This window comes from Eucalyptus grandis, chromosome 6 (genome assembly GCF_016545825.1).
Source record: "Eucalyptus grandis isolate ANBG69807.140 chromosome 6, ASM1654582v1, whole genome shotgun sequence".
NCBI classification, from domain to species: Eukaryota; Viridiplantae; Streptophyta; class Magnoliopsida; order Myrtales; family Myrtaceae; genus Eucalyptus; species Eucalyptus grandis.
Genome location: NC_052617.1, coordinates 29,130,637 through 29,274,815, shown reverse-complemented (window position 1 = coordinate 29,274,815; position 144,179 = coordinate 29,130,637). Strand labels below are relative to the sequence as shown.

The following is a 144,179-nucleotide window of genomic DNA, read 5'->3' as shown; positions in this document are numbered from 1 at the left end:
TGAAGAAGAAGAAGAGAAAGAAAGGAAAAAAAGGAAAAAATAATAAAATTATTTAAAAATTAAAAGAAAATGATTTGAAATAGAAATTTTGAGGATGATGGTGCCAAACGCAATTCTATTCCGGGAATTGAAATTTTGAACCGTTACTAAACGGCTTAAAATGCTTAGAAATTGTTCCTAAGAATAGAATAAAAAAGAATAATTTTTTATCATAAATTGTTCCCGAGAATAGAAGTATTACCAAACGCGCTCTTATTTGTTTTTTCCTTTCTTCGCTTCCTTTCTGGAGTCGGTAGTGGGAATGTTGCAGAACATAGAAGACTTGTCAAATTTTATTGTTTTTAGAAGGAAAAATCGAATTACTATTCCTCCATGTGCAAATAATTCCTAAGCATTTGAGAAAATACAATTAAATCCTCAACATTTTGAATCCAGTGCAGAAAAATAATTTCGAAGATCATGACTGAATTTGTTAACATGACATGGTAGATTATGACATGTTTTAATGATTTTCAAGAATGTGTTGTGTTAACTGTGGTGTCAATAGGCCAATTTTTTCTTGTTAAGATTTATGATATAAAAGAAAAAAGACAAAAAATAAAATCAAGAAATCAAAGCGAGCTGGCCCTCGCCGGCGATGTGGGGACGTTGCTAAACCCCACCCTACTTGCGGTGTTGTCTCTATCTCCTTGTTTTTTTTTTTTTTTTTTTCGATTTTGGCATTTTTCCAACTAATCTCTAAAAGATTTTTGATTCTTTTGGGCATTTTGATTTATTTATATATATTTTTTATCGTGAAGTAGCATCATATCAAATTCTAGATTTGGAACTTACCAACTTTGCAATTGGAATCTAGAACTTGAAATTTGAAAGTCATCATATTGAGATCGACACCTAATTTTTGGAACCCAAAATCTATCTTATCGAACTAGAATCAACCAGATAAGATCAGTATGATTCGATTTTAGATTCTACCCTAGACAAGTGTTCACCATGATTATTATGTTACAGAAAATAGAAGATTATTTTATTATTTTTAAAAGGAATTGAAAAGTGCAATGCTTCAAATCCAGCAGTGACTTATCGGACGATCGTAACTGAACTTGTTGACATGACATGCTATAATCCTACGTGTTGCTTTGATTATTTTCAAGTTGTGTTGACGTGGTGCCAATAGGCCATTTTTTTTTTATAAAGCATATAGAAAAAAAGGCACAAACAAAAGCAAAATCAAGAAAATCAAAGTAAAGACAGCCAGCGTGAGGGAGGTTTTGAGCCGGCCCTCGCCGGCGACGTGGGGACGTGGCTAAACGTCACCCCATTCGTGGTGTTCTCTCCGTCTCCCTTTTTTTGGCATTTTTTTTAGGTTAATCTCCAATTTTGTTTTTATTCTTTTTAACATTTTGATTTCTTTAGATTTTTTTTAACTGTGATGCAACGCTACATCATTTTCATGTCACATCGCTACTGATATAACAAAACTATTGAGAAAAGCTGCAACAAATTGCCAACGTGCCACATTAACAAATTATAACTAATTACTATTGAAGTTGATTGCACCACTTTTTAAAATGCAGAGTTCTAGAGACAATTAGGCCAAACATTTTACTTAGCGCTACTAAAATTTTCCCTTTTGTTAGTACAAACCGGGTGAGTTCCTTGCCAATTTTACTCACGCACTATTGGCGATTTTTGCTTTACAGTACCCTTTTTTGCCTTTTCCTTTGCTATGTCTTTTCTATGACTTCATCCTGGTGCCATTCTTATATTATTGAGTGCTTTATAAAGCTACGTGTCAAAGAGCGATGAAATGTTCTCTTTTGCTGTCTGATCGATATATCTGTGACACTCTTGAAATATTATCAAATATTTTGACTTTGCTTGTTTCATGAAAAAATATAATTTATAATTATTTTTTTGAAAATATTATATCGTTTGAAATAATTACTTAATATAAAATATTTTCATTATCGAAAATAATCTATATTTAAATATTTTCGCAGATAATAAAAAAGAAATTTTATTTAGAAAAATATTTTTCAAATCATTCATTTTTTAGGAAATAAAAGGAGCCTTAATACTTATGGATCCAAATGTGGCACTATTTATACATCCTTATAAATATTAGCTTAGATAATGCATATTGAAGAACAAATTTATGCTCTAAATTGACAAATCAATTTGTTTGAACCCCTTACAACCCATGATGCTATTAACCGTCACCTCATAAAATCAGCGACGTAACAATTCGTGAACGAAGTACGTTGCAGTAGCATGAGATGAAATGCTGTTAACCCTTTGAGGTTGATGTCTCGCATAGTATCCATCACTTGCGGAATCGCCTTCTTTGGTGGATCTTGTGTCTTTCTCCATGTGTGCAGGCACAACCACAAAACTCTTTTCTTTACAATCAAGGAGAACGAGCACGGAAATCCGAAGAAATAATCCCGCAAGCTCTATAAACCGGTCATGTTCGAATCTTCATTTGGTACATATGGCTTTATCCTTACCATTTCGTGTGCAATTGATGGGATCAAAACGCCAAATTCAACCACACCTAATCAACTACGTCAATCCAAAAAGATAAGTTCTGTGATCACGTAAATCATGATATCTCGTGCTTACCACTTACCTAATTTGCCGGCCGACTCATCGATATTCAGGAATTACAATTCTCGTGCTTCCATCGTGCGCGCTCCCGAGCTCGGAACGTCGAATCGGGGCATTTTCGTGTCGTAGCAGCACGCACTACCTCGTGGAACCGTCTCCTTTCTTATTCTCGTAGCGCCACTGCCACGGTCAAAGACAAGTTTCGCCCGTCGCTGACGACGATTTTGGACCTTTTTTCCCGCTTTCGGGGGGATAAAAAACGGAAGCCCCATGATCGAGACGTGACTCCGATGCCTGCTGAAGTAGCAGAGAGAGGACGGTCCGGAGACGGTGAGTAGACGACGACGAAATGGCTGACACGTGATTACGTACGGGAGGGCTCGTCCGCATCCGCCTGGCTCTTTTATCATCGAGAGCAGACGATTCAAACGTCTCGGTTTGAATTATCCGGTCAAACTGCGCATGTGCAAGAGAGCAGGACGGGCCAACTCCGTGAAAACAGTCGGGACGCGTTGAATCTCCTCGAAGCATCTCTAAATTCTTTGGAATGAAATAGCAATGTTTCTTCGTTGATTTTCTTTCGTAATGAGAGGTGTTCAAACCTTTTGGCTTAGCGAGGTTCACCAATTATGATTATGGCTACGTCTATACGATAGGGAGCATTTTCCGGAGTGGGAGAAAATGCGATTCGAACACGAGATTCAATGCACCTATTAGAGCTTAATTGTAAATTATAGAAGCTGCGCATGACGTCGATGCATGCGTGCTTGACTCACCATGAAGCTTCATGGGTGTAAATGGCCGGGCATCTCGAGCCTCGAGGGATGTTTTGGCTCGGTTAGGGCGCGTTTGGTAACAATTCTATTCTCGGGAGTAGATTCTGATCAGAAATGATTTTTTTTATTTTGTTCCCGGAAGCTGATTCTAAGCATTTTAAACCGTTTGGTAACTATCCAAAATTTCTGATTCTGGAATAGAATTACGTTTGATACTGTACTTTCATTGATTATGTTCCAAATTATTTTATTTTAATTTTTAAATAATTTTTATATTTTTTTTCTTTTCTTTCCTATTCTTCTTCTTCTTCTTCTTCTTCTTCTTCTTCAAGCCGGTCGCCGATCCGGCGATTGGCCAGATAAGGGCCGGCGACCTCACCGAAGCATCGCCAGCAACTGGGCGAGGCTCGCCCAACCTTGCCAATCTGGCAAGGTTGAGCCTCGCTGGTGGCCAGGCCGACCTTGCCGGGGCTAGGCAAGATCCGCTTGGCCACCGGTGGGGCTGGGCAAGGCCCGCCTGGCCACCAGCGGGGTTGGGTGAGCCTTGTCGGGGCTGGGCGAGGCCCGCTTGGCCACCGATGGGGCTAGGCATCAGGAGGCTTGCCTAGCCCCGGCGAGGCTCAACCTCGCTAGATCTGGCTAGGCCGAGCCTTGCCGGTGGCTAGGCTTGCCTCCGGCGAGCTCGCCAGACCTCGCCCGGCTTGGCGAGCCTCCCAAGCAAGCTCGCCGAATCGATTCTTGGCAACCGGCGGTGACGGCGGACGATGGCGGATGGGGGTGGATGGTGGCGTGCGATTGAAGAATAAGAAGAAAAGAGAATAATAGTTAAGTTTGATTCTTTTTCTTATTTTGGAACAAGAATCATTTTTTTTTTATATTATTGATTCTACTACCAATTTGTTCCCTGAACAAAAATTTTACTAAACGCAATTCTGTTCCCAATTTGATTCCGGGAACAAAGAATCAGAATTTGGCCTTGTTTGGATGGCTACCAAACAAGGCCTTAGAGTAGATTGAAATCTCGATTTTCTAGATCTCGGTTGAAGGCCTTGCCCTAATTGAAAGACGGTTTCTGGCCAAATGACCTCGGTTTGGTTTAAGCCAACTCAAACACTCAATTATTAACTTTATTAAGTTATAAATTACATTATAAGAAATGAAAGTGCGGACTTTTTCTATGATATTTTAGTAAAAATATTATAACTTAAATGGTCATATCCTTGCCAATTTATTAAAAGGACGTCCCATGTCCGTAATTAATGTTATAACTAATTTTGTGAACGCATTTCTATAATTTACAGGATGTGTTATTTCTTTTTAAACCGTGACACCATATTTAATTGCCCTCTTTAGATAACTGTATAGATTCAGCATTTTGACATGGGACTAGGGTTGTCAAAATTTCTTTCTTTCCAGCTGCAATATTGCAAAGATATTAAGCAAAAAGAGCAATATATCAAAATTTCATCTTAGCCTTTAAGAACAAAGTATTCTTCGGAAAAAAATTACCCAATCAATTTTAAATTTATTGCATGGATGCTAATTTAGTTATAAACTTTCTAATTTGACCAATTTAGTAATACATTTTTGTACAAAATTTTAATATAGTCATTCCAATCAATTTTTTCAAGAAACTATTGATGCGGTGGTTCAATCATGTTGATTGTCCCACATAGCATAATGTTATGTTGGCAATTTTTGGCAAAAATCAGTCGAAAGGACCACATTAAAATTTCATGTAAAGGTTCAAGACTAAATTGACATAATCAAAAAATATAAAACTGACTTAGTATCCATATAATAAATTTAAGGCTAATTGGACAATTGTTCATATTTTCTTGAGCTACCATGGAGAGTAGCCTTTAAAAGATTCTTAGTTTCTTTATTTATTTTTATTTAATTTATGCTATTTATTTGTTTTGTATTCATTTTTTCTTGTAAAATTTAATGTTTTGTTTGTTTCTTGAAAATTTTTCTCAAATAAGTATTTGTCTGGCTTGAAATAATTAGTTAAATAAAAATATTTTTATTATTAACAACAATTTATTTCTAAACATTTTCATAAATATTGAAAATATATTCCATCAATTTATCTTTTTATGAGATACAATCAAATATTTTTAAGAAAATATGTTTTAAAATCATCATTCTCCGCAAAACAAACAAAGTTTGATTATTATTTTTTTTACTTTATTCATTTTTGTGCTATATTCTAATTACATCTCATCCATGCATTTAGAGTCTATCTATAAAGTCATGCATGTATGCACATATAATATGTTAATTAAATGGCCATTTGGAATCTTCATAGACATGTCAAACAAGTGGGTTGGGTCGAGTTTGGGTGGGGTCATAATTGGTCTGATCCTAATTGATCCATTAACCAGTTTAAAACCCATTTATTCGTAATAAAAATCTATTAACCCATCCTCACTTTATACTCAACTCAACTCATATTACTATTACGATTAAAAAAACATTTTATTAAAACACTACCATATTTAACCTAATGTGGGAAAACTCATATTTAAACTGAAATGAGAGTGTGAAGTAAGTGTAAGATTGAGAGAGTGATAATGGTGGATTGGGTCTAAATAAGTTGTAAACTTATTTACAACCCACTTAACACTTAAAACTATGTTTGGTTAGCTAGTTCCAAATTGGGATTGGATAAAAGGGGACTTGAAATTCTCAAAATATCCCTAGGTTGTAAAGATATCCCATTATGTGTTTGGTGCAATCTAAGATAGAATGTGAAATCTTTGAAAAAATCTTCAAATTTTTTTGAAAATCTATAACCTAAAATAGAATTGAAAATCTTTGAAAATTCTTCTTGTTTGAAACACTTAAAAAGTCTTTTGAATTCCCATCTCCTACTGGCTTCTCCTGTATGTGAGATTCAAACCATTCTGATCATGTATCTAGAAAGTTGACCTCGGAGCATGACAATTCTCAACTGACACGAGTTAACATAAGTTTGGGACACATGAATAGTGTGAAAAGTACAAAAAAAGTTCATAAATCTATCACATTGGTACTAATTCAATCTGAAACTTTTCAATTAAACTAATTTAATCCCAAACATTTTTGTATTGGTATCAATTTAGTTCATTTAGTCAATTTTAGTTGACTTGCATTGACATGAATGCCAGCTGGTGGCGGTCATTCGACCAACGCTGATGTGAGAATTTTTAAAATATTTTTTTAGATTTTTTTTTTCTTTTTCCTTCTCATTTTCCTTTTCTTTTTTCTGTTCATCTTCCTTGCACTTCTTCTCTCATAGTGGCTGACAAGACTTCGACAAGGACTGCGGGCAAGCGGCTTAGTTCAAATCTAGGTGAGGCCAAACTCGCCATGGCCTTACTGCAAGCGAAGGTGGCCTCACTCATGGCAAGCGAGGCCATGGCGATGTTCGCTAAGGCCTCTTAGCCTGTGGGAAAGGCCAGGTAAGGGCTTTGCGGCCCTCACCCAATGGTTGGCAAGCCTCACTGGAGCCTCGCCAGCCATTGCGGGAGAAGAAGCCCAAGGAAGAAGAAGAGGCCCAAGGAAGAAAAAGAGGATAAAGAAAGAAAAGGAAAAAGAAAAAGAACAGAATTGGAAAAAAAAATTTTAAAAAATTACTTGAAAATTGCTACGTCAATGTCTGGCCACAAGCCGGTATCTATGTCAACACCGACCGGCTAAAATTAGTCGAATTGACTGAATTAGTATGATGTGAAAATGTTTATGATCATATTAGTTTAATTAAAAAGTTTATGACTAAATTGAAACTTATGCAATAGGTTTATGATTTTTTTGGTACTTTTCCCGGTGAACATGAGAAGGCACTTCCTATGGGACATACAACCAGACTTCATTGCTGAAGAAAGTGGCTCCTCCATTGCAAAGGAGCTAAGAGAGGTGATAACGAAAAAGGTGTGCATTGTGGGGTGGGTCTACAAGAGGAGGTTTTGCACCACAATGCCATTGTGGCATTCTTAATGCACATCAAGTGGAACTCAATGCTTGAGAGCGAGGTCCCAAGGAAGCAAATGGTGTGTTGGCCATTCTTCGTCAACTAATGGGTGGGCAACTAGCTTGCGAGTCACATGTGAAAGGTCGGGCTCGATGCAAAGGATGTATGGAATTTGGTGGAAAGGATGATTTGTGCAAACCTAGTATGACATTGTCTTTAAAAAACCAAATTTTACTGACACTAAAATAGACACTAAATTCTAATGAATCTCCGGAGCATATAATACATTATGTAAAAACAAGGTGCGTCCATCACGCATGTTTCCTACATAAATCAATTTAGTTCAAGTCGGTACTCGTCGGAATTTCACGAAGGATTCTTTATCCTTCGCTACATAGTCTGTTGCTCCCAAATTTACAGTCCACAAAGGATTATATTCAGTTAAGAATACGGAACTTGATACATAAGAAAAATTCTCAATAATACAAGGAGTGTTTACCTTATTTGGCTCATGACAGTAGCAAGCCTAATGACCCATCTTGCCACAGTTATAACATTTCATTCTTAAAATTCTCTTCACTTGAGGATATCTTCCTCTCTTATGTTGGTTAACTCTTAGTTTCTTACTTGAAGGACTTGATTCCTTGCACTTTAACCTTTTGAACGAATCAATGCGCTTGTGCTCAGAGCTCGAAGCCCCTTCTGAGCTTGAACCAGCACAATGAATATCTGTTTCCCGCTCAAATGCCATAAGACGGTCCTCTGCTAGCTTAAGGTGGTGCACAACATCCTCAAGTTCTTCCATAATTTGGTTAAGAGCTTTTAGTGTTTCTTGCTTTTCAAGCACATATTAAATTTTCATATTCAATATTTCACAATTCTCATCGTTCAATTTCTCTTCTTTGTTCAACTTAGCAATTATACTCTTAGTTGCTGAAGTGATCGGATCTGAACATATCAGACACATATGCACGAATTATTAATGCCTATCATTTATACATTTATTTTGTATAAACTCATGATATTAATGAATAATTTCAAATAAGGTTTCAGAATCAAAAAATCAATATGTTTCTAATCATCATAAAAAAATCCTAACTTGAAATTATCATTAATATTATCATTTATGCAAAAATAAGTTCACTAAAGTCACTAGAACTTTCTTGAACTTCCCACAAAGAATTGTAAATTAATATACTAATTTACAACGATAGATAACATTGAACTTTCAATAAGTAAACATGTCATTTACACCAAGTAATATATACAGAGGAAATATATCAACATAGAAAGAAATATTTACACCTAAAACATCTCAAATTAATCTAAGAAAAATAAATAATTAAGCCCAAATATCCTCATTTATCTCATAAACTGGGAAAGTCTCTTCTAATCTTCTAGTAAAATCCTCTGAGAATTTTGAAAGCACATTGGTCAATCACGAAAAGACCTTCATTCTGCGCCATGTGACATTCATTATGTGCCATGTGACATTCAACTTGAGGGTTGAAGTCTTGGTTGCCTCAATTCTATAATACTCTCTTACAGAAGCTATTGCAAGCCTTCTATAATCCTAGACCACGTTTACCTCCCATAGATGAACTGCACCGCTTGCTATTCCTGTGGAAGAATGTTCATTAGAGCCGGCACTTTCTGAAAATCCGGCATAAGATAACCATTCCAAATGATTTATTGTATTGCCTGGTTGACTTTGACCATGTATGATACTACATCATCGTCATTCTATCAATAATTAGTTAATTCTGTTTTTAGCTATTCAAGTCTCGCATTTTATTTGTTCATTCTTGGAAATATAGGCATGCGTACAAAACGCATTATTGTTCCTGCAACAAATGCAGAACAAAAGGGATTACATATAATCCACAACGAACAAAATCGGAAAAAAAAAACATATTTTTCCTCTTTCTTTTTTTTTTTTTGCCGGTCAACTCTAATCAACGGTCAACGACGGTTAACGGATGATCAAGTCTGGTCAACGGGTTAGCTAGGGGCAAAATAGTAATAATGGCAAACAATAAGGGCATAATCATAAAAACAACTATTAATGCCAAAAACGTAATATTTTAAAGAAAATAGGGGCAAATTTGTAAAATGGCGCAAGCGCGTGCGGTGCACGCGCCAACAGCATTGGACCTTCTAGCTGCGCGTGGCAACACATTTGGCTGTCCCTAGCAGTGATCCACCCATTGTTTTTCTCATCTTGACGAGAACGACGACCCTACACCATCAAAAACAAGTTTTGATTTACGGAAAATCAAAAGGGGGGGGGGCGAATAGTACGGGCATGTTAGGATTTCCATCCCTGAACGTTTGACAGTAACTATTCTCAAAATTTCGGCCAAAAAACGAATTTTAAACATTAACAATGATCGGAAAACGTAAATAGCATCGCTTTGATACTAATGTTGGAAACAAATTCCTAAAAAAATGATATGATACTTAAACGATCAAATATTGAAAATGAACTCAGAAACGTGCCTGGAAACATGTAACATCGATTGAAGGCATATCACAGAGATAGATATACCTTAATTGCCACAGATTAAGTACCGTTGCAGTCTCAGAGGAATCCTTTGAAGCCATGAAGTTCCGTTCATCAAGAGGGAGTGCACTGCTTCAAGGGAGAGAAAAATAGAGAAGCGTATTTTCTCAGATATGTTACAAGTTACGTTATCTTCTTTATTATATATGTTGTAGTTATTTTCTAAGTGAAAATAACTGCCATCTCCTCTTGTGGACGCTTTACATACGGGTCGGGTTTTGGCCCAACATGGGCGAGCGGGCTGAACTTGGCCCATCAAATAAAAAACCCCATCACATTTATTTTTTATTTTTCTTTTCTTTGTTTTTTTTTCCTTCCCTTCTTTATCTAGCCAGTTGCCGAGTCTTGGTGATGGCTGATGACTAGCCAAAGGTTATGTAGCAAGGACACTCTCCGGAAGCCTTCGAGTCGTGTCCAACACTCCGACACGTGTCCGACACGCTCCGACACGTCCTGACACGCTCCGACATGCGGTCAATGAGTGTCGAAAAATCCGACACGTGGTCAACTCTCTCCGACACGCTCCGACACGCGAGTCCAGAATTCCGACACGCATGGGGTCAATTTTAAAAATTTCTAATACTTGAGGGGTCAAAATATAAATATACAAAAAGAAGTAATAAAAGAAGTAATAAAATTACTATAAATATACACGCACAAGGTTAATTTTTTTTTTTTTCAGTTTTGTTTTTATAATTGTTTTAGTTTTTTTAAAAGTCTTTTACTATGAAAGAAGTAATAAAAAAATGCTATATATGATAAATAAATAAATATAAAAATATCATTTCAGTATTTTTCTTTAAACAATGTTTTTTTCCTCTAAGTTTTATGTATTATTGTAACAAATTAAAATAATGAATGATATTATTTAATGTTTTTCGTGTAAATTAATTATAGGCTATTTTTATTATTATTTATTTATGTATTTATATATTTAATATATCACGTGTCGGAACGTGTCGAAATTCTCTATTTTTAAGAAATGACGTGTCGGCGTGTCATGTCGTGTCGTGTCGTGTCGCGTGTCGCGTGTCGCGTGTGTGTCGGTTCTACATAGGCCAAAGGTGAGGCCTCATTGGCCTTTAGCAAGCCCTTAGCAAGGCTCAACCTTGCCTAACGACGCCAGGTCAGCCTTGCCAGTGGCTATGTGAGAGTTGAGCCTCACCATTCGTGGGCAATGCTCGCCTTTGCCAGTGGTAGTGGGGGCGAGCTTTGCCAAATGTTGGTAAGGTTGACCTTGCCAGCTCTTACCTTTAGCCGACTGTTGAGGGTCGACGACTGGTTAGAGAAAGAAGGGAAAAAAAAAGAATTTGAAAAAACCAAAGTAAAAAATAAATTATAAATTATAAAAATATTATTAAAAATTGTTCATGTGTGGTGGCCGCGCCACATTGGATAGCCAGCGTCCATATTATTAATTATTATCCAAAATTAGTTGGATAAGCTCAATTGACAAAAAAATGAAAATGTTTAGTACTTAATTAACAAGATTAATATGTTTAAAAGTGAATTGACAAAAATACAATAAATTCAAAACTTTTTGAACAATTTTGTTTAAGATGATGTTCAAAATATATTTGAGTACGCATCTGATGTCTAAATCAAAATTTTTGGAAAGCCATAATCCTCCTTTCTAGGCAATACTGTGCATCTTGTACTTTGCTGTTCAAAAGAGTTGGTAATTTCTGTGGAGACATTTGATGCAGCTTGAATCATTACTACAACCAAACGAGTAAGGGAGAGGTGGTTTCAACCTCCATTCCCCACTTTTGATATAAGATTGAGTTACCGTTGATGAACACTTACTATAAGATTGATATCTTTCAAAGGAGAGAGAAGAATGAAACCCATGCGAGCAATTTTAAAGAACCTTTTGTTTCAAAAGTGCCATGATTCTCTTCGGGAGAGGTGGTTTCAACCTCCATTCCCCACTTTTGGCCCATGATAATTAAGTCTTTGCCGACGTCGATCATTGGAGAATCATATAAAATCTGCTTTGTCCATTTTGAATCCGGTATGGACAGGGAATGTCGCCATGTTTTTTCATCATTGCACATTGTTTTCCTGCAAAAGAATATTTCTTTAAGGGTCACAATTTTCCCCATTCTTATTAGAGTTAGAGAAAACTTCTTCCAATCAGTCTTTCCGTGGTAGGTTTTCCATACAAACATAATCAATTATTAGTTTAGACGGGGATAAAATTCATAACGGTTACACAACAATTTCGTTTTTCCTCCACCATTACTCATTTCTCTCACCTAAGGTCGTGATGGTGTATTGTCTACAGGGTTCGAGCCAAGATAAATAACTTGCTAGGCTCGGTCAGAAAAAGACAGGTGCTTTACTCCTTAAAAATCGTAGCGTCTTGAATTCATTCTTACCAGGCGCAATCATTTGAGCTTGACATGAAGAAATAATTTCATGTGAATCTCTTGATTTCAATGCAAAGTTGTGATGTCGTTCAGATGCAAAGTAAGCTCGAATCAACACACGTTTAAGTAGAAACGGCCACTGTCCACCCAAATGTTCCCGAGTGAATCACACGTGAAGAAACGCCATCAATTTTCTTCCTTTCCAACATTTCTTCGAAGCGAAGCTCAAATAAGACCAGCCAAATTACGTGAAAACAGGAATGTGCAACTCGAAGAAGCAAGAAACCTTCTCGACAAATCCCTGTCCTAAATGGGGAAAGAGAGACAAACATCTATCTCTCTCTCTCTCTCTCTCTCTCTCTCTCGACTCTAATGGCGCTTTCAGACACATCATGGCCAAACCTCTGTAGAGATGCCATGCTGACCCTTCGCGTTACAGCTGTGAGGAAGTGAAAGGTGCAGAGCGAATCCGAGTGCCGCGAGCACAAGGGGGCCGCATTGATTAGTTGGCTTAGGAAAACCTAATCATGACTGCTGTTGATTGCCTTTTTAGTTGCTTTTCTTTTGCTTTTACTTGTCGTCATGGTGATCCAAATGCTAATGCAGAGTTGAATCTCTTGCGGTTCTAATTGTCATGCACCAAAGAAGCATTTGGTTCCCCTCACACGGCTTTACCATCGGTCCACCACGGTGCTGGCAAATCGGCCAGGTCAGCCTGAGCACGGCATGGTCACCTTGATGTGACGGTCTAGGCCTGGACCCGTGGCGGGCGGACCCAGGCGGTCCAGGCCGGGTCATTTGGTAAAAGCCGGTGTGTTTGCTTTTATTTTCTTCTTCGCCCCTTTGAGGGTTTTTTCGACTGTCTCTCTCTTTGGGCCTGGGGCCCTTTGCATCTGCTCTCAATTGCCCAATCGCTACTCTGTGAGTTGCCGCCGTCAGGCTTCATTTCAGGATCCAACCGCCACACTGACTTGGCAGGAATTCGAGAGCTCGGCCAGGCACGACATGGTCAGGTTGTGCAGCACAGGCACCCTTCGCTCGGCAAATTTCCTGTGCCTGGCGAGGCGTGCCACACCCGGGTCGAGCCCAGGATGGGTTGGGTCGGCCCTTTTGCCACCAAACAATTTCCAATGCAAAGGTAGTTGTGTTCTCAAATTTGAATTGTAATACATTGAATAATTTCTTCGGAAGCATTAATTATTTGAGTAATTTCAGTTCTAATTGATATCATCTATCATCAGTGAAAGAGGTGGAGAGAAAAAAAGATGCGGGCATTTTAAAAATAGTTACTGCAATTTGATTGTAACAGCTATCACACGAGGGGACCGTGTAATATCTATCATGCCTTCGCTGTAGTAGGAAGTACAGTCTGGTAATACTGTAACGGACCGTCCCTTTTTCTTTGAGTATATAACATCTGCTGATATAATCGATCTCATTCTCCCGACACGATATACTTCCAGCATGATAAACGTGGACATCACATCCACGGAAATTTTCAGGTGAATCGAATTTAAGGACAGAAGCGGGCTCCGTTCTTCGGCATCATATTCGCTCGGTGTTATCACGGTGGGGGGAACGGGATGAAGTCAAAGGATGAACATGGTCGAGTCTAAGGCCACCTCTGGCCATCCGTCTTATAGTAGTGGGATGTCGTCGGCATGGCCGCCTTCTTTTTGATAGAGAAATACATCATGGAGCCGAAGGAGTCCTTGTGGCTTTAAAATACCATGGAGGCATTCCCGTGGAACCTTTAATGATGAGACCTATTACGCCAAGGACTGCAGAGACGGCATGATCTTTGGCGGACAGGCGCAAAGGAGGATACGTTCCTCCTCGAGCATGTGTGCGCGTACACGGAGGGAGGGGTGAAACAACGAAAGAAAAACGGCTTGGAGGGGCAATGCTAGAGGAGTCCGAGGAGTCTTGAGCGAAGGAAGGCCAAGGAGAGAAATTTAAAAGAACAAAAGTATTTGATTCTTGATCTCTACTTACAATTATTGAGATGATTTCCATTATATAAAAATATTACAAATGTTACTCATCACAAGGAAATAATACAATAATAAAAAATAATAAATGAAAAGATTATTATATTACAAGAGTTGTTAATTCCCTTATTCTAGAATCTCTAAGAGTCAATTGTGATTTTGATTGATATCTAGATTCTTCTTTTTTGATTGATAAGTCAGTGCCTTTACTCGCTCTCAAATTGGGAATAGAAGAATCCCAATTTCTCAATTTGTGACATAAGTTTCTAAATGCATTTCTAGACAATAGTTTTGTGAAGAGACTACCAATTTGATGTACAGACAGAACATACTTCATCACAAGTGTTCCAAGAACCACTTTTTCTCACATGTAAGGATAATCTAATTTGATATGTTTATTTCTTGCATGAAACACTGGATTAGTCAACATATAAAATGTGTCGATATTATCATAAAATATTATTGGTGGACTAGAGAGATGAATACCCAAATCTCTCAAAAGGAATGATATCCACATAATCTCTATAGTTGTTAACACCATTGCACAATGCTCTACCTCGACATTTGATCAAGCAACCATTTGTTGCTTCTTAACACTCCATGATATAAAGTTGCTATCTAACAAAGTACAAAATCTATTGGTTGACCATGGAGTCAAGTGGCAAGCTGCCCAATCTGTATCACAAATGGCATACAAGTCCAAAGTTGACTTGGACAATATTTGTGCCTTGACGTTGTCATAACGTATAATGTGCTTCACAATTTAACATTGACTCACAATAGGTTATTGCATGAATTGATAGACAAAATTGATTGCATATGAAATATTTGGCTATGTAATTTTGAGATATTTAAGAGCTTAGGCGATACTTTGATATAGTGTAGGATCCGAAAATAGTCTTACATCTATATTAAGATGAGAGCTAGCAGTTTTGTGAAAACTGACTTGCAACCCCTCCATTTGTGCACGTTTAAGAATTGACAAAGCACATTGTTGTTGGCACAAATAAAGGCAGTCGAAGGATATCCTAATCTCCACAATAAGAAAATAGCGGAACGGCCCCATATCCTTCATTGCAAATTCTCTACACAATGAAGAGATGAACCCATCAAGTAATTTTTGATCATCACTTGTAACAATCATGTCATCTACATATGAAAATAGAGCTACAATGCCATGATATGGTTTATGAACAAACAGTAAAGGATCCTCAACATTGCAAAAATGAGCTAAAGCGATCAAATCATGCTCTTGATGCTTGCTTAAGGTCATAAAAAGCATTATCCAATTTGCAAACATAAGACGGGATGATTTTTGTCCTCAAAACCTAGCGGTTGCTTTATATAAACAAGATGTGATAGAAAATCACGTAACAAGGCATTTTTAACATCTAATTATTTGATGAGCCAACCTTTAACAATAGCAATGGTGAGGACCGTTCTTATACTTCCTGGTTGAACGACTGGCAAGAAAGTTTCAAGGTAATCTACTCATGCTACTTCAGTATACCCCTTAGCGACCAATCTTTCTAATGTACCATCGACCCTTAACTCAGACTTAAAAACCCATCTTCATCCCACAATATTAGTATTTAAAGGACATAGAACAAGTGTCACGCCTTGACCCTCAAGTATGCAACAACCCTTGTTCATGTAGGCTATTTGATTATGACGTCTCAAGAGACGTCACCGACCTATTTGTGTGATCGTTTACTTATCCACAAGCGGAAGCAAAAATATAATCACCCAACCATTCAAACAGGGATAGCATAAAACACACTTATATAAATATATACATTCATAATAACATCAATTTGTATAAACTATTTACAAACAAACTAAGCAACACAACATCAGCATCACTCGCTATGCCACTTCAAAAACAACCCAAAAGCACGGTCACATCCATCTCCAAAAGATTTCGGGGGTAAGCCTAGCACCTCTAATATTATGAGGGCGACTTTAAAAAGTGATGCCCCCAACTACCATCTAATACCCTATGGGCTCCATGTACTAGGGCTCTGGCTCGACAATTATGTCAACGTCCACCTCTAGATTGGACATTGCCCCTTCGGGTGCATCCAAATCCATCGTGTCTTAGCTAATGTTCCCAGGCCTTGCACCAAGTCCATTAAAACCTCAAATGGGGCCTTACAAGTCATCCCGTACCCAAAAGTATCAAGTTGAGAGGCGATGAAGCACTAAGTTCTGAAGCCCCTCACTTACTCAAATTATGGTCACATAGTGTTCGTAATAGACATTGGTTCCCTCAATAGGATACCTAGTCACCTCCCGACATTGCTCGATGGGGACCTCGAACTGGACGTGACAATAGAGCTCGGACATACTTAGGGCCTGAAAACATTTAAACAAATAATAATAAGATAAAACTTAGCGAATAAGCTTCCTAATCCTCGAGTAGGGAGGTAATTCACCTTAGAATTGGCTTAAACATGTAAGTTATTTATCGATGGAAGATCAATAGCAAAACCCTTACTTTGCCTTAATTATTAACGGGACGGTTATCTCACATTCTCAAAGCCATCATCCCATAAGCACAAAGGCAGTTCTCACAATAAATCACATATTTCTAAGGCAGAAATAAGAACGTGTAATGTCTCATAATCATACACAAATGCCATTAATAATCCATTCATAATCAAATATCATTCTCATGCATGTTTCACACACATATGTCCAGATTATTATGGCTGCTTAGGGCCACAGCCAACTTGAAGGTGGGTGGTCTTTCGGCATAACTAGGCATCATCCAACCCTATCGGGCATGGTATCATCCCGCATATGCATACGCCTCAGGACCACATTCCAATTGAGGAGCTTCATTCCGAAATCTATCTACAAACGGCATCCCGTTGATGTGGGGCATCCGAACTTAATTGAGTATCGTCCAGTATAATCATACGCATCAGGACAGTTCTATAACCCCGCATAATCATACGCACTTGGGTATTTAAGTGATCACACGAACATGCCTCACTCAAGCTCATTTAATATCTTTTTCATTAGTCGATGCAGGAGTGTAATGCTCCTATAATATGCAATAACGTTTGCCACATGCAACCATGTCATGCTTGTATCTCATATCATATCACATCATTACATCACTTAAACACTTTAACATATTTTCTTTCCACATATCCTTACATACATATTGATTGACTACAATCATTGAATGTCATAAGCATTTACCATTTTCCATTCTAAGAGTTATATGAGAATACACCATGTCTAAATTTAGGGAAGAAGTACACCCTAAGTGCCAAAACTTGGCACGGAGGGACACTTAAGTGCCAAAATCGGAGTAAAATGGATTACTTAAGTGCCACTCTAGCCAAATCCGGCCAAAATGTTAATGTGGCAATTTTTCGGAGAAGAAAGGGCAAAACAATGCCATTTTGCACCTTGACGTGTCTAGACAATACAAAAACGACGTTGTTTTGGTGCTGACGTGGTAAAAAATTAATATAAAAATTAATTAAATTAAATTTAAAACTAAATTTATTTAAAACATTTAAAAATAAAATAAAAATTAAAAAAATTATATATATATATTTTTTTTTTTTTTTTTTTAAAAAGGGCAGGCAGTTGAGCCCTCGTCATCGCCACCTCCTTGCCATCGCCGGAAGGGCCCATCCCCCGACTTAATTTTGCTTTTTTTTTTAAATTTTGTTTTTTAATATTTTTATTTTATTTTTAAATGTTTTAAATAAGTTTAGTTTTTTTAAATGTTTTAAATTTTTAGTTTTTAATATATATATTTTAAAAATTTTAGTTTTAAAAATTGTTTATTTTATTTTTAAATGTTTTAAATAAGTTTATTTAAAAAAAAATTTTTAAAAAATTTTTTAAAAAATATTTTTATTTTTATTTTAAAATGTTTTAAATAAATTTATTTTAAGTTTAATTTAATTAATTTTTATATTAATTTTTTAATGACGTTGGCACCAAAACAATGTCATTTTTGTATAGTTTAGCCACATTAGCTTGCAAAACGGCGTCGTTTTGTACTTCCTTCGTCGGAAAATTGTCACATCGACATTTTGGCCGGATCTTGGCTGGAGTGGCACTTAAGTGATCCATTTTACTCCGATTTTGGCACTTAATTGTCACTTTCCAAACTTTTGGTACTTAAGCGTCCCTCCATGCTAAGTTTTGGCACTCCAAGTGTTTGAACCTCCTAAATTTAGCATTCAATAATGCACCAATCCACTAGATCTCATAGCAAAGAGAACACTTATTAAAGACAAGATAAGTTATTACATTTAAGTATAAATATTATGATAACCTATCACATGTCAATATAACCTATCTGATAACTTTATCCCATATCAACATATCATATCACAATAACTTATCAAATAATAAAATTGCTTATCGCAATAACCTATCGGAAACCTAGATAACTTATCATGATAACCTATCGGAAACCTAGATAACCTATCACATTGACCTATCAAAAACCTATGATAACCTATCACGATGAGCTATCGGAAAGTCATGATGACCTATCACGATGAGCTGTCAGAAACTTACAATAACCTATCACGATGACCTATTGGAAACTTACGATAACCTATCACGATGACCTATCGGAAACTTACGATAATCTATCGGTTAGACTTACTTATTGCATAACCAAATTATAACTTAACCTTAATCTAATACTAATCCTAGTTCTAAGTATAGTCACAACCTTAAACAAGGGTTAAAAAGCCACTCATTCTCAATTCTAAGCTAGGTAAACAACTGCGAAGGAGTGAAAAGGGCTAGACGGTGATGACGGTGCTCAGCGGAGGTTGGTCACACCTCAAATAACTCACGGTGGAGGCTGTGGTGGTGTTACAGCCGATAAACGATGGTAGCAAGGGCTGGAGGGCCTTTTTTGGGCTTGTGGTGGTCCAAACTGAAAGTAAAGAAAGGAGGGAGAGATGGTAGTGAGGGGCTGGACGATCTCCACTTCACCTCTGCGATCCTGCACGGCGGCGAGGATGGCAATGCAAGAATGGCGGCCTTGACATTGGACGATGGGCGGTAGACGATGGAGTGAGGTCTAAGGAGGAAAATGAGAGAAAATGGCTTGCAAAGAGAGAGGAAATGGAGATGAGGGGGTTCGGCTAGCTCAAGGAAAGGAGAGGGAATGAGAGCAAAGTGAGAGAAGAGAGTGGCATGTGATTCAAAAGGGAAAGAGGAAGAGGAGAGAGAGAACGAGAGATCTTGCCATTAATGGAAATGTACTAAATCCTCCAAAATCCTCTCATGAAGAGAGGAGATCTAAAGTAATTAATACATTTGATATGCACACATGGGAAAATTAGGGGGATAGGCTAGGTCTAGGGTGACCTCATCTCCTCCCTCCTCATCCCATGTGGCCGCCCCCTCTCTTGGCTTTTCCATCCTTGCCCTTTTGTCCATAGCTTAAAGAGAGGGAAATTACATAAATATTTGGTACTATTCAAGTACATTGATACAATTAATATAGGATTTTGCAAGAGGGTCAAGATGGGCTTGGAGAGACCATGGCTCCTTAGGTCGCCCCTCCTTGGGCATGAGGCCCGTTGGGCCGCCCATCCATGGGCGTGGGGCCCATTAAGCCCACTCGTGGGCTTGGACCCATGTGAGTTTTTGTCTGCAACTCGATTTACTTTTTCGAATTTTCGCGCTTCACTAATGGAAAAAATTGAGTTTTCACCCCAAATTGGCCTTCTTGGCATTTTTTTGTAGTCTATTGATCCTCATTGTAATCCCACTCAGAAAATTGGCCACTGTTTGAATCTTATTCCGAAAATTGGGGTCGGATCGAGGATGTCACAATAAGAGTCAAAGTTTTATTCCAATGCAGTGCATTGAGTTCCTCTTTTATTACCATCGACCACCTTGGATTAGGAGTATACAAAAGAATTGGGAACTGCCTAGATTGACCTGGAATAGGTGGTTTCTTGGGGACCAGTCCAGTTCTTGATTCCAATAATTGAAATCTAGTGTGTGCGCCCGCGCGTGCAGTGTGTTCAAGTACACTCTTTCTCTATAAAGGCAATGGATTCTTGGTCACCTTCCTAGTAATTAAAAGCAGACATAATTGCTCTCACATAATGCCTCTTGCACGATGCCTCGTTGTCGAACCTACTTTATCTCTTATGATGTCAACCTCTGCAGGAATCAAGACATCTCCTAGTTGTCGGGTGAGTCTTTGGCGAAGAACAAGCTGAGTAGTAGAATAAATGGTTACTTACCATCGGTATTGCAATCCAAATGAAACTAACAAATCTTGCACCAATTCCAAATTAAACTTACAATTTATGGTGTTTCTAGGGAGAGGCTTACTTAATCTCTCATGGAAGACATTGATCTCATTTGTGGCCATCGAAACTACATGGACCATGCCCTTCTTGTGTTGGTGGACAAAGTCCAAGGTAATGGGGACCGACTCTATGGACCCACCTAGGAATCGGATCGGACTGACAGTTTTGTTCACTAGGTGGATTCATAGAACTAATGGGTGGTTCCCAATTCCAAGGTGGGAACCGTTCATCCAGACCATGCTCACCCTTACCCTTGATGCTTCAAAGCATAGCGTACATTATTCGACTCCTTCGGTAAAGAATCAATCATATGTAAATTGGCATATTTTGGATTAGGTTTCACAATATTAGCACCTGTTCCAGTAGTCATTGAATGTTTTAAGTGGGTGGATGTGCTATTGAAAAATTGTGAAAAACATCCATAGAGGAATATTAATTTGCCAAATTGCATGGAGAATTAAGCGAAACACTTGATGAGTCACTAATTCTAACATGATTTTGGTGAACATGTGATTCGCCTCCATCAATGTTATCTTTATAAGAAGTACCGCGTGTAGCAAAATTTAATAAGCCATCATGTGGTTGGTTAGAGTTAAAGAAGAACGCACCTTATTGCAAATACAAAGGCAAAAATTTCAAGTCCGTCACTATTGTGTCTTAATTTGGCAAGCTTATAAATTTAAATATCCTTTGCTTTGTCACTTTGATCCTGAAATAATGAGTTGGACATGAGATAAGGAAATATGGTTTCATAAAAAAAAACATGTCGTGAAACATGCATGGCAATGACTGAGCATCAAACTTATTTCTGTTGTAGTCCCTAAGATAAGGAAAACACCTACAACCAAAAACTCGCAAAGAATTATAGTATGGTTTTTTGCCAAATAAGAATTTATAATGTGATTTCATGCCCAACACCCCTATAGGAAGTCGATTCAAGCGAAATATTGTTGTTTGAATGCCTTCAACCCAGTATTTTTTAGGAATTCCACTTCGATGAACCATAGTCAAGCTAATTTTGCATATGTGCCTATGTTTCTGCTTAGCAACTCCATTATGCTCTGAAGTATTTGAGCAAGATACTTGATTAATAATTCGATTCTTTTTTAAATGAATTAAGAACTTTGCTTGATTGTACTCTTCTCCATCAGATTGAAAGATTTTAACGTACCCTTCAAATTGCTTTTTCAAATATTTCTCAAGATTAAGAAAACGTACATAAAATTCAAATTTTCACTGTAATGGAAACAACCAAGAATATCGCGTATAATCATCCACAAAGCAAACATAATACTAAAACCTTGGAAAAAGACTATCAACTCCTTCCCCACAAAATACAATGGATCTTTCAAAAGACTTAGTAGTACTAAATTTGGAAGGCAAAAAAGGAAGTTTAAATGCTTGACCCCTTTGACAACTACTATATATAGTAGTATTGTTATTCTAAGTAGTAACAATAATATCACCTTTATTTTACAGATGATGGTTTGTCATCGGTTGTGGTTGTCCCAACCTTTGATGCCAAGGACTTTAATTAGCTTTCTTGAACCGATTCGAAAATAGCACTTCTTTTGGTGGCGCCTTTAAGATATATAGATCACCTTCATAGTTTTCAACTATTAGAGCATTTCCCATTTTCGTGTTTTTTTTTTTTAATCACAAAACCAGTGGTAGAGAACTCTAAATTTAGAGGATAGTCAATTGTAAATTGGCTTGCTAATAATAAAATCTTTTTCATCTAAGGAACAAGTAGAATGTATTTTAAGTCAATGCTCTTTTGGCTCAAGTTGATCGGAGCATCACCAGTATGGGAAATTTTAAGCGAATCATCATTTCCAACTATAACGCTATCTGTGTCAATATATGGTTGTAAATTGAAAAGGTTACTTTCATCTCCAGCATGTGATTTGGAGCTCTAGTGTTAATGGAGCACATGGAATCCTTATTAACTCATACAATATGTGCAGCAAATGCCCTCGGCACATATGATGGGAGAAATGATTGACTAAACTGATTAAAGCAATCTAAATAAATATGTGACTACTTGTTACATTTTTTAAAGGAAATAACTTTGTTTGTTCCTTTTACAATCTTTTCGATCTTGCTTTGATTGAATTGTAGCTTATGACTACATAAAATCAGCTCGAGAATTTTTTATTCTTGGACCATTGTGAGAAAACCATCTTCCATTTGAAGAAAAGTAATCGTTGTTGGAATGTTGGAATTGCTTTCCCTTCTTGCTGCTCTTAAAATTACTATTTTGACCAAAGAAAGCCGTCCTGTGTTGAATTACAAAGGAACTTTTATTTGTGAGCCAACTCTTAAAGCTTTGCAATTGTGAAATTAGGTCATAGAATATTGGCATGGGAGGCTTCAACATGGAGGTTGTGAATGAATCCTATTGATCATCTAAGCCATTCAAAACAAAGATGCCCTTCTTTTTGTCCTTAAGAGGACATCCGATAGAGATAACTCATTAAAATATTTTTGAAAAGCACCAAGATACTCATGAAGGAATGATAAATTATCTCTATGACATTTTTGGATTTGTAGAAAAATTGAAACTTCATGTTCCTTAGATACCTTGGCCAAAATATTTGGTAAAGCTAAACATACCTCAACTAATGTCTTCAAGTCTACTCCTCGAGTAAGAACTTCTTCGGAGAGCGTCAAAATAATCCATCCCGTAGAAGGCAATCTGACTTTCTCTAGTGTAAAAACTCTAGATTTGTCACTTCCTTTGAGGCACTAGCCTTTTTTTCCAAAATCAAATGGGATACTATTCAATGAATTCTACCATATCTTGACTTTCAATTAGTGCAAGCATATGGGCTCTCCAACAAGAATAGTTTGTTTGTGTCAGTTCTAGTGACACAAAATTGCTAATGTTCAAGGACGTGCTCTAAAATTGCTAATCTTAGGATTGGTGGCAGTCATGGTTAAGGATCGATTTCTTTCGAAGATGTACTTTGATACCATAAAAGAACAAAAGTGTTCGATTATTGATCTCAACATTCAATTGTTGAGATGATTTCCATTATATAAAGATATTACAATTGTTACACTTCGTAAGAAAATCATACAATAAAGGAAAATAATAAATGAAGAGATCATTATATCACAAGAGTTGTTAATCCCTTGATTCTAGCATCGCCAAGAATCAATTGTGATTTTGATTGATATCTTTAGATATTTCTCCTTGATCGATAAATAAGGTTTGTTAAGGTGGAGCAATGGTATGATGGTAGAAGACGATGGTGATGCATACGATTGTACAACAAAAGACGAGGGAAGGGTCGTCAATGGCGATTTGTGATGGGAAGGGGAAGGATGCAAGTGTGGAGTATAAATTTTATGTGTTAGTGTTAGCATGAATCATTTCCCTTTAGCCTAATTTTATGTTCTAATACCTTAAAAAAAAAAAACTCAATTTTAGGTTCAGTCTCAATTATATTCTGAACTTTTTTTTTGTCTCATAAAAAAACCCAATTTAGATACGATTCCAATTTTATTATTTTATTCTTTTTTATTCTTTCACAAGAACAAAGGGTGGACTCGTATTATCATGACCAAGTTCTGATTTCTCTACTATCATTTTCCTTACCTATATCTGTAGAACATGCCCGAAAAGACTCAATAAAGAAGCATACCTTTTTGGTAAATTAGCTCAAGGAGCAGCTTGGGGTTATTCTTCACGAAACCAATCTATTCATGTTTTATTAGCTCTCTTAGAGAGCTATTTTCCAAGGAAAATAGAGGAGCGCAACTCTTTCTAGAAAATTTAAATAAGTTTATGTAGACATCAAACCCATATGCATTTCCTTAGGTCTTACCACAATTCAAATAATCTATGCACCTTTCCTGGTCAATGAATTGAGATATATGGATCCATGGATCTATGTGTCTATATAGTACCTGTATTCATGAATAACAAAATTGCACCATAGTCACTAGGATAAGAAGCAAGCTTTGCTAATTGCTCTAGTTTTCCCCAAATTTCAAATCTAAGATGTTTTGGCTAATATGGGAATTTATCTCTAAAAGACATCTTGTTGGACTTCAAATTTGGAGAAAAACTAGAGTAATGACACATGGAAATGCTATGAAAGGTCACTAAGTACAATTTTGGACGAGAGTTAATCAGAGCAAATTTAGGACTTAAGTAAAAGTTGGTGATTTTTTATGAGACAAATAAAAAATTTAGAATAAAGTTGGAATTGGACTAAAGTTAGAGTTCTTTTATGAGATAAAAACAAGTTGAGGCTAGAACTAAACCTAAACCTAAAGTTAAAGGTTTTTTATGAGACAACAAAAGTTTAGTGTAAAATTGAGATCAGACCTAAAATTAGGGGTATTTTTATGAGGAAAAAATTTTAGTGTACGATTGGGATTTTATTAAAAGTTGGGGTTTTTAAGACATTAGGCCCTATTTTTATTTAATACATCAATTATTCTATTTAATGTATAAAAAGGATGTATATTCTATATTTTTCTTTATTATTCCATCTTGATTGATATTCTTTCTTTCTTATGAGATTCTTTCTCTTCCAAATATTATAACGACAGCTAAGTCATGAATGGATAATGTCAATTATTGTTATATCTTATTTGAAAATTACACATTTCATTGGCAATTAATTGATAGTCTATTAATCTTAGTTTTTATTTATTTAAAGAAACCATTAATATGATGTATATTTAAATTATTAAAATACTAATCTAATCAAATTACAGGGGGACAACTTCATGATGTTCACTATAAAACCTTATCTCAAAAAATAAATATTTCATCAATTTCTAATCATTTTGTTCAACGAGCTCCACTAAATTGTAGATGAGAAAGCTATACTGCATTTCGATCATGTTTTAATTGACAAATGAGATAAATAGTTTTATTATTTTGTAATTTTTTATTTTCTAACACAATTTTCATGATAAAAAATTATACAGTGGCAAAGTCACATAAGCACTAGTTTTATAAGATAATAGGGAGTTTAACTTTCCAAAATAATAATAAAGATTAAATTCAAATTTCGAAAAGTGTTAGGGATTTAAGTAATCATGATTTAAGTATTAGAAATTTAATTTATAGGTAAATTAAAATGTTATTTCTATCCAATATTGTATATTATTAATTCAATTAATATTGTACCGTGATTAGTCACTCAATATAGTGCCTAGGCTCACCTACTAGTAAGTTAAATTGCATGTTATGCAAAAGATAATATCATCAACAAATCAAGGGCAGTGGGATAGCAAATTATATAGATGAATTGCAAGCACAAATGCATGATTATCGAATGCAATGCAAATAATTTCTTTTTCAATTAACCAAGCTAACATAATTTCGAGACAAAACATAATAAACATCAAAGGCACATATGTTAGGATACGTATGTTTATGCTAAAGTGAAAACAAGATATACCTTTTAGGCATTTTTGTCATTTAAAAAAAAATAAAAAAAAATTATGGATTTAAGAAACAAATCAAATATCGCGGTGTGAAATTGTAATTAAGTGAAATTAAAGGTAAAAAGGCTGGTTTGATTTTGATCTCATGGTAAAAATCAATAAAACATACATAACATGCATATTCCCTCCCTGCAGTTTCAGTTTACGATTGGAAGCGAAAAAACCCAAAAGCGGAGCAGAGTATAAGAACTTGAGAGCAAACGGCTACAGCGGCTTCATCTCCACCTTCGCCTTTCATCTTTTACCGGCATCACTCGAGGAGGGCGAATCGAGTCGCCGGAAAATAAACGCCATCAGGGCCGGCTCCGGCGGTGCAGTGCCGGACCTCTTCCCGTCGCCCCCAAAGAGTTAGGGTTTTTTCTGTTCTCCGAAGGCCGGGTAGCTTAGGGACTGGAATCGACGAGACTCCGAGAGAGAGGTTGCGTGCGTGGCGATGGAGGGAGCCCTAGCGAGCGCTTCTTCAATCGCGGACCAGAGGCAGAGGATCGAACAGTACAAGCACATTTTGGCTTCCGTCCTCTCCTCCAACGACATCGTCCAGGCTAAGAAGTTCATCGATCACAGTTAAGTGCTTTCTTTCGCCCCCACAAAATTGCCCTAGCATCTCGTTACCACGGGTGTGGAGTGTCCTCTCGCTAGTATTGAAAACTAATTCGTGAATGCTGTTCTTCGTTTGTTCTTTTGGGGGGATTTCAGTGCTCTCCGATGATGTCCCGCTCGTGGTCTCACGGCAGCTGTTGCAGAACTTCGCCCAGGAATTGGGGGTTCTGGCCCCGGAGACCCAAAAGGAGATTGCTCATTACACGCTCGCCCAAATACAGCCAAGAGTCGTTTCGTTCGAAGAGCAGGTTCTGTTTTTATCATTCACTTTGTTATTCAGCTCCCTGGAAAGAACGGATGTTGGAGCAAAATTGATGCTAGAATCGTTTGTTCTCGTTGATGTTAACTTATTAAGTACTACTCCCTGGTGAATTGTTTGATAGATGAATTGTTTAAGATAGATCAATCAATTAATTCCGCTTGACCCCTTCGAGCATTTATATTGGAGGGTTTAAAATTCTTATGCTTAAATTGTAACATATTGAAACTGTTGATGGTTGATAGTTACTCCTATCTGAGTGGCAGGTACTAATAATTCGAGAGAAGCTTGCAGAATTATACGAATCAGAGCAACAATGGTCAAAAGCAGCTCAAATGCTTAGTGGCATTGATCTAGACTCAGCAATGAGGTATGGGTGCAAGTGTAATTTTCACCTTCATGCATTTAGCACGTGAACATGTCTTGAGTTTACATTGAACATGTCTTATGTCATCAGGATGATAGACGATACTTTCAGATTGTCAAAATGTGTGCAAATTGCTCGCCTATATCTTGAGGTAAGGACCTTTATACAACAACTCTTTTCTGATGTAAGGGTGGTCAACTTGTGATGCCTATGAACCAACAAAATTCGAAATACTAGGGCTGGTACTAGAAAATATTTCCAGTGAAAATGGAAATGAAAACAACTCTTGTTATCAATTTCAATTTCTTTGGAAACATGTTTGATATGCAATATGTGAAAAACAGAATTCTCTGTCGCAATGAAAATTATGCAAACATGTTTGGTTTTGTTATTTCACAATTGAAATGAATTTGAGAAATTACAATGTACACATTTATCCCATCGTATGGTACTTTTAATCAACAAATTGCCCAACTACATATAGGACATCTGATCTAAGTTATTGAAGAAGTTGAGGTCATGATGTTATACTTATATGCCAAGGAGGAAAATTCCATCATATACACCTAAGTTTGACAAGAAATATTGAGAAGTGCAATCCTGAATCATTCCCGACGTCCTCTCCAGTACACGAATGAAACCTTTTTTTAATCCATCTTGGGAAGACCATTAGAAGAACAGCAAATGAATTTTAGATTGTGATGCTGTGCTTCATGTTCTGTTGTTGATGACTTGCCAAGTTATCAGGCAATCTGGTGATGGTATTGATATTGAATACCAACTTCCAGTACATAAGCCCATGTCAAATCCCAGACAATCCTGCAAAGCATCACGGCTAGCACCTCCGCAACCCAATTCGTTTCTCTCCTCAATCAAGTTCTGTGAAGCAAAAGAATGGAAAACTTCACTATGCTTTCTTTGACGATCAGTTTCCAAAATCCCGCCAAACATATTTTCAGTTCATTTTTCATCAGGAAAATGTTAATGAAGTTTTGGGAATTCTCCATGAACCAAACAGCCTTGTTACTTTTTGTAGGTAATTTGCTCTCTATGTTATAGCCTTCAGGCACTTTGCTTGAAGCTGTTATTGTGTCTTGAGCACATCACTTGACATGTGCATGCTTTGTCTCTAGACTATCTTGGCAATCTCTAAATGACTAATCTTGAAGTCTTGGTACGTAGAGCAATTGCTATGTTCTATTTCTTGTTTGTTTCAGGATGATGATGCTGTAAATGCAGAAGCTTTCATCAACAAAGCTTCATTCTTAGTTAGCAATAGTCAGCATGAAGTTTTGAATTTACAATACAAGGTTTGCCCTTGTTTGGTGTGTAACAGCAGGAATAACTATTTTTAGCTAGCTTTTGTCAAATTCATTGTTAACTTGATATGATTTTCTGCAGGTTTGTTATGCAAGGATTTTGGATTTGAAGAGAAAGTTCTTAGAAGCCGCACTGCGGTACTATGACATATCTCAGATTGAGAAGCGACAGATAGGAGATGAGTATGTACAGTGAACAGTCTTTTTTGTCTTTTTGTGATATATTTGAGATCTGTTGAGATGTGACGATCTGATTGAATCGTTCTTTTTAATAGGTCAAAATTATCTGCTTTCGGTCATTTTAGCCCCCCATAGATAATGTATATCGTACAGATGTATGTATATGCTGTTGTTTGACAAGCATTGCAAACCACCATGTTTTTGGATGTCATGTATTCAAAACCTGTACATGACAGAATCTTTAACACTTTTTTGATTAGTTTGCTATTATTTAAAGGCCCAAGCTTGGAAATTCTAAAGCATTGTCCTTGAGCTTTTGACCCATTGTTTTTGAAGACCCATATAGGTTCTTCATGTAACTCATGCTCACTGGTCTACCCATGCAAACACAAGATACTGGTCTTGGAAAACATCATTTATTAATATTTGGTGCTAATAAATTATCTAGTGGTATTTGGGAGGGGAAAAATGTAGGCTGCACCTAATATGGAAGGGCAGAAAATTAGATTGATGTGGAAGCATAAAATTCTCAGTAAAAAGTTGGGATCTCACAAGTTGAAAGGAATATGATAGGATAGCATTGCTTTGTGCTGAAAAACTGTCCTTTATAATTTGTCTGGTCTTTTTCCTCCTCCTTTCTTAGGGAAGAGAAAAGGGCACCCCCAAACCCCCCACAGCGGGGGGGGGTGGGAATGTGTTGGTTTTGAAATGTCATCAGTGTTATTTTAAATTCATTCTACCATCCATATTTGTAGGCAAGAAACCTAAATGCAGTCGCAATTCTTCTGGATAGAGTAATCTCTCGATTGTGTTGACATTGCTAGAAGTTTTTGACATGAAGAAATAGGTGTCTTCCTGAGTACATATGCACGCATGTGAATATTATTCTTTTTTTTGGTAACGCACATGTGAATATTATTCTTGCGACTTAATAGGTGTGTTATTTTCCTCAATGGATCAGAGTCAGCAGTAACAGTGTTAGGTTAGAACTTGGCTGGTTAATGGCCTCAAAGGTCACCCTATTTAGTTCTGAAACCTGGTTAACTATACATCTCTCCGTCTTTCTAATGGTGTGTCATGAAAAGAAATCATTTTTCACAGAAGATAGCAAATGGCATTTGTCCCTGATGTTCAGTGTGGCATAAAAAACGGATTTGACATATGATTTTACTCTTGTTTCAAGCAGTTATCCCAGATGCCCTCACAGAGGAAAGCATGCAAGTCATCTTGGTGAATTTTGTTGGCTTGACAATCAATTTGTGAATATTTTGCATGATGATACTGATGATCAACAACTTGCTTCGATTATTTTGTCACATTGCTTTACTATTTGTACACTTGTTACTTGCAAAACAAATTGTCATCTTTATTTTGAAGCTTTTTATAAATAATTGATGAACAACTTTCAGTGATTGTTCTTAATGCTATTTGATACTTTCATCGCAGAGAAATTGACGAGGAGGCATTGGAGCAAGCCTTAGCCGCTGCTGTGACTTGTACGATTTTGGCTGCTGCCGGTCCACAACGGTCTCGTGTTCTTGCCACTCTTTACAAAGTAAATCTGTTCCTTCAAGAATTGGGAATGTTAATTTTACTTTAATCTACTAATAATTTATCTGGTTGTTGGTCAGGATGAAAGATGCTCAAAGTTGAAAATATATCCGATATTGCAAAAGGTGCCCCCTCCTCCAAACTTTACTAAGCTTTAGTGAACTCCTGTGCATACTGAGTTGATTGCAGCTTCATTTGGTTCAGAAGTCCATATGATTCATGAACATATAAAATGTAAATTGAATAGGTCTATCTGGAGAGAATCCTTAGAAAACCGGAAATAGACGCATTTGCTGAAGAACTAAAAGCTCATCAGGTTACTGGTTCATGCTTCCGTTTGATAATTCGGTGCCATATGGTGTTTTTTCTTTCTTTATTCATCCAAAATTTTAAATTTTACAGAAAGCATTTCTGCCAGACAATTTCACCGTGCTGGATCGTGCCATGATTGAGCATAACCTTTTGAGTGCGAGTAAACTTTATAAAAATATAAGGTTGGAAAGGGCCTTCTGTTTGCTTGCTAATTCTTTTAGTTTCTTTTGCCACATAACCAAAACTAATTTTCCATTTCCACAATTCCATGGCATAGCTTTGATGAGCTGGGAACTTTGTTGGGCATTCCTCCTCATAAGGTAGGCTTGCTACTAATTCAGAATGCAGTCAATTTTATTTTGTATATATTCTTTTAATATGCTGGGTACTATAAACCAATTGTATACCACCATTAATAAACACCAGAAAAAGCAATATTCATTAGGTCAAGAGGACCAACTCAAGTAAAAGCTTCCACTGTCGGTTGACCAAAATGAGGATCCCAAAATGCATGAGAGAATGAGCTTCTCCCAACAATAGTAATTCCACTATTTTAGCAATGCGAGCCTTGTGCAGATGCTGATGGGATTGCGGGCCTCTTCCTGACCACCTTCACCCCCTGCCCCACCCAATCCCCCACAAAAGAAAAAGAAAGAAAGAAAAGCTTTTGCATGCACACATATTGTTGGCAATTTGCTATGACCTTATTTATTTTCTGCTTATTCTTGTGAATAGATGGGCATGTAAAATGCCGGCATTCATTGTTATTTACTGGAGCATACGCAAACTGTAAATATCTGGATATTACTTCCCACCAACCCTTTGTTGTCTTTATTTGTTTTTGAGAAAAAAAAGTTCTCCATCTAACCGGCTCACAGGCATGTGTGCACATGTAGCTGGGCTGTGTGACCTACCTTGATTTGTTATTTTACTAATGAGAGTCAGGCATTTGCATACAGGCTGAAAAGATAGCCTCACGAATGATTTACGAGGATAGGATGAAAGGGTCCATCGATCAGGTAGGATATTCTATATGGCAAATCGCATACTCCTGACCATAGATTGTGTGTAAGCTCTTCAGCATTGGTTTCTTGGGAACTAACTCAAGAAGTTCTTTAGGTGGAAGCTGTCATCCATTTTGAGGATGACACTGAGGAGCTTGAACAATGGGATCAACAGGTGATTTTGTCCCCCCTTCTTCTGTAATCACCACCAAGTTCCAATCAGCAGTAATGATTCTGTTGTACTAGTTCGCATCATTGTTAAGTATGCTGTATATGAAGTTCAGCAAAGGAACACAAACTTTGGGTTATCAGCTTCTTTGACATGCCGTGTGTTATTCTGTTTGTATTTGTATTAAACTCTAAGCATGGTGTTCTCAGTTTCATACTGACCAGTCTATTTCATGTTCTTGTGGTTGCAGATAGTTGGAGTATGTCAAGCTCTTAATGATATTCTTGATGGCATGGCAAAGAAAGGCCTTCCAGTGCCAGTATGACGAAGGGGATCAGATATATCTAGGAGGAGACATGCTTTTTGTCGTGGATATCATGCAAGTGACCTGGAAAGACGTTAATTTGTTTTTGTTTTACTTGTAATCATCTTTAAACTAGCCAAAGGGGAAGTTCATTATAGAGTAATGACCGTTATTTGGTTTTTCTCTCCTGTTCTATAAGAAGTGCTGGTAAGTTTCAGTTTTATGTTACTTCTCACTCATCTTCTCTAGATGACCAATGGTCAAGAGGACAGATTTTACATATTGAAAATCAGCTGCCCGTGCTTATTGCTCGTGTATTTTGACCTGTTTGGTCTTTCTATCAGTATTGGGGGTTGCGTTGAAGCTTAAAAACCTTGAATGAAGCGTCAACTCATTCTCAGTTGGAAACACATCATCCGTAAGGATTTCGAGGAAGATGGGGGATGTTGTGGATCACTTGTTTTTGCTTTTTAGCCATTTAGGCTACACCTGTTAACCAAAGTCATCTTGCCCTGAAACAGAAACAAGATTCTTGTAATAGATTAACGTTGGAGCTTCTCAACAGCGAGTGAAGGTAGATAGCAGCGGGTCATATTATTCCCAGGGTTTCTCATGCCGCCAGCATGTAGTCCGTGAAAGTTCTACAATCGTTAACGGCCTATTATCCAAATCATCTCTGGACCGACATTCATAACCAACCAAATATTCCCCTTCCTCCACCAGATTCCGGAGTCTATTGGACATCGGTCCACTGGTTGGGGTTGGGGGATTGTTCGCCAGCGGCTGAAACCAAAAGCACCCTTGACATTAAGAACTTATGACTCACCGAAACGGGAGGTGACTTTAGATACGTCTAAAGCGGGTTCAGTGTAGCTTTTAATCCTTTAATTTTCACCGTGCTAGAGGCTGTCACAGCCTAGCCGCCGAACTCGTGGAGCATTATAATGGTCTGATGACCTCACGCTCACAGTTGCCCCTTGATCATCCCTCTAGTTGGTGACCGACCCCTTCCTCTTTGCCCTTTCGGTTTTCCTGCTCGCTATTTTCTGATGCACGGCCAGCGCCACCAAATCGGCAACGCAAGTCCACCCTGTGCCAAGTCCATAATGCGCCCAAACATGAAACTCAGCTATGATCGTGCTGAACCCCAAGAATTGCTGGTTACTGGTGTGATTAGAATTTGCACTATGATCAAAATTTATGTATGCATTCTCGCAATTTGTTTGGGGAGCAAGCCTTAGCAGCTGCTGTGACCTGTACGATTTTGGCTGCTGCCAGTCCACAACGGTCTCGTGTTCTTGGCACTCTGCACAAATTAATCCGTTCCTTTAAGAATCGTGAAAAACTAGATTGTCTGAGTGGACAACTATTTCCTTTCCGTAATCTGTAGCTAATTTTTAGTGGTTGGCAATGTGAACAAGGATCCCTGTAGTTTTGGCCATAAACAAGAGTACAGAGGCCATTTTTCATAATGCCCCTTTTTTTAAGTGAGATCTGAATACTTCCACAAACAGGAGAACAAGAATGATTGTTACTTTCCTTCCATTTCCTTCTGTCCTCATCCCTACAAAAGACGATGTTTTTGTTAGTCTATTTTTTTCTCTAGTAACCAAGAAAGTCAGTTCCCTTCTTTCCAAATCACCCTAATAAATCACACTTTCAAGCATGCCATTTCATACACAACCAAAACGGAGTCTGTGATGGAATCTTTAACTCTTCTACCAGACAGAGAAATAAACATTCAAGAAAGATGGCTTCAGGCTCAAAAGAAACTTCACTACCACTGTGTTCATAGATGAAGACATAGTACAAGAGATTCTTGAAATGCTCCATTATTTTGCTTTTGGTGTGTCAGAGTAACAAAGTCACAGCAACTGATGGTCCAGGCAGCTTCTCTTAGCTCAAACGTTCGATGAGAAAGAGCCACAACTCTCCAAGAAAGTATACGACCTGTGTTTCTATATCAGTTATTATCATCCCCAGCTTGGCTGTTTACAAATAGGCCCTCCCTTCTTTTGGCAAAACCGGAAGACTCCATAGGGGTCCCTCTAAATTTTAGCTCTGAAGATGTCCTGTAGTTTGGATCAACAGGAGGTCTAGAATTGTGATCGGCTGAACTCGGTCTAAATGAACTGGTCGCTCCAGAAGGATACCGTGAAGGAGAACCATATCTTCGCGATGATCTCAGGCCACTACCTCGCAGATCCATTAAATCACTTCTAGAGGAAGACTCAACGAAAGACCGATCTCCAGAAGTAGCTCCTAATGGAGCGCCAGTTGTGGCAGATGTGGAGCTAAAAGGATCATCGGGTCCCCATGATGTAAGCGCCTCCTTTTTCTTGGCAAAGAAATACCATGCTCCAAACAAGAAGAGTATGAAGAACACCACAGGACTCGTCGACAACATTGTATTGAACTCACCCTTGAAAATTGGAAGATTAGAGCGGTACATCCCAACAAAGCCATTGCCAAGTCCAAGAACAACTAGCTTTTCCCGATCGCAAGCAACCAAAGGCAGTGTTGTTTTCCTTGAATCATCTACATCATTTATTGGATGATTCAAGAAAGAAGATCTGATCTCATCCAGGTAAGCAGAGAAAAGAAGCCGAGGCACACCGACTCTAACATAATGGTGGGATGATACATTGTAGACAAAAACTTTCTCTTGGTTAACAACGAGCAAGTAACCCTTAATCGTCTCTAAAGCAAGAGGCTCTTCTATCTCAGACTTCTTCTTGTATCTGACCCGGCATTTGAAGTTCACGACATCCCCCAACAGTGACACATGAATGAGATCACCCTCTGATGTATATCCATATGCTTTAGACCGCTCGGTGGCATCAAAAACATAGGACCTCGCTAGCGAATGATTCAATCCTTCACATTCAGATTCTCGGAGTTTCATGCTCCTCAAATCCAATGACCCAGCCCCTTTCTCAGTCAAAAACAGAAGCCTCTGCTTTAAAAATGCAAGTGGCCTGCTTGAAGGTTCTATCACAGAACCATATGCTGTCCCATCTTCTTTGAGTATATTAATCCTTCCACTTATATCTGTTGATATAATATATCTCATTCTCCCAACATGATGTACTTCCAATATGGTAATTGCTGATCCCTCATCCTCAGAGTTTCCACGCACAGCGAATTTACCCACCGTTTCCATAGAAAGCGAACTTGATTCTTCACCATTTGATCTCTCCCATACCTTATGCACCAAGATCACGCCATTCCGATGCCCTGTCACCATGACACTCTCATTCTTATAAACCGACATATACGACACCATGGCCGTAACTGGCGATTCCGACATCGTGTCGAACTGATCTGGAACATCCCCATTTCTCAAGATCACGTAGACCCTCCCCCTCTCATCCCCGATGGCAACATACTTGCTAAGCCCTTCATAATCCTGATAGGGCAAGACATTGATGCACGTAGCTTCAAGACCCAATTTCACCGCAGACACAAACTGGAATTTCTCAGACCAAAAAGGACTATACTTGGTAACAGAACCCTGCCGCCTATCTCTCTCCCCATCTCGAGCATTGCTCCCGAAACCATCCCTTTCTTCAACTTCTCCACTAACTTTCTTATCACTACAGCCTCCTTTTTCAACACTATCGTTATTGGGCAGTTTCGGGCTCTCAGAAACATCACCACCCGGCGTCGAAGCCCGCGACTCTAATCTAGAAACAACCTCGCTAAGATTCCTCACTAATTCCTCAAGCCTCTGCAACAAAAGATGCTGTTCGTGGCCCAAATCAACACCTTCAGCATCGACACGCTCGCCCTGAGCATGGATATGATCACTATCCGCGAACACCCAAAACCCAGGTACGTGAGAGAACACAAGAAGCAGATAGAGCAAAAGGAACTTGCCGTTATCTCGAATACCCATTGCAGAAGAAGGAACAAATCGGTGCCGACCCGAGTGCAGGATTCAGTGCTTCGCCATTGCTGGACCCGGCGGAAGCTGCTGCAGATCCTCGCGAATCCGATGCGAGATGGAAATCGTCGGGATGCGAGCCGAGTTCGATATGTCCGCAGGGGAAGAATCAACAGCGTTCCTTCTTGGGGTCTGCAGATGGGAAATTGAGCTGAAGTCGCTTTGAGCTTTTCTTGACTTGGGACTGGCCCCGAGTTAGGGCAAGAATTCGACTTTTCAGGCGAAAAGTGCTTCGGCAAACTCAACATTTTCCAGTTTCAATTTGATTTTCTTTTTAACCTTTTGGGGCCATTTTTAGATCGGGTCATCACCACTTGGGCCTGATTTAGGCAGCTATCTCATGGTGACAAAGATCCCTGTTCTTGTGAACTTGAAGGTCGAGGCAACATGATTATTCAAACTTTTGAGAAATAAAAAAAAAAAAAAAAAGGAGAAAGCTATTTGTAATCATCTCAATAATTTATCTTAGAGTTGTTTTTTAGCAATTTTATTTTGGCTTAGTGACTTATCGAAAATGATTATTGTAATCGAATACAATATACACACATACTTAAACTCAAATGATTTGATTGACAAACTTTAAAGTTTGTTGAGAGATTTATAAGAGATAAAACTTGTTTCAGTATATATGTTAGTATAACTAGATAGTGGTTAATCGAACTTAACTTTAGAAAGGCTAGAATTGAATCATATTAGGCTAACGATCCACCAATATTAATGGGGTTGAAAATTGGATTGAAAATAACACAAACATCCTTCAAGTTCTCATAATATTATTTTTTTTTTATAAATTTCCATATATGTGTTAGTTCGCGGAAGAGTTAAAAAGTTACTACGACGGAAAATCTCTCCATAATCAGTGATAGTATCGTGAATGTACAATCTAAAATTGTTCCGTAATATAATACACAACATTACAAACTAAAACAACTCCATTTGTGCATTTAGATTTTAGCATTAATGACAGTTGTTTTTTTGGGCTACGCTATCAAGTACAATCATTAACAACCTTAGGAGATTCACAATGTTTAATGCAATCATGTACACTTATTTCAATTTAATTTTAAATATTTCAATTAATCTTATGTAATTTTAAATCTTTGTATGAACTTTCATTTTGCAGTCATCATGGATAATTGTAGCTGGAAATTATTGGCATGTTGGACCATCCTACATAGACGGCAATGGATAAATTTACTCAAAATGATGCTATTTTACTTAATTTCTTTTTCTTTAGGTTACATTCTTTCTTTTTAGGTTACACTTCATCATCTTCTTTTCCCTCTTCTTCTTCGTCCTCCAGACAACCTCTAGACCATGGTAACCTCTCCCGCGGCTTCCTAGCCTCCCTCAAGGGCTTTCATTGCGTCCGGAGGCCCTTCTATGAGCCCAACGCATCCCGCAAACTCGATTGGTGATGACATCGCTGGATTATAAGAATTTATTTTAGAATTTTTTCAAAAAATTTTCAAATTTTTTGGCTCTCTTCAAATAATGTTACCGTATATGATTTAGGACAGAGAGATTTTCACTTCTTCCGAGTAACCAAAATATAAGAAAAATATTGCATTTTCCCACTAAAAAAGAAAAAAGAAAGTGGGTAGAACAACTTGTTCTGGATTCAACAATGTTTTTCTCTTCATATATTTGCAAATTGGTAGATTGCATGTGATTCTTCTCTATCATAATGTTTTTCTTTTCATCTATTTGCAAATTGGTAGGTTGCATGAGATTCTTCTCGATCGCTTTTGCTGTGTGCGACTTATTTTCTTGATATTTTTGCTATTCATGCATTCACGAACCCAACTGCCAAATTATGACATTCTGACCAAGATTGTCGTAAGAACAGCTTGTGAATTCAATCGTGAAACCAAGGCCAGTCTCCATTGTTGCCGAGCGGCTTTACCGGACTCGGAGCTTGACAAATGAACATGACAGCTCCCTTTTCTTGTACAAATGAAACATTTTTTATTAACGACATCTTACAATTGCTCCCTTTACTCAGCTCTAACTCTCCCAGCCCACTCTACTAATCAATTTCACATTTTTGGAAGACCCAAAAGGTTAGAAAGAAAGAAAAATCAACCATCTCAGTTATCAATTGCGTGATGATGAAAATTATGGTGAGTTTTCAGCTTCCACTTCATTAGCTGATCAAGGATTTTACGGCAAACGTGCATCTATGGCTTGCGGAGGCTAGTGAGGGAGGCAAGGAAGCCGCCGGAAAACATGGTCTGAGGGCAGAAAAGAATAAGATGACGGTAACCAAAAGGAAAGAAAAGAAAAGAAAAATATAAAACAGATTCAGAAATTAAGTAAAATGGTGTGTAAAATATGACATCATCTGGACTATAAATGAGGATATTGTCAATGTAAATTTGAGCATAATACAATAATGACTAATTGCGCGTTTGGTAACGATTCTATTCCTGGAAACAATTTTTGAGCAAAAGAGCGTGCTTAGTAATTGTTCAAAATTTCTATTATCATAATAGAAATACATTTTGTAAGATTCTTGAATTCTTTTGTTTTTTTTTAATTTTTTAATACTTCTACTACATATTTTCGTATTTTTCTCTTTTTTCTTTTTCTTTTTCTCTTCTTCCTCCTCCTTCTTTGTAGTTGGTCACCAGCCACCGTTGTAGCCGGCGATCGGCTGGGTGAGGTTCGGCAAGCTCACCAGAGCCTCACCGGTGGCCAGACGAGGCTCAACCTTGCTTAGGCAGCGCGAGGTCGACCTTGCCTTGGCCTAACGAGATCGGGCCTTGTCGTAGCTCAGCGTTGCCGGGGGCCAACAACCAACCAAAAGGAAGAAGAAGAAAGGGGAAGAGAAGAAGAGAAAAGAAAAAAAAGAGGAGAAAAGAAAAAACAGCAATTGATTCTAGGAATTATTTTCGAGAACAAGAAATTATTATTTTTTATTTTGTTCCAAATTTTTCACAGAAACAAAAAATAAATTTTTGTTCCAAGAAATAAAAATTTTACCAAACGAATTTCTGTTTTTTTTTTTTCCGTTTCGATGAACAAAAGTATAGAAATAGTTATTCTAGAGATGGTTACCGAACATGACCTACATTGTCACATAAACAATTTTCAACAAAAACAACGAGAATTTTTCGCATAGTTCATGGGCTACGTGAGAAAATATTGGTAGGCTGACCCCTACATGTCAACTTGGTCTCTAACTACTCACGAAGCAACATGCGGAGTCATGTTAGGAGAAAATTTTCATATAAAAATATTTTTCTTTCCCTCTCGCAAGACCTGCACACATTTGTTTCACTCTCTTAAATTCTCTCTCCTTATTCTTTCTTTCTCTGAAGAAGAAAAGCAAACGCTTTCTCTCTTGAGCTTCTCTCTTCCTCTCATTAATTCAAATGGAATTTTACCTACACTTTTTGATTTTGCTGCTCCGACGCTTTGCTGAATGGTGGGCACATGATTCGACAAATCTTCCTTGTTCTAGTCTTGAAGAGGCTAACGTAGCTGTGTTGTAAGGGGCTACTGAGAAGTCGAGGACAATGACATCACGAATTTCAAGCCGTGGCTACTTTTGTTGCTAGTGAGCGATGGTGAGCACGAAGAAGACAAAGGTGGTGGCAAAGGAGAGGACGATGTTGGTGTTGCCGTTGAGCATGCAAAATGGAGCCTTGTAGCACGCATTACTTTTGTTGAGTTGTTGAGTTTTTTTCTCTCTTTTTTTCAAAGATTTTTTTGCTTCTATTAAGTTTCTAGTTTGGAGCACTAAGATCAATCACTAGCTTTCCTCACTTTTTCTTTAATCTTACCTTGTATGTATAATTTGAAGATTTCGTTTTTGTACCATTATTTCTGAAACAGAATTATTTTTTGTTTCATGTAAGATACTCTGAATTTTTTATGGACAAGATTCTTTGAAAGGTATTAAGGGTAAGTAAAATGTGCTATAAAATAGGGTCATCACTTTCTCCGACAAGAATAAAAACTTACACTAATGTAATTTACACATGAACTAATATGTGAAGTTATAAGAGCGCTGTTGAGCAGAGCTTTGGAGCGGCAAAATCTAAGAGAGAAGGTAGAGATCCAAAATTTGAATTAACGAGGAGAGAAAAAGCGTTCCCTAAAGAGTTCTCAACTGCGTTCGCTAGAGAGAGAAGAGGGTAGGCTTTTCTTAGAGAGATAAACTAAAATAAATGCGTGTAGGCTTGTGCAGGTCTAGTGTTAGAAATAAATGGAGAAATTTTCTCTAAGCCGATCCCCCATGCTGACATGATTGCACGTGTTGCTTCTTGAGTGGTTCGGGACTAAAAGCATATTGTGTACACTAGTTATTATGTCATCCTTAATAGGTACATAATTTGAGCTCCCAAGTATAAATATACCCACTAATCGCATGACTATCTTGCCAATATGAATTGTTTTTAAAATTGAAGAATGTTAAATGCCTTATATTAATACATCCATGATAAGATGCAATTAAATCGCATCATCACCCTTTGGAAGAGTATGAGGGAATTATACCCAAAAAAAAATTGTTGAAGATAACTGTTGAAAAGGTTAACAGACAAAACGTTCTTTATTCTCTTTCTCTCCCCTTTCCATCAAACAAAAAAAAAGGCGTTACATTACTCCTTTACGAAAACAATTGACATTTACACGATGAAAATTAGATATATATAAATAATAAATAATAAAAAAGGAAAAACTGTAACGAAAGACTAAATCAAACATTTATCAATAATTCAAGAATTAAATTGAACTGATCGAAAGTTCAAGGACCAAATCGGACATTTATCAATAATTCAAGGACTAAATTGAGCTAATGAAAAATTCAAAGACCAAATTACACATTAAGTAATAGTATAGGGGCCATTTGTGACATTTTCCCCCCAAAGAACAATGATAAACGCATGCACCCATATCAGCTCATTAACCCAATACAATAGAGCCAAAAATGCAGAAAATATGATGTTTCGTCAAATTTGCCAATAGTAAACGTCATTTTTCTTTGCAGCAGGTCATTTCTCTCATTCTCAACATGCTGCTAGTTAGGAAGGAATAGCAATACTGATTCTTGACACTGAACCTCTACATCAGTATTCTGCTGCTTTTTGACTTATTTCCTGATCTGAATGCTGCAAACATAGATTTAGTCTGGCCGATAGTTTCCCAGGCACACTGATCAGAATGCACAGAAGACCGCCTCAGAATGTCATATAATGTTGTGTTTGAGCTTACTCCAGCACTTTCTGTTGTTTGGGTACTCCCCTTTGACTGCGAGCTGCTAAACTTGGCCACTGAAGTTCTTGCTGGTCGACTCTCCTTATGAATCTGTGTTAGCATTGGTGATCAGAAGTTTCATTATGTCACAGAAGTATATCAAGTGATTACTATTCTATCTCAAAGTCCACTTAGCTACAATTAGGATTGTTGGAGTATTTTAGTCTTTAGAAGTACTTATTGGTAATCTTCTTTAGCAAGACTGCTAAATCTTACCGTGTCCGAGGAGTCCTCTGATGCTGATATGGTGCTCTTGATATTGCTGTCATCCCTTCCAAATATAAATGTCCGAACTGTGCTTGTCTTATGATTCTTTGATGATGGCAGAAGATTTGACCCTCGACCTAGAAAAGATGGCTGCTGCATTTTCCAACATAAGAGAATAAGAAAACTGAAAGGAAGCTAATGTCGCATGGACTTCTGCTAAGTTTGTTGGGTTATTATCAAGAACCCTGAATCATAACATATGGAATCAAGGACATCTTGATTTAGAAAGAACATAAACTTAAGCAAAAGCAAAAAGATAAGCTCATATGATCAAGATGCAGCTTTGAAAAGATGACAATAGTCAAAGATATGATGAAGGTAGAAAAGACGTTGCGTGCCTTCTGAAATACAATCAATCCTTCTTACCCATGCAATTTTCCTGTAGTGGAAAACAACCAGGTAGATAGTTGTGTCTTTATCGAAGTATAGGATATGATCAAATTACAAGCGGTGTTAGTGAAACTTCCAACAAACACAACGGAGATTCCATGACCAACTAAGGGGGGTTATGGTACATTTAGAAGTGTCCACTATCCAGATGTTCACCAAGCAACCAGGTTGTCAAAGTTTGGGAAACAAGAACATGCTACCACCAAACCACCATTAATGTGTCAAGCGATTACACAAAATCCAAAATGGGGAGATAATTTTACCTTTAAAATGCCACTTGTTTTTCCTCGTGCAAGTGATGCATCAAGTCGGGCTGCAGAAGAATAAATGATTAGAAATGGTCTACATGGCCTGAACTTTTCATGCTAATGCAATTGAATACCGATTATGAAATAATGCAGATCTTACATGACGTTTTTGGTTTCTTCCTACTGTCAGGGGTCATATTGAGCTTCTTTATGCGATGAAATACTTCTCTGGAGCTTTCATCCTCTGCTGGTGATATGAGAGGAACATGTGCTTCCTGTCCAATATGGTAAAGTACACAGTGATTTCAGACCTTATACGTTCCAGAACAACAAGATCACTGGATGAAGGCTAAAAGTTATACTTAAAAGGACAGACTTCTTATTTTGGGTGTGTATGGGCGTTTGGGGAAGAAGAGGAGGGGGGGGATAGGATGATGTTGTTGCTTAAACACAAGGAAATATTGAATTAATGTGTCTTATAATATGGAACTGAATCTATGAATGCGTCATTTTAACTGCAAGGACTCACAGTTTTTCTGAATAGAGACTGTTTGACTAGCCGTGTCTCAGATTCTTCATCATCAGAAGACACAAAAGTATCATCTTTATCAGTAAACACTTCTGGAATCATCTGCTTTGCTTTACGTAAATTCATTCGTGCAGTATTTGCTGGAGCTAAATCTTCTGTGTCATCATACCCAAACTCTTCATCTTCTTCACCTTCTACATCTTTCTCGTCTTCTTCCAGATCAAGCAGTGATTTGTCTTTCTGTTTCAGACCACAATTTAGTCTTTGCATCAGATTTTCTGTACCAGCAGCATCCTGCTGCTCAAGCCACTCCTGGTGAAGTTGATTGCGCCTGTCATTATCTATAGGTTTTTCCTTATAGTCAGCTTCTATCATTTCATTAAGTTCCTCAGCATCTTCAATATCCTCTTCTTCATTGTCTTGGAAGTGGAGTAGATCATTGTCACTGTCATCTTCTTCCTCAGCTTCCTCATCAATAAAATCTTTGACAGGATCTCCTTTTGGAGATAAAGACAAATCAACTGACTGGTGCATATGAGGATTGACATTTTCCTTGTTATTATCCTCCTCATCAGACCTTGAAGGAGATGAATGAAATCATTAAGATGTTCCAAAAATGAATAAAAATGGATAACCAGAATCACTTGTTCCAAACCAAATTAAAAATAACTACAGAACAAAAATTACCTAGATCATCATGGTAGCTGCATGTGGCATGGGAAGGGACATGTTTTCTACTTGTATGCAATATGGTTCATAACATAAACAATGGCTTAATCAGTTCACAGCTCTAGACTGCAGTACACTTTTACTCATCCGTTCAAAATATTCCTCGTGAAATATGGGGAATGAAATAGCTCCTAGAGTAGAATTTGTCCTTGAGCAAATCAAGTGTAATTTCGCTAATGCAATAAAATAACAACGTTTAAATGTTTGCACGCTATTTATGATTCTGAAGTCTGAATATGGTCAAGGATTGATCAACAATTGTCAAGGAATAAAATACCACTGATAATTTTGTTGATACTTGATAGTACCCAAATAGCAGTTGCAAGTCAATATAGCAACGACTACAATATTTTTCAAAACTCTACTCACTACCTCATTCTATTATTATGCTCTCATATTCTACTTATGTCGAACTGGATGAAGAGTTTATTTGGAGTACAAATTCCATATTCAGCAATTTATCAGTTTTTCAAGTAAATGAACCTAGGAACAGATTTAGTCTTCCAAAATAGAGGAAGTGTCGATTGTGCAGTGTATTTAAACTCTCACAATTAAAGGGAAAATAGATTGCAAAGAGAAAGCAGCATGAAGATTCTTATTAGTCAAAGCATGGGATCAAGGCAATCATTAACTTTATACTTACATGTCGTCTTGAGGAGCAGAATCAAACTTCAAGTTCATTGCAAGTAAAGATGGTGCAAAAACTTCTTCCACAGGAATTTTGGGAGTCTCATCAGGTAAATCATCTTTCCTTTCACTGCTTTGTGAATCCGAGAATAATTCCTGCACCAGATATAAAAAAATCAGCAATCCCTTTATAGACATTTTAACAGAAGAGGCAGCAATTCATCAATCACATAATAATTAGTGCTTCCGGAGGAAACCTGTGTATCCTTTATAGGCACTCGAAATGTGTAGTTGGATTCCTCCTCCAAAGCCTGGAGTTTGAAAGGATGATAATTATAAAGCAATGTCAGATCACCAAAACACATAAGGAGAATAGTGCACTTCAAAACCTTAATACTTGATCAGAAAATGAATTAGTATAAGTGGTATATTGGTATCTCTCCCACATTCAGAACAGAAGGACAAGAGAACTGCTTGGGTTGTCAGTACCAATTCAAGAATTCTTAGTAAGTTGTTAATAAAAATTGCTTTTAGGAAAATTCGCAGGGCTGTGTTTCACATATGATTGCCACAGAAAATAGATTAATCTTAAAGTGCTATGCTGCTTAATTCTGCTATTAATCAAAACCATCAAGGAACTTTGGAAGAATACAAAGCTTACCCTTTGCGAAGGAGTGTCTCCAGAATCTGATTCATTTGAAGTATCATCTGACTCGCCACAGGTTGGGGCACTTACATCTCTCCCTTCCTCAAAGGAACCCGTAAAATTTTCCTCCACTCCTACGTTTTTGGCCTTATATTCAACCTCTTTCTGAGAATGAGAAATTTCCAACTCAAACTCCAGATCATTCCCCAAAAACTCGTCATAACCACGTATGGTGGACAAACTCTTCAGCATGACAGATCTGCATGGATAATAAGAATCGCACGTATCATTTGACCAATGTGTAGTACAATGGAAACAACAGCAATATTTACACCAACAAAATAACATGAAACCCAAAGGACAAAATGATACACTCACTTCTTGGAAAGCTCAAGCTTCCTCTGCCGGATCTTCTCCAGAATCGAAGAGATTGGCTTTTGAACAAGAGGCACAGGTTTAAATGTCGCATCTCGAGTCTCTGTTGAATATAAGTAGAGCGGTAAAGTCATGTAACGATACTCAATCACATGGTTAACCAAAATTTTTTGTGCATAGAAAAATCAGGACTAGACACGCACCTCGCAGCAGTCTCTGAGAGTCTGCACGAAGCTGCTTGAGATAATCTCTTCTTTCCTGTTCAATTAGGGAAGGCAAAAGAAACAACTTCAGCAGCCTGTAATCAGTCATAAAGAAGGGATACCGTTATGCTCCATCGAAAAGGAAGCGAGTAACCACACCTTATCTGCTCTTCTTTTGTTGGAAGCATGAGGTTGGTGCTTCTCATCCTCTTCGACACAATTCCCACCTCCCTTCGTTTTCCTTTTCTTTCCCTTCTTCGTGTCCTCTACACGCCCATCAGCCACCTCCGTGCCGTTCTGCCTCTTCTCAGGCCAATCGCTTCCCGGATCCTCCTTTCCCTCTCCGATTGCATCTCCGTCCCCATCGCCTCTCTGCGCATCTCGCTGTTCCTCAGTGGAATCAAACTCCAAGACTCTTTTCGCTCTGGATCCATCAGTTCCGGAGCCAAGCTCTTCGTCATCACCGTCGAAACGCACAGTCTCCGAACAGACAAGCTCGCTTTCGCCGCGGAGATCGTCGGGCGCAGGCAGCTCCAGCTCCAACGACGACTCATCCCTCGGCTCCTCGAGACGCAGGCCGCCCGAATCCTCCGAGCTCTGCGATTCAGAATAAAGCGAATCCACGAGGGACGATGGCGGGTCAGGGCTTCCGTTGTCATGGAGCCGGGAAGGACGGTGATCGACGGCGACTTGGGCGGCTTTCTTGAGGCGCTTCAGCTTCCGTACGTGGACCGGAGGGGAAGTTGGATCTGCGGGAGAGAGCAGCTCGAAGTCGTCGTCGCTCTCCATCTTCTTCCGATGACGATTGAGAGAGAGAGCGAGCGAGAGAGAGAGAGAGATTGGTTGATGATGATGGAAATGGAGAGGCAAAGTGACAAGGCGGATATTTTTGCGAAGGCGGCAACGAAATTCCTTTTGACAGTTTTTTTGAAAGTTTGAAGAGAGGGCGCTCAGCGTATTCGCGGGACCGATGATTTCGATGGCGCGAAAATTACCGGTTCTCTCTTTAACGGTCCGGACCGGACCGGACCGGACTAGGTCGGCCCATGCGTGCACCTGCTGGAGGCGGGCCTCCTTGAGACGAGAGCCGAAGGATCTGCCGCGAAGGTCATACGACCAATCTGCCTTAGAGACAGAGTTCAATCGATCGGTGTCACAAAGAAGGGGGCTAAATGCAATGTGTGGAGTGTGAAGCCCGATTTTAAGTGAGAGATTGCTTGCTAGACACCGAGTTTATGCTACGTGTAACCAAGTTTACTTTTGCAAGACACCGCTAGATCCTCTTATTTACAATTGTTATAAAATGTTCGATCAGGTTTTTGAGGCTTTTTCCTTTTTATTGATTTCGTAGCACCTCAAATTTTGCAAGTCGATGGTTACTAGTTGATTGTGTTTTAATCCCTAAGATCTTCCCATATCTTAGGTTCAAATAATCTAACGGGTGTGAATGTAATCATAAACTTAAATCATATTAGAATTGCCATCAATTAATTCAAGTAAATGAACCTCTTAGGGTAAAGATAGCATTTGGAAAGTTAGCTACCTTAGTGTGCCTACAAAGCAATTGATTAAACAAAAATATAAGATTTTAGGTCCAAGGATTTGGTTAAGTGTGAGATAGATTAGGATCCCACGATGCCCTTTTGGTATTGCAGCACTATTATTTGTTAAGCCCTAAATCATTCAAAAGTTCATTTTAGCATCTCTCTCTCATGCTTCTCTCGGTACAATAGGGCTCACTTCATGCCTTAAAAACCAAACGGTGACATTCTTATCCACTTAATACTCCTGAGGCCCGCATTGCGGGCCATCCCATCACTTTCTTTCAGTTCCCTAACCGTCGTTGCCCCTCCTTAGATCTTACATGAATGGTCAATACTCATCCAACAAAATGCATCGTTTGTTGTCACCCCCTAAAATGCACCATCACGATGTCTCCATTGATGTTACAGGAATGGCCTACACTTGCCCCCTAAATGCACTATAATCATGTCTCCATTGATGTCACATGAATGGCCTAAGCTCGCCCGATAGGAATACATCTTCTATCACTTCACTCAATCAAAGCTTTCCACGCTCAGAGCCAGCCTTCTTCTCGATCGAACATAGTAACAAGTGGCATCGGCACATACAATTTGGGAATGTTTCTCTATTACCAAATGTCATAGTTCGAAATGGTAGCCCCAAGTTCAAGGATCGTGGGCGTGTCATACCACAAATGGCACACCAGCCGATTCAAGCATGCAAAGCCCCATTAGAAAAGTCGATTAAGACTCCTAACCTTCAACAACTCCTAGAAAAAGTCTAACCCTCGAATCAGGATCCTAACGACCGGTCGCTCACCCTATTGAGAGAGGTGTCTTCAAGTCCATGACCTTGGATATAAAACCGTGAAAGAAGGTTAGTTAGGATTACAGTTAGATTTAGAAGGTGAGTTAGGATTAGAGTTAGATATATTTTTATGAACTGCATCATTCTAAATTAAGTTCTCAGTACAATTTTTTTTTTCTGCCAACACCCATACATGCAATAAACAATAAAGAGATCTGCTGACAGATAACGTAGGAGTCAACATGATGCGATGCCAGATCCATTACATGGTACACTTCCTTAAATCATAAGACGATTCATGAAATTCTGATCCTTGAACCATTACCTGATCACAGTCTCCAACCTGCTTTAGAGACACTATCCTAAGATTTCTAATCACTCTGCCTTGAACTTCAGGCTGCTTCAGAGGCTGGATAAGCTCTAAGGCACCGTGACGAGGTAGCTCGATCAAAAAGATACCGTACAATCACTCGGACTAGGTGAAAATAGTACTTTTGCTCAACAGTTTTAAGTCACAAGAAAAATGCACTCCGTTACTCTGATGATTAATGACTAATGAGTCCACAATCTTGCACTTTCTGTTAGCTTTCCCAGATAAAAATTAATTCTCGTTGGAAACCAGGTCAACATAGATTCACAACCGCAATGGGAGATGCAATGTTTCATCCCCAGAAAACGTAAATTCCCGCTTGAAAATACTACCAAGTGGTACTTAGCACTTTGGAAATTGGAGACTTTGCCCAAACTTAGCTCTCTTATAAATGAAAAGTATCAAGAAGTGAGAGATGCTGAGAAGTATCAGGACCACAGTCCACTAGGGTACTGAATGCTTATCCAGGCAAAATAAATCTCAACAAGAAAATGAAACTAGGACTCCCCTTGAATGAATACGCATCAATCACATGTCGAAGTTCCACGTACTTTCAGCAGTTAATTTTGGCACCTTTGATTCTTCATTCAGATTGAGAGAAGCAGATATCTGTAAAAGAGAAAAACATACCTCAGTCAGAATATGCGACAATTGCAGATGAAATGAAATTTGTGAAGTAGCAGCAACATAACAAGCAACCCAGCAGTTAATTCTAGAATACCCTGATTTAAGGTTTAAACATGAAAAAAAAGGAAAAAAAGAAAAAGAACGTCTTATTCTTTATCCCCTCTCAAAGTGCAGATCTAACTGTGGCAGCATATAATCAGATTTGCACATACACCTTCTCATCTCATCACATCCCTTCTTAAAGCTGGACCGTTGGACCTTCAAAACTCAAAGTTACTGGCATAAAATACTCTTGTAATGAATCACTCATCGACCCAAGATGCATTTCTCATATCATAAAACATACCCATCAACCATGATTGCTCCAGTAAATCATGAATCATGTTGAAGTAGATAATGACCATTCGCAGTCAAAGAGTTCAAAAGTATTGCCATACTTAAGGATTGCTCCATTCTTGAGAGACCAATGGCCCACAATCGGGCGGTCATGAAAGCACATTTAGTGAACAATCCAACAGAACTAAGCCCCGAGGTGGTTTCTTCATCCAGAGCAGTACAAAATAAATAAACTCCAAACAAGCTAAACAAGTATATGTCAGATCCCACGCCAATTTTGGCAATACGCATGAGTAAAGTAAAGAGGTAGTTTTACCTCTTAAAATTAATACGATGCATACTCTTTACATTACTGACATTGAGATACAATGAAGTGATGATATTAAAACTTAGGGAATCAGCTGACTTGTCTTTAATGATGTGCTGATGACAAATCAATTTTAGTTGAAAAAGAACCAAAAGATATTTATTGTGCATGCTGCAACCTCAATGGGTTTGGAAAATGTCCACTGATGGCAAATACAACAATGGCCAGATTACGAAGAAACCACATGTAACCATATTACATAAGACAATCTTCAGAACATTTTCATATCATCCAGTAGGTATCTTGGAATTATTTCATAAGGGAATTACAACTTTAAAAACTTATCAGACCAAGATAAAAGGTTTTCATTATTCTAGGTTCCTATCAAATTAGGACAGCAAAATCTCTTTCCAACAGCATCTTTGAATTAGAAATACCAAAAACCAACAAATAAACCCATACCTTGAAACACCCGCTCAACTTTGAATTCCTTGACCACTCCAGCCCCAATGCCTTGCTTGACGTCTGGTAAGTTGCCTTGAGGAAATCATCCCCATAAACATTCCTCGCCACCGCAAAATCCCACGAGTTCTTTGACAAATCATAGGAAGGCTCAAATGTAGTCAACCCTTTATGGACATAAGTGTACTTCAACTTGCAATTCCCTGGACCAGGCAAGTAATTTGCCGATAACTTATTAGCCGGATCGATCACGAGTGCTCCTTCGAAATTCGTCCGGTTATCGCCCTGGCTGTGGATGTACGTCAAATTCAACCGCTTCTCAGCGATTCGGACTGAGTTCATGAACTGGAACCTAAAGTCCTACACGACAGAATACAATAACAAGGTAATTAACAACCAAAACCCAGTAATCAGCTTACGATGACTGAACTTCAAGCTGGAATTCCACAAAGCCTAAACCTAAATACCCCATATAATATTTTCCCTCAATTAGCCTCTCCGCATCCAAACGGTGAACCTAGCCATCCTTTTGTCACCAACACCAATAATTACACCAAAGTCCCGAAGTTTGGAAATTCGCGAGTAAGAAGAAGAAAATAGTACTCGACCTTTTTGGGGACGTTGTAGTCGACGATGAAGAACCCAGGCTTCTCGACGCCGAGGAGCAACCCGTTCAGGCTGGGGCCTTTGGCAACGGTGGCGTCAGTGATAGAGGCTCGGAGCTTGAGCTCGCCGGCGCTGATACCAATGGTGGCGGCGGCGCCGTTCTTGTCCAGGTCGTACTTCCCCTTCAGAGACCCCTTCATTTTGCCCTTTCTTTTGGGACTGTTGTCTTCTTTTTGGGTGGTTGAATTCGTATTTGGGCGAAGTGTCGTTGCGGAAGGAGAAAACAAAGGGGGAGAAGAGGAAAAGGAGTTGCGGAGCGAGCGAGCGAGAGAGTGAGGATTCAACTTCAAATGGTCCGGGGTGGTTGGTGAGCGTCGGATTTGTAAATTTTTTACGATGCAGATTCGGTGGTGGCAATGGTGCCTAGGGATTATTCTGTTTCTCCACACAAAAGGGGAAAAAAAAAAAAGAATGGTTAACTTTTTTGTTGGTCGAAAAAGAATGGTCGGTTAAGGGAATTACAAAGTTAGAAAATTTAAGACTTTAGTATATTTGTTTCGTAAAAAGTGGTTAGTTAAGGGAAATTTATGTACAATCAAAGAACATACCCATACTTAAAATTAGGATATTGAATTTCCAATCTCGAATATAGGAAATCATTTCCAGTGTCTTTTATTTCATTGACATTTCTTGATATTTTATTTCTCTTTTATGATGTCTTTTGATAATTGATGTTACCGCCCTTACATTTTATCGAAGACATAAAATATTTTTGTACTTTACGCCTTACCTGATCGTTATAAGGGATTTATTTTTATTACATTGAGGAGATTTAATTTCATAAATGAGATTGAAACATATATTGATGTTTTCAGTCATATTTTTTAATATATTATCAAACAAATAAAAACTAACTAAATCTTTTTGACTGATTTCTGTGAAAAACATCTTTAATTTCATGAAATTATTCAAGGAATATATATATATATATATATATATGTAGCAATTTAAATGACTAATCCATAACAAACTTTATCCGTAATAACAAGAAAAAGGGAAAACTTAAATGATATTTACAAGGTGTCAAAATTGGACCAAAATGCAAACTGAACTGAAAATTTCAGGTCTTTTGGTTGGGGCTTTATTTTGGTTTGGGTTATGAGGAAAACTGTAAATGGTTTATTAATTGTTTAAATGCTAGAAACAAATCGGCTGTGAAAATTTACAATTTTTATGAAGATAGCGTATGAAAAGTTGCAACTTTCATGAAAATAGGAGGAAGAATAGTAGGAGTGCTAAACCTTTTTTTTTTTTTTTGCTTACTTGAGTACCACAAATTTGAAAGATCAATCTCTTGAGTGCCAATTCCTATTTGCCTAGCGCAAAAATCCGACGTGGACGGCATCATCCAATGGGGCTTCACTAGCACTAACACAAACAATTTTTTAGTATTTTTTTTTTTCTTTTAGGGCCAACTAGGGTCATTGACAATTCTTGTCGATCGCAAAATCCTCTCCCTTAGTCGCAAAGGCCTTAGGTGAGGTTGTCAAGGCCTTGCCAAACACTGGTAGCATCGCTCAAAGCTAGTGAGGGCCCTCGTGGCCTCACTAGCGGTTGGCGAGGCCTCAACAGCCTTGCCCAAGGCCTTCGTAGCAAGGTGGCCCTCACCCAAGGTTTCACGGCCGACAAGGGTCACCCTCATTGGCCCTAAAGAAAAAAAGTAAAACGAATAATAATAACAAAAAAAAGTTAAAAAATTCAACGTATGATGATTTGCCGGAATCGACAGTCGAGTGCTAGATTTTACTAAGATGTGGCAATCAAGTGAGCGAAATTTTTTTTTGCACTCAAGTGCTGTATGAAAGTTTTGACACTCCTATTGTTCTTATCCTAAAAATTGAATATAAGAAGTTGCCGCTTTTATAAAGATAAAATCAATATGCTTTGATGGAAGTTACTTAATAAAGGCATCTATTGATAGCTTATATAAAAAATTGATCCTCTCTCCACCCAAACTTAAAAACGAATTTTTTTATTATGTCCTCCTTTAGGTAAAATAGTTAAGAAAAAGTGGGTTAAGGGAGATAAATTGGATTTCGTCATTTCTCCTAATTTTGCAACAATTGAAAGCTCAAGGTTATTGCTATAGATAAACAACATATGCCTTAATCCCTCTTGTCGTGAACAAATCATAAAGATCTAAAATTCTTTTATCATGAATTTCCACATTATCAATTACATTTTTGTGAACAGTTAGTACTAGAGCATGATTTAGGATCTCATGATTTTTGCGATTATTAAAGTATATATGGTTTTGTTAATGCTCTCCTAATAATGCTCATTAAATATATATAGACACACACACACACACATTGAACTGATTAATTCGAGTACTTGCTTAATGAAATTGCACGTAAATTATTGTTTGGCTTCAGTGCTCTTGGTGTATATATATTTTTCATGTTTTCCAACGCATTAATTGTTTTGCTATATGTATTTATATATCTATATATGAATTGACATATATATTCTCAAGGCATCATGATGCATAATTTGATTCTCATACCTTTATGACAATTTTATCACGAAAGTGGTCAAACCTTAAGGTCTCTTGAATGTTTTGAAATTGTATAATGTTTTATTCAATTAGCCATGGTCAATTGATGCTATGAGTGAAGATTTATATGTTAAATATCCTTATTGGTGTTGTAAGTATATTAAAGTTTTAGGGATTCACCCAAAGTTAATCAATTTCTTCTAATTTATGAACGTAATAATTGGTAACTAATATATCTTGTTACATTTGTTTGTATATCCAAAGATGACAAATAAACTTTAATGAGGTTTACTTATAATTACCAAATAAAAGTTATTAGCGTCATCATGGTTTGAATCTGATCATGTAATATTATCAAAGCACTAAAGTGTTGTCTTGTGTATTTGCATTATCTATACTTATTTTTGTTAATGAAACATCTTATGATGTTTTGAAGATGACAAAATAAATCAAAGGCTACTAATGTATTTAATGGTCGAGTAATAAAATTTGCAGATGATTGAACACACAAATGATATTGTCAAAGTTTATATTTGGAAGAACCAGAAAATAGACTATATGCTGAAGCTGAACTTATTTAGACTGTGTCCAGATCTTAAGGCTAAATATGTTCATAAGCAGAATATGTTTAAACTTATGTCAAGATTGTAAAGTTTATTTCAAACAAAAAACACTCAGACTCTACTTCAGACGGAAGACACTCGAGTTTTACTTCTGACTGAAAACTCTCAGACTTTACATACAGAATGAAACACAAGTTCAGAACGTGACAAGGTCCAGAACGAGACACATGTTTAGAACGAGATAACTTGACAGGATGGAACACAAGCCCCACACATATAACGGCTAGTGATATGGTTTGGATTTCATACCAAAATAGATTTAATTGACTCAATCTAATTGATTGACAATTGGATCTTGAAGAGTTATCTAAACGGAGAAACTCTGCTTATGGAAACCAATATTCTGTTTATATAGACAATCAGAATCAACTTGGGATTCTACTTTTGTCACTCAACGACTACTAAATCTTCTTAATACAGATCTGTTTAATGGGTAGATTATAAGACAATCCTCTAAGATACTGTCCAACAACTAGTTTGGAAGTGGAAAAGTATTTAAAAAGACCAAGTACCAAAGAGCAAGTAAGAGACGGAGCATAAAATTTATAATTCCAAAGTCTGATCGAACTTCGATTATACACTTGTCTTTGATGAGCTTAAACGTTTGTGATTATGAGAGAGATATCAAAAGAGTGATTTAGTGAGTAATATGATCTCTCACTGAGTGTTTGCACTCAAAGTTGTAATATCTTGTTGATCATATAGTGAAATCCAGCTAGAAGGCTGTTAGCGTGGGAGAGTGAATATAAACTTGATTTAAGCCGAACCAATATAAAATTCATGTGCAACATTATCTTCTTTTAACTCTTCTTATTTAAATATGTTGCACACTTATAGGTTATTTCAGAAATCTATTCTATTGCATAACAAATTTTGAACATCTACCAGAAATCTGGTGGCTTGCTTATTAGACTCTGATCCTTATTCATACTTTGCTTGTAACTTATTTTATTCAGCATTTATTTGTTAAGATATCTTTTAAACTATGCACTCCCCTCTAGGTGTTCGTACTAGTACTTTCAATTTCTCCTCATTCGCATGCTTCATTTATTCCTTTATTCAATGGAATGAATTTCTCTAATTGGTGTGAACAAGTCAAGTTTCACTTTGATATCCTAGATCTTAATTTAGCATTTCAAGTTGAAGAACTGGTTGATGTTGATGAGAGTAGCGATAATGGAAAATATTTCCCCAAAGCTTAGGAAAGATCAAACGGATTAAGCTTAATGTTTTTGTGAATGACAGTTGCAAAAAACTTAAAAACTACTTTTCCCCAAATTGATAGTGTTAAGAACTTTATGGAAGAATATTCTCAAACTATTGATAAGTCACTTACTAGTACATTGATGAGCAGTTTGATCACTATGAAATATGATTGTTTACTTACCGTACATGAGCATGTACTTGAGATAATGAACTTAGCAGCAAAATTAAGGATTTATGGAATGAAAGTGAATGAGTATTTTAGTATAGTTTATACTTAATTTATTGTTTTGAGAACAATTTGAGCCATTTCAGATGAATGATAAGTGGAGTGCAAATGAATTGGTCAGTATGCTTATTCAAGAGGAAACAAGGATCAAGAATCAAAATTCTCATTCTGTTATTCTCTTAAGACATGAAGAAGTTAAATAGATTCCTCCAAAAAAAAAAAAAAAAATAGTAGAAAGAGCAAAAAAGAAAGGATTACATAACTTGAAATGACCTTTCAAAAGCTTTTTAAATTCATAAGAAGGAACATAATTTTATTAAGTGTCACTTTTATAATAAAATTGGACACTTGAAGAAAGATTGTTGGAAGTATAAAGCTATGTTTGAATAAAGATATTTCTTACGATCCAAACTATAAAACCAAATAAAAACTTTGTGGTCACAGGGATCATTTGAATCGTTTCAAACCCTTAATGTACTTGCATTTTAATTTCTTTGCCAAAACTTGATGGAGTTGGGTTTTTATTAAGTTTGGTTATGGATTTTTCAGTTTATTTGAGAATAATAATCTTATTGGAACTAAAATTTTATGTGATACTCTATACAAATTTAAACTTGATAATGTTTTTGTTGAGATTTTAATGACCATCCATCATAATGTTGGTACTAAATGTACTTTAGTTGATGAGAATTCTACTTACTTCGACTCTTCCATCTTTGGTTGCGTTCCTGGTCCCCTTGCCTAGCGATCTCCTTCTTGCAGTTTATTGATGATGTTGTCGTCATACTGCTCGCTTGCTGGTTGGTTTCGTTGCTGTTGCTACTTTGGTCGTTTTGAAGACTGAAGACTGTCGGTCCTTGCTTCTTCCTTCTTTTTGGCTCTTGTGGGCTTTCGCCAGCCTCATTCTCTTGTTTGTTGATTAATTGTCCATTTCTTGTTTGGGCGTTGTCGCGACCTAATTTTTTCAAGTGAACCACCTAGGATTTGGCTAATGGATTGTTAAGCCTAAACTTAACTCGGGCTCTCCCAAACCCATACCAATTCGCGACTTATTCAAGTTCTTAACATACAATTGATTTTTTTAATCAGGAGTCGCCACTAATCTATTTTTGGTGGGTTGATTAGAAACCCAAGTAAAGTAACGGGAGATTTACTTTACTCCTACAAACCAGAGACTATGGGTACGAAGACTTGGTTACACTAGATTTCTCTAATGCCCTTTCGGTACCATTCTTTTATTTTCAAAAATGTTTTTGCAGGCAACTTAAATTGATTTTAAATTTATTTTCCTAACATGTGAGGTGATCATGTGGGTGTGCAATCCACCAATTTAACACCTAGATAAATAATAAATAAATTGCAAAAACTTACCTCAAAGCAACGAAAACATCTGCAATGTTAAGTTAAAAACCACATCAACAACCCTAGATATGGTTTCTAATTAATACACAATTTCTTTTTTGTTTTCACTTTATTAAATGAAAATCATGCAATATGCAATGCACTAATTCTAACGACATATTATTTTTAATTAAATGGGCCTAGCAAAAATACTAAATGACATGCATCTCAGTGAATTTAGCCCTAATGACGTGCATATAACATTTTTTTTCTTTTCCCTAAAAGAATGCATTTTATCCTAAATAATAAAACTAATTTAACCTATGACATTTTTTGTATTTTTCATGAAAATTCGGAGTTAGGAAAAATGTAAAAATTATCTAATTAGATAAAGATCCTATTCAATTTGTATTAGGAATTAGGTTGAGCTAAATCCTAATTTAAACTAAAATATTATCTTAATCCAAATAATCCTAAAATGCAATGTCTAAAAAAATACCTAAATTTATAACAAATTAAGAAAAAGTATTATATAAAATTAAACTAAATGCAATTTTACCCTAATATGTAGTGACGTACAAAATATGCCCTATATCTACATGACATATGCATGATTATTTTTTGTTGTGTTTTTGTTTCATTAATTTCGAAAAAGGTTAAATAATTAAACAAGCAATTTAAGATAATGAAACAAAAATCTAACATCCTAAATTCATGTTTTTTATTTTTATTTTCAAAAATTGATTATAAATAAAATGTCTAGTCTAAATATGCAAATGACCCTAAAGCACGCGATATTTTAACTCAAACATAATTCAAGATAATTAAAACAATTAAGATAAAACAGATCATCTAAAATCATCGAAAATATATAAATCATTCAGATCATAGGGTAAAATTTCTCTAGTAAAATCGATAAATTGATCTTAAACCTTAAAGATCAAAATATCAATTTTATTCCCGCTTGATTAATTACTTCATCTAAAGCGCTTATAGATGAAATAAAAAACCTGCAGGCGCAGTTGCGAATCATATGATATGTTGGAATTTCTAATCATATATTAAAGACTAATTATACTAAAAAAAAAACAAGATAAAGTAAAATAAAATAAAATAAAAAGCAAAAACTACCTGATGTGTTTTCTTTTTTTATCTTTTTGTTTTTTTTAAGCAAAGATGATGGTTGCTCCGGTAAGGGGATTCGCCGGCAGCAGACTCCAGCGAGAGTAGCAAGGGTAGCTACCGGCGAGGGACTCCGGCGAAGCAGGGCGACGGTGAGCAGCGGCGGGGAGGCTCTGGTGGCGTCGGGTCGCGGCAGGGACAGAAACGCGGCGGCCGCTGCGTGTTGGGCGGAGGCGAGCAGGGGCGGTGTGGTCTTTGGGTCGCGGGCTTCAAACAGTGGGGCGCTGCAGGGACGGCAGGAGGCCTCGAGCAGCTGGTGCGGCGGCGTTGGGCTCGTGGTCGCGGCGTCCGGTGAGCGGAGATGGGCGGCGAAGGCACCGGATGTTGGGCTGAGGCGAGCGGCGCGGTGGCGCGGTGAGGTCGGGAGCGACAGGCTTCGGAGCTCCGGCGTCGGCTGGGCAGGAGCGCGATCGTCGGGGCGAGCCTCGCGAGTGGAGAAGGGGCGTTGCAGTGGCGCGACGTCGGCGAGGGCGGGAGCGCGGTCGTCGGGACGCTTGGCGTTCGGTGCTACTGGTGCGGAGCGACGAGGAGTGGCGAATGGAGTGGCTGCGTTGCTGCGCGTCAAGGGCGAATCCGGCGAGGCGACGGTGGGGGAGGCGCGGTGGTGCTCGGAGGGAGCGGCGAGAGGTTGCTGCGTCGGCGGCAAGGCGTGGCGACGATACTTGCGGTGGCGTTGTGGGTGGTGCTGGTGCAGTGCTCACGGACGGAGGAGGTGCGACGCGAGCGCGGGCAGGGGCTTCCACGGGAAGAAGACGAACAGTAGCTCCTGTTGCTTTTTTTTTTTTCTTTCTGGTCACACGTCACTTCTCTGCACTTTTTCTCTTTCTTTTGTTGACTTTTCCCTTTCTTTTCTTCTGCAGGTTGTCAGAAGGGAAAAAAGAAGAAGAAAATGACCCTTGGACGAGAAAATGGGATTTCCTCTCTCTTTTTTTTTTTTTACTTTCACGAATCCTCTCAGCTCTTTTCACAAATGTTTTTTAGCGGATTCCCCCTCAAACTTGTGAAGGTCAACTCCTTTTTATAGTGGTTCCGATCAGCCGCTTTCATGGAAAATTTTAAACTTTCATCTTCCGTCGACAAATCACTGGATGCAAATGATTTCGCAATCGCCGATTTTCTTCCGATTTATTCCATTTTGTGAAAATTCTTGCCCCTTATTCACTTGATTTTTAAATTGCTTCTGCATTTAACAAAATCTGAATATCCATAAGAATTCTAATTTTCCATGCATAATCAATCAAATCAATTTCTCCCATTTTTTTCATTTTTTCCTTTTATTTGTTCCAATGCAATTTTTATTTTCCTTATTTCCTAGATTTGCTAAAAATAGGTGTCAACAGGCATTCTTTCTTTTACATCGGCTCCCTTTCACTCATTCTGACTTATTGTCACTTTGAGTGAAAGTTTCTGGCACCGATCTTTTGTATTTTTGGTTAAAGCTAATTATAAATTCTTACATTTACCAAAAAAAAAAAAACATTTAGGTCACATATCCAAAGAAAAAATGCAAAGATTAATAAATAATTAAGGCAATAGAAATCCTAAAATTTGTCATAAAAGTGCAATTGAGTCTAATTTACAAAAAGTATAATCAAGTGCTAAAGTTGACATCGTCAATTTAACTAGCGGAAAATGCCGACGTGGCATTTTTAAATTAATATTTTTTTCCAAGTGGTGTTTTTATTATTTTTTATTCAAATTTTTTAAATTAGATTTAAAAACTAAAAAGGACAAGCTAAATTTATTTAACAATATAAAATTGTAAAAAAAAAAAAAGGGCAAGGTTGCTGGTGGACGCTTTCATTGCAGCCGTCGCCCATCACCGGAGGGGCCCATGACCCTCGCTAAGCTTGGGCGAGGCCTCGTAGGTCCTCACTTGGGGTTGTTGATGTAACATCCCAATTTTTGACCCTATGTAAAATGGCTGAGTTTAATGTGCTAGTGGCAAGGATTGGTCGTGAGTTGTTTCCAAAGTCGATCATGGACTGATCGGCTCGACTAGAAGGGAGGCAAAGGATTGGCCATGCATTGATCAAGGGATCGGCCGTGAATCAATCCATTGACCATGCAAGTGGACTTGAGCCATTTGGCCATGGAATAGCTGCTTGACCATAAGAGTTAGTTGTTGGATGGTCACATACCACCATGGATCGATGGATGATCATGGATCGATTCGGAGTGATCATGTTCCAGTCGTGGGTGATTCTGCTCGATCATGTACCGACCTTGGATGACCATGAGTTGATTCGGTGTGACCGTGTGTTGGTCACGGATTAACTGCTCCCACCCAACCACATGATAATCAAGAGCTGACCACGGACCAAATTATGCTCGGCCATGGACCAATTATGGACTAACCATGGGCCCTTGTAATGGATATCGGACAAGGCCAAGAGCCTTGCTATGTGCTGGGTCCTGCGCCTAGGCCTCCCCCATGCTTTGAGCTAATCATGGGCTCAGTACACTTGGCCTGAACCAATCCAAAGGCTGGCCATTAAGCCTACACCTTGGGTCACCAACTTAGTCAAAGTAGGCAGTTTTGTTTACGACAACCATACCAAGGGTGGCTTTGCCACAAATCTCAGGTGCGTCAAAATGGTCTTAAGGGGATGTACACAATGCCCGATTTCAATTGCACTTCCAATGGCCTATATTCCATGGTTTCCATATTCGTTGTAAATGGACAAAATGGAACCTTCTAGAATATCCTAAGTTCTTCTTGAAGAAGGATGATTCACCATTTTGGATAGATATTTCTAAATTTGGTAATGATTATCAAAGATCCACATTGGGAATTAAAGAAAAGAAATCTTGGATAAATTGACCAATCAAGAGAAGACATAATAGAAGATTCTAGAATACCTCATTAATTGCAAGGATGAGTCACCCTAGTTAGGTGTCCCTTGAAGATTTGGCAATGATGGCTCAAGATTTTCCTTGGAAAAGAAGCAAATGACTTAAGAACTTGTGGACTAGTTAGAAGAGAACTTGGTGGAATATTCTGGAAAGGCAAAACTTAGAAAGTAAGTTCTTTAATTTAGGTACATGCTAAATACCCAAGCCTCATGATTAACCAAATCTAGGCATTTAATGAGAATGATAAGTCATTGGCTTAGGTGTCCATCTGAAGATTTTGTAATGATGGCAAAAAGATTTACCTTGGATAAGAAGTTGGTGACTCATTGACAGGTGTCCATGGAAGATATGGTTATCATTATCATAAGATTTTCCTTGGAAAATAAATAGGCGAAGTCATGATGGCATGGAGTAGGTGGTCCATTAAGAATATGGTAAGTGTTTTATAGGACCTTAGGCGTGCCACCTTGCAAAGTAGGCTTGCCATCTCGATGTTATAGCCGTGACACTTCAAGAAAGACGATTGCGCCACTTGGAAAGGGTAATGATGAGTTTTGATCCTATAAATAATAGGGGAACCACCCCATTCATTCTCACCTTGAGTCTTCTTCTCCTTTCTTGCTCTTTACATGCGATTCTTCTATTTCTCTCAACCTCGCACTATCACCCATCATCAAGTCATTCAAGCTAGTTCTCGAGATTCATCTAGGTAAGTAAGATCCTATTTCTCCTTTAGGGTAGTAGTCCCCATTGTTGAGCTTAGTTAGGTGCTCATTCGTTATGTTGTCGGTAGGATGTAGGATCTTTTATGTTCATGGTTGTGCTTGAATGTGTGCTATAGTTGTTCAAACTCGGAATGAGGCCGAGGTTTGTTCGGGTTGAGTTCAACGCAAGGCAAGGTTGCTTAAGGCCATAAGGCCTTGAATAAGCATTTAAGTGTGCCAAATCTAAGTTTCATTTGATGTGAGGATCGCCTTAGGCCGCAAGCTATTGAATCGGCATTGAGGCATGCTGGTTCTAAGTCTTGATTGGTATAGAGATCACCCAAGCCCATGAGGTCTTGATAAAGCACTAAAGCGTGCTGGTTTTATGCCTTGATTGGTGTAGGGACTTTGTGCTTGGCATTTGAATCAAGCTATGAACCAAAGGTCATTCACGGCATGAAGCAAGTTCACGTTGGGTTGAAGCCAAGGCCCGTTGAGCTTAGGATCTTCACCAAAGTGAGGTGTACCCAAGCCTTAAGGTCTTGGATTGGCATTGAAGCATGCTGTTTTTTAGCATTGTTCGATGCGGGGATAGGCGCTAAGTGATCGGTTCAAGTCATGGACTGGTCATACCAAGATTCATGGCACAAACATATGTATGAGCACGCCTTTGGGCCATGTATGAGTCGGTTAAAAAGAAAAGATAGGAACTGGCTTATGTGATGCACTTTTATGTGCACTTAAAGAGAAAAAAAAAGCGCCCGTTTGTCACATAGTGTTGGTGGCGATGCCTCATTCATTGAACGTGATGCCATGGTTGAGCAAAAAAGCCCTTGAAAGTATGGGATGGCTGACTTGATCGCTGAATGCCCTAGTTGAGCCAGGAAGTTTATGAAAGTATAAGATGCTTGGCCTGATGGGTGGATGCCTTAGTTGAGCCAAGAAGCCCTTGAAAGTATGAAAAGCCCATGAAAGTATGGGATGCCTGGCTTGATGGTTGGATGCCTTGATTGAGCCAGGAAACCCTTGAGAAGTATGGGATGCCTAGCTTGAGGCCGAATGCCCATGCTAAGGTTGGAAGCCCTTGAAAATATGGGAAGAACCATTGATACGATTAATGAATTTATTGTGCATGTTACTATGTGTTGATTGATAAGCTTGTTTGGTGAAATAGCTTATTTGCTAAGTTGAAAGCGGAGCACATACAGATAGTCAAGAGATGGCAATGGATTTGCTATTGATTTGCCATCGACACTATTTGCAAGTCTTGTACTTGCAAGGCTTTAATGATAAGATGCTATTTTAGTACAGAACTAGGAATTTTATTTATTGAGTTTCCAAGACTCACTCCCTCATCTTTCGGTCTTGTAAGCATGGAAGTCTCACATCAGTTTTGGGAGCTACAATCACGCTAGAGGAGATAAGAATTCCCTTGGCCTGTATGGAAACTTATAGTGTGATATAAATAGAAAAGAAGGCTCGTAGAGAAAGGGCTTATAAAAGTACTATTATAATATAAATTAGTGTGTTATGTGTGATGGATGTCTTAGTCTTCCAGCCATTGTTTCTTCAGGATGGAGACGAGCCTGAGACGTTGTGAAAATAACCCCTACCGCTCAAGACCCTAAAGATGAAGTTGGGGTCGTGACAGGTGAAGCTCGCTTAGATCTAGGCAAAGGGGCAATGCCTCGCCCAGATTTGGTGAGCATGGCTAGCCCTAAGCGAGGGCCGACGAGACCTCACCCAAGGCAATCAATGGTTGCTGACCCCTTGTGAGGACCAGCATGCCTAGATTTGGGCGACCTCACCCGAGCCTAGTGAGGGTTGTGAGCCCTCGTCCAAGGTTGGCAATTGTCGCCAACCCCTCTGGTGATGGGTGGCGGCAGTAGAAGCGTCCACTAGCTTTTCCTTTTTAGTTTTTAAATATAAATTTAAAAACTGAATACAAATAATAAAAATGCCATGTGAAAAATGAAAAGTAATTTTAAAATGTATCAATTTGATAAGTTTTCGAACTTGATTACACTTTTTACAAGTTTTAGAACTCAATTGCATTTTCGTGATAAGTTTTAAGACTTCTAATGAACATATCCCGAGATAAAATTATTTCGAATTGGAATTTTACTAATCTTGGGGTGTGTATTGATTGTATTAAAAGTAAACAAACAAAACATACTAAAAATGGTGCCATAAGAAACATAGAGTTTTTTTATAAAAAAAAAATAAAATTATACACACTATTATATGTGGTTCTTTTGATATTTTATCTTTTAGTGGAGAAATTTATTTTATTACTTTTAGTGATGACTTTTCACGTATGGTTACATCTACCTATGACATGATAAACCTTAATTAGTGAATGCATTTGAGGTTTACAATAAAGAATTTGAGAGGCAATTAGATAAAAAGGTAAAATAGTAAGAACATATAAAGGTGGTGACTATTATGGAAAAAATAATGAATCAGGATAATATTCGAGTCCATTTGCTAAGGTCTTGTTTGGCAAAAAGTGTTTATGTTCCTCGAAACAAAAATTTATGTTCTTTTGTTCTAGGGAACAAAAAAAGAACAGAAACGTGTTTGGTAAAACTTTTGTTCCCGGGAACAGATTTGAAACAGAAACAAGAAGTAGAAAAAAGTAACTTCTTGTTCTTAGGAACAATTTCAAGAAACAATTTTCTCTCTCTTCTTTTTTTCTACTCTTTTATTCTATTCTTCTTTGTCCTTTTGGTCGATCGCTGGCGTCGCTAGCCTTGGCCATGGCCGGCATCGGTGACCGGCCAAACGAGAGCTAGTGACCTTGCCAAGGTGTCGCTGGCCCTTGGAGAGGCTGAGCCACAACGAGGCTCGGCCTCGCCAGGCCACCTCCAAGACAGCATCGCTTGGCGATGGCTCGGCGACGGCGAGGTCAGCCTCCCCAGCCCAAGCAAGGTTGAGCCTCGTGCGGCCACGACAAGGCTCGGCCTCCCCAGTTGGCATAAGGCTGGGCCTCGCCAAGCCAGGGTGAGGTCGACCTCGCATTGCCTGGGCGAGGCTCGCCTAGCTAGTGGCGAGACTCTAGTAAGCTTGCCAGACGTTGCCCAACTAGTTGCCGGCCACCGTCGTGGCCAGCAATCGGCCAAATAGAAAAAGAAAAAGGAAAAAAAAAGAAAAAATTAATAAAAGAATTAAAAAATTAAAAGGAACAAAAAAATCTAAGAATCTTACAAAACATATTTATATTCTGAGAATATAAATTTTGTATAGTTATCAAACACATTCTTTTATTTAGAAATTGTTCCCGAGAATCTATTTCTATTTAAAAATTGTTCCCCGAAATAGAATAGTTACCAAACGCATCCTAAATTTCTTGAAAGACATGGTATTTATGTTCAATATACGATGTCGGGTATATCACAACAAAATGGTGTAACAAAAATATGTAATTGTACTTTAATGAAAATAATTAAGAGTATGATAAGTTGTTCATCTTTACCTTTATCATTGTGTATTATATATTAAAGGCTTTTATGTTTTTATTAAATGTGGACTCTAGTAAGGCAGTTGCAACAACTCCCTTTGAATTGTGGATAGGAAGGATACCTAGTTTAGGATACTCGAATGTTTGGGGTTGTTTGGTAAAAGTAAGAACATACAATCAACACAAAAATATATTGAATTTTAGAATGATCAATGGTCCATTGGTTATATAGAGAAATCCAAATGATACAAATTTAACTATCTTAATCATAGCACTAGAATTATTGAATCCGAAAACACTAGTTCATTGAAACTCGTGACACTAGTGGGAGTAAAAGAATGCGTGATTACATTTAAGAAGTTAAGGTTGAAGTTCCGATACCTAAAACTTCTAAAGTTATTGTTTCCATTATTATAGTTCAACTTAACAATAATCCAAGAACAACAAATAAATGATAAAAAAACCTCATAATGAAAATGTCATTATTGAACCTACAAGAAATAGTGTTAAGAATATCTCAAAGATAAAGGAGACGGTTATTTCTAATGACTATGTGGTTTTTTTACAAAAGTTAGAAATTGACTTTGGAATTAGTAACAATTCAAGTTTATATTCACAGGCCATGGAATGTGATGATTCAATGAAATGATTTAATGCCATAGAAGAAGAGTTAAATCTATTGATCATAATTAAGTCTAGGATTTTGTTGAATTATCTAAAGAACGTAAAAAGGTCAAGTGTAAATGAGTCTTTAAGACCAAACACGATATAAAAGGTAATCTTGAATGATATAAGGTCATACTTGTTGCAAATGGAAAGAAGACATTTTTCACCAGTCTCCAAGAAAGATTCACTTAGAATCACTGTAGCTTTAGTGGTTCATTACAATTTGGAGTTATATCAAATAGATGTTAAAACTATTATTCTTAATGGGAATTTAGAAGAAGAGGTTTATATGAACCAATTTGTGGGCTTTTTAGTTAAACGAAGGAACACGTGTTTTGTAAGTTTAAGGTTGTCTTAGAATGCCTATATAAAAAAAAATTAGAGAGATTCAATATGGACAAATGCTCAATAGGAATATTTTCAATTCAAAATGGGGATAATTTAGCCTTATGGAATGTTTGAAAAACGAATTTAAACAATAACAAATAAGAATATTCTTTATGCATTTGTTGTTCAAAGCTTAGGCTACGTTTGGTCATTTGAATTTCTAGCAAGATAGGACTGAATATGATATGACATATAATCTAGGAATTTTTAATATCTTGTCCATTGTTTAGTGATTGTAGTAATAAAGTCGGATATATCCACATTATATCATGTACATTTTTAGTATAAATGGCATATCAATATTATTAAACAAAATTTTTTACAAATGGAGATGGTAAAAATCTCTCATAATATTCTTGCCTACTTTATTTTTATTTTATTTTCCTCTCTTCTTTAATTAATTACTTTTATATTTTTGTCTTCCCCTTCCACCGTTCTCTAATAAAATTTATTAAATAGTAATATACCTAAAATACTAAAATACCTTAAAATATGTAATAAATATATATTTATATATTGAATTTATATTATGAGATAGAATTAAATTCAAATATATAACAATTTGATAAAATTAAAAAAAAAAACTAAATTGTTTTTTTTTTTTGTTATTTTGAATTCCTTATATTAGATTCAAATGTTATTTATATTGAAATATAATTTAACTTTACTTATTTAATAAGTTTGCTATTCAAGTAAAATAATTTTTCTATTGTAGATATTAGAAATTGTATTCATTTTTATCCTACATCTCTCATGGGATAATTTTATTCTGTCTATATCTCTTTTTTATCTAACTTTATCCTGTTTTGAATAGTTACCAAACACATTTATTTAATCATGAATTTTATTCAAATTACCAAATGTAGCCTTAACGTATGCTTGAACTTGCACCATAACAAACATCGGTTTTGCTATCGGTATCAAAGTAACCATGAATGGATTATTAGAAAGTTGCGAAGAAATTTTTCAAATACCTTATTCATTGCACATCCTCCACGAAGCAATCCAAGCTTTTTCCCCAGTTCCTCAACTCCGATACACGTCAATGTCACATATTCTCCTTCAGCGGGACCCCCCACACTCCTTCGCCGCCATTTTTGCCTCTCAGCCTCCACAAGAGCTCTCTGCCAATGGCTTCCCAGCTCGGTGCCTGCTCTCCTGCATTCGCCTATTATCAGTATTCCGCCCTTCGTCGCTCGCATGGATGTGATGTTGCGGGCCAAGTGACATCTCTACAATATGAAGTCGAATCTGGTGGGGTGTTAAGAGTTTCATCGGATGGAGGAGGGTGCTTGTACATGGACATGTGGAGGAACAAGGTGCAGTGCGGGCAGAAGTCCATCGAATTCTAGAAGATCGCGAAGAGGCTCAACGGCGATGGCGACGACAATAGTGGTATGGACTGGCAGGCAAAGCTCAACAGTGTTAGAGCTTTCATCGGTTGCCGGAAGTGCTGTGGGTGGAATCTGTCAACTCACAAAAAAAAAATAAAAAAATTCTCGAAACCCAGAACGAACCAAATTTTGGTTCGGGTCATGATTTGGGTCAAAGCAAACACACTTCCCAAAACCTGAACCAAACTTAATCATTGACACCCTTATCAATGATGGGAGAGAATTTGGTTATATATGGTAATGAAACACATGTTCCGATTTCTTAAATAACATGCTAACAATTTAAGTGAAGAGCACACGTGGAAGGTTCAAGCCCAACACTCTCTTAATTTGAAAGCTGTCCAAAAAATTCTAGATCTATATTATGACCAATTAAGACGAAAATTTTTTAATTTGACTAAATTAATTTTTAACCTTTTGATCATTTGCTAATATAGTCACTTAGACTAATTTTGATTGGATATTACTTACATAGTGGTCTAGTTAGCGTGGCCATCCCATGCTATATGGCTAGTGTTGACGTGGCTGATTATTGCAACTTTAAAAATTTTCGAGTTTTGTCTTTTTTCATTTTTTTTTCCTTTTTTTTTTTCTATTTCCTTTCGTCGGCCATTGTTGAGGCCCCGATGACCAGCTAAGAGAAATAGGAAAATAAGATGAATATAAATAAGAAAAGGAAAGAAAAAAATTAAAATATTTAAAAAATTACAAAAATTGTTCATGTCAATGCCGGTTATGTCATATAGAACAATCGACATTCAGGTTAGCGATTTATGGCCAAAATTGGGCAGAATGTTTACATTGGCCAATAATCAAAAGATTTAGAACTAAATTGGCTAAATTATAAATTTTAGGACCAAATCACATAAAATAAATTTAGGATTAACAATTAACCACTTTCAATCTTCTTCTGCTCGTTGATTATGTTACCACTCATATTTCACCGGTTATTCAATAAAGTGGTTCACTCTATAAAATATCTTGCATGTCCAAGATTAACTTACACGTGAGGAAGAGCCTTAAGTCCTAATAACTTGAGCTTTTGGAAATAGAGGTTTGTCTAACATTTATTTAAAAAAAAAATTTCAATCTCAAATTAGAGATTTGAGAGAAAGTCCTTATTGCAATTCATGATTAGCAATATTTACTTGAAACACCTTCCAACCATGTCTACTTGGATTACAAGTTATGGACATTAGCCACATGCAAATTTAACTAGAATTAAATGCAATTTTCTTTTGTCAAAACTAAATGTGATTGATGTCTATGCTTATAAATCGCCAATCACAAATACGGTTAAAATGTTTTTTTTTTTAAAAAATATGGTTAAGGGTTTTCTTTTTTTCACTAGAGTTAGAGAAAAACATGGCTCCTTACGATTGCTTATGTGAAAACAATTGTTTTAGGAAAAGAATTGCATGAGCATTTTTAAAACTTGATAATTTTGCATGCCTATCTCTAAATGTTACTCCCCAATTTTTAGGGATAAGATACTACAAATACCATAATTTTTGTACAGTACTCACTTAAGTGTCATAACTTTTTTTTTTCCGACCACTTAAGTGTCATCATTTCTAACAAACATTTACTTGAGTGCCACAGCTTTCAATGGATCATTTATATGCCGAACTTTTCAATACAATAAAAAAAAAGTGCCAAATTTTTTTAAAAACATTCATCCAAGTGCCAATAATCCCACATGGCATGAATCTCATGGTGGACATTTTAAAAAAGTTATGGAGTCAAGTTATTGATTGAAAAGATATATTGTACTCAAGTGATTGCAAAAAAAGCTATAACATTCAAATGTACTCTGTACATAAGTTATGATCAGAAAAAAAAAAGTTATGATATTCAAGTGAACACTATATAAAAGTTATAACAATTTTGGTATCCTTTTTGCCAACTTTTATGTTTGATTTTGGTCCTCGTAACCATCATGTGTATTGAATACTGGATGAAAACTTTTCCATGTGACTAGGCTAAGATACAACATGGCTACAAAATCAAGCAACAATATGAAGATTAACCTAAGAATATCCTCCAAATTTAGGTGATGCATAACAGAAGCGATCCATTTTTAATACGAATGATTGAGTCAAAATTATACAACTATCATATCGTCGAAATAAAATGTCCAAAGATAAACCAAAGATATCCTTGCAATGTAAGTAACGTGCAAGAACCACGTTAGATACCATTATCAATTGAGTCATCGAAATCTCAATTTCAAACTTTTGTGCACTTTAAACAATTTTGTGTTTGAACAAATGTTTATGATTTGGCTTTTCTTAATTCTAACTAGAAATCATTATACTGTATTTAAATTCTTGTTTTATAAATAGTGGGTCAAAATGAACTAAATAGTAAAGTCAAATTGACATTTTACTTAACAACTTATAAAGATAAATAGATTCTTTTTATGAGAAATGGTTGTCCTTGCACTCAAGTAAGGATGAAAAAGTATAAAAAAAATCATAAATCTTTCAATTGTGGTAACATTTCAATTTGCCAATCGAGTCTTTCCAATCAATATTAGCTATAAATCTCTGACATGAATGATGGTTGTCTTATGTGACATAACAAGCTAAGAAGCACCGACACTTTTCAGAAAATTTTGTGTCATGTTCGACACTTCGACACATGTCCAGCACATTTCGACATGCTCTAACATGTCGTTAACAAGTGTCGAAAAACTGACACATGATTAACTCTTCTTGACATGCTTCAACATGTGAGTTCAAAATTTTGACATGTGATTCCGACACACACAGGGCATTTGAGGAATTTTGAGGGTTTCTGCCATGCGTTGTCGTAGAGGAGGTGGGGGTTGGTGTTCTCAAGGGAGGCGGAGAAGCGGGAGGTGGAGGACTCGCGTGGCCGCCACGCCCAGCGGTGAGCCACGCCCAACGGTGAGTCCCCACCCAACGCCTCCGCTACTGAAGATCCGATCTGAACAGTTAGATCTACAATAGCCATGGCAACGACGGGGAAGATGGAGCCCAATCACAATCGTATCTCGATCTCGCTTGCTTGGGCCATGGACCAAACGCTCGTGGCTAGGAGCCTCTAGATCTGGAAGTCCACCGTCGGAATCTCGACCTCGCCCATTGCTGCCACGGCGAGCTTCCATGAACGGCATCCCCTGCTTTCACTTGGAGCCGCCGTCGCGTTCCTTGATGGTTAAAGTACACAGTTGTTTGTTGAGGGCAAGCTTCTTGGTCTGGAAGACGAAGCCACCGACGATGAAGAGAGGCATGGAACCCCAGGAAGAGGGCGAGAGAGATGGTCAGAGTAGATTTTTAATTTTTTTCTTTTTTAATCAATCATTAGATTAATATATATTATTATATCAATTTTTTTCAAAAGAAAATGTAAAAAGATTCCTGTCTTGTTCTGAGAACGTGCGTTTGAATGAATTGCCAAAAAGGCGCGGTAGCCGAGGCAGGATAGAGGATTCGTAAGTTCATTTTAGGCTTTTTTTTTCTATGGGTTAATACTTTGAAAAACCCCAAACCTGGTACACTGATAAATTTACCAAAAACTATTTTTTTGACCACCAAAAACCCCAAATTGGTATACATTTGACAAATTTACCATAAACTGGTACACTTGTGACAAATTTATCATATGTTAGTTTTAGTTAAATTTAAAGTTAAATAACACGTGACAATTGACCGGTATATCGATTTAGGATTTTACACTCTGTTTGTCATAATTTATAATTTTTGTGATTTTTTGTGGTATTAATCTAATTTTTCGGAGGGTATATTAGTAACAAATTTACTAATTTAGGGGTTTTTTGTGGTCGAATAAATTAATTTGAGGTAAATTTGTCATAAATGTACCAATTTATGGTTTTTTATAGTTAGTCGGGGTAAATTTGTCATAGGTGTACCAGTTTGGGGTTTTTCATGGTCAAAAAAATAGTTTGGGGTAAATTTGTCACAAGTGTACCAGTTTGAGAGTTTTTTAAGGTATTAACCATTTTTCTATTATTTATTCATTTGCAAATTTATCATAAAAACAATAATTTATTATGTACATATAAAAATAATTACTTATTATATAACGTGTCTCAATGGATTAAAATTCATTATTTTTTGAGAAATAACGTATACGTGTCGTGTTGCATGTCCATATTAGTGCTATTTAGATGACAAGTAATGACTTGGAGAATTTTAAAAAATTAATTTTTTATTTTTATTTTTTTTCCTTTTATTTTGGTCCTTGCCTAGGGTCATCACGACCCCACCGCATTGTTGTTGGAGCAACCCTCTTCAGCTAAAATGAAAGGAAAAAACAAGAAAATATGAAAATTATTATTAAAAATGTCTATGCTATACCAAATAAGATGGCCCCTGCGTCTATGTTAGATTTTCAGCAACATTTGGTCAAATGAATTTAAGATAAAATATGATAATATTTAGGGCTAAATTGACACAATTACAATATATTTGAGACTCTTTTAATACGACTCCCCAAATAAGGAAGTTTCCTAGATGATGGCTACAATGGTGTGTACGGTGGAGATTGAACGTTGGTAGTCGGAATTGGTCGTTAAGGCTGCGCATGGAAACAATTATGTTTCTTTTTTGTTTCGGGAACAAAAAAAAAAAGTGTTTGATGCAGGGAACAATTTTTGAACAAAAGAACGCGTTTGGTAACGTTTGGTCCGGAATAAAAAATGAATAGAAACACGTTTGGTAAATTTTATTCTTTTTTTGTTTCTTTTAATTTTTTAAACATTTTTATTTTATTATTTATTTTTTCCTTTCTTTTTATTTTTCTTTTTTTTTTTGGCCGGTCCCCCTCGCCTCCGGTGATCGGGCCGACGGGCGGGCCTCGCCCGGCCACGGCGAGGCTCGTCGGCCCTGGCGAGGCTCGAGCTCGCCCGGCCAAGGCGAGGCTCGGCCTCGCCGGATCTGGGCGAGGCCGAGCCTCGACGGCCGGTCGCCGGCCTCGGGTCGCCCGGCCATGGCCGAGGCCGGCGACCGGCCGAAAGAAAAAGAAGAAAAAAAAAGAAAGAAAAGAAGAAGAGAAGAAGAAGAGAGAGAAGAGAAATGTTTCTTCAAGAAATGTTTCTGGAGCAAGAAATAACAAATTGTTGTTTCTTTTTTTTGTTCTTATTTCGTTCCAGAAACAAAAAAACAAAAAAAGAACAAAAATGCAACCAAACGCGTTTCTGTTCCTTTTTTGTTCCCGGGAACACTTTCCGTACAGAAGTGTTCCGGAAACGTTTCTTAGCATGCACGCCCTAAGATGATGAATGGTGGATAGTGTTGGTCAATGATCCACCAATAGAGACGACGATGATCATAATCGGACGTGGTCGTAACGGCTGATGGTGAACAGTGGGGGTAACTCGTTATCAACAAAGGTGGCAACAAGGTCAACGATGTTACTTGTGCAACTTGTTCTAATTAAAGTTCATAATTAAAATGATTTAATAAATAAATAAAAAGATGGAAGACATCATCTCAAATTGAATATGCATTTTCAATCCAGAGACATATGAACTAAACATCATGCCATCATCAACTTCCTTGACCTACGTGTCAGCCTCGTACATGGAGTTGTGACTCTATGGAGGCTTGTTTTCTTGGTAAACAATTGTCTAGGTCTAATCATTACGATCCCATTTGCAAGGAGGCACTCTTTTGTCAAACTTACATGGCAATACGCTTGTTCTGTTGAGTAAGTACACAATATCAAGTGGCCATGGTTCCTGTGCCCCTCCCGAGATGCTGTGAGAAGATAGTGCTGCTTCCATCTCATGCTCGGGTGTGGAGTGTAAATCCCCACACGTGCATATCATTTCGAATTTATCTAGATGTAGCGGCACAGGCCCAACTGCATCTCTGTAAACAATTTTCCCGCTGTAGTCGGCGCGAGTTCTGATACAGCCGTAGATACACAAAGAAGTATACAAAGATATCTTCTTGCCGCTAATTTTTATCGTATTTAAAATTCTATCCTTTTAAGTCTTCTTATGATAGATCGATTTTGCAGTTTAATCTAGAGCAAATACCACAAAAAAAAAAAAAAAAAAAACCCAAACTATATTTATTATGGCAAAAATATCTCAATTTTTTTTTTTGTGTCATAAAAAACCCTAAACTTGTCCATGTAACACAAAATATTCACAACTCTTTTTTGTGTCATGAAAAAACCTAACCTTATACATGTGTGGCATGTATACCTTCTATTTCACTTATATTCATGATATATATGTCGCATCCAAATAAGTTTGGGATTTTTATGACAAAAAAAATAGTTTGAGATAATGGATAAATTTAGGATTTTTAGTGACATAGAAAAATTTTTGGAATATTTTTGTTACAATGTGCATCATTTGAAGTTTTTTGCAACATCAACCTTTTCACAATGATGTTACAAAATTCATGGTTTGGTTCCCCAAACTTCTTTTGTTGTGCCATTTTGCTCCTTATGCTAACTGCATTATACGGCGAACGTGTGTATTGAAATTCTTAAACATGACAAACTGACAGATTTTTTTTTTTCATTAAAAAATTTTTTTGAAGAAGACTTCTTGAATTTCGGGTAACATGCGAAGGAATCAATACCTAGATTCCAAGCGAACAAAGGCTACTTATGACCAACATCAGAAATTCATAAGTTAGACTGATTCGGCCGGTCAGGCTTGCAATCTGTTGTCGGATACATCGTCACAAGTACAATGAAAGTGTTGGAAAATATGGCTTCAAAATGGGTTGAACAATGAAATCGCATCGAGTAAAACAACTCGGACTTTGAGGCTTGATATCACTTTCTTTAAGGATTTATTTGCCCCATAACGTTGTTAATGGTCATCGGCAAAAATCCTCCAGATACAACAAAGTCTCGGATGAGAATACTAGATAGCAATTCTAGTATTTCTCCAGGATCTCTCTAGGAAAACAATCGAAAATTGGCTGTAGTTTTTTTTCAGAAAGAAGACTCGAAAAATGACCACTCTTTTCTTTCCGAAAAATGATGAGTATATATATGAAATAGTATTGCAACTCTTCGTGAAAATTGCGAACAAACACGTCTTTAGAAAATTGTTTGGATAAACAAATGCGACTCTTCGGAAGAAGTCGAAAACGAACAATTGCAACCCTTCGGGAAAAGTTAAAACCGAATAAGTAATTTTCCAAAGGTTGTCTTGAAAAGACACAAACAAAATTCGGAATAATTTTTTAATTTAAAAAAAAAAAAAATAGAATTTCGAATTTTCATTTATATTCATTCCAAAAATTCTCAAATTAAAAGGCAACCTTTGAATTAAAAAAATAAAAAATAAAAAATAAATAAATAACAAGGGATTAATGCTAATTAAACCGCGGGCGCGCAAGCGTGCGAAGTGCGCCAAATAATCACGCACCCGCACGCAGGTATGGTGGGGTCTAGCCCCACCCAATCATTCTTTTAACTACAAAAAAAAATTCCACAAACTGATCAATTTGCTCCCACCTTTTCTATGTGGAACAAATTAAAAGGCACTCATTTTGTTTTAACAAACAAAATTCCAACATAAAGATGTTTGAAATGTAGGACTTTCGCCGAGTGGGCTTTAAGCCTGTATCTGTAAGTCAACTCTTACGCGGACACTCGACTTTAACTTTATTTACTCATTATTTAAGTCATAAGTACAAACAACGCCGGGTGCGGCCTTTTTGACGTTTGGAGTAAATTTTGGTAAGTACATATAGCCCACCAAATTTCGTATAAAGCTTTAGCCCACCAAATTTCGTATAAAGCTTTTGCATCCGACTCTCTACAAAATTCTTTTATCCCAACTATCTTTGATTTAAGTGTCTTTGCTCATACGATATTTTCATATAACTTAGTGAATGAAAATTATTCAATCATGACAAAAAGTAATAACGTTAAAAGTTGTTTCTTTACTTTTATCTGGAATTCGAAATCATCTCTCTGTTTGTTTTTTCTTTAAAATGGTCCATGTACTTTAAAAGATGTGCTACCAATAGTCCTTGTATCGTTTCAGTGATAGATTCTACTAACTTGGACTTGTTGCCATTAAAAATTGCTAATGTAAACTTGATTAAAAATTACTGATTTAGACCTTTTAAGGGAAATTTTTTTTTTGACGTGGATGTGTTTTTTATTTATTTTAAATTTGTTGTATTTTTCAAATGTTCTCTCTATTTAACATTTCATCACCATTTGTATAACCTTTTGGGCTAAAAGCTATGGAGTTCTTCATTTTTTCTACTCAAAGACATCTTCAACTTCAACACCCCTAGCCGATCCTCAGACAAGCTCAACCTTTTCTAGTGCATGCCCTTAAGGGCTTGCACGGTAACATTTCTGTTTTTCCCAATTTATGTTCTTTTGTTCCCTGAAACAAAAAAAAAGAATAGAAATTTGAACTTATTAGTCTATTCCCAGGAATAGAAAAATAACCGGAGAATAGATTTGGAATGGAAACAATAAACAAAAAAAAGAAGCTTCTTATTATTGGAAACAATTTCTAAAAATAAGCCAATTTTTTCTTTTCTTTATTTCTTTTGTTCTTCTTGCTTGCTATGGCAACCGCCGATCTCTTGCCGTCATTGGCCACCTGCGGCTGGTTGCGACATCGTCGGGTGTCGGCAGCCATTGCTGCCTAATTGTCATCGCTACCGCCCGTAGCCCACTGGTCACCCTCGACTATCGACGATCGCCATTGACTATCGTTGTCGTCACCTAATCACCGACAACCTACCGCTACGGTGATCGTTGCCCGTCGCCGCATGACCGTTGGTTGTTGTTTCCCACCGCCGCTTATTGATTGCGACCGACTGCTGCTTGTTGTCGCCCGTTGATAGCGGTTGACCGCTGCTCGTCGCCACCGACCGTTGCCGCATGACTGCTGATCGCCGACTGTGGCTGCCCACTACCCACCGGGCGTCCCCTCGTGCGGTTGCTTGTCTGCCGGCCGTTGGCGGTTGGCGGTGTGGTTAGTGAGCTATGGGTGGCGGTCGTTTGATGGCGGTTGTGCGGTGGCGAGCGGCGGTTGGCGGTGAGGGTCGGTGGGTGTGTGGCGGTCGGTGACGAGGGTTGGCGGGTGTGTAGGCGTGGCGGTGATTGGCGGCAAGGGTTGGCGTGCGGTGGCGAGTGGCGATTGGCGGCAAGGGTTGGCGGCATGTGGTGGCGGCGGCGATTGGCAAGCAAGGGTCGGCGGCGACGGTCGGCAAGAGTGTGGTGGTGGGCGGCGATTGGCGACGAGGGTTGGCGGGCGTGCAGTGGTGGGCGGCAAGGGTTGGCAGGCGGTGACGGTCGGTGGGCGTGCGGTGGCGGGCGGTGACAGTCGGAAGGAGTGCGGTGACAGGCGGTGGTCGGCGGGCATACGATTGCGGGCGGTGATCGGCGGCGAGGGTCGGCGGGCAGCAACAGTTGGTGGGCATGTGGCAGCGGGCGGCGACGGTCGGCGGGCGTGTGGCGAGGGGTGGCGGTCGGCGGCAAGGGTCAACGGGCGGTGTGGTGGCAATTGGCGGCAAGGGTCGGCGGGCGACGACGGTGTGGCATTCGGAAATTTTGACAACCCTCGAATATGCGACAGTATGTGACTAAGTGACGGAAGCATCGTCCAACGGTGTTATCGACACCTCAACAGACATTTTTTTGTTATCACCATCAGACCGATGGGTCACAATTAAAAATGGTTCAATCATCTTTGTCCCTATGTACTATCGCTAGTGAGATTGAGGTTTGTGCCATAAGATGTAGATGTCTTTTATGTTGATTTTAGCTGTCCAATTCTGTACCCTACGAAATTGTATTCATTGACTAAAGAAGTCAATTAACCGAAGAGGATGTCCAAAGCATGCATGGAAGACGTGCATGCATAGGAACCAAGCTGCCCGAGTCTTCCTTTCATTTGGTCGGCAAATAAGTCAACCAAAGAGGGAACTTTGAAGACGAAGCCACGTTTGTTTCCAGCTGTTGGTGTGCGAGCGTCTCTCTTCTTCTTTGGCCAGCGCACCGAGCGCAGGAACAAGGAGCCGGACACGTATCTTGCATGGACATGCAAGATGTCCTTCGATCGGCGCTGGACTCCTTGCTGTCGCTTCATCGAACGGCCACCAAATTTCATGATTTTTGACTAAGTTAGTCAACTAACAAAAAGAGAAGCAAGCGGTCGAGCAAGTTGAGAGAGAGAAACTGAGAGTGAGCAGCGGGCGAGCGAGTGAACGAGAGGAGTTCGTGAGCGAGTGAGAGAGAAGTGAACGTGCGAGTGGGAGTAGTGAGGAAAGGGGAGAGAGAGGACTGCTCTCCGCCCATGCTCGTGCGTTGCCGCCGTTGAGCCGCACCACCGCACCGAACCCCTCGCCATTAGCACATAGAGCTTGAGGCAAGTTGAAGTCTATTAATCTATATTTGTGTAATGCCGTTGCTGTCTTAGAAAGTGCATTGATAGGCTGGATTGTTGGATTTTGATGCTGAATGATGATTTGTTGAGCGACCGAGACCGTTTTGAGGCTAAAGAGTCGAGGAAATGCTCAGATTTTCATATATGGTTTTGATTTCTTTGGACTTCATTCAAAACAGATTTTATGACTATGAAATCTTGAAAAATTCGGCCATTGATTTGAGTTGAAAAGGAAAAACCTCCTGATCTGTACTTGAAGCTTTATCTACCAAGGCACTGGCCTCAAATGTTTTAAGAGAATATAAAGTGCTTTCATATTCTGAATGTCAATTCTTTTAAAACCATTGGAGATCGGGTTGACATTTCGGACTCACTATACAAGTTTTTAAACTCATTTATCATTTTGAACAAAACTTGGCCGTAGATTAACTTGGAAAAACCTCTTGACTCTTGCTGGAATTTCTACATACCGGGGGCCGTTCATCAATGATTCAAAATGGAAAAGAAAATGTTTTGGTGCCCTCGAAGTTTCAAATTTTTGCAAGAACCAATCTTTGAAAACCTTGAAGTCGGGGGTGTACATTTGAATTTCCAATGTGCTGATTTCAAATTATTTGCACTTGATAACTTTCTTTGATCTTGGCTGTGAGGCGCAAGTGCAACCCAAGAATTTATACATGGATTTTTGAAATACATTAAAGGTTAGCCGTGGAAATGGATTTATGAGTCGATTACTATTTTGCAGTTGAGTTTGTGGATTGATTCCATTGACATGAAAATGGCATATGTTTTAAGGCCTCTGGTTGTTGTATTAAACTATTTTGGCATTGAAATGATTTGATTGATATACCATGGCTGAGATGTGATTGATGCCGTCGGACCTTCGAGTTGACGATGCCCCGGGAGTCGGGGGTTCAAATGAGTCGATGCCCTTTGGATGCCCGGGGTCCGTAGTGCCCCAAAGGTACCTCGGGAGTGTCAGGATGCCCGGTTGTATTATGATACATGCTCGGAGGATGAGGGGTTGTATTATGATGCATGTCCGGAGGATAGGGGTAACCATTTTCATGGCAAGACTCGGAGATTCCTCGTGATGCCAGGTGGGGTGCGAGATACCTGGGGGTGTCACATAACACGCTCCGGACGCTTGGTTGTATTTTGAATGCATGCTTAGAGGCTTTCGCGATGCTAGGTTTGGTGCGAAATCCTTTGAAATCCCGAAGGGACGCAAATCACTGGTCCTCTGGGCTAGACATAGGGAAATGAAAATGAACTGAGTTTTTCTAAAAATAATGACCCTGCTGATAACTGTGCCGAATTAGGATTAAATGGTGTGGCATGGAATGGGACGTGTCATTACAATTTGGCTCTATAATTGGGACTTGTGTGACTAAAGTGATACATTCTGGTTTTGAAACTGCATTGCCATTGCTTTGAAAAGTTTTATCGATTTGATGCATACTCATTCTTTGATTACCTGTTTTATCTATCTTGCATGGACTTGGATTGTGATGTCTTGCATAGTATAGCTTGGTAGATCTTCAACTGCTGGGTGGTTGTACTCACCCCTTTTTGGGGACTAACATTTTAGACTAGACAAGATGCCTCTGTTGCCATCATCACTAGCAAATGGACCGAATGGTTGGATATGATCGCGAGGAGGAGGACAACAGAGAAATGAATTTTTGGAATACCGGCACTGAAAGATGGACTTTAGTTGCTGAGGGCATCAGACCACTTTTGAAGTATAGTCGGGTGTAGGAAACCACGGCACTTTTTGGATATATTGACGAACAATGTCCATCTAGTAATATATGTAAATAATGGTGCATGGCTATTATTTATAAACGTGTTTAGTGTGTGCATTATTTCTATGTGTAAGGGAAGGGAGTTGTTGGATACGCTTTCGCCATGTTTTGCTAGGGACCAATGGTAAAGATATAAACCCCCAAGATTTTATGGACTTAATGAAATGTTATGGTATTAGAGTAATAGACTTTCAAGTCAAGAGAAAGCAAGTGATATTTGTGGCGACCCTAATGGATCGGGGGCTGTCAGGGGGGTGCCACAGACGGTCGGCGGGCGTGCAGTGGCAGGCGGTGGTCGGCGGTGACGGTGAGCAAGAATAAAAAATGAATAAATACAAAAATAAAAAATCATACCAAATGCATTTCTATTCTTTTTCTATTCCAAAGCATAGAAATTTTGTGTAGTTACCAAACACGTTATTTTATTTAGAATTTTTTTTCCTAGAGTAGAAATAGAAAATAATCATTTCCAAAAAGAAACTGTTCCCCGGAGTAGAAGCGTTACCATGCACATGTTTCCAAACATATTTGTCCATCAGTAATGGAGATCACATTGGTAGGAATATAGGATGATACGTCTCCAACTTGTGCTTCAATGATGGTTAAGGTGATCAAGCTACTTGCACCTGTCTGGTTCGATTGTTTTGCGGCTTTTTCCAAAAGGTGTGAATACAAATAAAAAACATTGCTTGGGAAAGCTTCATGGCTTGGTGGTCGGTGTAACAATGACATTTTTCGATATGTAACTGCCTATTTCTAAGATCATCATAGATTATTAATGCGTGCATTCCATTATCGCAGAAACATTCCCCCATGGCACACCTAGAATATGGGGCTAGAAATTGCAGAGGGGCAGGATCCGAAGCGGTGGTTGCTACAAGAATGGAATATTCCAAAGCATTCGCTTTGGAAAGAATTTCAACTAATTGTGCCACAGTTGAGCATTTCTATCCAATTGCTACATAGACACAATACAATGTCTCACTCTTAGAGGTGGCCCTTGAGTTCATTTGCTTTTGATTTAATATGGTGTCGATAGCAATAGCTGTTTTTCCAGTTTGTCAGTCCCCGATTATAAGTTCTCATTGACCACGGCCTATAGGAACTAGGTTATCTACTGCTTTTAAGCCTGTTTGCATAGGCTCGTGCATAGATTTACGTTCAATAATCCCAAGGGCTTTCACTTTGACACGCCTTCGTTCGTGATTGCTTAGAGCCCCTCTTCCATCAATAGGTACTCCCAAGGCATTGACGACATGGCCTAAGATAGCCTTTCCCGCAGGAACATCCACAATAGATCCAGTGTGCTTGACAAGATCTCCTTCTTTAATAGCGGTATCACTACCAAAGACAGCAATCCCCACATTCTCATTCTCAAGATTTAAGGCTATTCCTTTCACACCGTTGGCAAATTCAACCATTTCACCAGCTTGAATCTCCTTCAATCCATAAACACATGCAATCCCATCTCCAACTGAGATCACTCGACCAATCTCATCCACTTGAAAATTCCTCTAAAGGTTGGTAATTCGACTTTCTAATAGAGTCATTAGTTCCAAAGCTCTTGGAGATTGAGTGTTTGGAGAATGTCGCTGACTACGTTTCCAAATTTTATCAAAAGGTGGAACTCCCTTTTTCTTTTAGTAACAAAATCAAGCAGAAGTAGGACCAAACTGAGAGTTAGCAGCATAAACAAAGATGGATTTATGAATGAGAAATACAAGTCTCGTATCTTCATAGGAAAAAATGGGACGATTTCAAATTGTTCAAATGGGCTGGAAGCGTCCACATGAGTTTCTTGTTCCAGAGCCTTGATGGAAGGGTCCGTCCACGTGAGTTTCTTGTTCTAGAGCCTTGATGTAAGGGTCCCTAGCGTCCTCATGAGTTTCTTATTCCAGAGCCTTACTGGAAGGGTGGACCTCGGAACCCCCTGGCTGGGTAATCTTCTCCACAGGGTGGATAACCCCATGTTTTGATACCACTCCATGGTTTTCCAGAGCATTTCTATATTTGTATACCGAGTATAAAAAGAGAGAGAGTGTATTCAGGACAATATTGACTAGAAAGGCCGTAAAAATGATTCTATAAAAATAAGAAGAGTTAAGGTTTTTGAAAAAATAAAAAATTCGTTGGATTACCCTTTCAGGTATAAATCACTTTGCCACGGTTCTATGTAAACCCCCCTTCACCCCCACTCTCTAAAGTAAGGGCTCTTTGGGGTCTCATTTTCTTTCTATCTGACAGGACAATTAAATAGGAAGGTCTTTCATTTCATTACTAGAAATTGAATCTAGAAAGAGAAATTTTGTTAATTGTTGACCAAACGGAAAGCATGGGATAAATATGCATAAAGAAATAAGTGCAGCTGTAGGCACTTGACAACAACAAGAGAAAGGCCAGTCACTGAGGACTCACCCAATCTTAATGAAGCAAAGGGGATAAGCAACGACACCAGTGAACTTACGGATAGCCTTGTGCCCTACCTTTCATTTAAACTAGGCTATGATCTTTCTTCTCTTATGATATTTCTAGTTGGTGTCACAAAGAGCTTATTCTATCCCCCTCGGTGAAAGCTGTGACACCGCTTACGAGAGCAAGGGATGATTGAACAGTTAGAAAATCTTGAACATGAACAAGGGTAGGAGCGATTACTGATTTAATCATACTGGAGACTTTCACAGCTACTATCACTCTAAGAAAGGGTATTCATCCTAGAGTTCCTAGGTAAAGAAAGTCAAGTAGGATCGGATTCAGTTCCCTTTATAGCGGCAGTTCCTGATTCAATTGTAAGTGGTACTCTTGATTCAATTCCACCAAACCCCACCAAACCCGAAAACAGTTCCATAGGAGCTTGCATTCAAGTCCTTTTCTTTATATATGATGTAACTTCTTTCCCCTGCTTTTAATGGAGTTTTGAGCCTGAATTCAATCCCAAAACCAAAAGTCCATCCCAGCTATCAAAAGATCTATGTGCGGATAAGGGACGAAGAATACTTCAAATCCCGGTTATTCCTCTCTAAAGAAATCCCCGTTTTCTATTCCTCAAGTCCCACATCGGGATTTTAGTGAAGTTCCGAGCCCCAAAAGCGTCTACTAAGATTAACTGTACAAAATCAGATGTTGTCAAATTTGCCTTAGTGCAGTTACTCTCTTTACTTTCTCTTAGTGAAGTTCCTAAAAAGGAATACTTTTTGAAAAAGCTCTCGATTCAAAAGTCATTTCTTGAGTAAGATGAATGTGTAGCTTCTTCTCAAGTAGTAGCACCGGCAACTAAAACAGTCTTCTATCCAATACCCATTACTTCTATAAGACAAGAGCTCCTAATGGAACAATTACCTATTCTATTTGATTCACTACCAATACCCAGAAAATCTAGTATTCAGATTCAATTGCTATCAGTTCTCAGCGTTAGTCATTTATTCGATCAATGCGGCCTTACTCTAACAAGTAAGAAAGTCAACTACGTTACGACTTTTCTTTAATCCATTATTTGATTTGCTGCCTAGGAAGGAAGAGCTAATCGTTCTACTCTACCAGTTTTATGAAATATCGAGTGACCCGCTAATTCATCTGCACAACGCTTATTCACCATTAGGAAAGACCGGAAATCCAGTAAGATAAGAAGGGTCCGGTAAGAGGCAACTAACATGCTAATAGCAACCTATTATGATTCACATGGCAAAGAGCTTGTTCTATTAGTCCCACAGCTCCTTATAGAACACTTGCTACTGTGGCCTAAATGCTATGCACCTTCTACAAGGATATTCGGGAACGTGTTACTTTTTATTGGGGCAAAGGATACCCCTCACAAGCTTCCCCTTCTTTGTGTAAATGTGTAATTGGCTTCGCGTCATCACAGCCTATTCTTTGATGGAGAGATCGAAAGCATTAGGGTCGTAGCTTGAATGTGAAATTCCCTTCATTCTCTTTCTTTCTTTCTGATCAAGTCTAGGAGTGAAAGTAGCTTGCCCTAATTCATAAGGTGGGAGAGGGATGAAGTTCAAAGATTGAAAGGTTTTCTTACTTTTCGCATCAACCCTTGCCGCGAAGAAAACTAGTCATACCCACAAGGAATTAGTTACTCAAAAAAGTTGACTTGACTTCAAGCAGCTTATAAGAACCTTACGATTTGATGCGCGAGGGCTGATGACGGGATGTGAGGAGTCATGGTCTACCACCTAGATAAGAAGTAGGATAAGAGCATGCCGACGATGGAAGGAAGAGGAACATGTTATAAGAAGAGAAGGCTTAGCTAGGGCGGGTGAGGGACCTATATATGAGCTTTCCTCTTCTATTCTTGCATGAAGCTACTAAGTAGTCCAAATGCATGTGAGATCTCGGGCCGAGTCCAAATGCCACATTTCTTGAGGCTATCCACTTCGTTTGCACGAAGCCTCAATTTTCTCGATTGGCCTTCAAACTGAAAGATCGGTTTGCAATTGACCATAGCGAACTTCTCTAGGAGGTCTTCAGTGTACTTCTGTTGATAGAAGAAGATCTCAGACTCGGTCTCTTTCTAATCCTAGAACATCTTGGTGGTGAAAAACCTCCTTCCTCTTCAATCATCCTAACACGTTCTTTCTTATTCGGTCGATTTCCTTAACATCGTCTTCCCTGTGACGACTAGGTCCTCTCAACATAGACGAGGCTAATCGGCTCTTTCTAGCTTTTTTGAGGAAAGTGGAAGATTTAAATGTGGCCCATCATTTTTGAATAAGAACTCGGAAATCTTTCCATGCCCTCTCGGTACCCACTTCAGTGCGTAGAGGGGCTTGCAAACAGAATTCGTTGGATCCTTGCTTGAGAATCCGCTCTTAGCTCAAGCAAGGGTTTATGATAGGAATTCCGGTTTATGGTTTCTAGTGTTAGAAAGTCTCCTATGTCTGTGGCTAGAAGAGAAAAGCCCTAACTCTTAGTGACATGTAAGCGTTAGAAGAAGATTTAAATTGCCTAATGTTCTCTTTGGAGGGGAGGGAATATCCTATTAAAGAGATAGTCTTTGTCCACCCTTAGAAGAGGGAAGAGGTCATCATTTATTTATTCATATAGTCACAATTGCAGCGTGCCAAGTGAGCCAAGCTAGGGAAGACCAATAACTGAGGGAAAGATATCAGTTTGATCACATCCTCGTATATAATTTGATAAGATGGGTCAACCCAAAACCAATAGCAATAGCACACCTAAACAACAACAAAGAAAGAATTGGTCTTATCCTAGTGGGGCAAACCCCTTTTATATGAGGTAGGTAGGTTGAATAGGCTCACTTAGCCTGGGAACAATCTTATTTATTTATTTTTTCAGTATGAGAAATTGCTTTATTGTTGAGGAACAGACTATTAGGGCACGCATGACAACCACTATGTTTTTCTGGAACAGAAATAGATTTTTTTATTTCTATTTCTAGAAGAGTTTCTTAGCAAAAATAACTGTTTGATAATGACATAAAATTTCTGCTTTAAAAATAGAAATCTGTTTGATAACGACACAAAATTTCTACTCTAAAATAGAAATCCGTTTGATAACGACACAAAATTTCTTCCTTTCGGACGACGACGGACCAGCGGATGGCGATGACGGACGTCGGCGGCGGCGCGGCGGTAGTGGCGGTCAGTGACCGGTGGTGGCCGGCGGCTGGCAGGCGATCGATGGACGATGGTCGGCGGTAACGGATGAAAAAGACCGATTGACGAACGATGAGAAAAATTGTTATTTCTCATTTTTGTTCCAGAAATATAGAAGTAGAAAATTTCTACTTCTGATTTCTATTCTAAACCTAATTCTGGAATAGAAATCTATTCCGAAAATAAAAAAACAGAATAAGTTTATCAAACGGATTTCTATTTCAAAAACAGGTCTGCAATAGAAAAATTGTTTATGGAATAGAAATTACTGGTTGTCATGCACCCCCTTAGTGGTAGTGCAAAACACTATGTGGACTTCATCTGAAGCGGTTATTCTCTCTGCTTATCTTTTTAAGAAAAGCAATAAAAAGAGCCCCGGGAAAGGTATCGAGATTGGAGATCGTAGTCTCAATCCTAACCTCTTAGCTTTTAGAAGCTTAGTCCTTATAGTTTTAAGGGTAAGGGAAAGAATCAAAAAATGTTATAATAACACTATAAGAGGAGATTGATTTTGACTCTTTCTTGATGCTTTGAATAGCTATCTTGTCGTACCTTTGGTTTCGTACTTGTGGGATTCAACTTTCCTGGGCGATTGGGTCCGTGATCTATGGCTCTTACTTCGCCGCAAAAGGGAGATACATAGGTAGACTAGAAGTTGTAGTTCTTGGCAAAAGAGAATTTCTTTTCGATTGAGTTCTAGGCTCTAGGCTTAAGAGCCGAATTAGTTATTGGGATTGGTGTAGAGACAAAATTGATTGAGATTTGTAATTAGCTGCAATAAAAGAATACGCTCTTTCGGCAAAGAAGTGAACAACGGAGATCTGCAGATGTTTGAGGGAAGAAGACGGTGCTAGCGAAGTTAATTAACTTAAAGGCATCGGTTTACTCAATTTCTAAGAACAGAGCAGGGGAAGAAGGATAGAGTTTCTTCTTATTATTATTAATAAAGCATATAGAGCATACTTCCCCTTTCTAGAAGACAGGGAATAGAGCTTTGAATAGCCGTAGCAAGGGAAGCAAGAAGTTTTCTTTCCTCTCATTAAGAAGGCCTAGGGCAATAGACAAAATTCGGAATTCGTGGGGTAGTTGCTAGGATAGATGCATAGAATTCGGATGCCGAGAATATGTGTGCCACGGAGCGGTAGAAGATCCAAGTCAAAACCTGCTGCACAATGCCGACAGCTTCACATTAAAAGTCCGCCTTAGCTCACATTGCCCTCAAAGACATTCAAGAGAAGGTAGTTCATGGAAAGGCCTCAAGAAGGCAAGAAGTAGCATCCTGATAGTTGTTCTTGTGCCCTAGTCGAAACTTTTTGCGATTGGCACGGCTAACCCTATTTAAAAGAGTAAGGGTTCCTGTGGGAGCAACTCCATAGCTACCCGAACACAAACTTTTCTTTATTTTGAGCACGCCCCGTAAAAAGAGCCGCCAAATGTTTTGCATTACTGTTTCTCTATGGGATGAAGACAAGGAATTGATAGAAACCAAGATCTTTTCTTACTAGAAAGGGTATCCCACCAAATAGTCAAAGCGGAAGGGGATTGATGTTGAGAATGCCCTCTTGTCTTTCAAAGAATAAACTATTAGATGTAGGCATTTTCCCATGCTAAAGGAAGCAAGGAGTTGGAGAAGGCAAGCAAGGGAAGGCAATTCAATTCTTAATCTAAGAGCAGGGGGTAGGACATAGTCTTAGGCTATTTGCGCCTTATCTGCTGTGAGGGGAATAGCCACTACTAGTGAAAGCAAGTGACATACTTAATGTACGAGGAGGAATAGAGATCGACAAGCAAGAGTCTCCCCCTGGTCGCCTGATTAGCGAATAGTGCCTCACTTTCCTTCTAAGCTGACATTAGTCTAAGACAAGAAAGAAGATCAAATAGAATCTGATTTCCGACACGAAAGAGTAGTAAAGCATCGAAGCAAATAGCGTAAAAAGGACACCTATTGAATATGCTTTGGCACATCGAGGTAGAGCCCTGGACTCTTTGCGGGATAAGGGTGGTTAGCAAGAAGGTTTTTGAATCAATAAAGGAAGAATGCGGCTCCTATGGAATCCGCTTTTGGTAATAGAAGGGGACTGAAGGCAATTTGCCTTATTAAATAGAAGAGGCTAATTAAGAGCCTAACTTGAAGGAATAGGGGATTAAGGAAAAGGATTGGGCAAATAAATAGTTTCTTAGAGAGCCGATGGAAGGCTCAAGACAGAAGAAATTGACATATAATAAGAAGGATCTGATGTCATGGTTCTTGTTCAAGAAGGGACATCCTTTGAATCAACTGTTGGGAGCATAGTGGAGGAACGAATTGAGAGACCTTCCTACCAAAGAATCTTTCTAAACAGCGAAATTGACTTTGAATTGAAAAAGGAAGCTTAATCATCAACTTAAAGCTTCGGAACATGTTCAATTCAATACTTTGAGGAATCAACCTCGATCAATTCAATTAATGCTGCCAACTCTTTGCCACAAGGGCTATCCGGATGTCTATCTGGGGCTATAACCAATTCCTTGGCTAGCGGCATGAACCATTGAATCCGGTAAGGTTTTTAGGTGCTTGGGCTGGCCAGTAGAAATTGTTTTAAGTTTCGAACGAAGGGCTGGATGGGTGGTCACTCATCTATGATAGATCAATGAAAGGGTTGTTCTTTGATCTTAAGGAAGTTTAAGGAGGAATAAGAAAAAGTTGGGGGGTGGGTGGAATAAGTAAGTTACGAGTACTTGGTTATATGGTTAAGGAGTGAATAAACTAGGTTATATACATTGCGAGAAAAACTGCTTTCAGCTCTACCTTCACTCCTGGTTATCAATGGAAATCCACCCTATGTTCGTTTGGCAACTGAGCTGTATACTTGAATACTTCACTAGCGTCATCTATTTCCGAACGGGTGTAAGCGCTTCATTCACATCCGGATTCGTAGTTAGCTTTGGAATTGGAGGGCATGAATGGATGTTGGAACGGGTCCCGAGTCAATTGCATGTGCTACTACTGCCTCCCTAGCAGTTACCTTGGCCTCCTCCATTCCATTTCTAGTGCAATATCTGATGGTAGCAAATCCTTCGAATCGAAAGCCATCACCTTCTCGTCCGGAATCCCTTCGTCCTGTCTTAGGTTCCCCTCGCTCGCTTCCATATACATTACCATTTCATCTACCAGTTTTCCGAGCAGATTTGATCACAGTCCCATAAGTAGTAGGGAGAAAGCTTATTTCGTGCTTGAGATCCCCTATGAGATGTTCTTCTAGAGAAGCCCCTGCATATGCTACCCTTATCTATTCATGGTTCTGGATCCAGATATGGAACTGGAATGGTGATGCATGATGGGGCGAGTGATTTCCAAAACGTAAATTTTTTCTTTTGGGATTTTCTGGTAAATTGTATGGGGTATTGTATATTAGGAAGAAACGAAAGGGAATAAGAAAAGATAGGATGATCTCCTTCCAAGGTATAAAGGCCACGCCACAAATCGAGGATGAGGATCAAGATGTATGAGGCTCACCACCAAGGCCTAAAGCATCTACCAGCCAAGGATGAAGGATTTCGGGATAGGAGAAGCTCACCACCAAGGCCTAAAGATTCCACCAGCCAAGGATAAAGGGCTTCTTGGCTCACCACCAAGAAGTGATCTATGCTCCAAGGGTAAAGAGACTGAAAGGAGTTATCCACTCTCCAAAGATGTTCATTTAAGCAGAAGAAATCTCACCATTTTCATTCATGAAATTAGTATATCCCCTACATTGAATAATTTTTCCCTGTGTATAGGAGGATTTTAGACCTAGGAAATATAGAAAATAGACTTTAATGACCTAGATACTTAAGAAAGGCATTTATTAGTACGGGAACTTGCATTCCTGATCCTTTGGCCTTATGCATTTTTGAACCTTTAGCCTTATCTATTCCTGAACTGCATTCTTGAACCTTTAGCCTTCCAAAATTCGTGCTCCTCCCTTGACCAGAGTATAATCCTCTTGAAACTTCATCAATTGCTCATGCCAGATGTCTAAAATGACCAATTTATAGTTATCGATATACCATAATGTACCGATAAGTAATTAACATTATTCATTCAAAATGATCCACTGAAGCACATATTGCCCAATTTCTTGCTTGGCTTGGATAAACATCGATGGTTCTGAGTTGATCAATGGAGCTATGTTAGATGCTCCCGCATCATCCTCCCCAGGTTGTTTGAGATTTGTCCTCAAATCTAGAAACTTTGAGATTTGTCCTCAAATCTAGAAAGTCTTGTAAGCATTGTCACTAATTTGCTCAATAACTTTAAAGGGACCATCAGCACTAGGCATGCGCTTGTTCTTTCGTTGAAATGAAAATCTCTCCTTCCTCAAGTGAAGCCGTACAAGATCACCTGGTTGAAATTGAGTCTTCTTGCGATGTTGATTAGCCTTGTTCTTGTCAGATTTGTTGGCCTTTTCAATATTGGATCGAATTCGCTCATGGAGCTTCTTCATTGATTTAGCTCTTTTCTTGCCATCGAAGCTTACTTGAGAATTAGATGGAATTGGAATCAAATCAATAGGTGTCAGAGGATTATTTCCATACACAACTTCAAATGGCGATTGACCAGTAATATAACTTGGTGATTAATTGTAAGCAAATTCGGCATGTGCAAGTTTTAAATCCCAATCTTTTAAAGATTTAATCACCATACCATGAAGAAGAGTGGTTAGAATATGATTTGTTACCTCCGTTTGGCCATCGGTTTGTGGATGACAAGCTGTGCTGAATAAGAGTCTTTTACCAATCATTCTCCATAGCGTCTTCCAGAAGTAACTTAAGAACTTGGAATCATGATCCGACACAATAGTCTTTGGTACTCCATGAATGCGAATAATCTCTTTGAAATAAAATTCAGCAATATTAGATTCATCATTGGTCCTGTGACATGGCACGAAATGACCCATTTTAGAGAACCACCATGATAGCATCTTTTCCCCTTTGAGTTCTTGGTAGAGCCACAATGAAATCCATGCTAACATCTTCCTAGGGCTGCAATGGTACTGGAAGTGGAGTATACAAACCTTGATGGAAATGTGTTTTTGATTTTTGACAAGTTGCACAGCTTGATATGATAGCATGCACATCTCCACTCATCTTTGGCCAATAGAAATGCTCTTGAAGGACCTGAAGAGTTTTGTTAATACCAAAATGACAAGCCAACCCTCCACCATGGGCCTCTTGAATCAGTAATTTCGAAAAGAACTCTTTGGCACACATAATCGTTTTCCATTAAAAAGAAACCCATCTTACAAAGAATATGTACATTGAACTCGCTGCTTACAATTGTTGATGATGGATGAGAACTCCGCAACTTCAGAGTAAAGTTCTTTCTTTGATTGAAATCCAAGAATCCTAGAGTCCAAAACAGCAAGCATAGAATATCTTCTCGATAAAGCATTTGCTACAACATTAGTGTGCCCGGGTTTATATTTTGAGACAAAAGAAAAGGATTGAAGAAATTCAACCCATTTTGCAGGTCTAGAATTAAGCTTTCGATGGCTGCAATAAACATAAGTGCCTCATGATCAGAATGAAGGACAAATTGTTTTGGCCTCAAATAATGACTCCAATGATCAAGAGCTCAGACAATGGCATAGAACTCTTTGTCATAAGTTGAATAATTCCTCTCGGAATCAGATAACTTCTCGCTGAAATATGCCAATGGTTTTTGTGCTTGCACCAGAACAGCACCAATACCAACTCCGCTTGCATCACACTCAACTTAAAATACTTTATCAAAATCAAGAAGTGCACAAATAGGGGACTCACAAAGTTTTTGCTTGATTACCTTAAAGGCGTTTTGAGCTGCCGTTGTCTATTCAAAAGCACCATTCCTCATGCATTATGTTATATGAGTCATGATGGTACTAAAATTTTTAACAAAACATTGATGGAAAGAAACAAGTCCATGAAAACTTCTTACATTAGAAATAGACTTCGGAACCGGCCAAGTCTTCGTAGCTTCCACCTTGGCTTGATCAATAGGGATTCCTTCTTCGGAAACCACATAACCAAGAAACATAATGCTTGGAGAGAAGAACTCACATTTCTCCTTTTTAGCATATAGTTTTTGTTCTCTCAAGACATTAAAGACCTGTTTTAAATGTGAGAATTCCTTTGGTTGAGTGAACTCCTTTGGAGAGTGGATAACTCCTTTTGGTCTCTTTATCCTTGGAGCGTAGATCACTCATTGGTGGTGAGCTTTTCCTATTCCAAAGTCCTTTATCTTGGGCTGGTGGAAGCTTTAGGCCATGGTGGTGAACTTCGTAGATCTCGATCCTCATCCTTAGTTGGTGGCGTGACCTTTATACCTTGGGAGGAGATTGTCCTATCTTTTATTCTTGCCCTTTGTTTGTTCCCCATATACATTACTCTAAGCATTTAACCAGAAAATCCCCTCTAAAAAAATTTTCGTTTTTTGAATTAGTCACCCGATCATGCATCAAAAGATGGGTATCAAAGCTCAAGGTTCAACTGATTTGAGTGATTCCTATATTCTATTACAAATTCCTTATCGATGATCAAGTTTTAAGAGCCTTGACTTTGGAGCAAGCGCACAACGAATGGCAAGATCGCGTAATCCAAAATCTTCAGCAACAAATGGAGTGAGTCCTCAATCATCTAGAGAATCGGGCAAGACATGGACAGCCAGCAAGGCGTCCCAATGAACGGCATCAGCGTGATGATTCTGAATCTCGTTAAAATGTGGATGGCCCTTTCAATTCCACTGGAGACAACTAAATGATTTTGCACTCTAGTGATTTTGAATCTCAAATTTAAAGATGAAGAGGAGGCATAAGAAGAACGAAAGAGACTTAAAAGTACGGGTCCCCAGATGTGCAGAAGGCAGGGGAAGAGGTCCTTCTCTAGTCTCACATTGCTTAGGGGGGAGTTTTGGGCTAGTTTATAAAGGCTTAGGTTCTTTTAATCTGTGTAACGTGTTTTAAAGACGTGACGACTCAATGTCCAAAGCGGACAATATTACATAATGACGCTCGGGTCATTACAAATGGTATCAAAGCATTGCATGGATTTCATTGTGGCTCTACCAAGAACTCAAAGAGGAAAAGATGCTATGATGGTGGTTGTCGATCGGTTCTCTAAAATGGCTCATTTAGTGCCATGTCACAAGACCAATGATACATCTCATATTGCTGAATTAGATTTCAAAGAGATTATTCGCATTCATGGAGTACCAAAGACCATTGTGTCGGATCGTGATTCCAAGTTCTTAAGCTACTTCTAGAAGACACTAGGCGTCTTTACTTTTATGTAGTTCAAGAGTCGAAAGGTCCGTATTAATAAAGGCTTTTGTTAAGTTACTAGGTGTCTTTATTTTTACGTAGTGCAAGAGTCAAAGGTTTAAGTTCGTAGGTCTTTAAAGTCTGTTTTTAATATTCCCTAAGGCTAAAATCCTCATATAAATAGGGGAAAACAATCCAATGTATGCGATATACGAATTTTATGAATGCAAATGGTGACATTTCTTTGCTTGAGTGAACTCCTTCGGAGAGTGGATAACTCCTTTCGGTTTCTTTATCTTTGGAACGTAGATCACTCCTTGGTGGTGAGCCAAGAAGCCCTTTATCGTTGGCTGGTGGAATCTTTTGGCCTTGGTGGTGAGCTTTTCCTATCCCAAAGTCCTTTAGCCTTGGTTGGTGGAAGCCTTAAGCCTTGGTGGTGAGCTTTGTAGATCTTGATCCTCTTCTTCGGTAGGTGCCGTGGCTTTTATACCTTGGGAGGAGATCATTCTATCTTTTCTTATTCCTCTTCGTTTCTTCCCCGTATACACTAGTCCATATACTTAACCACAAAAATCTCCTCTAAAAAAGTTTCCGTTTTAGAATCACTCACCCCATCACGCATCAAAATATTGGTATTAGAGCTCAAGGTTCATCTCATTTGAGTGATTCATTTCTTTCTTTTGTATCAAATTCCTTATGGATGATCAAGTTCCAAGAGGCTTGACTTCGGAGCAAGCACACAACGAAAGGCGAGATCGTGCAATCCAAAATCTTCAACAAGAAATGGAGCGAGTCCTCACTCTTTTAGAGAATCCGGCGAGACATGGACAGCCAGCAAGGCGTCCGAATCAATGGCATTGGCATGATGATTCTGAATCTTGTCAAAATTCTGATGGCAATTCCGAGTACACTGGAGACAACCGAACGATTCTACACTCTAGTGATTCTGAATCTCCAATTTGAAGACGAAGATGAAGAGGGAGGCATAAGGAGGATGAAAGAAACATTAAAGTGGAGGTCCCTGAGTTTGACGGTAATCGCAATCCCGAGGACTTTGTGGATTGGCTACACGCAACTGAACAAATTTTTCAGTTCAAATCCTATTTGGATGAGGAGAAATGTAAGGTTGTTGTACTAAAGCTGACCAAATATGCTTCACTATGGTGGGAGAATCTAAAGCATCAACGAGCAAGGGAAGGAAAATGCTGAATCAAGTCTTGTGAAAAACTCAAGAAGTTGATGAAGAAGCGGTTCTTGCCCGACTACTATAAGTAAGATCTCTTCCTCAAACTGAATTCCCTAAGACAACAAGGGATCGGTGTTGAAGAATACATTCGTGAGTTTGAACAACTCAAAATGAGTGAAGTTCCAGAAGTTCCTGAGCAAACCATCGGTCGTTTCCTTTGTGGGATGAATCAAGAAATTGCTGATATGGTTCAACCGTATTGGTGCTTTGAAGACGTATGCAAGTTAGCCATAAAAGTTGAAAAACAATTGTAGAGCAAGAGGTTTTCCTCTAGAACCGCAAGAAAGGCGACATCCTGTTTTAAGGGTGCTTCCTCAAGCAAGGGCGAGATTACATCGACAAAAGACAAAGGCAAGGGAAAATTTGCAGAGCCTTCCAAAGAAGTTCAAAATAAGTTTGGAGGCGATGTAAGGAAATTCTTTAAGTGCCATGATTTTGGGCATTTACAAACAAATTGTCCAAATCGGAGAGTTATGACTCTTCAACAAATTGAGGAGATCAATTCGGCGCTTCAAGAGGCTGAGGGCAATCAAGACCAAAATACTGCTGAATCAAATGGGAAGAAGATGTTGCGGAGAAAGCCGATGATGGTGAGCTGTTGAACATCCAAAGAGCATTGCATGTTGAAGTTTCTTCTAATAAAGAGCAAAGGGAGAATATATTTCACACGCGTTGCACCATTAATGGAAAGGTGTGTTCAATGATCATCAATGGTGGGAGTTGCACCAATGTTGCTTCGACAACTCTTGTCGACAAGCTGAAGCTTCCAACAACGAAACATCCTCAATCATACAAGCTCCAATGGCTTAATCAAGGGAATGAATTCAAGGTAACCAAACGTGTTGTTATATAATTTTCAATTGAGAAGAACTATCGAGATGAGGTTGTATGTGATGTGATTCCTATGGAGGCATGCCACTTATTATTGGGTAGACTGTGGCCATTTGAGATAAATGCTATGCATGATGGTCGGAAAAACACATACTCTTTTCATAAGGAACAAAAATGCATTACTCTTTTACCATTGAGTCCTTCTTTGATACATAATCATCAACCTGGGGAGGGAAACACTTATAAGGAATGTATTTGCTTTGCTTGTGGTCGAGAAAAGGAGTGAGATAGAGCGACCCATACATCCAAAAATGCATTGTTTGTTGAAAGAATTTGCAGATGTGTTCCAAGAGGATTTGCCACTTGGATTAACTCCCACTTTGATCCCCGGTGCTCCACTACCAAACAAGCCAGCTTATCGATGCAATCTAGAGGAAACAAAGGAGTTGCAAAGATAGGTCGATGAACTTATTGTCAAAGGATACATTTGAGAAAGCATGAGTTCCTGTTCTGTTCCGGCTCTACTTGTACCTAAGAAGGATGGTACATATGAAATGTGTGTGGATAGTCTGGCCATCAACAACATCACCATTAAGTATAGGTACCCTATGATGCATGATGGGGTAAGTGATTCCATAATGGATTTTTTTATAAGGGGATTTTTGTGGTTAAGTGTATGGAGTAGTGTAGATGGGGAAGAAATGAGAAGGAATAAGAAAAGATAAAAACAATCTCCTTCCAAGGTATAAAGCAGCGCCACCAACCAAGGATGCATATCGAGATCTACAAAGTTCACCATCACGGCCTAAAGCTTCCACTAGCTAAGGATAAAAGACTTCGGGATAGGAGAAGCTCACCACCAAGGCTTAAAGATTCCACCAGCCAAGGATAAAGGGCTTCTTGGCTAACCACCAAGGAGTGATCTACTCTCCAAGGATATAGAAACCGAAAGGAGTTATCCACTCTCTGAAGGAATTCACTAAAGTAGAGGAAATCTCATCATTTTCATTCATAAAATTCGTATATCCCCTACATTGGATAGTTTCCTCTATTTATAGGAGGATTTCGGCCTTAGGAAATATTAAAAACAAACTTTAATGACCTAGGAACATAAACGTTCGACTCTTGAGCTACATAAAATAAAAACGCCTTGGAACTCAATAAAAAAGCCTTTATTAACACGGAAACTAAATGCCTTTAATCTTCAGCCTTCCGCATTCTCGAACCGTTAGCTTTCCGTGTTCTTGAACCTTTGGCTTTCCATATTCTTGAACTGCATTCGCGAACCTTTAGCCTTCCCAAAATTCGAGCTCCTCCCTTGACCAAAAAATAATCCTCCTGCAACTTCATCAATTGGTCAAAGAAGACATCTAAAATGACCTCCAATTGATAGTTATTGGAATACCACAAAGTACTGATAAGTAATTAACATTATTCATTCAAAATGGTCCATCGAAGCACGTAATGCCCAACTTCTTTATTGGCTTGGATAAGCATCAATGATTGCTCTTTGGACTGGACAAAGTAGGACACACATATGGTTTCCCATTGATTATTTCTGCCACACATATCTCGACCTCATCATCAGACTCTAAGTCCAAGTCTTGCTCGACCATTTCTCCCTCTAAACTTGGGTTCCTGTAATAGGTTTCCTTGGAGGAGTTTGTTCGTCGCTCTTTCATCAGTTGTTCGTAACTAGCTACTCTTGATGCCAAAAGGAACAGGTCATAAAAGTCTTGCGATTCCCATTACTCTTGCAAAATGAATATCAGCTCCTTTAGGGGAATTATGATGCATTCTCTATCAGTTAGATTGGTTTACACCTCATTTGCAGCTTCCTGAACCTCACTATGTATTCTCCCCTAATTCACCTTGTAATTGAGTCAGCTAGATCGGCCACAGTTACCTCTGGCTCAGCTTGATAAAACTGCTCATGGAACTTGTGTTCCCACACTTACCAAATGTAAATTGAGTTGGGTTGCTAATTCATGTACCATGTAAAGGCCGATTTAGGCAAGGAGTTGGCAAACAACCTCAACATTGTAAATCATTAGCCCTAGCTCCTCCACATTGCACTGTGAATTGGGGATGTCTTCAATGGTCGTTGGGGACGCCTCTCCTGAGAAAAGCACAAATTTAGGCACCTTCTACCCGCTGCCCAATCGATGAAGCCTATCGATCGGGTATGGTTTCCTCTATGTCGGCCTAACCAAGGGCCTGACATCAATTCCAACTTGCTAAAGAGCCTAAATTACATGATTCCTTTCCTATTCAACTGGTGTTGGTACTGGAACACGAACTGGATCTGAGGCAAGTTGGTCTACTCTTTGATGCTCCATTCCCCTTTTCCAAAGCATTCGCCTCCAAGTTGATTAGGATGCTGGCCGGTAGGTTTGGTTTGGATTGTACTAGTGATGAGCTTGCCCCCTAGCGTTACTTTGCTTGGGACTCTGGCTTTGGACGACACTAATTGGTGCCTCAGCTTTGTTGTTTTCCTCATGATGTGAACGTTCGCATACTGCAAGTTGGGTTTAGGTGGAGGGGTGGGATGTCATAAACCTTAATGGCCTTTCCTTTGTCTTGTGATGCGGGTTGGACTTCTCAACTTACTTTCCGACCGACTGCATAGATCTTTGGTTATCCGAAAGCATGGCTTTGAGGACTCTGCCTTTTTTTGGATCATAGCTTGTATCAACTTATTACTTGATTCCTCAATCTATCTATTGTCTTGAAGCAGCGAGATCGTCACTCTTGAGCCTGATGGTTGTGGTGGCAAACAGATTGACTTCCATGGCCATGCGTGAATATCCATCAGAAGTATCCTCATCCCCGACCGTTGGGAGGGTAGGCTCCTCAACCCTGGGAAGTGGAATTCCCATGGGGGTGTTGCGGGCGTAGCGATCTAAAACCTAAGCATCGAATAGGGAATTTAGTGAGGCTTCCCTAGTCAACTTATCCCATAAAGTCCATATTCGGTTAATCAGTCTAGCCACTCCCTTACTAATAATGTCTTCCGAATATGTTTATTCTATAATATAAATGTGAAAGCGAAGTAGCTTGTAGAATCTATAGTATCTATGAGGTGCATTTGTATCAACGCATGCCAAGTGGGTCAAAAAAGAGGATTTTGAAAACCGAGAGCATTTCCCATTACAAATGTAGCGATATCAATAAAGTTGAGGTAGTGGTAACTGTCTTTCAAACCGCCTACAAGGCTTCTAAAAAGCGCTTTAACAAGATCGCTTCCCACCTTCTCATCTCAGCAAGCGTCTGAGGTTGCATGTGCATTTTAGATTGTTTTCTCTTTCAGTGCTTTGAAGGGACCAAAGAGAAGGCTTACTCCTTGCTCAAGTAAGCACGCCGATGGTCATCCCAATGAATTGCGACACACTCAATCCACCTAAACATGCTTGTTGAGTTGAATTCCTGCCTTTTCTTTTGTCCAATCCCAACCTCGCATTCAACCTCCTCGTCCATCAATCCCATTCCTTCTTATAATAACAAACAGCGATGGTCTCAGTTCTACTCTAGGCACACTCTTATTTAGACCTTGCCAATCTCTCTTAGCTCCCAAATCTATTTTGATTTAGGCCCTTCTTACATGTCAGAGGGATGGCTTGAATGAGTGTCGTCCCTTCGATCTTGGTGACTGTGACCTAGAGATTGTCTCAGTTCCACTCTAACTATGATGGAAGATCTCCCTTTTCTCTCTCCTATTAGGCAGTTAATCCTTGTTGATTGAAAGTTGAGTACAATACCTTGTTATAAGAAAAACTAATCCTTAATTTCCTGAAAGTTCTTTAAGGATGTCTTCTTTCTCCCTCTGAGGGGGATTGAGGGGGGAAACATTATGATATGATATTCGTGTTGGATATACAAAGCAGAAGGAGAAGCAACTTCCATTTCCCAAGCTTTTCCCCGATAACCTCGAGGAAACAATTTCGTTCCGTCTCATTTTTTAACCTAAAATTCAAGGGCAGAATAAAAAAAAAAGGTCTAATGATGGTTCCATTTATTGCGAGTCATACAAACAAAGTTTTGAGATGACATTCGCCTTCTTTTCCTGCACCTAGCTCTAGGAATCAACAAGCAATACAGCAAGGTTCCTTGGCCAGTCTTTCCATTAAGAAGCTTAGAAGTTCTGAGCAAAATGCTGCTTTGAAAAAGAAGGATAACACGTCGAAGGCTTCTTTAGGATGGTGGGAAAATCCACTGGAATCAAGGCTCATGAAGCATCCTTTTTGCCACGGAAAGGGGGTGAAAGCAATTAAAATAACCAAAAGTCTCGTGGGGATTCCATCCTTTTTTAAGGTAAGAGAAAGAAGCGGGAGGAAACCACAATTGTGCTCCCTAGAGAGAGGGTTGACCCTACTCATCACGACCACTATTAAGGTTTTGAGGCCATTGTTGGCAAGCTGCTCGTTACTTACCCCTTTTTCACAATCCACTACCTTCCATACCTGAAATCACACACTCCCAATGTTTTCTTCACTTATGCGATTTCGAGGCTCGTGGGATAGGGGTCAAGTTGCCATTTAGACCTTATTATTCCGCCCTCAACACTTGTCATCTCCAGAACAAAATTCTTGTTCCTGAGAGTCAAGGCAAGGCTTTCAAGATCGAATGAAGCCCAAAAGGCACTCTAGTCCTTGTTGAGTGTAACGCCTTCGATCTAAAGGAATTATTGGATGACTCTGTGGAGTAAGAAACTATCGGTTTATTTGATCGACAACTTGGTTGTCGACTGAAGGATTTTCAAACTCAAAAGGTTTCTTGTGGAAGATGGGCCCTTAAAATATTCCATTTTTTGGTGAGCAAACGAGCTTCTGGCAAGACATCGGGGGGAACATCTATTAATTCATAACTTGCTTTGATTGACTGAGAGTTAGATGCCTTTAAAGTACAGCTTTTATTTCGTATTCGCACTTAATAAAGAATACGACATGCTTAATGCCAAACTTGAGACTGAGAGTTCGATCCGTTATGCAAACACCTTAATAGCTCTTTCTATAACTACTATATCTAATAGCAGATACAGTTGTGTAAACTCCCCCAGGACGAAGGGAAGGCTTTCATTCACCTTGCGTACTATGAGAGTTAACTAGTTACTTTCTTACCTTGCTTACCTTGTGGACTATATAGGAGTAATCGGAGATTGTGCATGAAAAGCAGCATGCAATGTTGGCTTGCTTTACGTGAGCGTGCTGCGCTCTTGTTACTTGTGATCCTCTATAAATCGGCCGTGTTGCCAGTCCACGGGTCCAACTTGAAGTCATCAACATCGCTTTTAGGGGAGATGAGTGCCCCATAGAAAGCTTGATCTATCTGCCCCACCATTTTTTTGTATGCCTTTCGATCCTTCCAAGGAGAGACCTTCAGACCAGTGCATTGCCATTGCACGGGTACCCAATCCTACAACTTGATCAGTCTCCCATGTCAAAACGTCCAGGCGATTCGGATTAAGAAATGAAGCCATCATATAGCCCAACTTGTGACTATATAGCTAACAAACATAGATAATAAAAAAAGGGGGTGTATAAAATCGGTACTCATTGATAGGAGTAGACTTCCAGTCGTATCTGACTTTGAAAAGCAATCATGAAAGGATTGAGACTAGGATCTTCGACCATGCTATTTTTTTTTTCCTTTCGTTGATTCGAAAGCATGCAAGCAAGCAAAGGCAAATGATAAAGAAGAGCGAGCATGAAACACAGCTTCCTGTCTATATGATTATTGAATCCCAATGTTACGAACAAAGGGAGGAGGAAACAAGCTTCAAAAGAAAAGGGTTGGGCTTATGACTGAACACGAAAAAGAATTGAAATGTTGAAGATGGAATTGATCTTTGACCTTGCGGTCAAGAACTACTGTTCAGGTTTAGGAATCATCATGCCTTTCTTTTTGTTGTTGTTAGCCAATTGATTCCTTGATCTTATCTAGTGCTTGATAATTACACTAGTAACGTAGGGAATAAAGTGAGATCGAATGTGCCAATACCGGACCTGGACATGCTAACTAAACCGCTATCTTTGGCAAGGCAGTCAACAAATGCTTCTAGCGTGTCAAGGCATTGTTTTTTTTTTTTTTTTTTCATGCTAGTTGGCTTCGCTAGCTTGCTGGCTAGTTTTCTTTGCTATAAATTGAGCACTCACTTCCTTGAAACATCTCAGACTATTCTTATGTAAAAGACACTACACCTTTAATCCTACTTCTCTCAAGTTGGAAAGGACTGTCCGTGTCACTAATAGGTAAATCAATTCAGAGTCAATCCTGATGTAGACAAGGCTTGAGATCCCACTGATTGTTGCTCTACAACTGCTTACTTTTTTTTTTAGGTGACTCACCCATCTCTTGGCATAGTAAGAAACAAACCGTAGTATCCCGATCAAGTACTGATGCGGGAGCATCCAACGTAGCTCTATCCACCATCGATGTTTATCCAAGCCAAGAGGGAAATTGGGCATTATGTGCTTCGATGGATCATTTTCAATGAATAACTATCAATGGGAGACCATTCGAAATGTCGTGAATGACCAGCTGATGAAGTTTCAAAATGATTATTTTCTGGTCAAGGGAGGAGCTCGAATTTGAAGATTCAAGAATGCAGAAGGCCGAAGATTAAAGGAATTTAATTCCCGTGTTAATAAAGGCTTTTATTAAGTTATTATGTGTCTTTACTGTCATGCAGTCCAAGAGTCGACAGTTTCGGTTTCTAGGCTATTAAGGTCTGTTTTTAATATGTATTAAGGTGTCAGTTTCTAGGCTATTAAGGTCTGTTTTTAATATGTATTAAGGTGTCAGTTTCTAGGCTATTAAGGTCGGTTTTTAATATGTATTAACTCTAAAATCCTCCTATAAAGAGGGGAAAACTATCCAATGTAAGGATACGAATTTTATGAATGAGAATTGTGAGATTTCCTCTGCTTGAGTGAATTCCTTTTGAGAGTGGATAACTCCTTTAGGTTTCTTTATCCTTGGAGCGTAGTTCACTCCTCGGTGGTGAACCAAGAAGCCCTTTATCCTTGGCTGGTGGAATCTTTAAGCCTCGGTGGTGAGCTTCTCCTATCCCGAAGTCCTTTATCCCTGGCTGGTGGAAGCTTTAGGCCTTGGTGGTGAACTTCGTAGATCTCGATCCTCATCCTTGGTTGGTGGCGCTGCCTTTATACCTTGGAAGGAGATTGTTTTTATCTGTTCTTATTCCTTTCCATTTCTTCCCCGTATACACTACTCCATACACTTAACCACAAAAATCCCCTCTGAAAAATCTCTGTTCTTGAATCACTCAACCCATCACGCATCAAGTACATTAGCATAATACCGAGCCATTGCATTAACTACTTCTTCACTTCTTTGGCTATGGTGCTTACTCACGAGTCTGGGAATTACCCATTATGGTGCTACTTCACTCTTTTGCGGGATTGGACGCTGACGCTTTGAGCTCTCTTTCTAACATTCCATTGCCATTTGTAGAACCTTTCTGGCGAAAATCAATGAAGTTCTTGTTCCTCTTTACTTCTCAAAGACATCTTCAACTTCAAAACACATAATCAGCTCCTACACAAGCTTAGTTTCTTATAGGGTGCGCCGTCAAGCTTGTTGCTCGAGTTTCAAGCTCGCAATCATGGCTACTAGCTCCTAAATGTTGTAGCAATTGACGCTCAATCAGGATTGTGATAATAGCCATGGTCGTGAAGCTAGAGCCCAAGCTCATTGTGATATCCAACAAGTTGGCTCGATGCGCCTAACCATGAGCCTGGCCATGACCCTCGACCACGGGAACGCACGTGCGGCCATGAGTGATTGCAAGTGACCTCGTCCAATGACATTAGCGCTGAAGTCAAGTGCTTACTTCATCTCCCACAGGGCTACTTAGGACTAGGAGACATGTGCTTCACTATTAAAGCACATCTCTCCTAAGTAGCCCATTTAATGTAATCCTGTGCTTGCGTGCCTACACTTCCTCTTCTCATGCGTGCCAACAAGTCAGATGAAAGAAAATGGGGTTGCTGTGTTGTAGGCCTTGCGCATCTCGCTTGTTTCCCCCCTTTTTTGGCGGTTTGCGTGGTTATCTGCAATGACAACGGTGGTTTTCCTGTCGAGTTGCAAGTTATTCTCAGTAAATCCTGCGTTTCGTTGGACCAGATATGTTCAATTGAGTCGCTAGTATAGTCGATTTCTTTTTTTGGTGCTAGATGTTTCTATGGATGGCGTCTATCTATGGATGATCTACTGGGACCGTAGTGGACCAAGGAAGAGCTTGAGCACTTCTACGATGCTTATAGTAAACATGGGAAAGATTGGAAGAGGGTATCCTTTTGTCTAGTGTCTAGTTTGCATTGATTATTTTATTTTATTTTATTTTATTTTATTTTTATGGTTTTTATATAGTTCCTTCAGCTAGTCACCAATGGTGGTTGCACGTTTGTCAATCTCGCTTGTAATTTTGATAGCAGTCGATACTATGCTGGTGTTCCGCACAATGATAATTAGCCGAGGAGTTGATGTAGGACATTCACCTTGGCTGGTTTGGATTTCATCGAGGGTAAACAATGATGGTGCATTAGTGTTGACCATTATTCAAGTCCTCAAGCTAGGTAGTCTGGGTTGTCCTATTTCTTGTATACCCCTCAATTTTATGTGAATGTTCAGTTTGCCTTTCATTTCCACCATTTGTTGGATCATTTGCTCGACTTGTAAATGGCTTTGCCCCCTCTTCTACTCTTTCACACTCCTTTTACTGATGGGTGGGAAAAGAATGATGAGGCTATGTAGTTATAGCACTTCTTTTGTTTCAATAATATTCTAGATGAGGCTCTTCCTCTTTTAACCGTGTTTTATTGTCCACCGTGTCTAGGTGGTTGGTATTGTGCGTAACAGATCCGTTAAGACTTTCTACAACATCAACGGAGTAATAACCTCTGTTTGTATCCATAATGGTCAGAGTCGAATTTCTCTGTGGAAGTATGACGTCGATTAAAATAACTCCATTTTTTGTAGGAATTCAATAGCTGCTTGCAGTGTCTGTCTTTTTCAAATTGTTTGTTGTAGTGATGTTTGTGTTGTTTCAAGTTAGTATAATTAAAACACGTGCATTCCATCAAATTCGTTTAGCAATTGGAAATGCATTAGCTTCGGCTCTAAGGATGCAACTGAGTTCTCTCTCTTCAAATGCAGAGCTTTTCTCTACCATGAATGGTAGTTTTAATTCCAAACCCTAACGGCAATCTCCCACGTCACCATTCCCTCTCCACTTCTCTACCAATTCCATAACTTAATAGCCCACTTGAGTCTTTCCGCTTACTTCTCCTTTGTTATTGTTCGGTCCAGTCCTGTTTCTTTGTTCCAACTGGGTCTTTCCACTTTTAGTCTCCAACGGTGACTTCTCCTTTTCCCTACGCCAATTGCCCTTCTGATGGAAGTCCTACCTTGTTTTGCTCACCCCCATTGTCGTGAACACTAGTATAGCTCCTCCATCATCCAAATTGACCATCCTCTGTCCTTATTCCTCAGCCAATTTTACTCTGCATGCACCACTTTCATGTGGCCTCATCTTCAGTTCTCGCCTACTCCCCCTTAACCTTCCTTCATTTCCTTTGGGGCTATTTTCATGGATACCGATGAACAAGAAGAGGAATGACGCTATGCTGCCCTATGCAACCGGATGGGCTGTCTCTGGTTTTAGCAAGATATCTACATTTGGGATGCACAGCCTGCGCAAGAAAAAATCGAGGAATGCAAGAAAATGTTGGTCGAGACAATTCTTTCTAATCCCTCAATAAACTTTACAGCTTTTTAGAGTACTTTAAAGCGTGCATGGCACACAGAGAGAGATGAAATTTCACAACGCGTGTTAGAGGGCGGTTGGTGGCTGTTTTCTAATCATCTAGTAATATTCAAACCTTGGATACCTAATACACCTTTACATTGTCACGATTTCTCGACGTGTGCATTTTGGGTCCATGTCTTTGGACTTCCACTGGAAGTGTACTTACCATATGCTCTGCAAAGCGGTTAAGCGTATAGGAAGTGTGTCGGAGGTGAAGATTGATACTAAGGAGGGCACAACACTCAGGGCAGGCCGAGTTGGAGTTGACATTGACTTAACGCACCCACTAAAGATGGGACAGCTCATTTGTATAGACAGCAAGACCATATGGCTTGATTTACGATATGAAAGGCTGTCTCATTTTTTATATTCCTGTGGTTGTTTGGTTCACTATGCCATGTACTGTCCAGACATCCCATTCACTGAAGCGAAAATGCAAGGAAAGGAAACGATGGCTTTGGCCAATGGCTTAGAGCAGAGGTTAAAGAGTGCAGTCAGTATTGAATAACCTTTTATGGGGCAAAGGTCGATCCTTTTGCGACTGAAGAAATTATTCCTGAAACTCCTCCATTCATGCTGGCTATAAGTTCCATGCTTTACCACCAGCAGAGATGACATCAAAGGGACTTCAACCTAGACCAGGCTTGCAGTAATATAGCTCCACTACAATACATTAGACAGACGCACTTGTTTTAGCTCCAAAAGAAGTCAGAACAAAGGAACCTTCAACTAGACCAGTAATGCTGCACTTAAACTCCAGTGAGCAGCAACCACCACCTCTCCTACAAGTTCCACTTTCTACTGATACCATCAAGGATCTCGGCATGCTGCAACAAGACTCCATCATCCTTAGCACACTTGACGTGGTTCCACTTCTGCAATATCATGAAGGAGCAATTCCACCATAGAATCCGTCAACTGCAGCTCTGACTGTATCTCCAGACAAAAAGCCAAGTTACTTTGATTAGACTCGGGAGGCAGCCTCTCTGAAGAAATAGAAACATTCCAGAGTATCAACTAAAGTAATGACCGCAAAGAAAGTTAAACGGTATAACACGTGGGATACTCATACCTCTACAATTGATGATTTAGATGAAACATCACTTTTAGAAACTCCTGTCCCGTTTGTTGAAAATGCCGGAAAGTGGGTTGAGGTGGCTTGCCACAAAAACCACCGCAAGAAAAATGAGGCTACTTTGTTGGAATTGTAAGAGACTGGGCTCTCCCATGACAGTTTCAGCTCTCAAGGCCATTGCGGTCAAAGAGAAGCCTGACTTGGTATTTTTTATGGAAAGGAAGAACAGAGAGAAGGTGGTTACCAAAATTCAGCGAAGACTAAACTACCCGAATTCCTACATTACCAATCCTTCCAGAATGGCTGGGGGTTTGGCCTTGTATTGGCATTCTCACATCACTATACATGTGGAATGCGCTAATAAGAACATGATGAAGCTAGTATGGGCATCATGATGAAGCTAACCTGCATATATGCGCCTGTCAACTTCCTACCAACTCCCTACCTTGGCTATGCGCTAGCGATTGTAATGACATCTGCTACCACTGGGAAAAAGTGGCACAAGGTCAGCAAACTTGCATCGAATGCACTATTTTCAGAAAGATGATTCATGACTGTTCACTAGTGGATCTAGAGAGTAAAGGTTGTGCTTTTACTTGAATGAACAATCGCCAGGGTGGAGACTTGGTGATAGAACGGTTGGACAGGGCTCTTTGCAATTTGGATTGGCGACTCACCTTCGCAGTAGCTGAGATATTTGCTTTACATGCTGTACAATCTGACCATAGCCCTCTGTTACTATATACAGAGGCTAAAAATACATGACTACGCAAACATTTTGTCTTTGAAGCCTATTATTGGTTACACCACCCGGAATGCCGTAGCATCGTCGCAACAACATGGGCCTCAGCTATGTGTGCTAGTAGTAATCTGCCACAAAAACTAAGAATAGTCAGCTCAGCACTGCAGAGGTGTAGTCGAGCCTTGTTTTCCAATGCACATTCACATATTTTAGATTTACAAATAGCATGGCAGCAAGAGTAGCAGTACAGTCCCTGACAAACCAAAACCAAGCTACCTATGACTTCCAACTAGCGACAAAGTTAATGGCAGATTTACAAATAGCATGGCCGCAAGAGGAGCAGTACTGGATAATGACACAAAAACACCAGATTCTTTCACGGTACCACTATTCAGCGTAGATAGCAAAACAAAATCAGCATAGTACAAGACAATAATCAGAACTTGGTAGGTAATGATCAAAGTCTTAAAGAAATGACTACGGCCTTCTTTTCTGATCTTTACGAGGTAGCAGGTTACAGGGACTATGGCCCGATTCTGAACCAATGTTCAAGCATTGTTACAGCTGAGTTGAATGCTTTATTAACTGCCGAGCTCACACTAGAGGAGGTCCATTAAGCCACTTTCTAGTTGGCTAAAACTAAGGCCCCAAGCCCAGATAGTTTGAATGGTCTTTTCTACCAATCTCACTGGGATATTCTTCACAATAATCTTTTCCTTTATGTCCAGACCTATTTCCAAATAGGAGTCATGCCCTCAGTCCTCAATAGAACAATCCTATCCCTTATCCCAAAAATCTTTAACCCCGAATGCTTGGATCAGTTTCGAGCTATTAGCTTATGCAACTACGCATACAAAATCATATTCAAGATCCTTCCCAATAGACCTAAACCCTTCCTTCCCTCACTAATATCCTCAAACTAGCCATTTCCATAGCCGACTTACGACTAAGAGCATCCGCTACTCTATTCGCTTTCCCTGGATGATATCTTATCTCACAATCATAATCCTTTAACAACTTCATCCATCTCCTTTGTCTCATGTTTAATTCCTTTTGTGAGAACAGATACTTCAAACTTTTACGATCTGTATATATCTCAAACTTCTCCCCATACAAATATTGGCAAACACTATAGCTGCTAGTTCTAAATCATTCATCGGGTAATTCAGCTCATGGGGTTTCAATTGTCTAGATGCATAGGCTACAACTTTGCCATGCTGCATCAACACACATCCTAGTCCTTTGTGAGATGCATCACTATACACTATGAAACCATCAGGTCCAGTAGGTATAGTCAGAATTGGAGCTGAAGTCAATTTCCTTTTGAGCTCCTAGAAACTTCTTTCACATTCCCCATTCCATTCAAATTTTACATTCTTTCGGGTTAACTTAGTTAAAGGTCCTGCCAGTCTTGAGAATCCTTCAATGAACCTCCTATAATAACCAGCTATTCCTAAGAAACTTAGTATTTCAGTAGGTGTTGTCGGTCTCGGCCAATTCACTACCATTTCAACCTTTGCCGGGTCTACTGCAATTCCTTCTCCTGACACCACATGCCCGAAAAATATTATCTGGTCCAACCACAGCTCACACTTACTAAACTTGGCATACAACTTATGCTCTCTCAGGATCTGTAAAACTATCATCAAATGTTGCTCATGCTCTTTAAGCCCTTTTAAATATACCAGAACATCATCAATAAATAGAATTAGAAACTGGTCTAAATAAGGCTAAAATATCCTATTCATCAAATCCATAAATGCAGCCGGCACGTTAGTCAATCCAAATGGCATAATAAGGAACTCGTAGTGTCCATAACGAGTGTTGAACGCAGTCTTAGAGAAGACCGAACTTCCCTGGAGTTGGTCAAACAAGTCATCAATTCTAGGCAAAGGATACTTATTCTTAATGGTCATCTGGTTCAGCTGCCTATAGTCAATGCACAAGTGCATCAATCCATCTTTCTTTTTCACAAACAAGACCGGTGCACCCCAAGGTGAAGCACTTGGTCTAATGAATCCTTTGTCAGGCAACTCCTGCAGTTGCACTTTCAACTCCTTCAATTCAACTAAGGCCATCCTATATGGGGCTTTTGATATTGGTCCTGTTCCAAGCATTAATTCAATTTCAAATTCAATCTCCCGCTCTAGCGGCAATCCAGGCAATTCCTTAGGAAATACATCTTGAAATTCGTTAACTACACGAACTTCCTGAAGTTTAGGCTCCTCCCTTGCATAATCTTTAACTATGGCTAGGTATCCTTGACATCATTTGTCAAGTAACTTACATGCTTCTACTGTCGAAATAACTGCTACAGGAAGATGGGTCTGACCTCCTAAAAATTCACAACTAGACTGATCAGGTAAAATGACCACTCTACTATAACAATCCATTCTAGCCCGATACTTACGAAACGTCAAAATGATACATAGCCATTACAACCAAGTCTATTTCCATATCCTTTCCTCCCATTGATACCTTACAATTTCCACATACGAGCGTAGAGAATACCATTTCCTTTGAAGGCGTGGAAACACAAAGAGGCGTCTCAAGAGGCATAACTTCTATCTTATTCAAACGTATATATCTTTCAGACACAAATGAATGCGTTGCACCCGTATCAAACAATGCATATGCCTTTTCACCATGATAAGGATCGTACCTGAGATAACATTTTGGAAGCTTTAGCTTCTTCTTGGGTGACTGCATACACCCTTCCTTGTACAGGTGGCCTCTGAGGATTTCCTTGTGAGTTTGACCTAACAGCACTCTGATATCCCTGTCGCACCGAGCCAACACTTACTTGCGACCTCTCTTGTGGGCAACTTCTCCTAAGATTACCCACTTGTCGACAACCAAAACACTTCGGTCGTCCATTGCAAGGTCCTGGGCCATGTCGCCCATTAGACTTTTGACAAACACCAGGCTGATAGGGTGCTTTCCCTATATTCAGACTACTTCTTGCTCCCCCAAAATTTCCAAAATTACCCTTCTTCTTCACATTCCAGCTCTGACTTTGACCCAAATAAGGTCTCTTACCTCTTCTCACATCATTAAAATTCAACACTTTCTTAAACTTTGATCGCTGTCTTAACAGTTCCTGCTCCACTAACTGTGCCCTTTCGTAAATCTCATTATAATCTGTTATGTTCAAAGGCACCAGTTGCTTCATAATGTCAGTCCTTAGCCCTTTCAGAAATCTCTTAGCCTTTTCCTCCTGATCCTCAATCAATCCAGGAGCGTATCTAGACAGTTCAGAAAATCTAGCCTCATACTGATCTATTGTCAGCTCCTTTGGTTCTAGTTGAACAAATTCTGTAATTTTTTCTATCCTTAGCACAATCAGAAAAATGATTCCTATTGAAAGCTCTCACAAACTCCTCCCAGCTAACATCAATACCTGGTGGAAAGATTATGTCCTTTTGAAGCTCTCCACCAAAACTATTTTCCCTCCAGCTGGTACTCTGCTAAAACTATTTTCCCTCCAGCTGGTACTCTGCTAAAACTATTTTCCCTCCAGCTGGTACTTTGCTAAAACTATTTTCTCAACATCAGTGCAGTCCAATAGCCGGAAAATTCGTTCCATCCCATCAATCCATTGCTCCTCCTCCTCAGGACTTCCAATTACATTGAACTTACGTGGCTTCAACTTCAGAAATTGCTCCACCAATCCATGAGTACGGCGTCCTGCTCCGGGCTGTTGCTGTGCTTGCCTTTCCTTCAGATTTCCTATATTGGCTAATGCCTGCAGGATGTCTTCCATTCGGGGTTCAGCCGTTGCAGCAAAGGCTTCAGCCCTCGATGGATGAGCACTTCCAGCTCACATCATGACTTTCCTGCTATTTCCAAGCATTGCCTCAGGAATAATCTGAGACTCACTGCCTCCATTCAAAGTAACACTACTACTACATAAGTAACATATACATGTTACTGGTACCTAAAGGCAACTCAAAATGAACTACTAAAGATCTACGAGTAAATACGCATCACCCGTTATTCAATTATTCCAAATGAGGCTCCTTATCACTCCACCTATAACCTTTCGCTCTGATACAAAAAAGGGCAGCTGTGGCACCCCGAACCCTTCGTAGGTCGCCACCAGCGCCAATGTTACACCTTATTACCCTTTGCTCTTTATTAGGAGAAACTTCAACATGCAATGCTCTTCGGATGACCAACAGCTCACCATCATCAGCTTTCTCCCCAATGCTCTTCTTCCCGATCAGATTCGGAAATATTTTGGTCTTCATTGTCAGCCTCTTGAAGTGCCGAAAACCATGGCACTTAAGGCATTTCCTTGCATCACCTTCAAACTTCTTTTGGACTTCTTTGGAAGGCGCTACTTTCTTTCCCTTGCCTTTGTCTTTTGAGGAAGCACCCTTAAAATAGGATGTCGCCTTTGTTTAGATTCTGGAGGAAAGCCTCTTGCTCTTCAATTGTTTTTCAACTTTATGGCTAACTTGTATACGTCCTCAAAGGACCAATTCGGTTGAAGTTCAATCATATCAGCAATTTCTCGATTCATGCCGCCAACGAAACGAGCGATGGTTTGCTCGGGAACTTCTGCAACTTCACTCCTCATTTTGAGTTGTTCAAACTCACGAATGTATTCTTCAACACTCATCCCATGTTGTCTTAGGGAGTTCAGTTTGAGGAAGAGATCTTGCTTAGAGTTGTCGGGCAAGAACCTCTTCCTCATCAACTTCTTGAGTTTTTCCCAAGCCTTGATTCGGCATTTTCCTTCCCTTGCTCGTTGATACTTTAGATTCTCCCACCATAGAGAAGCATATTTGGTCAGTTTTGGGACAGCAACCTTACATTTCTTCTCATCTGAATAGGATTTGAAGTCAAAAACTTCGAACCATCAATGCTTATCAAAGCCAAGAAAGTAGTTGGGTGTCGGGTGCTTTGTGGTATGTCAAAAACTTCGAACCATCAATCTATCATTTTGAATGAATAATTTCAATTACTTTTCGATACTTTGTGGTATGTCAATAACTATTGATGGGAGGCTATTTTAGACGTCTTTCATGACCAATTGATGAAGTTTCAGGAGAATTATTTTCTAGTCATGGGAGGAGCACGAATTTCGGAAGGCTGAAGCTTTAAGAATGCTAGTTTTTGTTATGTAGTTTTCGAGAGTCAAAGGTTTAAGTTCCTAGGTCATTAAAGTCTATTTTTTTAAATATATTTTTAAGTCTAAATCTTCTTATAAATAGGAGAAAATTATCCAATGGAAATTGTGAGATTTCCTCTATTTGAGTGAACTTCTTTGGAGAGTGGATAGCTCCTTTTGGTCTCTTTATCCATGGAGCATAGATCACTCTTTGGTGGTGAGCCAAGAAGCCCTTTTATCCTTGGCTGCTGCAATCTTTAAGCCTAGTGGTCAGTTTCTCCTATTCCGAAGTCCTTTAAACCTGGCTAGGGCAAGCTTTAGGTCTTGGCGGTGAACTTTCCTTATTCCCCTTCATTTCTTCGCCGTCTACACTACTTTATACACTTAACCTCGCAAATCAGAAAATAAAAAAATTTCGTTTTAGAATCACTCACCCTATCACATATCAAAAGATTGGTATCAAAGCTCATGGTTCAACTCATTAGAGTGATGATATGTTTGATAGCCGGGCGATCAACGACATCACCATTAAGTATAGGTACCCTATACCTAGACGTGATGATATGCTAGATGAATTATATAGTTCTTCTGTGTTTTCAAATATAGATTTGCGGAGTGGTTATCATCAAATGAGAATGCAAGAAGGTGAAGAATGGAAAATGGCTTTCAAGACCAAGGGAGGCCTTTAAAAGTAGTTGGTTATGCCATTTCGATAATATTCTTGTTTCGACTTATGAAGGAGGTGCATTTCTCTTATTTAAACCAAGTCTTTAATGTTTTGAGAGAACAAAAACTATATTCTAAAATGGAGAAATGTGAGTTCTTCCCTTCAAGCATTGTGTTTCTTGGTCATCTGGTTTCCAAAGTGGAATCTCTTTTGATCAAGCCAAGTGGAAGCAATGAAGACTTCGCTGGTACCGTCATGGCTCCTATAAAAGAATACATGAAGAAGGGTGCTTTTGAATGGAATAAGGCTGCTCAAAATGCCTTTGAGGTAATCAAGTAGAAACTTTGTGAGTCCCATATTCTTGCACTTCCTGAAGTTGAGTCTCATGCAAGTGGAGTTAGTATTGGTGTAGCATATTTCAGCAATTTCAGCAAGTTAACTAATTCCAAGAGGAATTATTCAACTTATGACAAAGAGTTCTATGTCATGATCCGAGCTCTTGATCATTGGAGTCATTAGTTGAGGCCAAAGCAATTTGTCCTTCATTCTGATCAATAGGCACTTAAGTTTATTATCAGAGAACGCAAGCTTAACTCGAGACATGCAAAATGGGTAGAATTTATAAAATCTTTTTCTCTTGTCTAAAAATATAAACATGGGCACTGTAATGTTGTAGTAGATGCTGTTCTGGACTCTAGGATTCTTGCATTTCAATTAATGAACGAACTTTATCATTAGATGCGGAGTTTACATCCATCATCGACAATGGCAAGCAGGGAATTCAAGGTACATATTCTTTGCAAGATGGGTTTCTTTTTAAAGGAAATCGATTATGTGTTCCGAAGAGTTCTTTTCACGAATTGCTAATTCGACTGGCGCATGGTGGAGGATTGGCTGGTCATTTTGGTATTAACAAAACTCTTGATGGTTCATTTAAAGTTATTGAGTGAATTGGTGACAATGGTCACAAGACTGACCTTCCCGGAGAATTTGGAGTTTTGGAAACATTCAACGGGGAAGATCTTTTCACCTTACTTGGAGGATGAAAAGTTTCTTGATTTGAGGACAAATCTCAAATGACCCGAGGAGGATGATGTGGGAGCATCCAACGTAGCTCCATCGACCAACTTCAAACCGTTGATGCTTATCCTAGCCAAGGAAGAAATTGGGCATCCTGTGCTACGATGGATCATTTTAAATGAATAATGTTAATTATTTATTCATATTTTGTGGTATATTGATAACTATCAATGGGAGGCGATTTTAGACATCTTACACAACGAATTTTGGAAGGCTAATGGTTCAAGAATGCAAGTTCCCGTACTAATGAATGCATTCTTAAGTTGCTAGGTGCCTTTATTGCTATGTAGTTTTCAAGAGTCAAAATTTTAAGTTCATAGGTCTTTAAAGTCTATTATTTTTTTAAAAAATATTTCCCAAGTCTAAAATCCCCTTATAAATAGTGGAAAATTATCCAATGGGAGCACATACGAATTTGATGAATGAAAATTGTGAGATTTCCACTATTTGAGTGAACTTCTTCCGAGAGTGGATGAATCATTTTGGGCTTTTTATCCTTGGAGGCTAGATGATTCCTTGGTGGTGAGCCAAGAAGCTCTTTATCCTTGGCTAGTGGAATCTTTTGGCGTTGATGGAGCGCTTCTCCTATCCCGAAGTCTTTTGATCTTTAGGCATAGATCGCTCAGGTTTTGATGGCTTGTGTAAATCTGGAATGTCTCTTCACACAACTAGTATATCCAAATATTTCGGGCAAAGATGTTTGCTGCTAACTCCCCATCATTGGTCGGGTAATTTAAGACTAGAATTCAGGATGCGTACGCAACTATTTGTCCTTGTTACATTAACACGCGTCCTAATCCCTAGTAAGACGCATTACTGTAAATATCATACCCTCAAGGCTAGATGTGATCGTCAACAATTTAGCTTTTGAAAACTCCTCTTGCACTTATTTGTCCATGTGAACTTTACCTCATTGTAGAGAATATTTGTACCAATTGTCTATAATGACCCATCAAACCTCGGAAACTTCGAATCTCAATCGCCTTTGTTGGTCTTGGCCAGTTCATGACTGCCTTTATCTTTGTTGGATCCATTGAAATTCCTTCGCCTCAATTCACATGACCTAGAAAAGCTCCTTCATTCAGCAAGAACTGCACTTACTAAACTTTGTGTAAAGTGCGTGTTCTAGGAGGGTTGGTAATACTATCCTCAAATGTCGTCTATGCTCCTTTGGCCTATTTAAGTACACCAATATGCTTGAATGAAGACTATGACAAACCAATCCAAAGACACATCGAACACTTAGTTCATTAACTCTATGAAAGCAGCCAGGGCATCGGTTAACCCAAACCGCATCACTGTAAACTCGTTGTGGCTGGATCGTATAAGTAATGTAGTATTTGGGATATTTCCTTCTTGGTTCTCAGGTGATGATAGCCCATCCTTCTTTGTCTATCATAGAGAATATTAAAGCTCCTTGATGTTGATCAAACAAGTAGTCGATCTTCGACAATGGTTACTTGTTCTTGATTGTCACTTGGTTGATTTGTCGATAGGAAATGCATTGATGCAACAATCCTTCCTTCTTTACAAAAAGACTTGTGCTCCTCATGGTGGTGCACTAAGTCGAATCAATCCCTTATCTCTCTTTTTAGACCTTTGTGAAGTCTTGCACCTCGATAATATCCTTCAATTTTGGTTCTTTCATTTTCAACCGTTCTAGATTGGACTAGCATCCTTCCTCTAGCAACTATTCTATTTCGAGCAATGTAATTAAGGGTATAGAAGGTCCTCCTGCATTTCTTACAAGTTTGTAACAAGAACTACCAATCTGGTTGAACTATATAATTTTACAATTTAGTCAATGGTGGTTCATTGCTTTTTGAGCCAATCTATCTCAATTATGACATGAAAGTCATACATACCCAAAGTAGCTAGGTCTATGAACTCGTAATGGCCATTAACAACTATCTCACACCCTTAACAACTTAAAACAGATAACACCTTATGCTTCACAGGAGTGGAGACGTTAAGAACCATTTCCAACGGCTACAAATTTATACCAGCTAATCTAACGAACTACTCTACTACAAACAAATGTGTAGCTCCTTAACTCATGAGGTAGCTCTCACGGGATCACCTTTTCTGATGAATGACAATAGCTTTTGCACTTGTTGTCCCATCAGATTTCCAATAGCCTTTAGGGCTTGCAGAACCTCATCCAGTCTGGGATCCCCTTGAGCCTTTCCCTTGGCACCTGCTTGGCTTGAAGTTGGCTTTCCTTGAGGGCATTCATGGGTTTGAATTATCCATTTGACATATTGATGTGTGATGGGGTGAGTGATTCAAGAACGGAGATTTTTTGAATGGATTTTTGTGGTTAAGTCTATGGACTAGTGTGTACGGTAAAGAAACAAAGAGGAATAAGAAAAGATAGAACGATCTCCTCCCAAGGTATAAAGGCCACGCCACCAACCGAGGATGTGGATCGAGATCTACGAAGCTCACCACCAAGGCCTAAAGATTCCACCAAGGATAAAGCACATCGGGATAGGAGAAGCTCACAGCCAAGGATAAAGATTCCACCAGGGATAAAGCTTCTTGGCTCACCACCAAGGAGTGATCTACGCTCCAAGGATAAAGAAACCGAAAGGAGTTATCCACTCTCCAAAGGAGTTCACTCAAGCAGAGGAAATCTCACCATTTTCATTCATGAAATTCGTATCTCCTACATTGGATAGTTTTCCCCTCTTTATAGGAGGATTTTAACCTTAATACATATTAAAAATAGACCTTAATAGCCTAGAAACTGAAACGTTCGACTCTTGGACTGCATAAAAACGGCTAGGAACTTAATAAAAAGCCTTTACTATCACGGGAACTAAATGCCATAATAAAAAGCCTTTACTATCACGGGAACTAAATGCCATAATAAAAAGCCTTTACTATCACGGGAACTAAATGCCATAATAAAAAGCCTTTACTATCACGGGAACTAAATGCCATTTAATCTTCGGCCTTCCACATTCTTGAATCGTTAGCTTTCCGTGAACCTCTAGCCTACCCAAATTCGAGCTCTTCCCTTGACCAGAAAATAATCGTTCTGAAGCTTCTTCAATTGGTCATACAGGACATCTAAAATGGCCTCCCAATGATACCTATTGATATGCCACAAAGTAATTAACATTATTCATTCAAAATGATCCATCGAAGCACATAATGCCCAACTTCTTTATTGGCTTGGATAAGAATCGATGGTTCCGAGTTGGTCCATGGAGCTACGTTGGATGCTCCCGCATCATCCTCCCCAGGTTGTTTGAGATTTGTCCTCAGATCTAGAAGGTTTTGATCCTCCAAGTAAGGAGAGAGGTCTCCTGGAAGGTCAATCTTGTAAGCATTGTCACCAAGTCGCTGAATAACTTTAAATGGACTGTCAGCTCTAGGCATGAGCTTGTTCTTTCGACGAAATGGAAATCTCTCCTTCCTCAAGTGAAGCCACACAAGATTGCCCGGTTGAAATTGAGTCTTCTTGCGATGTTGATTAGCTTTCTTCTCTTAAGATTCGTTGGCCTTTTCAATGTTGGATCGTATCTGCTCATGGAGCTTCTTCATTGATTCAGCTCTTTTCTTGCCATCAAAGCTCACTTGAGAGTTAGACGGAATTGGAATCAAATCAATGGGTGTGAGAGGATTAATTCCATACACAACTTCAAATGGCGATCGACCAGTAGTATAACTTGGTGATCGATTGTAAGCAAATTCAGCATGCACAAGCTTTAAATCCCAATCTTTCAATGATTTACTCACCATACCACGAAGAAGAGTGGTTAGAGTACGATTTGTTACCTCCGTTTGGCCATCTGTTTGGGGATGACAAGCTGTGTTGAATAAGAGTCTTGTACCAAGCATTCTCCATAGAGTCGTCCAAAAGTGGCTTAAGAACTTGGAATCACGATCCGACACAATGGTCTTTGGTACTCCATGAATGTGGATAATCTCTTTGAAATATAATTCAGCAATATGAGATGCATCCTTGGTCTTGTGACATGGCACGAAATGAGCCATTTTAGAGAACCGATCGACGACCACCATGATAGCATCTTTTCCTCTTTGAGTTCTTGGTAGAGCCACGATGAAATCCATGCTAACATCTTCCCAGGGCTGGAATGGTACCAGAAGTGGAGTATACAAACCTTGATGGAAATGGCTTTTTGATCTTTGACAAGTTGCACACCTTGAGATGATAGCATGCACATCTCCACTCATCTTTGGCCAATAGAAATGATCTTGAAGAACCTCAAGAGTTTTGTTAATACCAAAATGACCAGCCAATCCTCCACCATGCGCTTCTCGAATCAACAATTCGCGAAAAGAACTCTTCGGCACACATAATTGATTTCCTTTAAAAAGAAACCCATGTTGCAAAGAATATATACCTTGAACTCCCTGCTTGCAATTGTTGATGATAGAGGAGAATTCCGCATCTTCAGAATAAAGTTCTTTCATTGATTGAAATCCGAGAATCCTAGAGTCCAAAACCGCAAGCATAGAATATCTTCTCGATAAAGCATCTGCTACAACATTAGTGTGCCCCGGTTTATATTTTGAGACAAAAGAAAAGGATTGAAGAAATTCTAGCCATTTTGCATGTCTCGAATTAAGTTTGCGTTGGCCACTAATAAACTTAAGCGCCTCATGATCAGAATGAAGGACAAATTGCTTTGGCCTCAAATAATGACTCCAATGATCAAGAGCTCGAACAATGGCATAGAACTCTTTGTCATAAGTTGAATAATTCCTCTTGGAATCAGATAATTTCTCGCTGAAATATGCCAATGGTTTTTGTGCTTGCACTAGAACAGCACCAATACCAACTCCACAAAGTGCAAGAATAGGGGACTCACAAAGTTTTGCTTGATTATGTCAAAAGCGTTTTGAGCAGCCTTTGTCCATTCAAAAGCACGATTCTTCAGGCATTCAGTTATAGGAGCCATGACGGTACTAAAGTTTTTGACAAAACGTCGATAGAAAGAAACAAGTCCATGAAAGCTTCTTACATCAGAAATGGACTTCGGAACCGGCCAAGTCTTCATAGCTTCCACCTTGGTTTGATCAACAGAGATTCCATCTTTGGAAACCACATAACCAAGAAACACAATGCTTGGAGAGAAGAACTCACATTTCTCCATTTTAGCATATAGTTTTCGTTCTCTCAAAACATTAAAGACCTGTTTTAAATGAGAGATATTCTCCTCCTCGTTCTTGCTATAAACAAGAATATCATCAAAATAAACAACGACAAATCGACCAATAAAAAACGAAGAACCTCGTTCATAAGTCTCATGAAGGTACTCGGGCATTAGATAATCCGAATGGCATAACCAACCACTCATAAAGGCCTCCCTTGGTTTTGAAAGCCGTCTTCCATTCATCTCCTTCTCGCATTCTGATTTGATGATAACCACTCCACAAATCTATTTTTGAAAACATAGAAGAACCATATAATTCGTCAAGCATATCATCAAGTCTAGGTAAAGGGTACCTATAGTTAATGGTGATGTTGTTGATGGCCCGACTATCAACACACATTCGATATGTACCATCCTTCTTAGGTACAAGTAGAGCCGGAACAGAACAAGGACTCATGCTTTCTCGAACGTATCCTTTGAGGATAAGTTCATCGACTTGTCTATGCAACTCCTTTGTATCCTCCGGATTGCATCGATAAGCTGGCTTGTTTGGTAGCGGAGCACCGGGGATCAAATCAATTTGATGCTCAACACCTCTTATGGGAGGTAATCCTAGTGGCAAATCCTCCGGAAACACATCTGCAAATTCTTTCAACAAGCAATGCATTTTTGGATGTATGGGTCGCTCTATCTCACTCTTTTTCTCGACCACAAGCAAAGTAAAATCATTCTTTTCTTTGCTAATGGCTCTCTCAACCCGTGTCTCACTCAAGAACAGATTTTCCTTACAAGTGTTTCCCTCCCCAGGTTGATTATTATGTACCTAATAAGGACTCAATGGTAAAAGAGTAATGCATTTTTGTTCCTTATGAAAAGTGTATGTGTTTTTCCGACCATCATGCATAGCATTTATATCAAATTGCCACGGTCTACCCAATAACAAGTGGGATGCCTCCATAGGAATCACATCGCATACAACCTCATCTTGATAGTTCTGCCCAATCGAAAATGCTATAAGAATTAGTATATGATCTTATTAAATTCTAAGAATTTAACATGTTACAAACGAGATCTAGAGAAAGAGCTTTTATGAAGGACGCCAAGTCAAGAAAACTTCGTCAAGAGTCGCTATGGTCCATGCATCACAGCCATAAAACTTCAAACATCACTCTTGCACTATTTTAATAACAAATTTGGTATAACCCATAAATAAGCTCAGAAAATTCTAAAATTTTGATATGTTATAGATAAAACCTAGAGGTTAAAGTTTTGAGAAGAACTCGAAGTCAGATTCACGACAGATCAAGAGCTATAATCACTATAACTCTCCCTAACCCTCGGTAACAGTTTCCAGATCTAACACTTGTCCATTTCTTCCCAAATTTTATTATGTTATTTCTTAAGATGTCATCTACAACTTTCATCAAGGACAGGAAATCAAATTTCGGCTAGATAATTTCAGAAAATTCACGGAGTCGACAAAGGTCAAGCTATTTTTCCATAAAACAGTTCACTAGTCCTAAGGAACTACTTCTATCCTTTCGAAAATTCGAACATCTAGCACATCTAAAATCTATTACACTTGCCTTAACTCCACCCACAGCAAGCATCGTGTAGATCAATGGCCGTCACTTGCCTTAAGTCCACCCACAGCGGCTTGATTGACGGGGAAGCTAGGCGGCATCAATGGCAGCAGCAGGCGTACGGACGGCGGCAGCAGGAGTATGCACGACGGGGTAGGTCTCCTTCTTCCACTCGCTGATGCTCCCTCACAACTCTCTCTCTCTTTCTCTCAGACTCTCTTCCTCTCTCTCCCTTGCTCCCCCACCTTCTTTTAGTCGATGGTTTTTGGCCCCCATGGGCCGCTTGAGCCCAAAAGTTTAGCGGCCAAAAGAAAGTCCAAATAAAAAGCCCATAAACTTTATAATATACACCCACAATCTTTTCACCATAATGAAGCATTTCATTATTTTTCTTAAAGAAATAAATTTTGCATTATCATAATCGAATTTCTTCTCATACAATTGCATAACCAAAGTTTGTGCATGGAAAAATATATCCTTAAATTTCAGCTTGCATATTTCTCACATAGGACCGAATTCCATCCCTTCGTAACTAGAAAAATATTATACAACTATAGTTCAAAGTTTTTCTCTTATTGCATGGTTGATCGATGCATTGCTAAACATATCCTATCAATGCGAATTAATAATGCCCATAAATGATATCAATGCCACATTCCAACGATACTCCCATCGATTGATCATGACTGTCACCTATCCGAGGATCGTCTAAATTTTTGGATGCCACAATTCTCCCCTCCTTAGAGAATTTCGTCCTTGAAATTGAAGACCACTTAAATCTCATCAAACAAATGAGAGTATTTTTCCTTTATTTCTTCGTCACTTTCCCATCTGGTTTCCTCCACATCATGATGTCTCCATAATATTTTAACCAGTGGAATTTTCTTTGTCTGACGAACTTGCCCCTTTCGATCTAGTATCCGAGTTGGTTCTTCCATGTACCTCACTCTCTTAGCATCAACACATGGAACACATTATGTAAATTTCCCAATTTAGGAGGCAGCGCCAAACGATAAGCTACATCTCCTATTCTTTCAAGTATCTCGAAGGGTCCAACAAATCAGGGACTTAACTTTCCTTTTAGTTCTAATCGAGATATTCCTTTCATAGGGGACCCTTTAAGGAATACATGATGCCCCACATTAAACTCTAAGGGTCTTCTACGCTTATTTGTGTATTCTTTCTGCCTACTATGGGCTGTTTTAAGTCCTTTCCAAAAAACAGCGGTCTTGTACCTCCTTCCATATAATGCTTCATATGGTTGTTATAGGCGAACTTTATCAAGTGCAACTTTTTGTCCCAACTTCCCTTAAGATCGATATTACAAGCTTTCAGCATATCTTGAAGAGTCTAGATCACACTTTCTGTTTGTCCATCTGTTTGAGGATGAAAAGCAATGCTAAATTGAACTTTTGTCCCTAAGGTATTTTGTTCGCCAAAAATTAGAAATAAACCTAGAGTCTCGATCATATGTGATCTTTACTGGAATACCATGTAAGCGTATTACCTAGCTAACATGGTATTACCGTATATCTGAACAAGTTTTTTCATCGAGTAGTCTATGCGAAGTGCTAGGAAATGGGTAGACTTAGTCAAGCGATCTACTATCACCTAGATGGAGTCGTGACCACTTGATGTTCTTGGCAATCCTTGCGCAAAGTCCATCGTCACATGCTCTCATTTCCATTCATTTGCGGGTTCGCGGTATTTTGCTTTCATTTGCCAGCATGTTAAACACTGAGAAACGTGTTTAGGTATATCTGTCTTCATGCCATTCCACCAAAATTGCAGCCATAAGTTTCTATACACTTTTGTATTCCACCAAAATTACTCCTATTTGCTTTCTGATAGGATTTCCCTTCTCACTTCTTTCCTGTTAGGAACACAAAGCCATCCTTGGAGATTTGAACCTATGTTCTTCCTTCCAGATAAATGATATCAATACCATTTGTGATGTTGATGATATCATCGGACGGCTAAGTCGATGATGCCCAGAGGTGTGTACCGGAGTTGTCGTGATACCAGTTGGGGTACGAGATGCCCGGACGTGTGTGCCGGATGCCCGAATGTGTGTATCGTAGGTCCTGCGATGCTAGGTTGGGTGCAAGAGCTATAAGGGATGCAAATACTGATCCCTGGGAAAAATGAGATTTTTTGAAATAACCATGTCCAAATTATTACACCCACTCAGGGCCCAGTGCCAACCCAAAGGTTTGCCGTCATTCGGCATAAGCGGGCATCGTGTCGCCTTATCAGGAGCTTCCTTCTGAAATCCATATGCAAACGGCATCCTGTTGACTTGGCTGCGTCCGAACTTAATCACGCATCGTCCCGCAAACCATCTCATCCATGTAATAGGCAACAACCTATGCCATATTCCATCGTGTCACCCACTTGCATTATCATAAAAAAGTACTAGCCAAGTTTACAGGAACATGGCATATAACTCTAGGCAATTCAACATAGTTCATTTAATTCACTTATCACATGTCATTATCAACTATCCAATAATTCACTGTTGTTAAACATATCACACTTCAATAGCCTATCACATAACTACTTATCGATCAACTTTGATAACCTAAAGTGCAATTTATCTATCAATTGTACATCAATGGTGTTACATCCTCAAAAATTCGACCCTATTCCGGATATGATATGGCATTTACTTCTAACATGGCGCAATTAGTAGAATTAGACTTTGAATTGTTTGTGAGCCATTCAAGAGTGTTAAATCTTTTAGGAAAGGCAATTTAGGATTTCAATGTGCACGACTAGAGAACTTAACCATGGATTAACAATTCGATCATAAGGATTGATGAGGGACAAACCCGTTTTAAACCGATCTAGGAACAGTTATAGATCGATTCGATAATATTATATAATCAAATTGCGGGTTATTCCGTCCAAGTAATATATGAAAGACAAACGACCGTAAACCAATTCCAAATGATTGTGTACTCTAGGACGAGCACTTAACCCCTCACGATTACATGAAAATCGAGGATCATCCATGAAATGAACAAAAGTTTTACATGTGGATTGAACTCACGAAACTCCTAAAGGCCGCATGTTTGTTTTATAGAGGATTAGGAGACAACCATTGGACATTAATTAATCATATTCCTTATTTATCGATAAACCCCAACTTTTGGATAAGTGGAATTAGAGTGAAAATTGAATGCCCAAAATGGGCCTGCGAATTTGGAAAGGCCCAATGGGCCACATTCCCTTTAAATTTCCTCCACAAGGGCCCAAATGGATGGAAACTATAGTTTTGGCCTTTCAGGCCCTTTAAGCTTGTTTAGTCCCAAATCGGATCAATTCAGGCCAAGCCCAAGTTTGTCAAGCCCAAAGACACGCACATTAAGACAATTGGGCCATTGTGGAGTAGGCTAGCTTCTAAAAGGCTTTGACTTTTGTGGCAAGATGGAGGGACAAGATTTATTCTTGCCCCAAGTTGGAATGGAGGGCAAGAGGTGTTCTTGCCCCCAAGTTAGGACAATAAGTCAAAGGCATTAGATGGCGAACTTCATCCTTAATGCTCAAGATCAGATTGCTTTGGCCTCAAATAATGACTCCAATGCTCAAGAGCTCAGACAATGGCATAGAACTCTTTGTCATAAGTTGAAAAATTCCTCTTGGAATCAGATAACTTCTCGCTGAAATATGCCAATGGTTTTTGTGCTTGCACTAGAACAGCACCAATACCAACTCCACTTGCATCACACTCAACTTCAAATACTTTATCAAAATCAGGAAGTGCAAGAATAGGGGACTCACAAAGTTTCTGCTTGATTATGTTAAAAGCATTTTGAGCAGCCTTTGTCCATTCAAAAGCACCATACTTCATGCATTCAGTTATAGGAGCCATGACGGTACTAAAGCTTTTGACAAAACATCGATACAAAGAAACAAGACCATGAAAGCTTCTTACATCAAAAATGGACTTCGGAACTGGCCAAGTCTTCATAGCTTCCACCACGGTTTGATCAACAGAGATTCCATCTTTGGAAACCACATAACCAAGAAACACAATGCTTGGAGAGAAGAACTCACATTTCTCCATTTTACCATACAGTTTTCGTTCTCTCAAAACATTAAAGACCTGTTTTAAATGAGAGATATGCTCCTCCTCGTTCCTACTATAAACAAGATTATCGTCGAGAAAAACAACGACAAACCAACCAATAAAAGAATGAAGAACCTCGTTCATAAGTCTCATGAAAGTACTTGGAGCATTAGATAATCCGAATGGGATAACCAACCACTCATAATGGCCTCCCTTGGTTTTGAAAGCCGTCTTCCATTCATCTCCTTCTCACATTCTGATTTGATGATAACCACTTCGCAAATATATCTTTGAAAATACATAAGAACCATATAATTCGTCAAGTATATCATCAAGTCTAGGTATAGGGTACCTATACTTAATGGTGATGTTGTTGATGGCCCAACTATCAACACACATTCGATATGTACCATCCTTCTTAGGTACAAGTTGAGCAGGAACAGAACAAGGACTCATGCTTTCTCGAACGTATCCTTTGAGGATAAGTTCATCGACTTGTCTATGCAACTCCTTTGTATCCTCTGGATTGCATCGATAAGCTTGCTTGTTTGGTAGCAGAGCATGGGGGATCAAATCAATTTGATGCTCAATACCTCTTATGGGAGGTAATCCAAGTGGAAAATCCTCCGGAAACACATCTGCAAATTCTTTCAACAAGCAATGCATTTTTGGATGTATGGGTCACTCTGTCTCACTCTTTTTCTCGACCAGAAGCAAAGCAAAAACATTCTTTTGTTTGCTAATGGCTCTCTCAACCCGTGTCTCACTCAAGAACAGATTTTCCCTACAAGTGTTTCCCTCCCCAGGTTGATTATTATTTATCGAATAATGACTCAATGGTAAAAGAGTAATGGATTTTTGCTCCTTATGAAAAGAGTATGTGTTTTTCCGACCATCATGCATATGATTTATATGAAATTGCCTCCGTAGGAATCACATCACCTACAACCTCATCTTCATAGTTCTTCCCAATCGAAAATGATATAAGAACACGTTTGGTTACCTTGAGTTCATTCCCTTGATTGAGCCATTGGAGCTTGTATGGTTGAGGATGTTTCATTGTTGGAAGCTTCAACTTCTCGACAAGAATTGTCGAAGCAACATTGGTGCAGCCCCCACCATCAATGATCACCGAACACACCTTTTCCTTAATAGTGCAACGCGTGTGAAATATATTCTCCCTTTGCTCTTTATTAGGAGAAACTTCAACATGCAATGCTCTTCGGATGATCAACAGCTCACCATCATCGGCTTTCTCCACAACTTCTTCTTCCGATCAAATTCGGAAATATTTTGGACAATTTGCTTGTCAATGCCCAAAACTTCTTGTGGACTTCTTTGGAAGGCTCTGCATTCTTTCCCTTGCCTTTGTCTTTTGTTGACGTACTCTCGCCCTTGCTTGAGGAAGCACCCTTAAAATAGGATGTCGCCTTTGTTGAGGTTCTAGACGAAAACCTCTTGCTCTTCAATTGTTTTTCGACTTTTATGGCTAACTTGCATACATCCTCAAAGGACCAATACGGTTGAAGTTCAACCATATCAGCAATTTCTCAATTCATGCCGCCAAGGAAACGAGCGATGGTTTGCTCGAGAACTTCTGGAACTCACGAATGTATTCTTCAATGCTCATCCCATATTGTCTTAGGGAGTTCAGTTTGAGGAGGAGATCTTGCTTATAGTTGTCGGGCAAGAACCTCTTCTTCATCAACTTCTTGAGTTTTTCCCAAGACTTGATTCGGCCTTTTCCTTCCCTTGCTCGTTGATGCTTTAGATTCTCCCACCATAGAGAAGCATATTTAGGATAGCAACCTTACATTTCTTCTCATCTGAATAGGATTTGAAGTCAAAAATTCGTTCGGTTTTGTATAGCCAATCCACAAAGTCGTCGGGATTAAGATTACCGTCAAACTCAGGGACCTCCACTTTAATGTCTCTTTCATCCTCCTTATGCCTCCCTCTCCGTCTTTGTCTTCGAATTGGAGATTCAGAATCGCTAGAGTGCAAAATCGTTCGGTTGTCTCCAGTGGACTCGGAATCGCGATCAGAATTTTGACGAGATTCGGAATCGTCACGTCGATTCCGTTCGTTGGGACGCCTTGCTGGTTGTTCTTGTCTCGCCGGATTCTCTATAAGATTGAGGACTCACTCCATTTGTTGCTAAAGATTTTGGATTGCACGATCTCGCCTTTCGTTGTGCGCTTGCTCCAGAGTCAAGCCTCTAGGAACTTGTTCATCCATCAGGAATTGGTAACAAAAGAAAGAAAGGAATCACTCAAATGAGTTGAAACTTGAGCTCTGATACCAATATTTTGATGTGTGATGGGGTGAGTGATTCAAGAACGGAGAAACAAAGAGGAATAAGAAAAGATAGAACGATCTCCTCCCAACGTATAAAGGCCACGCCACCAACCAAGGATGTGGATTGAGATCTACGAAGCTCACCACCAAGGCCTAAAGATTGCGCCAGCCAAGGATAAAGGGCTTCTTGGCTCACCACCAAGGAGTGATATACGCTCCAAGCATAAAGAAACCGAAAGGAGTTATCCACTCTCCAGAGGAAATCTCACCATTTTCATTCATGAAATTCGTATGTCCCCTACATTGGATAGTTTCCCCTATTTATAAGAGGATTTTAGCCTTAGGAAATATTAAAAACAAACTTTCATGACGTAGGAACTCAAAACGTTCGACTCTTGAGCTACATAAAAATAAAAACGGCTATGAACTTAATAAAAAGCCTTTACTATCACGGGAACTAAATGCCATGATAAAAAGCCTTTACTATCACAGGAACTAAATGCCATAATAAAAAGCCTTTGCTATCACGGGAACTAAATGCCATAATAAAAAGCGTTTACTATCACGGGAACTAAATGCGATTTAATCTTCGGCCTTCCACATTCTTGAATCGTTAGCTTTCCGTGTTCTTGAACCTTTGGCTTTCCATTTTGTTGAACCGCTTTCGTGAACCTCTAGCCTTCCCAAAATTCGAGCTCCTCCCATAACCAGAAAATAATCCTTCTGAACCTTCTTCAATTGGTCTTACCTTACAATAAATCTAAAATGGCCTCCCATTGATACCTATTGATATACCACAAAGTAATAAACATTATTCAATCAAAATGATCCATCGAAGCACATAATGCCCAACTTCTTCATTGGCTTGGATAAGCATCGATGGTTCTAAGTTGGTCCATGGAGCTACGTTGGATGCTCCCGCATCACATTGCCATTATTTGCTGACACTATTTCATCGTCAACATCGGTATATAGCATTAGGGTATCATTTCATCGCCACTTGACGTTGCAAGACATTAACTTTCGCAGTAAATTCTCCGTGAATGGCCATGTGAACAAATCAACGGCCACAAAATTCTTGCTATATAATAATAGAAGAGATTGGCCACCATGCAGCCCATGCCTACTTCTCTTTTGTAGTCAGCAGAAGAGAGCAAATGTTGACTGAGAAGAACCGGACGGCTGCCACGTCCACGCCTTGGACGGTGGTGTGCGGCAGCCGCATCGGGGTCAACTAAATGGAGAAGTAAACCGAAAGAAAGAGCCACGTCCGTGCATAGGGAGGCAAGTGTCGGTCCACTCCTCGCCCAGCCGACGATGCCCCTTGTTGCCACCTCCTTAGTTGACTGGGAAAGTCAACAAATGAAGCCACCACGGACGCGTGGAAGTGATGCAGCCAGGGAAGCCGTGGTGCTCAACCGAGCGGAAGCCACGCCCTCCCCATTTGTCTTCTTCTCGTACAGCCACCGAAAAACCTGCATGAATTGACTAAGTTAGTCAATTAAGTGAGGAAACAAAATGCTCGTGAATGTAAGAGAGAGAGAGAGAGAGCCTAGCAAAAATTCGAACAGAGAGAGAGCGAGTGAGTGCAACGAGTGAGCGAGAGAAATTGGGAGCGAGCAACGAGCAAGATTGATGGGGGAAGGAAGGAGACTGCCCTCCGTTCATGCTCGCATTTGCTGTCACTGAGCTGCGTCTATGGTTGCAAGCTTCCCGTTTTGCTTGCCGTCGAAGTTGTAGGACCTGAGGCAAGTTGAAGTCTACTAATCTATATAGTGTAGTGCTATTGTTGTCTAAGGAAATGCACTTTTAGACTGGATTGTTTGAAATACATCCTAGAGTTAACCGTGTAAGTGGACTTATGGATTTGATATCATGCTGCTGAGTTTTGTGAATTAATTTCATTGAATTGAAAATGGTATTGGTTCTAAAGTCTGTAGTTGTTGCATTGACGTCCCTTTGACAATCTCAATTTACATTACTTGATACTATACAAGGGATTTTTCGAGAACCCAAAGGAATTTCTATGTCGGTAATTCAAAACGTTTTGGCATTCAAATGATTTGGGTTGCCATACCATTGCTAAGATATTAATGCTGGTGTTGGACCCTTGGGTCAACGATACCCCGAGATTCGAGTTGCCCATAGGATCATAGGGGTTGATGCGTTTCGATGCCCGGAGGGTAGCGGTAACCGTTTTCATGGCGAGCCCTGGAGATTCCTCGTGATGCTAGGTGAGGTACGAGATGCCCAAGAGGTGTGAATTAACACGCTTTGGATGCCCAGTGATTGAGAATCGCAGGCTTTCGTGACGTCAGTTGGGTGTGAATGCTTGGAAGGATGCAAACATTGGTCCTCTTGCATAGACATAGGGAAATGGACAAAGAAAAAAAATTCAAAACCTGATAATTCTACTGAGTTGCACCTGATTATGGGGCAAAATTGTGTGATACATAATGCCACGTGTCATATTAGTTCGGCCGTATAATTGGGACCCGTGTGACAACAACAATGCATTTTGGTTTTGAAACTGCACTTGTTACTCTGAAAAGTTCAGTTGACCTGATGCATACTCATTTCTTGATTACATGCTTTGTCTATCTTGCATGATATTAGATAGTGATGGCGTTGCACGATATAGCTTTGTAGATCTTTAGTAGCTGGGTGGTTGTATACACCCCTTTTGGGAACTAAAATTTCATACTAGATAAGATGCCTCTGCTACTTGCACCTCCCGATGCATTGTCTGGAGTCCCTATTGACTTACAAAGGAAGCGCTCGAAGTATCTGGATCTTGAGGTGCAAGGACTGACATTTTTACGAATGAGTCATTGTGGTATTCGATAGCAATCTTCCCACTGGCTCTATACTCTAGGTGTACATCGTTGTATTTGTCCGTTGGTATGGACAAACATTAGGGCCACAGCCACAGCCACCAGCAAATGGACCAAGTGGCTGGGTGTCACTGTGAGATGGGCGTTAAGTATACGACCGTTAGAAATGTCAGGTATATTTTAATGTATGGCCGAATATAGAAAACTACGGCATTTTGGTGTACTAAGTGAGAAAGTTGGTGTGCATTGTTTCTAAATACAGGAGAGGGAGATGTTAGATACGTTTCCACTAAATATTTGCGCAGGGACCATCGGAAAAGATAGCAACCCCTAGAAGTCATGGATTTGTGAAAATCCTTTGGTATCAGACTTTTAGGTTCAGAGAAAGTTGGTGATATGTGACAACCTTACCGGATCGGGGGGCCGTTGGGGGGTGCCACATTTAACTACACCCATATGTATACATATGGATCAAAATATTATCAAATCATACAAGCTATAATCAAAAAAACTTAAACACACCAAATGAAGCGTAGTTAATCGCCACATCCAATTAGACTACAAGTGCGGCCATGACCTTTCCCAAAAGAGGGTTGGAGGTAAAACTAGCACCTCTAGTACTATGAGGGCAGTCGAAAAAGTACAACTAACCCCAATACCACCTAACTATCTATGCACTCCATAATCTAGGGCTCCAGCTCGACGATCATATCGGGATTGAACACCTCCCCATGGTGTCCCAACTGATGCCTCTTCCCTATCCTTCCATACCCGGAGGTCCATCAAAATCGCGGATGGGATCGTGTCTCTAATCTCTTACCCAAAAATACCAAGCTACAAAACAATGAGCCAATAAATAAGGAGGTCCCTCGTTTACCCAAATGGTCGTGATGTAGTGCAAGTAGCTCACATTGGTCTCCCCTATTGGATACTTAGTGAACTCTTGGCTACTCTACGGGGAGTCCGAATCGGATTTGGCAGAAAGGCTTTGTCATTTTTAAGGCCTGTAAACATTCAACAAACAATAGTGAGATTAAACTAAATGAGTGAACCCCCTAGACCTTGCATAAGAAAGCCGTTCATCTCATAGATGCCCGAAAGATGCTCTATCGAGATCAAATCAATAGCAATGGTTTTCTTATTTTGCCATATCTATTTACATGAAAGCATATCCGCTCATTCAAGCCATAGACAACAATACATCAGAGATTCCCTTAACATTTTCCATGCTCTTGATCCAATCAAACAAATGCACCATATGGTATAGTCATGCGTCCAAGTCATGCAATAACCCAAACATGATCACGAATATATCTCATGCACTTTTCACCCAACCATTTTCAAATTATTATGGCCACTCAGGACCCAAGACCAACCTTGATGCGGGAGCATCCAACATAACTCCATCAACCAACTGATGAAATCTCACCATCGATGCTTATCCAAGCCAAAAATCAAATTGGGCATTATGTACTTCGATGGATCATTTTGAATTAATAATGTTAATTACTTATCGGTAGTTTGTGGTATATCGATCACTATCAATGGGAAGCGATTTTAGATGTCTTGTATTACAAATTTATGAAGTTTCAGGAGGTTTATTTTTTTGTCAAGGGAGGAGTACGAATTCCGAGAAGGCTAACGGGTCATGAATGTCGTTCAACAATATAGAAAGCCAAAGGTTCAACATTAAGGTTCAAGAATATAGAAAGCCAAAGGTTCAAGAATGCGGAAAGTTAAAGACTAAAGGCATTTAGTTCCCATCTTAATAAAGGCTTTACTTAAGTTACTAGGGGCGCGCATGACAAAATTTCTGTTTCATAAATTGATTTCTGGCCAGAAATTGATTTCTCGATTTCTATTCCTCGGACAAATTTCTGAGCAAAGAAACCCGTTTGATAATGACTCAAAATTTCCATTTCTGAAACAAAAATCCGTTTGATAACATAATAAAATTTCAATTTCTAGGAATAGAAATTGATTAGATGACAACATAGGAAATTCTCAAATACAAAATAATAGTTGAAATAATACTAATACATTACAAAAGTTGAAAATACAATTTCATGGAATTTCCTATTACATGTGTTGACGTTTCGTATAACGTACTATTTTCTTTAAAAAAAAAAAACGTCGCAAAAAAAAAAATCAATTGAAATTCAATTGTAGTGAATATGTCGTTATGTTTTTGCCGAAATTGATTTCACATTAGTCAAATAAGTCTAATGATTATAATAGTCTAATCTCCTAAAAAGTCCTAACTTCAAGTCTAATTCCAATTTCTTTCCAAATTTTGTTAAAAATATCCTCACCATGTTAAAAAATCAACACTAGGATTATTTAAAAATTTATTATGAAAATCTGTATTTTCAACAAGACTCTTTACAAGAACAACAGATTCCTTATTATATCTCTTTTCCTTATAAAGAAAAATCGGATGAAAACCTAATGATTTGACCCATTTTTACCGTCTCAATATGAAGTTTATGATTAAAAAAATAGTTAGCTAGATAGAGCCGTTGTCTGGCATACTACGGAAGAGTAGGTGAAGAAAGACTCGTTAGATATGAATGTGGCAATTACCATGCGTGAAATCTCTTGCAACAAATGAAGCCTTGTTCATTCAATTCCCACCATTTGGCCCAATGGTTAAGATTTTCAATGAATATTGATTGAAATGATTGTATTAAAAAATTATTAAAATATTTTGGACTAAATTAACTATTTCTATTTCAATATTAGTGATCTAAAATATTTTGGACTAAATTGAAAAGTAGAGAAAAAAAATTTCTATTTCCGTTTCAGAAACTGAGAAGCTAAAAATTTCAGCTTCTAATTTCGTTGATTTCTCTATTTCTGAAATACATAAATCAGATTACGTTACCAAACGGATTTCTGTTCCAAACCTGTTCCGGGGAACAGAGAAACAGAGAAATCGAGAAACATAAATTTTATCATGCGCACCCTAGGTCTCTTTAGTTTAATGTTGCTCAAGACTCATTCCTAGGTCTGTAAAGTCTGTTTTTAATATTTCCTAAGGCTAAAATGCTCCTATAAATAAGGGAAAACTATCTAATGTATGGGAGAGAAGAATTTGAAAAATGAAAATGGTGAGATTTCCTCTGCTTGAGTGAACTCCTTCGCAGAGTGCATAACTCCTTTCGGTTTCATTATGCTTGGAGTGTCGATCACTCCTTGGTGGTCAGCCAAGAAGCCTTTTATCCTTGGCTGGAGGAATCTTTAGGCCTCAGTGGTGAGCTTCTCCTATCCTGAAGTCCTTTATCCCTGACTAGTGTAAGCTTTAGGCCATGGTGGTGAGCTTCGCAGTTCTCGATCCTCTTCTTTGGTTGGTGGCGTGGCCTTTATACCTTGGAAGGAGATCGTTCTATCTTTTCTTATTCCTTTTCGTTTCTTCCTCATATTGGAATAAGAGCTCAAGGTTCAACTTATTTGAGTGATTCCTTTCTTTCTTTTGCTGCAAATTCCTTACAGAAGATCAAGTTCCAAGAGGCTTAACTTTGGAGCAAGTGCACAACAAAAGGTAGGACTAGGCAATCCAAAATCTTCAACAACAAATCGAGTGAGTCCTCAATCTTCTAGAGAATTTCTCGACACAAGGACAACCAGCCAAGCGTCCCAATGAACGGCAATGACGTGACGATTTTGAATCTCGTCAAAATTCTGATGGCGATTTCGAGTCCACTAGAGACAACCGAACGATTCTCCACTCTAGGGATCCTAAATCTCCAATTTGAAGACGAAGACGAAGAGGGAGGCATAAAGGGGATGAAAGAGACATTAAAGTGGAGGTCCCCTGTGTTTGACGGTAATCTCAATCCCGACGACTTTTTGGATTGGCTAGAAACAGCTGAACGAATTTTTGACTTCAAGTCCTATACCGATGAGAACAAAATGTAAGGTTTCTGTCCTAAAACTGATGAAATATGCCTCTCTATGGTGGGAGAATCTAAACCATCAACGAGTAAGAGAAGGAAAAGGCCGAATCAAGTCTTGGGAAAAACTCAAGAACTTGATGAAGAAGCGATTCATGCTCGAAAACTATAAGCAAGATCTCTTCCTCAAATTAAATTCCGTAAGACGACAAGGGATGAGTGTTGAAGAATACATCCGTGAGTTAGAACAACTCAAAATGAGGTGTGAAGTTCGAGAAGTTCCAGAGCAAACCATCACTTGTTTCCTTTGAAGACATATGCAAGTTAGCCATAAAAGTTGACAAACAGTTGAAGAGCAAGAGGTTTCCTCCAAAACCTTGACACTGGCAACAACCTATTTTAAGGGCGCTTCCTCATGCAAGGGCAAGAGTACGTCGACAAAAGACAAAGGCAAGGGAAAAATTACGGAGCCTTCCAAAGAAGTCCAAAAGAAGTTTGAAGCCAATGCAAGAAAATGTTTAAGTGCCATGGTTCTGCGCATTTACAAGCAATATTCCAAATTGGAGAGTTATGACTCTTCAAGAAATTGAGGAGATCAATTCAGCGCCTCAAGAGGCCGAGAGCAATCAAGACCAAAATATTGCCGAATTAGATGAGGAAGAAGAAATTGTAGAGAAGATCGATGCTGGTGAGCTATTGATCATCCGAAGAGCATTGCTTGTTGAAGTTTCTCGTAATAAAGAGCAAAGGGAGAATATATTTCACACGCGTTGCACTATTAACGGAAAGGTGTGTTTGGTGATCATCGATGGTGGGAGTGTCACCAATGTTGCTTCGACAACTCTTGTCGACAAGCTGAATCTTCCAACAATGAAACATTCTCAACCATACAAGCTCCAATGGCTCAACCAAAGGAATGAGGTAACCAAACGAGTTCTTATATCATTTTCGATTCGGAAGAACTATCAAGATGAGGTTGTATGTGATGTGATTCCTATGGAGGCATGCCACTTGTTATTGGTTAGACTGTTGCAATTGATATAAATGCTATCCATGATGGTCGACAAAACACATACTCTTTTCATAAGAAACAAAAATGGATTACTCTTTTACCATTGAGTCCTTCTTTGATACATAATGATCAACTTGGGGAAGGAAACACTTGTAATGGTTGAGAGAGCCATTAGCAAACAAAATAATGTATATGCTTTGCTTGTGATCAAGAAAAAGAGTGAAATAAAGTGACCCATACATCCAAAAATGCATTACTTATTGAAAGAATTTGCAGATGTGTTCCCGGAGGATTTGCCACTTGGATTACCTCCTATAAGAGGTATTGAGCATCAAATTGATTTGATCCTCAGTACTCCACTACCAATCAAGCCAGCTTATCGATGCGATCGAGAGGAAACAAAGGAGTTGCAAAAACAAGTCGATGAACTTATCGTTAAAGGATACGTCTGAGAAAGCATGAGTCCGTGTTCCGTTTCGGCTCTACTTTTACCTAAGAAGGATGGTACATATCGAATGTGTGTTGATAGTTGGGCCATCAACAACATCACCATTAAGTATGGGTACCTTATACCTAGACTTGATGATATGCTTGACGAATTATATGGTTCTTCTGGACAACGGGTGATCAATTTTCTTAATTACCTTTGCGTGTCAGTAACATTTTTATGTTACTTAATTGACTTTAGTAACATTCTTACATTATGTTTCTTTCTTAGTTTATTACTAACACTGAGTTACTGATTGCTCCTGAGGCAAATACTTCATGACTTGTAGAAAACCATGGTACGAACCGAGAGTTTTCCTTCATCAAGGTCAAGAAGCTACGGCTTCAAGGGCAGAACCCCGAATGGAGGACATCTTGCAGGCATTGGCTAAGAACAACCCGGAGTAGGACGCCGCACTCAAGGACTGGTGGAACAATTCTTGAAATTGAAACCACCTAAGTTTATGAGAAAGGGAAGTCTTGAGGAGGCAAAACAATGGATCGATGGAATAGAAAAGATTTCCCAGTTGTTGAATTACAACGATGTGGAAAGGATAACCTAGGCCAAGTACAAACTGGAAGGAAATGCTGAATTTTGGTGGAGGTGATGCGTGATGGGGTGAGTGATTCAAGAATGGAGATTTTTTTTAGGGGATTTTTGTGGTTAAGTGTATGGAGGTATACGGTAAAGAAACAAAGAGGAATAAGAAAAGATAGAACGATCTCTTCCCAAGGTATAAAGGCCACGCCACCAACCGAGGATGAGGATTGAGATCTACCAAGCTCCCCACCAAGGCCTAAAGCTTCCACCAGCCAAGGATAAAGCACTTCCGGATAGGAGAAGCTCACCACCAAGGCCTAAAGATTCCACAAGCCAAGGATAAAGGGCTTCTTGGCTCACCACCAAGGAGTGATCTACGCTCCAAGGATAAAGAAACCGAAAGGAGTTATCCACTCTCCAATGGAGTTCACTCAAGCAGAGCAAATCTCACCATTTTCATTCATGAAATTCGTATATCCCCTACATTGGATAGTTTCCCCTACTTATAGGAGGATTTTAGCCTTAGGAAATATTAAGAACAAACTTTAATGACCTAGGAATTAAACGTTCGACTCTTGAGCTACATAAAAATAAAAACAGCTAGGAACTTAATAAAAAGCCATTATTAACACGGGAATTAAATGCCTTTAACCGTCGTCCATCCACATTCTCGAACCGCTAGCTTTCCGTGTTCTTGAACCTTTGGCTTTCCATATTCTTAAACCGCATTCGTGAACTTTTAGCCTTACCAAAATTCGAACTCCTCCCTTGGCCAGAAAATAATCCTCTTGAAACTTCATCAATTGGTCATACAAGACATCTAAAATGGCCTCTCATTGATAGTTATCAATATACCATAAAGTATCAATAAGTAATTAACATTATTCAATCAAAATGATCCATCGAAGCACATAATGCCCACTTCTTTATTTGATTGGATAAGCATCGATGGTTTTGAGTTGGATGCTCCCGCATGAGGAGGGCTTATCAAGTTTTCATGAATGGCTTATCATGTTTTCAACGTTAACTTATCATGTTTTCCTCAATAGCTTATCATGTTTTCATCAATAGCTGATCATGTTCCAGCTAATAGCTTATCATATTTTAAGCTGATAGGTTATCGTAGTTTCTTGATAAGTAGTTATGCGATAGGCTATTAAAGTGTGATATGTGAAGTGTGATGTATTATGTTAACAAGAGATAAATTACTTGATAGTTTATGATGACATGTGATAAGTGAATTTAATGAATTATGTTCAATAGCAATGACCTATCCTACCTGGATGAGTGACTTATATGCCTTGGACTTGTGAACTTGGGTAGTACCCTTATATGATATAATATCATATGAGGCACGCGGGCGATATGATGGCATATGGCATAGGTTGTTGCATATGGCATGGGCATCACAATGGTTAATCAGAAAGATAAGAAATGAATCGTGTGATGATATGCCCATGTGATCACCTAAAAGCACTGATCCGTTTACATGAGATAGTGAACCCATCCTAATGTGTTTACGCTAGACGATACCTAATTAAGTTTGGATTCCCCCTAGTCAACGAGATGTCATTCGCGGATGAATTTCGAAATGAAGCTCCTTACAAGAGTACCGTCTAGATGTGTTTATGTGAAATGATGTCGTGGTTGATGGGGTGATACGATGCCCAATTACGCTAGATGACTGCAAACCTTCGGGTGGGCTTGGGTCCTGAGTGGTCGTAATAATCTGGACATGGATATGTGAAAAGTGCATGAAATGTATTTGTGATCATGTTTGGATTATTGCATGGCATATGCGCAATTATATGGTGCATTTGTATGATTGGATCAGGAGAATTGAAAGTGTTATGGGAATTGTTTATGTATTGTTGATGATGGCCTTGAATAAGTGGATATGCTTTCATGTACGTAGTCAAGGAAAAACAAGAGAAACTTTGCTATTGATCTACTATCGATAGAGGGATAGCATGTTTAGGTTGTCTTTGAGATGAAAAGCTTCCTTGCGTGAGGTCTAGGAAGTTCACTTATTGAGTTTAATCTCACTGTTGGTGTTTATTGAATGTTTATCGGCGTTAAGAATGATTGAGCCTTTCTGCTGGTTAGTGTCCGATCCTGAGCTTGATCTTGATATGATCGTCGAGCCGAAGCCTTGGATTCTGGAGCCCATAGATAGTTTTTGGACCGCTGGATAGTAATACTTTTTGGACCACCTAAATCAAATGTGGCAAGTAACTAGGCTTTGTTTGGTGTGTTTAAGCTGTTTTGATTACCGCTTGTATAATATGACAATCTTCTTATGCATATGTATATATATGTGTTTTGCTAAGACTATCCAGGTTTCTTGCTTGGGTGAGCTGTTTATGCTTCGGCTTGTGTATTTCATCGAATAAAGTGATTGGATCGGCAACATCTCCTGGAACGTCGCAATCTAATGACCTAAAGGAAGTGAATGACGACGAGTGTGCTGTTGCGCATCCCGAGCGGGTCAAGATCTGATAGACGGCATGATGGATGAGCTGGATAGCAGCAAATCATGGCCAATGAGCTCGGCAAGGAAGTGAGGACAATGAGCTTGAATGGCAGACGGTAGATAATGGACAGTGGACGGCAAGGGCTACAATGGGGGGAAATTCTTCCAAAGGGTGGTGAGAGAGAAGTCAGCCTTTTAATGCCTTTTGACTTAATGTTCTAACTTGGAGAGCAATAACACATCTTGACCCTCAATTATGTCTCATGCTTCATCCAAGATCAATGGCTAGGATTGCTTGCAAACTTCCCCTCCAAGTTCCATCTTACTTGGGCACCCCCTCATCTTTTCATGCCCATATTTTTTGTTTTTTTAGGCTTACACTTCTACAAGGGGCAAAAAGGAAATTACAAAAAGATATTTCACTATTTAAGCACATGGACTTAAAATGGGCTGGGGCATTTTCTCCCTCCTCCTGGGTCTTGCTATGGCTTAAATTATCTATGCGCTTGTCCTTGGACTTCATTTCTAGCCATCTTGGGCCCTTTATGTATAATTTTCCCAAAATAATCCAAAATGGGTGTTAAAGGGCAAAACCATAATTTCCATTCAGTTTGGGAACCTGTGGCCAAAATTTAAAGGAAATGTGGTCCATTGGGCCTGTCAAATTTGTGGGCCCTTTAGGGTTCCAATTTTCATTCCAATTTCATATATTCAAAAATTCAGGGTTTATCGATAAATAATGAACTTAATGGAGCAATGTTCAATGGTTTTTTTTTAATCCTTTACAATCCAATACCCTTAACCATACTAGAATTTGTAGGTGAAATTGATCAAAAGCAGTTTTAGCATAATTAAAACCAATTGGTGGCGTTGAGGGATTTCATGAGCTCAACTTGCGGCTGATTCAATTTCAATCCACATTTGAAGCTTTTGAATTCATGGATAATACTCTGTTGTCATGTAATCGTGAGGGATCAATTGCTCGTTCCGAAGTACATGATTATTTGAAATTTGTTTAGGGTCAAATTTTGATGATGCGATATTATTATTTTCTAAACATAGTTTCTTCTCATTTAATCCACACAAACCTTAACCAAAGCAGGAATGATGTGCTTTTTAAAAGTTCATGCACGATTTAGGAACAAAAAATAGAGAGTACATGAACGATTTCAACTTTTAAATAAAAGTAGCAAGACCGTTCATGACAGTGTCCTTAAAAAATATATGTGTGCTTCCTAAAAAGAAGACATCCATCCAAAATGTGAAAGCAATTGCATACAAGAATGCATCGAACGTAACAACTTTTGTCTAGCGTGAAGTTCCTCCACTTAAGTCATGTCTTGTGCAAATGACACATGAAACAACAATCTAATATAAAGGGAGAGTTTCGAAATTCAAACGTGAAATAGGTCGTAGTGGGCAATCTTACTATTCCATCCACACACACAAATTGAGCTGAAGCTTTACTCTTTGAGATTATTTATAACTCAAGCATGCGTATCATATGTGGGAATTCACACAATTATGAATTTTACATGAGGTGAATTATTTGCATTGCAAATCAGAAGAAAGTGGACATTGGTATGTCCTTAAACTATTACGTCTAAACTTCAGGACATAAAATTCAGGAGTATTCCCAAGGGAGAGGGAAGAAAAAGTTTTGTCCTCAATTTGGGATCGAGGTGGGTAGGCATAAATAAATAAAAATAAGGATAAGGTCATGTTAGCCTGGATACATCCCTAATACATCCTAACACACGATAAAGTCATGTCACGTGGAATGACAAGTGAAAAAACAAATCATTAAAAAGGGAGAGTCTCAAAATTCAAACATAAAATATGATGGACCAGCTAATCTAATCTTCCACACACACGGAAATATGAGATTATTTGTAACTTAAGCGCGCATATCATATGTGGGAACGTATTTCATCCATTCACACTATTATGAATTCCACATGAGGTGAATAGTTTGCATTGCCAGTTAGAAGAAAGAAGTATGTATAGGACTGCTTAATAAATTTTCCATGTCGTACGAACATATATTAGATACAATATTGTCATGTGATGAAAAAGAATAAAGAAAATGATAGGCTAATGAGAACGCTTTATACCAAAAATGAGATAAAACTTGGCCTTAATGTTGACAACTCTAAGGGCTTAGATAATAGCATGCCGCAAAAACACCAAGCCAAGCGTAATGAAGTACAAATATTTTTTTGGGATCCAATCTAATGCGTGATGGGGCAAGTGATTTCAAAACGGAAATTTTTCTTTTAGGATTTTTTTGGTTAAGTGTATGGAGTAGTGTATACGGAGAAAAAACGAAGGGGATAAGGAAAGATAGAATGATCTTTTCCGAGGTATAAAGGCCATGCCACCAATCAAAGATGAGGATCGAGATCTACAAAGTTCACCACCAAGGCTTAAAGCTTCCACCAACCAAGGATAAAGGACTTCAAGATGGGAGAAGCTCACCACCAAGGCCTAAAGATTCCACTAGCTAAGGATAAAGGGCTTCTTGACTCACCACTAAGAAGTGATCTACGCTCCAAGGATAAAGAGTTGAAATGAGTTATCCACTCTCTGAAGAAGTTCACTGCAACAGAGGAATTCTCATAATTTTCATTCATCAAATTCGTATCTCCTTACATTAGATAGTTTTCCCATGTTTATAGGAGGATTTTAAACTTAGGAAATATAAAAAAACAAAAACAGACTTTAATGACCCAAGAACTTAGACCTTTGACTTTTGAAAACTACATAACAGTAAAGACACCTAAGAACTTAGGAAATGCATTTATTAGCATGGGAACTTAGGAAATGCATTGTTTAGCCATCCAAAATTCGTGCTCCTCCCTTAACCAGAAAATAACCCTCTTTGAAACTTCATCAATTGGTCATGCAAGATGTCTAAAATGGCCTCCCATTAATAGTTATCAACATTTCCCAAAGTGTTGATAAGTAATTGATGTTATTCATTCAAAAGATCCATCGAAGCACATGATGTCCAATTTCTTTCTCGGCTTGGATAAGCATTGAAGGCTCCAAGTTGGTCGATGAATCTACGTTGAATGCTCCCGCATCATCCTCCCCAGGTTGTTTGAGATTTGTCCTCAAATCTAGAAAGTTGTCGTCCTCCAAGTAAGGAGAAAGGTCTCCCACGTTGAATGTTGCTGAAACTCCAAATTCTCCAAAGAATGTCAATCTTGTAAGCATTGTCACCAATTCTCTCAATAACTTTAAAGAGACCATTAGCTTTGGGCATGATGAGCTTGTTCTTTCATCGAGATGGAAATTTCTCCTTCTTCAAGTGAAGCCATACAAGATCGCCTGGTTGAAATTGAGTCTTCTTGCGATACTAATTAGCTTTCTTCTTGTAAGATTCGTTGACCTTTTCAATCTTGGATCGAATTGCTCATGGAGCTTCTTCATTGATTCAGCTCTTTGTTTGCCATCAAAGCTTGCTTGAGAGTTAGATGGAATTGGAATCAAATCAATGGGTGTGAGAGGATTAATTCTATACACAACTTCAAATGGTGATCGACCAGTAGTATAACTTGGTGATTGATTGTAAGCAAATTCAGCATCCGCAAGTTTCAAATCCCATTCTTTCAAAGATTTACTCACCATACCATGAAGAAGAGTGGTTAGAGTACGATTTGTTACCTTCATTTGGCCATCGGTTTGCGGATGACAAGCTATGCTGAATAAGAGTCTTGTATCAAGGATTCTCCAAAATATCTTCCAAAAGTAGCTTAAGAACTTGGAATCGTGATCCGACACAATGGTGTTTGGTACTCCATGAATGCAAATAATCTCTTTGAAATATAATTCTGCAATATGAGATGCATTGTTGATCTTGTGACATGGCACGAAATGAGTCATTTTAGAGAACCGATCGATAACCACCATGATGAATTCCTATTTGAGTTCTTGGTAGAGCTACAATGAACCATGCTAACATCTTCCCAGGGCTTCAATGGTACTGGAAGTGGAGGATACAAACCTTGATTGAAATGGCTTTTTGATCTTTGACAAGTCGCACACCTTGAGATGATAGCATGCACATCTCAACTCATCTTTGGCTAATAGAAATGCTCTTGAAGAACCTCATGAGTTTTGTTAATACCAAAATGACCAGCCAATCCTCCACCATGCACCTCTCGAATCAACAATTCATGAAAAGAACTCTTCAGCACACATAATCGATTTCCTTTAAAAAGAAACCCATATTGCAAAGAATATGTACCATGAACTCCCCACTTGCAATTGTTGATGATGGATGAGAACTCTGCATTTTCAGAATAAAGTTCTTTCATTGATTGAAATCCAAGAATCATAGAATATCTTCTTGATAAAACATATGCTACAACATTAGTGTGTCCAGGTTTATATTTTGAGACAAAAGAAAAAGATTGAAGAAATTCTACCCATTTTGCATGTCTTGAATTAAGTTTGCCTTGGCTGCTAATAAACTTAAGCGCCTCATCATTAGGATGAAGGACAAATTTGCTTTGGCCTCAAATAATGACTCTAATGATCAAGAGCTCAAACAATGGCATGGAGCTCTTTGTCATAAATTGAATAATTCCTCTTGGAATCGGTTAACTTCTCACTGAAATATGCCAATGGTTTTTGTGCTTGGACAAGAACAGCGCCAATACCAACTCCGCTTGTATCACACTCAACTTTAAATATTTTATCAAAATTAGGAAGTGCGAGAATAGGGGGGGACTCACAAAGTTTTTGCTTAATTACCTCAAAGGCGTTTTGAGTAGCATTTGTCCATTCAAAAGCACCCTTCCTCATTCATTCTGTTATAGGAGCTATGACGGTACTAAAGTTTTTGATAACTTCAATAGAAAGAAACAAGTCCATGAAAACTTCTTATATCAAAAACGGACTTTTGAACTAGCAAGGTCTTAATTGCTTCCACCTTGGCTTGATCAACAGAGATTCCATCTTTGGAAACCACATAACCAATCAACACAATACTTAGAGAGAACAACTCACATTTCTCCATTTTAGCATATAGTTTTTGTTCTATCAAGACATTAAAGACTTGCTTTAAATGAGAGATATGCTCCTCCTCATTCCTGCTATAAATAATAATATCGCCGAAATAAACAACGACAAATCAACCAATAAAGCAACGAAGAACCTTGTTCATAAGCCTCATGAATGTACTTGGAGCACTAGATAATCTGAATGGCATAATCAACCATTTATAAAGGCCTCCCTTGATCTTGAAAGCTGTCTTCCATTCATCACCTTCTCACATTCTAATTTGATGATAACCACTCTGCAAATCTATCTTTGAAAACACAGAAGAACCATATAATTCATCAAGCATATCATCAAGTTTAGGAGGTATAGGGTACCTATACTAAAAGGTGATGTTGTTGATGGCCCAACTATCAATACACATTTGGTTTGTACCATCCTTCTTAGGTACAAGTAGAGTCGGAACAGAACATGGACTCATGCTTTCTCGAACGTATCCTTTGTTGATAAGTTCATCGACTTGTCTATGCAACTCCTTTGTTTCCTTTGGATTGCGTCGATAAGCTGGCTTGTTTGGTAGCGGAGTACTAGGGATCAAATCAATTTGATGCTCAATACCTCTCTTATGGGAGGTAATCTAGGTGGCAAATCCTCTAGGAACACATCTGCAAAAAAATTTAACATGCAATGCATTTTTAGATGTATGGGTCGCTCTATCTCACTCTTTTTCTTGACCACAAGCAAAGTGAATACATGCTTTTATTTGCTAATGGCTCTCTCAACCCGTGTCTCACTCAAGAACAGATTTTCCTTACAAGTGTTTCTCTCCCCGACTCAAGCGTAAAAGAGTAATGCATTTTTGTTCCTTATGAAAAGAGTATGTGTTTTTCCGACGATCATGCATAGCATTTATGTCAAATTGCCACGGTCTACCCAATAACAAGTGGCATGCGTCCATAGGAATCATATCACATACAACATGATCTCGATAGTTCTTTCTAATCGAAAATGATATAAGAACTCGTTTGGTTACCTTGAGTTCATTCCCTTGATTGAGCCATTGGAGCTTGTATGGTTGAGGATGTTTCGTTGTTGGAAGCTTCAGCTTGTCGACAAGAGTTGTCAAAGCAACATTGGTGCAACTCCCACCATCGATGATCACCAAACAAACCTTTCCGTTAATAGTGCACGATTGTGAAAAATAGTCTCCCATCAAGAGAAACTTCAACATGCAATGCTCTTTGGATGATCAACCTCTCGTTATCATAGACTTTCACCGCAATTTCTTCTTCCTCTTCAAATTCAGAAACATGTTGGTCTTGATTGTCCTCAGCCTCTTGAAGCACTGAATTAATCTCCTCAATTTCTTGAAGTGTCATAACTCTTTGATTTGGACAATTTGCTTGAAAATGCCCAAAACCATGGCACTTAAAGCACTTCCGTGCTTCACCTTCAAACTTCTTTTGGACTTCTTTGGAAGGCTCTGCATTTTTTTCCTTGCCTTTGTCTTTTGTTGACATACTCTCGCCCTTGCTTTGAGAAGCACCCTTAAAATATGATGTTGCCTTTGTTGAGATTTTGGAGGAAAACCTCTTGCTCTTCAATTGTTTTTCGACTTTTATGGCTAACTTGCATATGTGTTCAAAGGACCAATAAGGTTGAAGTTCAACAATATCAACAATTTCTCAATTCATGCCGCCAAGGAAACGAGCGATGGTTTGCTCAAGAACTTCACACCTCATGTATTCTTCAACACTCATCCCTTGTTGTCTTAGAGAATTCAGTTTGAGGAACAGATCTTGCTTATAGGTGTGGGGGAAGAACCTCTTCTTCATCAACTTCTTGAGTTTTTCTCGAAACTTGATTCTGCATTTTCCTTCTCTTGCTTGTTGATGCTTTACATTCTCCCACCATAAAGAAGCATATTTTGTCAGCTTTATGACAGCAACCTTACATTTCTTCTCATATGAATAGGACTTGAAGTCAAAAATTCGTTCGATTATGTGTAGCCAATCCACAAAGTCGTCGGGATTGAGATTACCGTCAAACTCAAGGACCTCCACTTTAATGTCTCTTTCATTCTCCTTATGCCTCCCTCTTCGTCTTTGAATTTGATATTCATAATCACTTGAGTTGTCTCCAATGGAATTGGAATTTCCACTAGAACTTTGACAAGATTCAAAATCGTCATGCTGATGTCGTTCATTGGGACGCC

The 144,179-nt window shown here is 38.9% G+C and overlaps 6 protein-coding genes and 1 pseudogene across 7 annotated transcripts; 2 read left to right on the top strand and 5 right to left on the bottom strand.

The window, feature by feature from the left end:
• Positions 1–26,191: 26,191 nt before the first annotated feature.
• Positions 26,192–32,428, top strand: LOC104449036 (COP9 signalosome complex subunit 4). The gene is made up of 14 exons (XM_010063033.3): positions 26,192–26,622; positions 26,756–26,907; positions 27,185–27,288; positions 27,376–27,436; positions 28,503–28,595; positions 28,687–28,787; positions 30,231–30,339; positions 30,416–30,460; positions 30,583–30,651; positions 30,738–30,829; positions 30,925–30,967; positions 31,607–31,666; positions 31,767–31,826; positions 32,071–32,428. The coding sequence occupies exons 1-14, from the start codon at positions 26,493–26,495 to the stop codon at positions 32,143–32,145; spliced, it is 1,194 nt and encodes a 397-aa protein (XP_010061335.1). The 5' UTR covers positions 26,192–26,492; the 3' UTR covers positions 32,146–32,428.
• Positions 32,429–33,751: 1,323 nt separating this feature from the next.
• LOC104449035 (uncharacterized membrane protein At1g75140) lies at positions 33,752–36,323 on the bottom strand. Its single transcript, XM_010063031.3, has one exon. The coding sequence runs from the start codon at positions 36,020–36,022 to the stop codon at positions 34,088–34,090; it is 1,935 nt and encodes a 644-aa protein (XP_010061333.1). The 5' UTR covers positions 36,023–36,323; the 3' UTR covers positions 33,752–34,087.
• Positions 36,324–40,995: 4,672 nt separating this feature from the next.
• LOC104449034 (dentin sialophosphoprotein) lies at positions 40,996–46,216 on the bottom strand. 2 transcript variants are annotated; one of them, XM_010063029.3, is made up of 11 exons: positions 45,506–46,216; positions 45,347–45,401; positions 45,147–45,246; positions 44,784–45,027; positions 44,380–44,433; positions 44,139–44,278; positions 42,767–43,343; positions 42,398–42,512; positions 42,253–42,302; positions 41,549–41,692; positions 40,996–41,383 (listed from the first exon to the last, which is right to left on the bottom strand). In XM_010063029.3, the coding sequence occupies exons 1-11, from the start codon at positions 46,133–46,135 to the stop codon at positions 41,141–41,143; spliced, it is 2,352 nt and encodes a 783-aa protein (XP_010061331.1). In that variant the 5' UTR covers positions 46,136–46,216; the 3' UTR covers positions 40,996–41,140. The 2 variants fall into 2 exon arrangements, with proteins under 2 accessions (XP_010061331.1, XP_010061332.1); XM_010063030.3 differs by having other exon boundaries at positions 41,549–41,689.
• A 2,036-nt stretch (positions 46,217–48,252) lies between these two features.
• On the bottom strand, positions 48,253–50,724 carry LOC104449032 (outer envelope pore protein 24, chloroplastic). Its single transcript, XM_010063028.3, has 3 exons — positions 50,388–50,724; positions 49,780–50,139; positions 48,253–48,656 (listed from the first exon to the last, which is right to left on the bottom strand). Exons 1-3 carry the CDS (start codon positions 50,583–50,585, stop codon positions 48,576–48,578), a joined length of 639 nt encoding a protein of 212 aa, XP_010061330.1. The 5' UTR covers positions 50,586–50,724; the 3' UTR covers positions 48,253–48,575.
• A 4,233-nt stretch (positions 50,725–54,957) lies between these two features.
• LOC120294417 (uncharacterized PE-PGRS family protein PE_PGRS54-like) lies at positions 54,958–76,562 on the top strand. The gene is made up of 3 exons (XM_039314486.1): positions 54,958–54,965; positions 57,510–58,279; positions 76,069–76,562. Exons 1-3 carry the CDS (start codon positions 54,958–54,960, stop codon positions 76,560–76,562), a joined length of 1,272 nt encoding a protein of 423 aa, XP_039170420.1.
• Positions 76,563–79,674: 3,112 nt separating this feature from the next.
• LOC120294416 lies at positions 79,675–109,536 on the bottom strand (annotated as a pseudogene).
• A 6,388-nt stretch (positions 109,537–115,924) lies between these two features.
• On the bottom strand, positions 115,925–127,921 carry LOC120294415 (the record flags this gene model as incomplete). The annotated part of the gene is given in 9 exon segments (XM_039314485.1): positions 115,925–116,081; positions 116,235–116,995; positions 117,128–117,489; positions 117,492–117,736; positions 118,164–118,413; positions 118,660–118,744; positions 124,370–124,606; positions 127,098–127,193; positions 127,796–127,921. Coding segments are annotated over 9 exon segments (2,319 nt in total), but the record flags the coding sequence as incomplete, so codon positions are not given.
• Positions 127,922–144,179: the final 16,258 nt, after the last annotated feature.

Coding starts and splice junctions, on each gene's coding strand:
- LOC120294417 (XM_039314486.1), top strand. Junction 58,280..76,068: donor CCACGGGAAGAAGACGAACA/GTAGCTCCTGTT, acceptor GCGGGTGTGTAG/GCGTGGCGGTGATTGGCGGC.
- LOC104449036 (XM_010063033.3), top strand. CDS start 26,493: ATGGAGGGAGCCCTAGCGAGCGCTTCTTCAATCGCGGACCAGAGGCAG. Junction 28,788..30,230: donor AAGCGACAGATAGGAGATGA/GTATGTACAGTG, acceptor CTTTCATCGCAG/AGAAATTGACGAGGAGGCAT. Junction 30,461..30,582: donor TATATCCGATATTGCAAAAG/GTGCCCCCTCCT, acceptor TAAATTGAATAG/GTCTATCTGGAGAGAATCCT.
- LOC104449032 (XM_010063028.3), bottom strand. CDS start 50,585: ATGAAGGGGTCTCTGAAGGGGAAGTACGACCTGGACAAGAACGGCGCC. Junction 50,140..50,387: donor ACTACAACGTCCCCAAAAAG/GTCGAGTACTAT, acceptor TCTGTCGTGTAG/GACTTTAGGTTCCAGTTCAT. Junction 48,657..49,779: donor AGTTGAGCGGGTGTTTCAAG/GTATGGGTTTAT, acceptor TCTCTTTTACAG/ATATCTGCTTCTCTCAATCT.
- LOC104449035 (XM_010063031.3), bottom strand. CDS start 36,022: ATGGGTATTCGAGATAACGGCAAGTTCCTTTTGCTCTATCTGCTTCTT.
- LOC104449034 (XM_010063029.3), bottom strand. CDS start 46,135: ATGGAGAGCGACGACGACTTCGAGCTGCTCTCTCCCGCAGATCCAACT. Junction 42,513..42,766: donor AGTCTCTATTCAGAAAAACT/GTGAGTCCTTGC, acceptor CATATTGGACAG/GAAGCACATGTTCCTCTCAT. Junction 42,303..42,397: donor GAAGAAACCAAAAACGTCAT/GTAAGATCTGCA, acceptor ATTCTTCTGCAG/CCCGACTTGATGCATCACTT.